Source organism: Saccopteryx leptura, chromosome 3, assembly GCF_036850995.1.
Source record: "Saccopteryx leptura isolate mSacLep1 chromosome 3, mSacLep1_pri_phased_curated, whole genome shotgun sequence".
NCBI lineage: Eukaryota > Metazoa > Chordata > Mammalia > Chiroptera > Emballonuridae > Saccopteryx > Saccopteryx leptura.
In genome coordinates, this window is record NC_089505.1 from 13,694,725 (window position 1) to 13,838,903 (window position 144,179).

Here is a 144,179-nt window from a genome sequence, read left to right on the forward strand (position 1 = left end):
CTTATACACCATTGGGGGTGATGCACAAACATTTTAGTGTTCTGAGGCACTAACCCTGTTAGAGAAAAAAAAAAGCCTAAAAAAGGGAAATAAATACTAGATCATGAAAAGCCTTATTCATGTCCTTCTGTGCTCTGAATCCCAGGAAAGGTCTAATCTCTTTAGTTATTATTCATACAAGGTGCTTTTTGATCTGGCTTCTGCCCACATCTAGAAATTCAAAGGCTCAGGCACACAGCGACAGGTAGATAGAGAACCTAGCGTGACCCGAGCCTTCCTGAGTACATCCGAGGTCTCATGTTCATGGAGCTCTGCTCACACTAGCTTTTATGCTAGAACCAGGTTTACTCCTGATGAATTTCTTCTTCCAAATTTCATTGTTTCCACCAATGGGAAGCCCGGTTATCCTTTATTTTTATTTCTTTTATTTTTTTCACTCTACAATAAATATTGTTTGGCACTTCTTCATACAGGGCACTGGGCAAGATAGTAAGGATACAGATATGAGCATGCAAAGTCACTGTCCACAAAAAGGAACAGGCTTCTGAGGAAGATGGCCAGTATATATAATTACAGGCAATCACTAAACGATGTTAGGACTCAGATTAGTACAGAGTGCTCTGAGAGCCCTAGACTCCTAATTCAGACCTCTGGGACGAAGGAAGTTTTCCTACGTGCCAAGAATTCTCCTGTGTTTTGATGAAACCCACTTAGACAGCTAAGAGGAAGGAGAAGGAAGAGAAGAAAATGAAGGCGTGCTAAAACTCATTGTGCTTTAGTATGTGTTTCAGAAGCAACGACGAAGCACTCGACATGAGCATCTAACATAATCATCACCACCCTAAAAGGCATTGAGTTATTATTCCCATTTCAAAGATGAAATAACAAATGTAAGGGAGGTAAGTTAACTTGCCAATGTCACTCAGCTCGTGAGGGTGAGAGTCAAACCCCGCCTCGCTCAGATTACCTCCAATCCCCCACCAGAAAGCACTGCACCACACCCTTTGTATAGCAGCAAAATGTCTCCATTTTTCAAAAGATGATTCTAGACAGACAACAATTGTCACAATTTACTGTAAGTATTGTTTACATGTCTGTCTCTCTCATTAGCCCATGTCCTTCTGGGTCCCAAGAGACCCTCTGAGGGATAGAGAACAGGGACTACAGACTACAGGGATGGGCAAAATTAGGTTTACAAATGTAATACAAACAAATGCAATGATTAACAAGTAATGCAAGAATAAACTCTGGCTTGCTTACTCACAATTGTAAGCTAACTTTTGCCCACCCCTGCATTATTTGCCTTTTATCTACAGTTTCCAATGGACAGATGACTCCAAGTTAGCACTCATTGATGTTAGATCGAAGGCATTACTGCAGATATGAATGAATGAATCACTAAATGAATGAATTATCTTAAGAATAAAAAAGAACTGAACACATAGGGAAAGGCACAGAGCTTTAGAGGATGATGACAGCAGGCAATGGGCAAAGGTCCAGGCCAGGATGGCAAGTTGTCAGCCTCTGAGAGGTGCAACCGTAGGCAGCAGGCAGATGTCCTGGCAGCCCAATAGATCTGTGTCACTGGATTTGGCACCAGGAAATAGATGGACGACCAGGCGGCAGGTGGTTAACATTAAGGATTTTGGAAGCAGCTAGCGGGTAATGCAGCACTGAACAGGACCTCACCCCATTTAAGTACTGGAGTCAGAGTGGCGCTCCTTACCGACACAACAAAAGTAGGCATTCAGAGGCAAAGGAAGCAAACAAGAGGACAAGATGAAAGCCTGTTCAAGGTCAAAGCTGCACCAGCGTGAAAGGTGATGATAGATTCAGAGAAACAGGTCTCTCTGTACTGACTCTTTCTGAACTCCCTCTTGCTCTTTGGACCAAGAGGCCAGCCCTGCGAGGAACGTTAGTTAAGCCTGTTTACAGTAATTTATTGGTCTCAGCTGTGGGGATAGGCAGGGTCTGGAAGCAGGAAGTCAAGCACATCATTATTGAAAGAAAGTTTCTGTGCTCAAGCAAAACCAGAGGAGTCATCCATGATTCCTCAAATTCTTTTATGCCACATATCCAAACAGTCAGCAAACCCTGTAAACTCTACTTTGAAACTGTATCAAGCATCTGACTACTCAATCATTCCACTGCTATGTCTCTGGGCCATGCTACCATCATTTTTCCCTAACTTAATTGCAACAGTTTCCAGCCACACCCTTGGTTTCTGTTCTTTCCCCTAGCCTGTACCCCTTCCATCCTCAGCAGAGTAGACAGAGTGATCCTATTCTCATTTTGCTCCATTTTCTGTTTGGTTGTGGTGTTTTTCTTATTGACAGTTAACAGTTCCTGATAGAGTTGTGATACATACACATTACAAATAACCTCGAATGTCTTGAACACTGAGCTTGTCGTTTGGGGCACTCCATCCAAAACCCTCTAATGGCTCTCCAATTCACCCAGAGCAGTGGTCGGCAAACTCTTTAGTCAACAGAGCCAAATATCAACAGTACAACGATTGAAATTTCTTTTGAGAGCCAAATTTTTTAAACTTAAACTATATAGATAGGTACATTGTTATTAACTTAATTAGGGTACCCCTAAGCTGGCCACACTCAAGGGGCCAAAGAGCCAAAGAGCCAAAGAGCTGCATGTGGCTCACGAGCTGTGGTTTACCGACCACTGATCCAGAGAATAAGCCAACATTCTGAGACACAAGGCAGGATAACATGGGTACCTTCTCTTTCTCTCTCTAACCTCATCTCTTTTTTTTTTTTTTTTTTTTTTTTTGTATTTTTCTGAAGTTGGAAACAGGGAGGCAGTCAGACAGACTCCCGCATGCGCCCAACCGGGATCCATCCGGCATGCCCACCAGGAGGCGATGCTCTGCCCATCTGGGGCATTGCTCTGTTGTAACCAGAGCCATTCTAGCGCCTGAGGCAGAGGCCATGGATCCATCCTCAGCGCCCGGGCCAACTTTGCTCCAATGGAGCCTTGGTTGCGGGAGGGGAAGAGAGAGACAGAGAGGAAGGAGAGGGGGAGGGGTGGAGAAGCAGATGGGTGCTTCTCCTGTGTGTCCTGGCCAGGAATCGAACCCGGGACTCCTGCACACCAGGCCGACGTTCTACCACTGAGCCAACCGGCCAGGGCCTAACCTCATCTTTTGCAACTCCCCCATTTGTTCACTGCTGTTCTGTAATTGTGACTGACATACTTGCACCTCAGGGCCTTTGCACTGGCTCTTCTCTCTGCTGGAATGCTCTTTCTCAGATAGCCACTAACTTTGTTTCTTGCTTCCTCACACCTTGACTCAGATATTACCTTTTCAGTGAGGCCTTTTCTGCTACTCTCTGAGTAATGTCAGAAGTCCTTCTAACTCACATGTGTACATACTATCCTTTTATCCTGATTTACTTTTCCCCTTAGCACTTGTAATTATCTAACCTGCTGTATATTAACCTACTTACCTTGATTTTTGTCTCTCTCTATGTCTAAAATATGAGCTCTATATGGGCAAAAATTTTAGTTTGTTTCCTTTCTTGCTCTATCTCCAGTGCCTGGAATAGTGCCTGCCACATAACCATATATTAAATGCTCAACATACATTCGCCAAATAGAAAATAGAACATTTATGTGTGAAGAAGATCTTGATTATGACTATGATAAACTGAAACTAACATTAACTGATTTTAATTTAAGTTATAGAATCAATAAAATTGAGACCCTGATACCATGTGCATAAGTGTATATAGGCAAATTGTGTGTGTGTGTGTGTGTGTGTGTGTATGTGTGTGTGTGTGTGAGAGAGAGAGAGAGAATATTCTCAGATATTTAGTAACCATTTTGACATTTTTTAAACCAAAGTCAGAGCCTTTAATAATATGCCAATGTATTTATTAAATCCCAAGAAAAAATATTAGAGATTTAGAATTTTCATCATTCCAGCTTATTTACCAAGTGAACTCATTGTTCTCAGGATACCAATTTCAACAGAAAAATAACAGTTTGAGAGTTCTTTAAGAATGATAGTCCTCAACATGTATGAATTCCCTTTTTTAAAGTCATTTGACTCCCAATTTATAAGAACAGAGATTTCAAATACTAGACAAATGCACTAGTAGTATATCAGACATCAATAATAACCACAATGATCTTCTTTGCTTAATCTTAGCTTTGACTTCTGCATCGTATTCAACACACTACTAGTAGCAGTTAATTAAAGCTAGTATAAAGATGAAACAAATTTGCCATACCAGAGATTTTAACTGTAACCCCCCAGCCACAATGTCACTTCAATCTACATTTAAAAATTAATAATTTTATATAACTAAGCCATACTAATCAAGTTTTTCTATACATGTTCTGCAATTCTCACCGAACCAACTCAGAATCGTGACACTACGGTATGATTTCTACACCAAACATTTCAGCATATACAAATGGTCCCATTCTCTGAAGATCACTCAAAGTGCCACGGCCATCTGTAACCACTGAGTTGGGCATGACTTCCCTCTAGCTTCTATGCAACTCATCAGTTTAGTCCTAATATTTTTACTCATCAATGCAACCTTCACAGAGCCCTGCATACACCTTGCATATTGAAGGTGCTTAATATTTTCTAAGTAGCTGTCTCAAGTAAAAATGTAACCATTACTTTTTTTATATTCTGAACCTCTCTTTCCTTGAATTCCTATTACAAATCTGCAAAGCCATTCAAAAGTAGTTCCATGTAATACAAAGAAAGTTCTTAGGGTATACTTCAATGGGCCACTTGGATCATCTGTAATTTTTATGCTGTGCAGCTTAGAGTTTTGATTATAAAACAAACAATTTTATTGTTCTTCATTCTCTTTCCTACCTCCTGGAAAAATAAAAAGATAATGCCACATTATCTCAAGTGTTCTCATTGATTTCTTCTGTGTACTGCATGTATGTAAAGCCTATCTCACTTGGATTATAAATTCTTCAAGATAGAAATGATTATTTTCCACTGTGTTTTTATTTCCCAGAGCCAGGATAGACACTTTCTAAGAACTTTTAAAGTGAGCGGGTGAATGGCTCAGTGGATGAAATTTAATAGGCTCTCATGCAGTATTAGGTAAATTCTTCTAAAATTTGAATGTAAAGACTTATCTGGGTCTATAACAAACTTTAACATACTACATTAACATATCACAATGTGAAAGTGGCTCATGGAAAATGAAGAAACCAAAGACTCTTTAACACAACTTTTGCAATGTGAATATAGGCCTTCTGATTTGCATCTCAAGTATATTTTTGATATGGAACTCAAAAATTCGTCACTTGAGCCCTTTTAGATACTGTCCATCTTTAGCAAACTATCCCTCTCCACACACATATACACAAAAATCTGTGTTAACTTTACACACCTCTGAACTAGCTCTGCCGTGAACCAAAACATAGTAGAGACGCAAGAAACTATTGTGAAATCAAACCTCTGAGTCTCTCCACCCTTCCTTCCATCAAACCCTGGAGGTAGGTCTAACAAAGCAGAAGCCTGTTCCTTAATCCAGCTACTATCATCTAGAAACCTTCAACAATCTTGAGATACCACAACATAGACCCTTACATTCTGTAAGTTTGTCCATCCACAAAGAATCTGTCTGTAATAATGGAACATTGCGCTCTCCAAGGTAAGATAAACATTTTGCTATTTTCCAAGGAGGCACAGAGGATACTTGTCCAACATTATGTGATAGACCTTTTTTTTAGAAAAGAAAAAAAGAATGTGAATGTGCAGGATCCATATAATACTCACTTTCATAAAGTACTTCGGTTGACTCCAAAGCAATTGTATGTTGTCAAGTCACTGTGGGAATGCATGATCCACAAAACTGGGAGTAACCAATAAAATCACATAACATTGTTTACATCTACTTCCATAGACTCATCCAATTGTGTTGAGATATAAATGTATTAATGCTATTGTAAAAGAATAGTATTGAGCTTCTTAAGTTCAAAGCTGGTAAGTTAACAATTAAGAGAACATTAATAACTAATGACTTATTAAAACACAGTACAGAATACAGATGATGTGTTGTAGAATTGTGCACCTGAAATCTGTTTTGCTAACCACTGTTACCCCAATGAATTCAATAAAAAGGAAAATAAATGAATGAATAAATAAATAAAAATATTTTCTTTTCTTCATTGAAAAAACTTAGGTACATAAAAATATGAAATTTTATATTTTATTTCATACATTTGGGAGGCAGGTTAACTTTTGTGCCCTTTTGCCCTTTTTTTCTCTCATCTTTCTCAAATATTGATGAAGAAACCCAAACATTTGCCATCTAAATAAGTTCCCTGAGAAGGGCCTGTCTCTAAGGTTTGATTAAAACCAGTTGTAGAAACTTGATGAGCCCTGTTTCCTAAAAGTAAAGAAAAAGTGTATTTTAAAAAGTCATACTTGAACCATGCCTCTACGCTTCACTCTGGAGAAATTTGCTTGAATGAAACCATCAGCGGTTCTTAGAGTCAAGCAAATTTTTTCCATATCCCTCTGCTTTTCAAAGGTAAAACAGTTGATTTTTTTTATGTGAACATTTGAGAAAGAATGAAATGTGAAAATGCTACATAATTTCTTCCTGAAATAACTCACTAAAGTAGATTCCAGATCTCCTAATGATAATAAATATCCCCAATTGTGAGTAAATGTACTGTAAATATTTTGATGATCTGTCCTTTTCCAATATTTTCTGTCTGCAAATACCTTGCCTGCAAACCTCCTGTGTGCTTTACTGTGAAGTCATTATACCAAAATGTGCTGCTATTACCGAATTCTCTTTACTTGAAAAACATGTTCATAATGGCATGGATATAATCATGATGAAATACTGCTTTTCATTGTTACCACACAGTTGTTCAAGGATGGGAAGCCCAGTGAACTCAAAAATTCTGCACAAAGATAAGGCATTCTATATCTAAAAATGAATGGAAATCCACTTCTGAGTCATATATAATAATTTTATATAACATTAATACTTTTTGCAAAAAGCTTGAAGACATAATACCAGGCGTATAGTAGACATTAATGATGTTTATTAAATTGAATTATTAATGTAGTCATCGTTTGATATCATCCGTGTTGCAGATATGCTTTAAAACCCAGATATACACATGGACTGCAAGTGATCAAACTCTATGAGGTGAAGGTCATCAAAGCTATGGTCAGTTCCACCCATCTGTTCAACACTCAGATCACAGGCAACATGTTTAGTTCCTAGAACACTATCATTGAAGATTCTAACTAACACTTAGCAGGGGTCAGGAACATTTTTGGCTGAGAGAGCCATGAATGCCACATATTTTAAAATGTAATTCCATGAGAGCCATACAAAGACCCAGGTACGTTAAGCATTACCCAATAAAAATTTGGTGTTGTCCCAGAGGACAGCTGTGATTGGCTCCAGCCACCCGCAACCATGAACGTGAGCAGTAGGAAATGAATGGATTGTAATACATGAGAATGTTTTATATTTTTAACATTATTTTTTTTATTAAAGACTTGTCTGCAAGCCAGATGCAGCCATCAAAAGAGCCACATCTGGCTCGCGGGCCATAGGTTCTCGACCCATGACATAAAGGATTGCATAACAAACTATAATCATGAAAAAGGTCACCAAAGGGTCATATTTGACTTTGGCAAGCAAATTATTGGCAGAATTGTTAAGTTGTAATAGGTGCGAAAATTTGCCAAAAACAGCTTTTGTGACAATCTAGGGAAGTTCATGGCACTATGCTTTCTATCATGTGTGCTTGTTCTAAAATTAGTTCTAGGAACACTAGTCTGGCACTTGGTTGAAATATGTGCCATTGCTTGGAGCCATCTTTGACAAGGGACGGCAGGGGACAGTGCAGTCTGTGCTATCCAGAGGAACCACCCATTCTGACAGGCCGCCATGGGGATCCAAGATGAAGAAACATCAGAAGAAATAATAAGTACTTTTTCTAAGTGTGTTATTTATTCATTCATTCACTAAATAGGCACTATGTACTATCTGTCGATGCCAGATCTTGTCCTAAGTAGTAGAGAAAAAACAGTGAAAAGTGCAGGCAAAGCCCTTGAGACACTTAATTCTAGAGAAGGATGAGGATATAATAAACAAGTAAACAAAAGTAAGCTGACTCAGATAGTGAAAAATATTTCGAAGAAAATAAAGCAAGGGGATCCAACAGAGAACTCCGGCACGGATTCAATTGGGTGGTTGCATAAAGCCTGAATGAACGATCAGAGACCTATAGGACATTAAGGAGCCTACAATGAAGATATCTGGGTGCAGAGGATTCCAAATAGAAAGAACAAGATGTATAAGATAGACATTCAAGAAAGTAAAAGAAATAGTCTGATGTTGCGTATAATAGCACCCATAGCTATGGTCTAAAGGGGTGTGGACAAGGCTGGGACAAGACTGTATAGAACAGTGGTAGTCAACCTGGTCTCTACCGCCCACTAGTGGGAGCTCCAGCTTTCATGGTGGGCGGTAGTGGAGCAACCAAAGTATAAATAAAAGATAGATTTAACTATAGTAAGTTGTTTTATAAAGATTTATTCTGCCAAACTTAGAGAAAACTCGACATAAAGTACTTGGTAAGTAATTATTATTATATGCTTTAACTTGCTATAACTCTGCTTTATAAATTTTATAAAGTAAAGTGACTTCCCTACTTTATAAATCACCGTTACTGTGGAGCCAGTGGGTGGTTAGGAAATTTTACTACTAACAGAGATACAAAAGTGGGTGGTAGGTATGAAAAGGTTGACTACCCCTGTTCTAGGCTGTGGTTAGGATTAGGACTGGTATTTAAATTCGATGAAAACTCATTGGAAAGTTTTAAGTGGAAGCATGACCTGATCTGGTTATGTTTTTAAAAGATCACTCAGCTGTTGTTTAGAGAATGTGTTGTTTTGGAGTGTATAGGGGAGACCACGGGAAGACTCATGTCATAGGTCAGGTAAAAGATGACAGAGGCTCTTGAACCATGGTTATAACAATGGTGAGGGAGAGAAGTAGATGAGTTGGGGATACATTTTGTAGAGGGAGACAACATGACTTGCTAATTAATTTAAATGTGGGGATAAAATAAAGAGACAAAATTAAAAATTGACATGTACACCTGAAATTAATATAATATTGTATGCCAACTGTCATTAGAAATTAAATTTATTTTAAAATAAAAAGGACAAAACAAAAAGGACTTCTCAATTTTTGACTTGAGTAACCAGGTGGAACAATTTGAAGAGGAACAGGTTTAGAGGGGGTGGATATTGGAGTTCTGCTTCTGAGATGTCTGTTAAACATAATAATAGTATCTACCTTGTTAAAAAAAAAATAACATGCAAACAGTTAGATCAGTACCTACCACACAGTATAATAGTTAATACTAATTACTACACTAAGTATTAACTATTATAATTACCCTTGGAGTGGAGTTGCAAAGGTATTGAGGACATAAAAGAAGTCTGTGAGAGAATAGGACAGAGATATAAAACTGGGAGTTTTGTAGAAGTCAGTGCTGCTCAAACCATTTTTGGCGTAGGACTATTATTTTGAATGCATTGTGGACCAATGCTTTTGTAAAATCCAACAAAAATGAATTATTTCACAGACAAAATAAAGCAAAGTATAATTGACTAATGTACGTCAATGCCAAGTCAATGTCAAGTCGCTGTAAAAGTTTCTAAATCTTACTCTCAATTTTTGTACTTATCTCTCATTACAGACCAATAAGGAACAATTTGCAGACCAACAGCCGTCCAGGAAATGCTGTGTGGGGCATTAGTACTCATAATGGAACTGGAGAAAGGAGGCCTGGAGCGAACTCGGGGACATAATTAACTAGGGGTGCGGGTGTTAACAAGAGGAGTTCGAAGTAACCCCAACACTTTGAATGCCTGAGCTCACAAGCAAAGGAAAATCGTATATATTTACGAGCGATCAGTTTTTATAAGAAAAAAGCCTAATCATTCCTGCCAGGAACTCGCTCCTCTTCCCACAGATGACACATCTGAAGAGAGACACCCGCTTCCGTAATTCACCCTCACAAACACTTCAATCTAATCAGGGGAGATGCAATCTAGCGCTCAGGATGCATTAAGTATCCAAAGCGCTTTCACTACCAAGCTAGGCTTCGCTTGTGAACAGAACAATTATCAGACCTGATAGCTCCCGAGCTGTCCCTGTCCCCGAAGGAAGCTTCGTGCCCCAAGCGTCAACACCTCTGTCAACAATTCAAGACGCTTGCCTTTCCATGGCTCTCTCACTCACAACTCTGAGTCCGGTGGTCCAAACGCCTGAAACCGAACTGTGCCCCAGACCAGAGGGCACTCGGAATCATTCTTAGGGGAAATGGTCTGATTTCTGAGTGAGGACGTCAACCAAGGAAAGGACTCTTTATAAAGTCGACCCTTGGGGTCAGCCCGGCTTGCTGACCTTCCCATTCTCGAATCCACCCTCCCCAGCCCCATCACCCCCGGGGCTGCTTCCACGGGGACCCCGCCGCGCCAGCTCGGTTCTGTCCCTTAAGGACGCGCTCTGGCGTCAGGCACTCTCCTCGCGCAGGATACAAGAACTCGGGCTGCGGGGGAACTTGAAGTTGCAGGAACCTGGGCACCAGCGCCTCTAACCAACCCAGGTTCCCCAGGCTCCCGCGCAGCTCCGGAGCCGAGTCTCCAGAGCCCGGAGCCCCCCCCCCCCCCGGAGCCCCTCCTCCGCAGCGGGGGCGCGGGACCCGGGCGAGCCCGCGGGGGCCGGGCAGCACCCCCGGCGCTGTGGCCGGGGGCGGGGCTGTGACTCACGCGGCCCCGCGCGCTCGGCGGAGAGGCGCCCCGGACCGGCTGGGCGCGGGGCTGAGCCGGCCCGCGAGGCGCATGCGCGCTGCCGAGAGGCGCCGGCTCGCTCCCCGCCCACCGCTCGCTCCATCCTCCGCCCACCGCTCCCTCCTCCGCCCGCCTCCCCTGCATCCTCGCCGCTCTCCCTCTCTCCTCGCCCGCCGGGTGCTGAAGTTGGACGGATGGCAGCGCACAGGCTCGGCTAGAGGACCGAGCCGCCCAGCCTCGTGCCCCCGGACCTCTCCGCGCGCTGCCCGCACCTCCAGGCTCTCGGGTAAGATGTTTCCTCCGTAACCGAGCGGGGCTTAAGTAAATGACAGCAAAAATGTCTGCTTGGCACCAATAGATGAATTTTTTAAAGGTGGTGGAGGAGGGAGAAGGCAGGAGGGGTGGAGAGCGCCACTGCCCAAGCCCAGGTGGGGGCGGCCCCGCGCGGGGGGTCTCGGCCCGGGAGCGGGGGCCGCACCGCGGGTTTGGGAAGTTGAATCCCGCGTTGCTGCCTCGGCGCGCTGCGCTCGCCGCCTCCCGGGCGCTGCGGGGCGGCTGGACGAGTGTCCTGCCCTCCCGGGGAGCCCTCGTCGGGTCCCTGGAGGAGAGCGGGGCGCCTCTGGGCGACAGGCAGAGAGGGCCGTGCGGGGGGCGACGGGGACCCCGCGGGGGCGCGAGGTCCTGCGGGATTTTTGCGGTTGGTTGTGGGAAACCCCGATGTGAAATGAACGGTGTCCAATCGACCGATCGCCGCGGGCGCTCTATTTTCCTTTCTCTACCTTTGGGGGAAGTGCCCTGCTCAGGTGGGAGAGGTGTAGAAACGGGATTGCAAAGACGCATACCGTGAGCATCCTGGATGCCCGTGTGTGGTGATCAGAGAGGGGGCTGCGGGTCTCTTTTGTTCCTTCCCCTCCTCTTAGTCGAAGGAAAAAGAGATCCAGTGAGCTCAGCCTGGGGTAGATTTCGCCGCCGCCGAGGGGACGTGGAGGAGGAACGCCCACCCAGCCCTTACCCGCTGCCCGGGTGGGTGTACCCGAGCCTCCCTGGCTGCGGGCGATGCTGATTCTCCTTATTATCGATGGGTCACCGTTTAATAGCTGCCTCCTCGCCGGTCTTCCTCTTCCTCTCCTCTTCGTGTGCTGCGGCAGAGGGTGGGCGCAGACTCGCGGCGCTTTTCCCCCCTTCTCGCTACCTCCCAGTCTCCGCGAAAAATGTCGGAGGGTTTGTGGATGGCGGAGGGACAGAGCTGGCCTCGGAGGCCACGGGGGCTGGGATGCTCTTCGCGAGCCCCAGACTGCTGGCAACGCGTCCCGGGCAAGCCAGCGCCATCCCCAGGAGTCGCCGGGCTCCTGGAGGCAGAGCCGGTGTCGCCGATGTCGCCGGGCCAAAGAGGATGCCAGCCTTGCGGAGACCCGCCCTGCGCCCTCCGCCTCCAGCCGGAGCCCGGACACATGCTCACCTGGGACAATTTGAGTCTAGCTGGCAAGGCTGCCCCTGGCTCCTGGCATAGTTTTCCTGACCTCTATGACCCTTTGATAAATGCTTTCTTCTTTAAGAGTCTCTGGAAGATTTGTCTAGAGAACTTTGCAAGCTTCCCATAACTGTTTCATTTTTTTAAAAAAATTGTTTTATAGCGAGATTATTTCCGTCATGAGATGGCTCTCGCAAATAATAAAGATAAATCTTATAGTTTGGCTCCCGTCTAGAATAAAGCATTTCAGAAACTGGATGTCATCTGCATTTCTAGCGTTTATACATACTGGTTATCTGGGTGATGAATCTTGCTGAACATCATCTGATTGGAGAAATGAGAAATGATTTTTACTCTTGTAATGGAAAATAATGTTTTCCTCCTGGTTTCATAGCCGCTAGATACTATGTGTATTAATTTTGAGAACTGTGAAACACTTTAAATTACATTTGTTTCTAAAGTTCTTCGTAGTAATAGTAGCAGGTATCCATAACTATATACATTATATCACTAAAATATAATGAAAAGGGGATTTGTACTTATTAATTCAAAGGAATGAATGGTTCAACTTCCTCCAGTTAAGTTAGTATTATTAAGCTATTTCTTCTGTTAGCATGAACTAAAACAGTCATTAACATGCTCATGGGAGAGTAGACTTATTCCTTGTTTTCATAATATTAAAAACTATGTCGGAAGAAACTATGAGAGGGTAGTTTATTTGCAATTTTTGGAGATGACAAAACAAAAACAAGTTTTATTATTATAAACTAATTGGATGGTATCATTTATAGATGAATCTCTATGGCAGGGACACCTGATCTCAGAACCGTGGGCACTCATCCTGCATCCTGAATTTGTAGTCTGAAACATGACAAAAACCACTTGAGTTACAAACAACATAAGATGTTGTGCCAATTTCTTCCCTTTCTGCTCTGGTTCCTCAGCTGTTCCATGGAACAGAATTAACAAGGAGAGTTACTTTGACCTTATTGTATCAGCCAGAGCTAAATCTGAATCTATAGAAATTGGAGTTGACTCAAAGGCTAAAAAGTAAGAAAGCATTTACCTGGTAGTCTGCAGTTGTAGAGAGAGACAATGGCCTTCGTATCAGAAGTCAATTTGCTGAAAGGCATGGGCTTTTCTAGAAAAGCAGAAGGTGGACATGGACAAAGATGTATGGAGCCAAGAGGAATGGGAATCCTTCCAACTGCCTTTCTGCTGAGAACCCTTTTTCTGATGGTCCAGCTCTGCTTACTTAACAACGAAGATATTGTGCCACCCATAAGTACAGATGCAAGGACCACAGTATACCCAGTGGATGAAAATAACACTACATGATGTTGAAAAAAGCATTTATTTCATCTGATTACCGCAGTCGAAATTTAAGTATGGATGCATTTAACAGGTTTAAAATTGTATGACATTTCCAGAGGGATGTCTGGGATCCTCAGAAATATTATAAGCTCTCACAGAAAGCTTAAAAAAATAAAGAAATCCTTTGATGTAGGCACCCAGAACTTTTAGGGCTAGATTGATGGATGCTCTCATTTTCCCTATCTCTTTCCATCTCCACTTATCCCTCAAAGACTTTCCTAATCCAAAGAAAGTCATTGAGACTGTTACTCCTGTCATTGTGCCAACACCAAGCACAAGATCTAGCAAAAAGCAGGTGTTCAATAAGTATTTCTTAAATGAATAAATTTTGCACAATTGACATAGCTTACAAAAATCTTCCGGGATTTAGGATTATGTTTTTTAAAAGAATGCCCATGCTTATTCCCAAATAATAAATGAACACTTAAAGATCATGTTCATGGTACAGCATCTTTTGAGGAAGCAGATTTTAGGATTGTCACTTTGTGAATATGCATGTTTTTAGTATAGCAGTATCGATTTGTTTCCAAGTTATAAAAGCAATGTATGCTCATTTTAGATCCCCTAGAAGAGATTAAATAATGTATAAAACAGAATGTTGAAATTACCTGTGGGGGGGGGAGCATGGATGTGATGAACACAAGCTTTGGGTCAAGCTGACCTGAGTTTGTGTCCTGCCTCCTCCCAGTCACTAACACTGGGTTAACCTCAGTGACCTCAGACATTCAGTACAGATAAAGACCCACTTCCTAACATCTGTCCAGCATGGGCTGAGTACTTCCAATTAGCCCAACAGCAGTTCCAATGCCTTAGGAACTGCTGTTGCAAACACTGGGCAGTTTACTACCAGTTCATTTCTTATGCATATGTGAACCTTTTTTTTTTTAAATTTTGGAAGAGTACAAATCATATCGTAGACCTTCATACTTGCTTTTTAAAAAATTAACAATACGTTGAGTGGGGTTTACCAAGAAATTAAAATTTGTATTTTTAATACAATTTAGTGAAATAATTCATCTTATCAATGTCTTAATTTATTTAGCTATTCTTTTATTTTTGAATTTTTAAACACTAGTGTTTTTCCGTATTTCCATATGCATTTTTCCCCTTTAGGCTTGATGATTAGAGCATCTAGTATTTGCCAACATGGTATTGTCTTTTAAAAAAATTATTTTACTAACCTGATAGGTATATTTTTTATACTTACTAATAATGCTGATTAAATTTTTGACATACTTATAAGAAAGTCTTTGGCTCATTTTTCCACTGGTATTCTGCTACATCTTTCTTATTTATTTGAGTGCTAATGTAAAAAAAAATTTTAATGGCAAAAGCAAACAATGGAAGTGCTTAGTGACGAAGAAAACATGTGGCAAAGACTACAGAGTTCATTGTGGCTGAACCAGACTTCGGCTTGGGTGGAACGGAGCAAACGTCGTAGGAGGCTGGAGATGGGTCAGCCCTGGGGTCAGGGCTGCGATGGTGTCTGTAACATACTGCCATCCGCCATTAGGCCTGGTCTTTCCAGAGTGCACAGCGCCTTTCAGAAGCCCAGGCACACTTGATGGTTGGGAACTATCTGTTTTCTGTTTGAGTGCCATGCACACGCACTACCACCTTACTACGAGAGCTTGTACACGAGGCGTGCCCGGGTTTTCTTGGATTGTTTCTGCCCATTGCCAATGTTACAGACCTTCCACCTTTTCCTGTAATCAATGAAACTGAAAAGAAACATAGCATTAATTGAAATATCTTATCTGAATGACATCAATTGCATTTAGTTATAAAACCACGTCAGATTAGAATCATATCTCAGCTTTTAACCTTTAGGTGAAATTTAAATATTTAAAAGGTAAGACTCTAACCTAGCCTTTTCATGAGGTCTGTATCTGTAATGCTTCACATGATTTGGTGCTCTTGAAAGCTCCTGATTTTGACACTTTTGATTGCACAACTTTTGAGAAATTTGCTTTCTAAAGCTTAAATATTTAGCTTGAAAATTCTATGAAAGTCCCCTAGATATTAAACTACCTAGAAAGTGTAAAATTGTGTAATTATTGCTAGTTCCAGTTTATCCAGTATGGTAAAACCCTCAGTAATTCAGAGTCAATGAGTCTAGAATTTAGAATGAATGGGAGGCCCAAGAGGAAAAGCAGTGCGTTGTCATGAAACACAAAACCTCATTTCAAATACAACTGAATTTGAATTCTTGCTCTACTATTCACTAGACATGCAGGCTATCTTATTAAATTATATACTTCATACTTAAAATTCTGGCATGAGTAATAAACACCTAAAATATGTCTAAATTTCTCAAACTTTATGTTTGAGATAAAAACATAATATTTCTGTGTCAATAAACCTAATTTTACTATAGACAATGAATGTGTTTCACAAAGCAAATATTTACTTTCTTGTATTGTGTCATAGGCTTTTCACAGTACTGCTGATTGGCTATTGAAATACAAAGGTTATAACTGAAGAGTCAGGGCATTTCAATGAAACAGGCACAACCCAAGGGAAATTATAACATAAATGAAATGAACAGGTAAATATTTGTTTTATTTCTTCAATGATTTCAGGTCTTCCTAATGGTATAGTGAGTTACATTCAGTGAAAACTCTTTTGTAAAAGTTCACAATACTGATCCTATTTATTTCCAGACTCAATAAAAGGTGGAAGCTTGTTTTTAGTGTATTATAAAAGGCTATCTAATCTAGGGGTTTTATGGGCCAATTTTGGTTCTAGGAAAATTACCCCATGTCTCCACCCTGTTTCCTTCAACTGACACTTATTTTTGAGGGCTTCAATTAATCAGAATCAGCAAGTATTTGAAAAACTGCTGTTTGAAAAATAGCAATTTATATGATTTATTTTAGAGAATGTGAAAAAGCAGATCCTGGCTGGTGACTCAGTGGCCAAGCTTATGGACGTCCCACGTTTGATTCCCAGTCATCTGCTTCTCCCCGCCCTCTCCCTCTTCTACTCCCACAGCCAGCGGCTGAATTGGTTTGACCATGGCCCTGAGCATATAGGATAGCTGCATTGGAGTGCATCAGTCCCAAGCACTATAAATAGCTCAGTACTCGAGCATCGACCTTAGATGGGGTTTCTGTGTAGAACCCAATTGGGGTATATTTCACTATCTCTCCTCTTCTCACCTAAAAAAAAAATGTGAAAAATTATATAGAAAATTGCCCTTGAAAGAAAGGGACTTTGAAAGCAGAGAATGTAATTTGGTAGAAAGAGCCCAGTTTTTGGATTCAATTACCAGAATTTAGCCTTACCCTTATTGAGCCTTGATATCACTACCTATAAAATGGAAGACTGATTGTATACAATATTGAAGGATTCAGTGAAATTTTGTCTATAAAATATTTCATATATATATTCCATCACTATGAAATTGTTAGATACTATATAATAGATTTAAATAATTAAAATAAACCGAAGAAACACAATGTAGGTATTAAGTGCTTGAAAGGATTTTAATTTTTTGCCAGTATGTGTCTAAACTAATGGTCCTTATTAATGCTGAAGTTGCTCTCTGTGTGTTTGCTGTGTTATACTTTTTCTGACCAGCTTGTTTAACCAACCAGTTACATTATTCATTCATAAATATTCTTGAACACCTACTATGTGCCAAGCTCTGTGATATGATGTTTAGATGCAAAAACTAATTAAACATGGCCTCTTTTCAAAGGAGTCACATGTAAGCTTCTTCAACTTACTATTATTTTGCTTTTATCTCGTGAGCACTGGTCATTCTAAGTGTATAAGTCATAATTAAATATACCTTGGGAGTAATATGCCAGGATCACCTTAGGATTTAGCATTTTCAGGCTAACTGATCTCAAAGTGTAGACGGCTTTACCTGTAACAAAAGCTGCTAATCAGAGACTCAGATAACGGGAAGTGAAAGCAGGAAGTGGCTGTGCTGGTGGGTGATCTAACAACTACCACCACATGCAGAAAACAAAACACAGGGGGCGTAATCCTCTTTGAGAACCCATATCCAACTCCCAGTGCTTCCTCATTACCGTAGAGAAAACATACATGCATGTGTACTGTGCCTTTCCCCCCTCACATAAAGACTGCCCTGAATGATCATGATACTATAAAGTATATTAAAATGTTGAGGCAGGGGCTCAGCCAGGGGAGACAGAGTGATACCCCCACCCTTCCTTAGGACCCACAGTTCCCCTGCAATAAAAGTACCATATAAAGTTTTCTCCCAATACCATTGCAGTTGCTTCTCTGATAATATTTTCGTAAATTAGTAAATTGACCAGAAATCCAGAATACTCTCTTCAGATATATAGATATAGATATATAGATGTAGATGTAGATATATAGATATAAGTATCTATAGGTATAGATATAGATAGAGATAGATATAGATATAGACAGATATAGATGATAGATGATAGATATATATAGATAGATAGATTTTGATAGATGTAGATATAGATATATAGATATAAATATAGATATAGATGATAAATACACATATATAGATAGATATAGATGATAGATAGATAGATAGATATAGATTAGATATAGATATATATATAGATATAGATTTTGGAGAAAGAAATCCATTTCAACACCTACTTGTAATCTCTAGGGTGAGCTCTAAATCTAGCAACTACTGGATTTATTATGATATTGGTTGATTAGACATCATTTATAAAGTCAAGGTAAAGACTTCAGGCCTTCCTAGCAAACTGTTGTAAATATACGGTTAATTTGGTTCCATACACTAATGACTTAACTGGAAGGTAAACCTAACCCTCATTTCAGCCACTAAATTGAGCTCACTTGTCACTTTAGCTGGGCTGTTAAGAAGAAACTGTTCATGCTGATTTGAGGTTTGATTCTATTTCTTCCTCTATTTACTTCTACTTGGCACTGCCATAGAGCATTTTACATGTGACCTGTGAGTTTCATATGACCAAGACTCACTAGATAAAAGCAAAGGACGAGCGAACATCTTTTATGAGGGCACTAAAGCAGACACGCCATAAAGCAAATTAATGACCTATATAATTTACAGGCCGTTATGACTAGCTGAATGCTGAATTTTGCACTGGAATACTAAATACTCTAAATTGGAGTGTGACCTGGAGTGTCATTTTCTTCCTGCCTGTTGTGTGTGTGAAGCTTGACATTTGATTTTTTCCCTTCCTTCTTTTTATTATTTGTATTATTATTAATATATGTATTATTTCTAAATGCATAAATTGAAGAGGAAAGAGTATCAATTTTTTGTACATCTAATTACATAAAATTTGTGTTATTTTTTATAATTTTAAGACAGTTATAAAAATTGTTGCTTAAAATTTAAGACAGATCAGAAATTCATATGTTAAATCTGTCAGAAATAAAACAAACAAACAACTGATGTTTTATTCTCTTCTGGTAATCAGAAGTAAACTGGCCTGATTGTCATATTTCTGTGAAATTTTGAGTAAATAATGTTGGCAATTTGGATTTAAGCTATTGGAGCCTATATTTTCTTGACCTTCTGTCCAGTTATCTGAATTTTTGCTGAAGAAATATTTTGGATTCAATTGCCTTTAGTAAACCCAGTGTCTAATGAACCACCTGTATTTACATCAATGATGGATTTAGTTGAAGAATATATTTATATATCATTTTATGCTGAAAACAAGAGATAGAATGATCCTTATCCACTAGATTTGTCTCCAAAATTAATTATTATGGAAAGAGGATTTTATGTGTGTGTCTGAATGTATGTGTGTGTCTCCCCGTTTGGTTTGTGGGTTGATAGCAGGAAACAACTGAGCTGGTGCCTATGACATCATAGCCAAGTGTTTAGAAGGTAAAGGTACAGACTTTAAAACACAGGGGAGGCTCCAATGAGGTAAAAAGAAAAAGCAAACAAAACACAGGAAGGCTAAGCTCAGAACACAAGACTAAGAGCTTAAAACTCATTATATCTTAAAGTATAACATCATTGAATACATTATTATATAACTGCTATATTATGTAACCACTTGCAATTTTATGAATTCATGTGACCTAATCTTAAGAAGGTAATTTTTTCCCATTAATTCAGTAATTTCATTGACTGAACATCTGAGTAATGCAAGTGATGTTTTGTGAGGTAGAATTTCATTAAATAAATGTTAACTCCAGGAAGGAAAAAATGTGCAGCTCTTTCCTTGACCTGATACAGGTTGTGGTAAAGAATTAAAAATTCTTGTAGGTGATAACAAGATCCGAGCACATTTATTAAAATAATAATAACAATAACAGATCTGTTCCAAATGTTTTTTAGAGTGTAAGACTCCAAACTTTATCTTCTATAAAATCTATTTCATTTTTGTGATGTCAAGAGACCTCTACATTGCTTGAAAATACCAGCACTGAATACATGCACAGTCTAAGCCTTGTTTCATTGAGCAATGTGGCCATTCAATGACGAAATGTCTAAACTATTTATTAAGACTTTGGGGGGTGACATATATGCTTAGGGAAGACTGGCTGCTCGTTGTTACTGAGATTACTTTTAAGGGAATGTGGATTTATTGCTTAGTAGGATCACTGGGAGTAGTTACTCTGTGAAACTGCTGATTCCAAACAAAATCAGAGTTGGCACTGGTGTGTTGGCCTCTCCCCACGCTCCCCGGGAGAGTTCTGGTCTGGTGAGAGCTCAGGAAAAAAGCAGGTCATGAGCTGGAGAGCAGAGCTCAGAGGGTGCCATCCAAAACAGTAAGATAGGGGCAGGCAGAAATGATGGAAGGGGAGTGTGGCCTTTTCGTGCATCTGTAAACATGGCCCATTGGGCTGATTTTCCAAGTGTTGTTTGCATTAGATTTTCAAGTTTTCTTCAGATTTGGCTAGTTATCAGTTTCACCTCTTTTGTTTCCTACCTTTTTATTCATAATTAATGCAACTAATTGAAGTCCTACTCTGTAACTGGGAATAGTAAAACTGTATAAGACCTAGCCAGGGCTCAGAGAGCCTGAAGACCAATTGAGGAAAGAAAATATGTAAATTGCTAGTACTGCTATATTCTAGAAGAAAAAGGAAGTACTGTGAGAACTCAGGTACTTCAGGTAAATTTTAGATGGCCAGATCTGGCAAAACATTTCATAGAGTTTTTGACATTTTCTCAAGTTATTGAAAGACAGAAAAATGGCAGGCAAAAACAAAAACAAAAAGGTCTTCCAGGCTCAAGGACAATGTAAATAAAGAAAGACACAGATCTGGGGAAATTAAAAAGTTACTTTGTGGTGTAGTTTGCCAGAAGTATGTAACACATATGAGAAATCACAGGATAGTGAGACCAGACCAAAGACAGATACCAGCAGCCGTTAACATCAAGGTAAATAGCTAGAATTGCCCTTGATAGTCACAGAGCCCCATGGGCGCAGCGCGCGTGCGTGCGTGTGTGTGTGTGTGTGTGTGTGTGTGTGTGTGTGTGTGTGTTCGCGTGTGCGCGCAAGGGGAGGGGCGGGTGGAAGCAGGAAAAGAATTTCAGCTGTCCAGGCCTGAACTGAGAACAGGCAAAAAGCCCAACCTACAGCACTGGGAAGATGATGTTGTGAGAACATGTTTAACTCTGAGCCTTCAAAATTTGGTCACCAGTGAAATTTAGAAGATGTAAATAAACCCTTCAAGTTCACATGGAGGATTTGAGCCTGTGTGTCTGGGTATTCCCGATGTTATTAAGACCTGGAGAAAGCCAACTGACGAAGAGGTTAGGGAGGGAACAAGCTGAGTTCAGTTGGGGAAATAGTTTGAACTGTCCGTCAGAGTTCTAGCAGATGTTCAACAGGATGCTGATTAAAAGCCTAGTTGATTCAGTAGGAAGCAACAGGTGTGATCTTAGGCATGTCAACAGAGGCACACAGTATCTACAAAAGAAGTTGGCGACAGTTTTCTTCTATCCTGCATGTTCAAACCACAATTGAAATATTAGTTTGAACTTCTTTCCTTCTGAACACCATGGTTAGAGGTTTCCAATACAGATGATAAACTTACCAAAAAGCAATAATTCATATGGGAAATAATTAGAGGAATTTTTACTTTCTGAACCTGGAGGAGAGTGGTTCCCCTAGTGAATTGGAGTGTATAACCATTTGGAAGAGGGCCATATGAACTGATTAGACTGATTTTAAGTTGCCCCAGTGATGTAACAGGAATAATAACACCACATGACAGACTTGTTGGGAGATAACATTGGCAATGCCCCTGGTACATTTGGCATTTAGTGTGTCTCAGCTCTTATCATTTTTTCTTAAGAATAACATTAAAACCAGTGGGCACACATCATAGAGATAGATTTTTGCCATTCTATTGGAAGTAACTTTAATCCACTGATGCTGGCTAGCTCAGTGGATTGCCTTGCAAGGTGGTAAATATGCTGTCAAATGCTTGGTAGACAAACACTTGTCAGAGAGGTTATGAAGGGGACATGTTAAGGATTGGGGGGGGGGGTAAGGAACTCCATGGCTTCATTCTAACTCTGAGCTTCCATGGTCCCAGGGAATTTGGATTGCAAACTCAGGAAAGAAGCTGGGGCTAGAAATAAAATTTGAAACTCTTTTCCTGAGAGGTGACTTTAGGAGATGATTGGCAAAGGGAAAGTGTGGAGAGCACTGGAGGCCTAGAATAGAATCCTGGGCATGTGAGAAAAGAATACTAAAATACACAATACAGACATCTATGCCCTCATACACAGAGGGCCGGAATGAAACAAAAGGTTAAAAATAGAATGAAGACACTGTAGTATGCCATGAAACCAAGGAAGTGGTATGTCTAACCAATTTTATTCATATGTATATTAATTTTCCAAGAAATAGTGGAGAAGAGAGGCAGGTTTAAGACAGAAGAGTAGCTAAGGGTTGTGGTTGTCATGTGACAGAGCAAGGAATAGAACCAAGGCAACACATTGGATTTTGCAATGAGGAAGTCACCTGTGATGGTCTAGAAAGTACTTGTGATTAATGATTTACACATCTACTATTTCCAAAGGTTTGAGGCAACTAAAATAAAAGCCCTCTTCACACAGGGCAATGAAAATGAAACAAAACAGAGATAAGAAACTATAGAGAGAAATAAATTGGGGGAAGGGTGAACACACCACAAACCATGGATAAGAGTGTTATTGTAGCAGGAACACTACATTTTAGCTCTGAGGTTCCAGCAGTCAAAATAAAAGGGTTACAGGACAGGTTGTTTGCCATTCACTGGTTAATAAAAAACAAAACAAAACAGATTTTCAGAAGTATTTTTATATTTTGGTACTAAATTCTATGGAGTATATCCCATGGATTCTTAGGTAAGGAACAATGAAATATTAGACAATAGGGTCAACAATGATCTTGTTGAAGATGCAAGCTTGCTTTGAATTGCTTTTTTGTTTTTAGCCCTTGAAGGTAAAGTATGTAGTATTAAAATGAAGTCTGTAAAATCCAATAAGGCCATGATAATTTTAGACTAGCTGAGCATCTGAATGTTGTTAAGTCTGAAAAATCAATATATAAGACAGCCTGAGGGAGGAGGACAGTCCTAGACAGGAGATTCCAGGAGCTCCAAGAACTCAGGAGAGACAGGACATGAAGAACCTTGCAACCCCAGGTCCTTTGTACTTGCCACACTCTCTGCCTAAAATATTCTCCCCCTGACCTTTCTCATCACTTAAGCTTTAGTTCAGGTGTTACCTCTTCAAAAAGACCTTTTCCAGATTCTCTCTAATGATGTCCCTTCTTCTTCCATCCAGCTGTTTGTCACAGTTTATCAATAATCTGTTTTATTTAATTCATCCCATTTACTGCTTTGTAAATTATTAATTATCATTCTCCTTCCTCCAACAAGGTAGATGTAAACTGGTATGCCAGACAATGCCAGAAACACAGTAGATGCTCAGTATGTTTAAGGAATGAATATTTTATGGATGGGGAAGAATTCAGCTCAGTGCTGATGTGATAACTAAATGCATGGTTTTGCCAGGAATAGAATAAGTTCTCCCTAAAATCTTAGCTGAGAAGAGACTGATGATTCTGATGACAGATTTCATACTGGGAATTTTAAGAGCACTGGGGTTTGGAGGAATAGCACAGGTTCTCTGTACATTTTCCTTTTCACTCACAAGAAGAAGGGGACCAATATAAATGGTAAGTTTATGAATATTCATTGAGCAGGTTTCTAAGGGGTGGAGTCTAAGTGGAAAGGGCCCTACATTGTGGCAAATTTCTTTTCCTCTCCTTTTGGATAAGATTATTTAATATTACCCATTTAAAATTTGGAAAATAGCTTTCAAAACTATCTTTTGCACCTGACCAGTGGTGGCACAGTGGATAGTGTCAACCTGGGATGCAGAGGTCCTAGGTTTGAAACCCCACGGTCGCTACCTAGAGCACAGGCTCATCAACATGATACTGAGGTCACTGACTTGAGCCCAAAGGTCACTGGCTTGAGCCAAGGTTGCTGACCTGAGCAAGGGGTCACTGGCTTGACTTCAACCTCCCGGTCAAAGCACATATGAAAAGCAATCAGTGAACAACTAAAGTGACACAACTACAAGTCAATGTTTTTCCTCTCTCCTTCCCTGCCCCCTCTAAAAAAATTAAATAAAATAATTAAGTAAAACTATTTTTAAAAACTTATTTTTGCTATTTTAACATAAATAATTTTCAGGACTCTTTCTAAGAGGAATCATCTATTAGGTACAACTCCTTTTATGATCCCTCCTGGAGCTAACAATAAAATTCTTATTGTGTTAAAATGTTTGTATGTTGGCCCTGGCCAGTGGCTCAATGGATAGAACGTCAGCCCAGCACATGGATGTCCTGGGTTCAATCCCCAGTTAGGGCACACATGAGAAGAGATCATCTGCTTTTCTTCCCCTCTCTCTCTAGCATTTCTCCCTCTTTCTCTCCAACTTGATTGGTTCAAGCATGGCCCCAGGTGCTGAGGATAGCTCAGTTGGTTCCAGCATCAGACTCAGGTGCTAAAAATAGCTCAGTACTCAAACATCTGCCCAATATGGGGGTTGCCAGTTGGGGAACATGTGGGAATGTGTCTCACTATATCCCTTCCTCTCACTTAAAAAAAATGTTTGTGTGCGCATGTGTGTGCCTGTGCATGGGCTGTAAGAAATGCAACAAAATTGCCTAAAATATAAATCAAATCAAATGCCTGACATATCAATAGACAGGCAGAGGTGCCAATTGTGAGAAGACCCTTAGTGCTGGAGGGGAAAAGAAGCAGCTGCTGAGACGGGAGCCACAGGAGTAGGTGAGCCGAGGACACTGCATGTAGAGAGAAGAGGACTAAACAGAGAACCGCCGCAGATCGGTCGCAAAGCCACGGGAAACTTATTTTACACGTTTACTTTAGGTTTGTAGAAAAGTAAGTTTGTGGGCACTGGAAAGCAAATTTATCAATGTGGAAGATTCAGGAAAAATGCTGTAAAATTTTCTGGAGCACCAATTTTATGCATTCTTGAGAAAGTGTAAATGTTTATCAAAATCAAAACAAATATTAGGAAGAAACTTATATTTATAATTTACTAATTCATTCATTCACTTATTTTAGGTTGGACCTGGTGCTTGGGAGAAATTTTGATTAATTAGGCCCTATTTTGGGCTTCGCCTCCAGACTTCAGGGTACAAGTTAGCAGTGCAGAGATAGTGGAATTTCCCCAAGGCTATGGACAGGTAAGGTGTTTTAGAATCACGGGGTATAATAAGCTCAAAGAAACCATCTGAGTCCACAAAAATAATGGGTCCTTTTGTTCTCCTCATCTCCTCATTATTAATATTTTAACTCACAGCCAGAAGAAAGATTTTGTGGGACAAATATTACAAATTGGTTTTTCTCTAAAAACTTTATGAAACACCCAAAATGACAAAAAAAGTGTTTTCTGCTTAGAAGACAAATTTTAAAATAATCTAATTTTCCTTCTATGCTGAATGAGAAGATTTGATTGTAATATTAACTGTATTGCTTGTCAGTTGACCAAATGGTTAGCTGTTAAAACAAGTAAGAAAAGACTTTTCTGATTATAATTTTTTTCATTGTTCCACAAGAAGATGTCCAATTTAATGTTTTTGAGTAATGAGCAAAAAAGTTAATTTTCAAAGTTTTGATCAGATAAGAATATACAAGTTTAGAAAGTGGGAATCAGCATTAAAATGAAAAATAATCACTTCACTACTCATTGGGAAAGCCATCTTTAGAATTCAATATGAAATAAAGTAGAGATTTTTATTTATGCTCATTCTCTTACTGGAAAGCTAAACACTGAACATTGAAAATAAGGGGGTAAACCAGCAATTGAAGTGCAGATAATACAAACGTAAGGAAGAAATCAATGTGGGACTGAAAAGTCTTTCAAATCACAAAGCAAAGACTAAATTCATAATGTAACGTTTTATTTGTTGTGTCTCTCTGATGTTCCACTGCACTTGGCTCCTATTAGCAATAGTCTGGGAATGAAGAATAAGTGGTGGTGGTGGTGGGGGGGGGTTGTAAGTTAAAGGGATTCGTGCCGAATGATTGAGAGAATTTTGTGTCTGGCTCACCCAGGGAAATTTCTCTTCTGATACAGACTGATTGAGCACCTAGTATGTGTGGGCCACTGTTCTGGGAGAGTCACGTTTATTAACGGACACTACAGACAAAGCTGCCTGCTTCCGGGAGGGATCTATGTTTGACCTTTGATTTTTTAAACTGGATCTTAGAGGGAATCCTCTGCAAAACAGTTGGAGTCCTTTGTAAAGCAGGTTTTGAATATATATATATATATATTTGGCATCCAAAGTTCTGGGCACAAGGCAGTGAAGCAGGCTCACTTTTCTTAGGCTAGAAGAGACTTCCCTGCAGTCATTTCCCAGGAATGAGTGCTATTTTATCTTCATCCCTTGGCTGTTGCATGCGTTTGCCTGCCAAACCTGCTTCCCTGTGTTGTTCTGGGCTCTGAGGTCCCTTTCAGAGAGTTTAGGGAATAATTAAGTGAAGCAGGAGATTTCTGAGGTATATCAGAAAAATGGAGAACACCTTTAACAGAGAAAGAAAACCAAGAGAAATGTGTTCCTGAAATGCATATGTAAGCCATAAGATAGGAACGCCATTTTATTGGGTCTAAGCTGTTGGAAAAATTATGAATGGAAATGGTATAATATGCAGAGCCAGAATGGGGGTGAAATGAATCAAAATAAATAAAGCTGCGAAAGAGAAGAGGCCGAGGCAGCTTAAAAGCGCGAGGAAGGAAGGAAAGACGTGGTCCTCCTTTACTTTGTTTTGACAGGTGTTTAGCAGATTGCCCTACACCTGCCAGGGCTCACAGTTTCCAGTTATGTTATAGGAGAAGCAGCATCTCCTGAAAGAACCCATTTGGAGTGATCTGATCTCCCCTTTTACCTGTGATCTGCCTTGGTTCCTAATGACATACGCAGCACCACAGGAAGCCTTTGTTTCTGAGGGTGGCTCTGAAAGCAAGAAATGATAAATTACCAAGACCTGTTAGGGATTTGATTGTTCCCAAGGGGAGACAAAGAGGAGAAATCGAGAAATCGGAATGTATTTCAGGAAAATAAGTAACTGTAGCTACTGCTCTGGTCTGTGGTTGGTTGGTTTGTTTGTTGTTGTTTTTTCCATGATGAACTTGAGAAGACATTGCAAGTACTTCACCATCACCATCACATGCAATAATTTAAGGCTAAACAGAGCAAGTGATATTTTTATAGTTGAGACTTTTAAATAATAATTTTGATGGAGTTAAAATTTGATTATCATAGGCTTGAAGAGACAGCATAGACTTAAAGTTTATTCTGTAGTTATAATTGTTTTATACAAACAGTAGGAAAAATTCATTACATTATTTAGTTTAACTGACAAGAGCAATGAAAGGCTTCCTGGTGAAGTAAATCAATTTAAATAATGCGTTAAATTTGTGATAAATTTGTTTTTTGATAATTAAACTATAACTATTGTATTGTGTGGTAGGAGAGAGCACGGCACAGTGCTTATGAAGACTAAACTACTAACATGTCTGTTTAATCTTGATGTGGGATCAGGAGAACTGAGTTCTAGCTATGCTATACAGCTGCTGAGTGAACTCATGACAGTTAAATGTCATATTCATATGGGATCACTATCAATATCATCAGGACATTTATGGTGACAACTATTAGTCATCTAGGGTTGGTGATCAACGGTGGACCTGGATGGCTTCTGAAGTTGTGAACTCCGTCTTTCTGAAAGCGTGATTTCAGATGCAGACTCCTTATCGCTTAAGGACCCTCCTCTTCCTCCTCTTTCTTCCGCCACTCTCCTACTTGCAGAGCCCAATATGTTTACTTCTGTGCCTTTGCTTATACTTACCGCTGCCTGAAATGCTGTCCTTCCCTTCACTTTTTGAAATCCTGACCATGTTTTAGGTCTATGCTAAAGTCTTAAGGCCTTCAAGAGTCCTTGGCTGACCACTTCCTAGTGATCTCTCCTTCCACTGAAACTGCCGCATCAGAACAATGACGCTTGTATTCTTGCCTTCTTCATGGGCAAAACTTTTTCCTTCCAATATCCTTAGCAGAGGGTGGCATCTGCTCAGTCACCCATGCTGGGACACCAGCAGTCAACATGACCCTTTCTCACTCACACCCTGCTCCTCTAATCTACCCCTAACCTTGGCTTAGTCGACCTCTTGGGTACTTTCAACCTTTACCCCACGTTTCCCTTTCTGCTCTTCCAGTTCACCATCATCATCATGTCTGGACTAATACAACATTCTTCTTGACTTCATTTGCATCTCATGCCACCTGTCCTCCACCGAGGTGGTGCCAGAGTGACCAAACATGTGACTCCAGATGCTTCCTTACACTTAGTAAGCTTCCATGTCTCCCCGTCCCCTCCAGATAAAGTCCAGGTACATTGAATGGCTCTTTCCCTGGTGATTCCCACCTGTCTGCCTCCCATTGCTGTTCCCTCTCAGGCACCTTAGGCCATAGCCATATTGAATGAACTAATGGGTCGGGTCTATCTTTTTAAAAAATGGCCATGCTATTCTAAGTCATCCTGATTTTGCTCATGCTGTTACCTCTGGGTGGAATGTTTTACCTGCTTTTATCCACTTAAAAAAAAACCTCACCTTGCATACTGTTTTCAATAAAACTCTCTGGCTACCTCTGGAGTAATGCCATGCTTCCTCTTCCACAAGTGAACACTTGGTAAAGGCTTTTTTGATCTCACAGTTACAAGCTTATTGAGAGTAGGGACTAAATTTGGGGAGTTGGAGGAAGGTGGAGAGAGTTTTTCTTAAAATGCCCAGCACAGGTAATAGGTCTCTAATACATATTTATTTATTAGCTGTCCATTAAGCTGGAAGCTGACCTGTCAATGCTTTCTAGATAAGCCATGATTTTATAAAATGGTAGCAAGGTAGACACAGAGTAACATCTATTTGGTTGCCCGTGATTAAATTGGATTGATGATGTAGGCATTTTTGGAATACTTAGGACAGGTTCGTTGAAGTTGACCGGGTTCCAAATTCCATGAGGCTACTCTGCCCAAGGTTATCATTGTGCTCTGAGGAAATCCCCAAATCTACATTGGCTTACAAGGTCCTCTGTGATCTGTCCATACCCTCTCTCTATATCCTGTCCCCATTAGCTCTCTGATCATGCAATAGGCCAGAATATTAGCATTTCAGGTCCTTTGTTGCTCTTGCCTGGAATGTTCTTTCACAGAACATATTATGTGGTTTACTTTCTTATTGTCTGTATTTTAGCTTAAATGTCACACCTTTTCAAGGACACCTTCCTTGACCACTATTTAAAATTGCAAGCTCCTCCTCCCTTGCCACTCCCACCTTGTTTCTCTCTATAGAAATTGGGAGTTTATGTGACTTTTGTCTTTTATTCACTACCCTACCTCAGGTACTAGAACAGCCTAAGTTCAAAGTAGCCATTCAATAATTCATTAAGTAAATCAATGGATTCATCTGATATGGACAACATCTTTTCTTATACAGTATATCCAATATGTTTCTTTTTGAATTATCTTTATGTTCATGATCTCATTTCAAGCTTGGTAGCTGGTTAATATCTGACCTTAATCAAACATGGTTCAGATTGAGAGTCATTTATCTTGGGTTTCACTCCTGGCTCTGCCACTTTCTAATTATGTGACCTTGAGTGACTCATTCTATCTTCCTGGGTCCAGTTTTTCTCATTTGTGAAACAGAGCTAATGATACCTAGTAAATTACTAGGAATATGACAAATGCTACAACTGTAAAATTCTGTCAATATGTTAGTTGCTAACTTTTATTTTTTATCTGTGCAAGAAACTGAAGAAGCAATATTGCATCTTGGAAATTTTGAGCATAATAGTTAAACATATGAATTTGAGTTTGTTGTATCTCTGTTGTTTATTAGCTATATGACTCTGAGAAACTTAATTTACTTACTTTTCTATAAATAAGGAAGAAATTTTATCACAGAAATGATTGAAATTCTGAATGGGATAATATAGTATATTGTTTCAACAATTCCAAGACATACATTTTTTTTCACCTTGTAACATTTTGGAAATCAGTATGCACTTTATAATCAATCAGTGATGTCTTCTGTTCACTGAAATGTGTGATCTACTTTAAACTTTGGCATGTGAAGCAGGTTGGTAATTATAGTTCAGAATCTTTCAGGTCACTCTGACAATTTTAAGACATTCTTCCTCTCTTTCACTGGGAAAAAGTGGCTTTCGCTGAATAATAATAATAAAGTGGCGAGTGGTGTTTTAAAAATTTAATAGCCGTTATTTGGCAGGTTGTCTTTAAAGTTTGCTTTTCTGATTTTACCTAAAAGAAAAAATTTACACGTTTTGTTAAAGCATTAACCACCAAGTCATTTTCTCGTTGAAGGGGAAGGTACTTTGTTTTCCTGGATCCCTCTCCCCGTATCTTCTGTCTGGTTCGGTCGAGACTTTTGCTTCTCTCTGGTTTGGTCATGGAGGACAAGAATAGAAGAATATCCTGGCAACCGCAGCCACCACACTTGAACAGAATGCGGTTGCTAGGAGAAAAGGGTAGTAGCTGCGCTCAAGAGGTCACGTGGCTCTGCCTTCCTAGAGGAGCCAGTGGGCTGTGGCAGAAACCAGCAGCCCCCCTCTGGGGAAGGACCTGGAAATAGAGCTAGCCTATCAGGCTGCCATTAATGGAGGGCAATATTTTATGGCCCATTTAAAATAAAATATGAACACAAAGGGAATAAAAAAGTTACTACTAAAGATGTCATCATATAGAAATGTAACATTTCAGCCCATTATTCCTTAAACATTCTTCTATTAAACTGAAACTACTAACTCAGTGTTATAACCTCGCTGTAGGTCATTACTCAACTGTTACAGCTTCCTATATATATATATATAGGTTTGTTGTAGTCTCCTGGTTTTCAGTTAAAATAATTGGAAAAATATATAACTGATGAATGCTCTATAGGTTATTACAAGAAATTCTGCACACATTAACCATATCTTTTGTTCATTGAACTATAAAAATTCTGAGATGGATGTACTTAACTTCCATAATGACTTTCAATAGACAAAGCTCATTGCACAATTCATTTTATTCATTCAGCAATTGTGGTTGAGATTCTACCAAGTGTCAGCCACCAAGTTCCAGGGCCATGGCTAGAATTAAATATGTTAAGATAGAATGCATAAAACAAGACACGTGCACAATGAAAATAGAATGCCTAATGTTTGTGTTGTACTTTTTCTTCATTTGAGGAGGGCTCCAAAATATTTTGGGCTTAGCTTTTATTAGCATTTGAAAAAGAGTAATATTTAGAGAAGTAAATATTTTTGGATTCATTCACATAGGCTAGCCCTTTGTTGGCAACTGTGATTAGATTCCTCCTCATACATAAGAGGGCCTGGAGGAGCTCTAAGGGTCCGCTGCCATCTGTGACATTGTTTTATAGCCACAGGAGTGAGACAGGCTAAGGAAGATCAATGAACTATCCCTGGATAAGTTTAAGCACACTCAGGTAGTCATTTACCCTACCTCTTTTTATTATGTGCTTAATGAATTCTGGACAAAGTCTACACCTCGAGTATATATATATCTATTATTGTCCATGTCTACATTTCTTAGACTAAGAAACATGCAATTCAGTTCATCTAGCTGCAAGGCCTATATAATTCAGCTACTCTTATGTTCCCCTTCTCTGGAGAATCGATGAACATATTGACATGTAGGAAACCCTTTTAACTCAGGAGCCTGTGCCAAGTGATTCTTTGATTCTTTTTTCCCTTTGATCTGAACATTACAAAGTGCGATCATTAGCTTCCATTTGGGTGTGCTTCCATCCAAAATAAAAAATGGAAATAGGTTACAGAGTGGTATGTTTGTGACTTCAGTTTGGAACTTAAAAACATTGTTTTTCTTGACTAGGAAAGACTAAATATTTACGTCAAATGAAAAATTCCAGTGCAGTCAATCATTCTGCTCCTTTATTGTTCAACTCACATCTCTAGGAATATAGCAACTATAGAACTAGTCTGTGTGGTGCACATATGTTTGTGTACAAATACACACGTCATATTTGTAATTTTTCTTCACATAGAAGATTGTGAGTTTTCCAGTGTGTTTCTGGCATGTTACATTTCCTGTCCTCCCTGCTGGCCCCATCAAACGGCATCACCTGGTGTTCACTGTTAGGACGTATTGAAAGAGTTGGGTAAAAAAGCTTATCACTTCCCTTAATAGAAATCTGTACAAGAATAGAATGACTTCAAAGCACAAGGCTGGTCACTGCATTGATAAAATGATGAGTTTGATATCTTTCTGGTAATTAACCACTGCATAACCACTCACTACCAGTATTTACCAGGGTGGCATGTACTGCTAACTACCAAGGTCAATCCTGCCAGTCTCCATTTCCATTTTCTGAAGAAAGTCTGCTGTATATATAAATGACACTGCCAGTACTTTTAAATAATAGCATACAATATGGTCAAGAATGGAATGGAATGGGATAGAAAAAAATAGAACAGCAGGTAGAATAGTAGTATATAGAATAGTAGTATATAATAGAATGGGTATGAATGTTGAAGTCTATAAGATCAGATTCAAATCTTAATTCTAATGTTTAAATAAGGTCACTTGATTAAAATTTTTGAAGCTCAGGTATTCATTTGTAAAATGAAGAAAATATTTATCTGATATTTATCTGATATACAGTAATGTCCAGTATATATTAGTACTGAAACTATTATTTCTATTCCTTTTGCTCTCTAAATTATAGTTCCAGTATTCTACTAAAAGACTGATATGGAGAATTACATCAAAATATAAACAAATATCTAGGAGAAATAAGCTTTTGGAAGAAAGGACAGATAAACTGTGAGAAATAGTAGCTTATTATTATTATTCCCTCTTACACAGAAAATATATAACGTCTATGAGGAAAATGTGGTCATGTGTGGTACATAAATAAAATACATAAATTGTCTCAATTTACCTTCCCATAAAATTTGGATTAATCAGAACATTCAGAGAATAGAGCAGATAGGCTAATGTTCTGCCAGGTTGGTAATTAAGGCTCATCAAGTCTTCATTTTGGGGGGAGAATTCCTGTCAAATTGAAAATGTATTAATTTACCTTCTGTCCCATCAAGGAGAATGTCCTCAATATAGTCTTTGATTTGGAAACTTGGAGAATCTGGAAAATATTGTAAAAACTAGGTCTCACTTAAAGGACTATAGATTTAAAGAGAAGAGGCTGACAGTGAGGTAGCCACATTGTGTGTGTGGTATGGTCAAGGTCTATAACTTGTTTCATACACATTTTTCCATTTAATTCTCACAACCGCTCTAAGAAGTATCATTCCCCTTGTGAAGCAGTAATTGTATAGATAAGGACATTGACGTGTAGAGAATTTAGGTAATATGCTTACAGTTATTGAAGTAGTCAGTGGTGCAACCAGAATTTTAATACTGAACATCTGATTTAAAAGCCGAATCTCTTTTTTCCCACTCAAATACTTTTATATTGTTCTTCACAAAGTCACTCATGAAATACCAAGTCATTTGGATTCCAGCCAGAGAGGAAATTAGTATGGGCACAATGGATACTTCCTCTGGGACAGATATAGCTGTCTTTTCTTATTTATGAATAAATTTTAGAGTAGAGTTTTTCTCATAGTTATGCTTCTCTAATAATAGCAGGGTAGAAAAATAATTCAAATTGAGTCAGGGTTATACTTATTCAAACTTCAATTATTTTCCCCCCAGAGTATTTAAATTTTAGTCCAAGTCTTCTCCACTCAATCATTTTTTAAAAGATTAAAAGTTCTGACAGTACCTATATTTAAGTCAATAAACATTAAATATTAAAAAATAAGAAGACAAAGTCACTTTTTGCAAACTCTGCTAGATGAGAAAGAGGAGGAAGCCCCGACAGGTAGCTCAGTCAGCTAGAATGTTGTTCTGAGACGCCAAGGTTGCAGGCTTGGTCCCCAGTCGGTGCACACATGGGAAACAACAAATGAATCACAACTAAAGTGGAATAACAAATGAGTGTTTCTCTCTGTCTCCTTCAAATCAGTCAATAAAAAATAGAGAACAAAAGATATGAAAGGCATGGCTTCATTTTAAAATGTTGTACAAAAGAGTAAACAGAGCCTGACCAGGTGGTGGCGCAGTGGATAGAGCATCAATCCACCTGGGACACTGAGGACCCCGCGGTTACCAGCTAGACATGGGTTCACCAACTTGAGAATGGGTCAACAGCATGAGTGTGGGATCATAGACATGACCCCATGGTTGCTGGCTTGAGCCCAATGGTCACTGGCTTTAAACCCAAGGTTGCTGACTTGAGCAAGGAGTCACTGTCTCAGCTTGAGCCCCTAGTCAAGGCACGTATGAGAAGCAATCAATGAACAACAAAAGTGACACAACTACAAGTTGTCTTTCTCTCTCCAACAAAAAGAGAGAGATAGAGAGAGTGAATAGATTAGAGTTTTATTTCCACTAATTGTCGTGTGTGTGTGCATCTTTATTACTAGTGCATTCTTTTCATTTTTCAATCCAGTATGTCTAAAGTGATCATATAACTTATTGTCCAAGTCAGTTTCACTTGACTAAGTGCAGAAAGAGTACTAGAAACATTCATCAGGAGCTAAGAGCTGTGAATATGAACAATTCCATGCAAATCAGATTGGTTTCCTAACAGTGACCCCTAAATCTTTCCATTTGGTCCTTTCGACCTGTCTTCCTCTTTCACTCCTTCAGTGCACCGCCTTATAATTATTCCTAGGGATATTATTTCTATTAATCCTTCCTGCTCATCATTGCCCCTTTCAGCCCAATCTTTTCCTTCCTCCTTAAAAACCTCCATATTTGAACCTTACACCATTCATTGTTCCTATCATCTACTTAACTCCCGGGTCAGTCTCCCTTCACCAATTTTTTCTCTTGGCATACTCTCTTACAACCTTACTCCTCTGCTTGATGACTTTAGATATTCATCATAGCATCCTTTGACTTCCTCTTTCAGAGTAATATTGACCTTTATCCTATACTAGACACTCAGTCCCATGTCATGCTTCCCTAGACTGACCCAGGACAAAATTCTGCAACACCTCCTTAATCTCAATATTAGGCATCCCATTCTCTGGCCTCACTGAGCATGCTATTAACTCATCGTTTTCCCAGACCTCTGCAGTCCTTTGACACACAGGGGCCTAGCCGCCATTAATTCACTGTCCTTCATCCCTTTGATTTCTTTTTGCTTCTGGGTGCCGGAGTTTTTTAAAAATTCATCTCTGAATCTTTAATCCTACTAGGGACATAATAGTTGTTCATTAAACATTTGTAGAATTAAAGAATAAGATATGTATATAATGAAAGTTTACACCCACAGGTCCTTTTTCCTTGCTTTTGCTCTTAAATATTTGACCATTCTCTCCTGCCATTATAATGCATGTTTTGTCAAAAGCCACAAATAACAGGCAACTAGCGCACTGCTTTTTTCCATAATTTTTCAAGGAACAGATAAGTCAAAGTGTCTATTAAACTATTACATTTTATTCTTAAGTTATAATCCAACAAGTGACTGAGTTGAAACAAATAGGTTCTAGCTGGTTTCTCCCTTGCCAATGTGACATTTAGAGGAGGAAGCCCTGCTATAAAGAAGGGACAGCCTCCACCTTTGACCATGATTTACAGATGTAAAACAAGGCATGTTTTTATCATGTTTCTGAAATCCTTTAAAAAACATTATCTGAAATGAACATGAAAGTCAGAGGTTTTCAGTTTTCAGTGGGTCGATCAAACTGAACACATGAAGGCCAGCTCTGTGATTCTTTTATTTGTCAAATTTAACATGTTAAAACTTTGTAAGAAGACATTTTCCTTACAGCAAATATATATAATAGAACTAATTGAATATGAATTATTATTATATGAAGTATTTATGTGTCCATGGCCACATAGCTATAGTAATCTATGAGCTGGGAGAGACTTGAAAAGACTGTCTAATTTGATCCTCTTCCTGTTATAGAAAAGGAAGAGGAAGCCCAATGAGGCTCAGTGGCCAACTTAATGTGATAAGGAAATGGACCCGAGTTGACACCCAGGACCCCCAGTTTGCCACAGCGCATGTTATTGAGTGTTCCAGTGGGGAGCAAACACTTTGCCAAGCATTTTATATGCATCACAAAATCCTCACAATACAGTTGTGAAGTTAAGTAAGTCTTATTGTCATCCCCAATTTTTCCAAATAAGGAAATAGCCAGGAGAAGCTAATAAACATTCTATATGACCCAGTAAGTAGGGGACAGAGTCTGCCTTCAGCCACACTGAAGTCACTTTTCGCCAGGACTTTATGCCCTGTCCTAACCCTACAGATGATGCTTCTTCTGCCCGGGGGCCTCTTTGTCTTCTTTCCCTCACCATTGACACCCAAGGAAATGCCACTACTTTTAGAAGCCATTCCAGCCCGCTCTTCTAGATTCCAACGAGACTTTGTCCATTCCTCCATCTTGTGGCGTTATGAATTAACTATGTGTCTTTCTTCTCTCAAGACTGTTAATCCCTTGAATTTTCTCTTATATTTCTTGGACTTCCCATTTATAGGCATGAGGTGTCTAAACAATGATAGTTGGATGATGACAAGGCAAACTGTATTCTTTGGAGAAATGAAGCTGATGCATTTAAATACTTAGAATAGTTTGGATCCTCAGTGTTGTTTGTATTTATTTGCAAACCAAGCTACCGATGTTTCTTAGAGGATCTAAGTAATCAAGTGCCTTCCATTATGGAGGGTTATGCATCTCTTTCTCAACTCTGCAAACATAAGTAGTATATAAGTAAATCATTTTTGTCATTTGTCGGTAGAGTTGAAGACATGGCATTCAGGTAACTGGTTTGAGATTCTTCCTCTTACAGTACTTATGTCAGAGAATCATTTGCAGTAGTTTTGAAATTTTAATTCTGTATCTTTATAGAATAGTGTATATTATTCAAAAGTCCGCTATCATCACTCCTATTCAACATAACTCTGAACTATACACTTAAAATTACTAAAATGGTAGATTTTATATTTGTAAGTTTACCACATTAAACAAAATGTGGAAAAAATAAAATAATAGTCACCTCAAAGTCTATAGAAAGTGCTAACATGAGGCAAGGGTGTTATTAATGATAATTCACCAAACTTTTCAGTGTTGTATTGAATAGGAGTGGTGATAGCGGATATCCCTGCCTTGTTCTGATCTTAAGGGAAATGCTTAGATCTTGGATGCTAGTTATTAAAAAATATGATATTTACCTCATTGATCTCATACTCTGTGACAAGAATATTAATGAAGTCATATGAGTACATATAAAAAATAGCATATCCATTATGTATCAATAAAAATATGAATAGTCTAAAAAATATATAATGATTCAGAAATTTCCTAAAAAGCATACCAAACAAGTATTAAACTCTGAATGGTTATATCTGACATTTTTCATTATTATTAAAATTATTCTAGTTGAAGTATAAATGTTCATTTTGTTTATTTTATTTATGAAAATTATGTTATATATAACATTATGCTATGCTATATAGATATAAACCACAAAATTATATTCATCTGTGAATGTGGTCATTCTAAGAAAAAGATTAAAATTTAAAAATTGAACATCCTAACTCAAATATATTTTACAGAAATGTAATTGATAACAAAACATATAGTCTATTTAAGAGACTGAATAAAGTATAAAAACCCCCCAATGAAAAAATAGAACAGTTGGCAAAAGGAGGTCTATAACTGTATGTAAATATTACAATAATAAATACATAAACAGTAATACAAGATTAAACTCTGTTTTGTGTACTCATAACACTAAACCTACTCTTGCCCACCCTGTTTATGCCTGTATAGATGAAGAGGGAAAAATAAAGAAAGAGGACTGGAAAAGTATTTTGAGACTTCTGCTCTTCCTTCATTGATTACTTATATAATTTTCAAGTAATCAATGTATTGAAAACAGATCAAAGAACTACAGGAATTAAGAATTATAAAGTTGAAACTTTTCTATTTCCTTGCAACACAGAACCAGCCTTCCTAAATGTATTCAATGCTCTGAATATATTTGGTTTTTAAAGAGTAAGTATGATAAAACATGAAAACTCAGTAGGAAAAAGTAGAGGACTAGAAGTTATTCTTAATACAATAGGGACATTTTCCCTCTAATCAGCTTTAAATGTATCACTTGGGTCAACATCTGGAATGCTGAGGTCGCTGGTTCAAAACCCCGGGCTTGCCTGGTCAAGGCACATATGGGAGTTGATGCTTCCTGCTCCTTCCACCTTCTCTCTCTCCTCTCTCTCTAAAAATGAATAAATAAATTAAAAAAATAAAAAATAAATAAAAAAACATACCTTCTTTAAGTCATGGATGTGTGTAACATACTGTGGAAGAGTACATACAGAAAACTTCATTCCTTGATGACACCAGATAACATATAATCATATTTATATAATGTGCTTTTATACATGTTATGACATTTAGGTCTGAGAAAACTTCTGTAGGTAGTAAAGGGTTTTGCTGGTTTGTTTTTTAATTTTTATTACTTAGATGAGGAAACAAAAGGCTCAGTAAATTCAAGTGACTTGTCAAAGGTTACCCAGCGATTCAGCATAGGTAGGGTTGAAGCTCTAGTCTTCTGGCTCAAGACCAATGATCTTTTTACTAGATCAGAGAAAGTCTCCAGAAAGCTTCAAATGGAAATTTGTTGTACGTGGATCTCCTTGTCTACTAACTTAAGACTGTGTTAAGTAGAGACTCTTTGGGGCGACTTTCTGTTCTGCCTATGTCTGTGGGAGACTATAAAGTATACAGACTATTTATCTTATCCTTAATTATCTTCCCCAAATGCATTCCAGTATCCCTGCCACCTGTCCCATTGTTTACTCTTTATCTTTGGAGAAAGCCAAGAAATGATCAAAATCAGGAGTTGGGTCCTTTGCCTGGTTGTTAAGAAATTTGTGGGAGATAAATTATGCTTCTCCTAGTGGAAAAAAGAAAGGTGAACCAAACCAATACTAGTCACACATGATGCATTGACTTAGAAAAAGGATCGCCATCCTGGGCACAAGTGAGAGGACATCCCTGGAGAACAGTGACTATCAGAGATACAGAAAAGACCAGGTCAGATCACCATGATAATTAAATAATGTCGTTCTCCTGCCTTTAAATAGTGTGCACACACCATAAATATATTCATTGTTGAATGACACCAACCAAAAATCTGGAAGCAAATTAGACATTACATGTGCTATATATTTTTTTAATGTTTTAAGTACATAGTACTTGTTTGTAAGAGTAATTACTGTTGAGAATAATATTTTCTAAGTAGCATCTTTGTATCTCTTGGTATCCTCGAGTTATTTGTAGTCACTGATAGCACTCTCTCTCCTGATATAAGGAGAGTGGAAATTTAGTACTCTGAAGCTCTGATAATGCCAGGAAATGGTCAGTCCATTTTCCCTCCTTTTACTGGTTTCCAAACGAAAGCAAGTCATAGAGGGAAATTGAAACCATAACTGCTTCTCTAACACTTTGTTCCTCAGGGGGTACTTGGACTAAAAGGATTGTGCAACAGCAAAACACATCTATGGTACAAGTTATATGAGTCATCCAATGCTTTTTGTATAATTCCAAAAAATTCATAAGCTAAATTGTACTGGGATAATTTGTGAGCAATGTTCTGACCTCTAGCATTTCCAAGACTCACTTGACTTTGTAGCTTAGAGGTATTTTGTAAGTGGACTGTGTTGCTTTAATTTTGTGATACCCCAAGCCTATTCTGCTCATAGTCATGTATAATTGTACATTCTTTATTAAAAGGTAGAATGAGTAAAGATGGGTTTGGAGGTTGATAAAGACTACAAGCGCTCTGATGAAACAAACAAATTAATGAGGCATTACTTTAGAATACTGATACCAAATACTGTAGTTTCATGGAGAGATCTTAATAAAATACACATTGATAAAAGCTTTGGTGTCAATAAAAAACTTTTTAAGGCCCTGGCCGGTTGGCTCAGTGGTAGAGCGTTGGCCTGGCGTGCAGAAGTCCCGGGTTCGATTCCTGGCCAGGGCACACAGGAGAAGCGCCCATCTGCTTTCCACCCCTCCTCCTCTCCTTCCTCTCTCTCTCTTCCCCTTCCGCAGCTGAGGCTCCACTGGAGCAAAGATGGCCCGGGCGCTGGGGATGGCTCCTCGACCTCTGCCCCAGGTGCTAGAGTGGCTCTGGTCGCAACAGAGCGACGCCCCGGAGGGGCAGAGCATCACCCCCTGGTGGGCAGAGCGTCGCCCCCTGGTGGGCGTGCAGGGTGGATCCCTGTCGGGCGCATGAGGGAGTCTGACTGTCTCTCCCCGTTTCCGGCTTCAGAAAAATACAGAAAAAAATTTTTTAAAATATTTTTTTATGTAATGGTAAATATCAGTCAGGACACTTTCAGCTGGAGCTGCACATCAGATTTCCACCAGGTTTCCCAATGCATTATTTTTCATCTAAACAGTTTATGGCTTGATCTGAAAATATGTCTTGTCAAATACTGACTGAAAATTGACATTAATTTTGTAATTTCCCCATTATATGATCTAGTTCATTGTCACTGTGCATATCTGTTTCCTAAATATTCTGCAGTAAACATTTTCAGCTTTTGTAACACACAATAAAAATAATCTTTTTTAAGTATAGGGGAAAGTACATTTACTCCAAATACCCAAAGATAATCTAATGAACTGATTTAAGCCACCAGATTACAAGACAAAGAAAATTTATAAATCATATTGCCATTGTGTTAATTCATATTAAGAAATATTACTGCTGAAGTTATTTGTCTATAGTAATAACTATGTGAAAACTAAGTTAAAATGAGAAGGTTGCTAGGCAAATGCTGTATCAGAGCAAGAGATAAAATAAGTGATTAGTGTCCTCACATTATTATTTGAGAAATGTTTTCACTGTAGAACAATTGGTTGTATGAAGTTGCTTTGTGAAGCTATATGTTTACTTGACTTCGAAATCTAATTTTTCTGTGGGAAGTCCATCAAGTCCTTTCTTTTATCACAGTTTTCCTCACAGCATACAATTTAGTAGCTTAGATTTCAGTCTCAGTCTTTTTAAATACAATTGTACTTATATCATGCCTCCCAAACTATATAATCTCAATATTTACAAAAAACAATTGTGGTCATTCTTGAAAGGATGAATACCTCTACATTTGAATTCTTGCTAATTTTACTCTTAGAGTTCTGAGTTGCTTTCATGCAGTGACTGAAAGTATTTTGGTTGCACTTCCTAAATTACTTTTTTTAAATTTAATTATTCTTTATTGTTCAATTACAGTTGACATACAGTATTATGTTCAGGTATATCCCCCCATGATTGGACATTATATAACTTACTAGGTGATCATCCCAGTAAATCTTGTAACCATCTGACACCACACATAGTTATTAAAATATTATTGACTATATTCCCTATATTGTATGTTACATCCCAATGACTATTCTGTAACAACCAACTTGTACCTCCTAGTCCCTTCACCTTTTGCACCCATTTCTTTTATCCCCCCCCATGGCAACTGTCAAAATGTTCTCTGTATAAGTCTGTTTCTGTTGTGCTTGTTTATTTTGTTTTTTAGAATTCAATCGTTGATATGTATTTATTGCCATTTTATTGTTCATGTTTTTTACATTCTTTTTTCTTCCTCTTCTTCTTAAAGAACACCCTTTAACATTTTTTGTAATACTGGTTTGTTGGTGATGAACTTCTTTAGCTTTGTCTTGTCTAGAAAGCTCTTTAGATATCCTTCGATTCTAAATGATAGCTTTGCTGGGTACTGTAATCTTGGTTGTAGGTTCTTGCCTTTTATCACTTTGAATATTTCTTGCCAATCCTTTCTGGCCTGCAAAGTTTCTATTGAGAAATTACTTGGCAGTCTAATGGGAGCGTCCTTGTAGATAATTAACTGCTTTTCTCTTGCTGCTTTTAAGATTCTCTCTTTGTCTTTAACCTTTTCTATTTTAATTATGATGTGCCATAGTGTGGGCATCTTTGGGTTTATCTTATTCAGAACTCTCTGTGCTTCCTGGACTTGATATCTATGTTTTTCATCAGATTAAGAAAGTTTTCTGTCATTATTTTTTAAATAGGTTTTTAATTTCTTGCTTTCTCTCTTCTTCCAGCACACCCAAGATATAATTGTTGGTATGCTTGATGTTTTCCCAGAGACTCTAAATTACTTTTTAAAGATGTAGTCACTAAAATATTGGTAGACTTTTCCACTGCTACCTACCATCTTTATTTGCACAGTGCATTATGAAAACGAAAGGTGCATAAAAGCAAAATGGGTGGTTGATTATTCACAATTTTAGTGTTACTTTAGATCACTGCTGTCCAAATGAACTTTTTGTGATGGAAATGTACTGCCAACCTAGTCACCACCAGCTACTTGAAATAGGGTGAGTGTGACTGAGGGACTCAATTTTAAATACTGTTTGATTTTAATTAAATTTAAGTAGCAACACGTGAATTGTAGCTACCATACTGGAACAATGCAGAAGACTACTAAGACTGAAAAAAATCATAGGCTTTGCTCAATCAAAATTCGTTGTAATATCACAAATTAATTCATCCTAAAAGCACTGAGAAACGTAAATTAGTGATTAAGAGCACAGGATTTTGAGCCAGATTTCTAGGTTCACATCTGCTATCTGTATTTAAGTCTTGAGCAAGTTATATCACTAACCTCTCTGTAATTTAGTTTCTAATCTTTTATATGAAGGATTGAAACAGTGATACCTATTTGTTAGCATGTTTGTGACAGTTAAAGAATTTAATATTATATTCTGTGTGCTTAGAATATTGCCTGCTGTGGGTAATGCTTAAGCACTCTGACCTGAAAGAAGATAACTAATCTGGAAAGGTCATATAGGAGTTAGGGTTCCCTTCAGGGTAGCTGTAAATGTATTATCCATCACAGTGATTGTGGCATCACTTTTTCCTCTTTTAAAACAAGACTCATCATTTCTTTTCAGCAAAATTGATGTGCAGGCTGATTTATACAGTGAGAAATGAAGTCAGTGATCACTGGTGTTGTGTTTACCTTGGTGATTGGATAGTAATTGTTCTCATGCTTAGAATTAACTTTCGTTTAACCTGTGAATTATAGGATATATTTTAAAAGCACCATATCCAAATTTGTTATTTGTCCTGAAAACCAATTCACATTGAGTATGATGAATCATCCTGCTGCCCTGCATCTTTGTATCATTATTTTATTTTATTTTATTTTATTTTAGTATTGTCATTTTCTCCAATTTGAGGAAAAGAAAAACAGGATGCAAGTACCATGGTGCATTTGGTAGTTAAATCCATAAAAGAATTCTAGAACCAATTATTTTGTATTAGTCAGGAATAACTGAAGCCTATGAATTAGAGATGTAATTATCCTTCAGACAAACACAGATCAGAGATGAACATGGATTCTATGAGCTCTGCTGAATCATCAAGCAAAAAATTGACCAGTTTGAAAGGACTGCCACCTCCTCTATAGTCCACTTTCATATGTGACTCCCTCTAAAGAAAGTCACGTAAACCTTCAGAGTAAGCTATACTTGAAGACTGGGTATGTTTGCTTTATTTTCAGAAGGTCAACCTGTTGGATGTTTATTTTATTTTGTTAATGAAGAAAATATAAGAGTAATGAAGTAAATGTGGCTATGAAGCTCCAACATAATATTTCCTAGTGCCACTCATAGGTAGAGAGGGAACTGGGCATTTTGGGAGTGACTTTCCTTTCAGTAAAACCTGTACTCCCTCCTCAAAGAATAATCCATGGACTAAAGCTGGCATGTGAGCTAATAGTTACTGATCAGTCACAGAATACAAATTGGTGCACTGCTTCCCTTATTGTTTCACAAATCCCTCATCTCAGTGTGGACCAGTAAGAAGGATTTTATAGACAAGAACTTTGAGGAGCACTGAGCTAGAATATTGCAGGTCCAATAGTTTTTGCTAACCTGTCCTTTGTCCAGGGTATGGTGCAGGGCTCTCTGGTCTTGCCTCTGCTGCTCATTTGCTGTTCTGATCCTGATGGGATTCACATAGCTGTTTTGTATCTTGGCATCCTTCTGTGTGAAGAGAATGTGGTACCTTATAACCCCTGAGGTCCTTTACAGAGCTATTATTCATATTTGTGCAATAATTGAGTATAGCCATGACTAGCAAGAGAGAAAAGGCTAAGTAAATTATGGCAATTAAATATTATGCTGGTAGAACAATGACTGGGAATACTGCACAAGATAGAAACATGGCTATGATAAGTGAAACAAACAGTAGATCCTACACTGTTGGTATATGTACCCTATTACAATTGTGTAAAATGTATATACAGAAAAGACAGAGAATACATTTTTTAAAACTATAATTTTAACAGCTTGCGTGTTGAATTTTTTTTTCTCTGTTATCTAAATGGGTTTTTTTGTGTGTGACAGAGACAGAGAGAGGGACAGATAGGGACAAACAGGAAGAGAGAGAGATGAGAAGTATCAATTCTTTGTTGTGGCACCTTAGTTGTTCATTGCTTGCTTTCTCATATGTGCCTTGACTAGGGGGCTACAACAGAGTAAGTGACCCCTTGCTCAAGCCAGCAACCTTTGGGCTCAAACCTGCAACCTTGGGCTTCAAGCCAGTGACCTTGGGCTCAAGCCAGCAACCTTGGGCTTCAAACCAGCAACCTTTGGGCTTAAGCCAGGGACCATGGGGTCATGTCTATGATCTCACACTCAAGCTAGTGACCCTGTGCTCAAGCTGGTAAGCCTGAGCTCAAGCCAGTGACCTCGGGGTTTTGAACCTGGGTCCTCCGTGTCCCAATCCAACGCTCTGTCTACTGGGCCACAACCTGGTCAGGCTATGTAATCTAAATTTTTATGATATGGTTAGACTTTCCACACATATAAATGAAAAAATAACATATAAATGCACTCAGTTAAATATTACACCCATAATTTTGAGTCTTTTTCTATGTAGCTTAACAAATGTAACTGTTCTCTGTATGCACCATTTAGAATTGTTTATGGCATTTTCAGCTCCTTCTTCTTGCATTAGTTAGAACTTTTCCAGAATAAACATCTCCAGCCCCTCTGGAGTTGAAGAAGCTCTTCACTGCACTGTACCCACCAAACCTTCTACAACATAAAAGGAGACACAGCTTCTCCTCACGAAGGGAATCTCTACTTGTCCTTATATTATATTCCAGTCTCCTCAGGAACCTGAAATCACTTCCATCTTTAAAAATGAAAATTCCCTTTCTTGACTTCCTTTTCCAGCTATTTTCCGTCATTCCGCTCCCCTTTACAAACAAACTGTTTGAGAGTTGGTTAAGCTAGCTGTCTCCCTTCCGGGACCTCTCCTTTAACTTCATCCCACTCCAATCAGTCCAACATCCTTTGATTATGTTAATACAGCCCAGCCTCTGGTTGCCACTGACCCCCATGTGATTTTCTTGATCTCTGTGTCAACCAGGTAGACAGTCTCTGTATCTGAACATCCAAGAGCAAGGCCTAGAAGGGCAGCTGTAGGAAACCAGCATTGCTACATCTGTTCAGCATGGATAAAGCTCTAGGCTAGAGGATAGAAGCTTTGCTACTCTCATCCTGCAATAGCCAAACTCTTCTCCCATCATACATACCAGGAGACCAGTTCTCTCCAATGTGGCCATCTCTTCCCTCTGCTAAATAAACTAACTAGTCATCCATCCAAATGCCAATGAGTTATTCATCCCTATGTTTTCACAACTCAAGAACACACATCGAACCTGCATGTTATGCCCCAGTACTATCAACGTTTCTAATCATGATGAGGTTTACAATAGTTTCAGTGTATCTGTGTGTGTGTCTTTAAAAATACAGCCTTCATCTGGAAAGCTATATTGCAGATTTTAATATGGTAAAACTAACATTGTCTCCTAAAGATAAGCATGCCATCTTGTAGTTTGCAGTATCAACAAGTTTAAGTAATTTTGATTTGCAATCTCGGATTTTCTTTGTTGAAATATGGTTCTTTGAGTTTAAATTTGGTTCATGATGTAACAGTGCGTATGTTTAAGTGCCAAGCAAGATCTAAGGATAGAATAATATTTACTGGTTCTGTTTCTTGTTTGTTTCACCTTTTTTTCCTTTCCTTGCCAATATTGTCCAAGACCTAATGAATCGTGTTCATCAAAGATTAGTACGAATGACCTTATTTCCATAAAACAGACTTGCTCTTCTGCCAGCTTTTCCCTCTAGAAAAGCTCACCTGTAGAAATAGTCTATTAGCTAAATTTTTAAAAGAAAAAGAAAAAAAGCAATGTTTAACTTCTATAAATCTGACTATGGCATAGACCCATTTTTCCAAAAGGGAACTGGTTTTTTTCCAAAAGGAAACTTTTTAAAAGTTAGTGATGGGAGCTGGAATCATCTATCCCCTAAAAACTAAAGCAGAAAATTAGCTTTCTTAGCCTCATGAGGTATTCATTGTAAATGAAACACAAATGTGTTCTCACCATCAGAATTCAGATAAACATCTAATTAGCAATACAATCTTTTCTTGGAGGAGATAACTCCAGAAGACTGGCATTTTTAGGGGAGAATCTAGAGAGGAGGTTAATTTTCAGGTAAAGAACTGCAGAAATCTGTTGAGCATCTATCGGAGTGTCTGCTGGGTACTGGGACATGAATGCAGGAAGTGAAAATACATAAAGTTAGACAAATAAGGAGACAAGAGCTGTAAGCTGAAAAATCCCAGGGCTTACAACTAAGAAGGAAGCCACTCAACCTCCAAACAGCCAGAGTAGATGGGTAGTCCACAATAATCGCTTGGAATACTCAGTAGAAACCGTAGTGAGGTCAGGCCTTTATACATGAGCCGAACTGCTCCTGGATTGATGGCTACCCTAACTCATACTAGCAAAGCTTACAAAGGGTCTTAAATGGATTATGCTGATCTGCAAATAGCTTAATAGCTTTCCAGAACAAAGTTCAACTTCCATTAAAAGAAGAAAACAAAATTTAGGTATCCAGCAATGTAAAATTACCATGTCCGGTAGCCAACAAAAATTACTAGACATACAAAGACACAGTAAAATATGACTCATAACTAAGAGAAATATCAGCCGATAGAAATAGAATTTTTAAAGGGCACACATAATGGAATTACTAGAGAAGAATGCTAATACAGCCATTATGACAATGTTCAGGAATTAAAGAAAAACATGTATATAATTAAAAGAGAAATGGAAGATATTTATAAAAATCACAAAATGAAACTTTCACAGATAAAAATGCAGGGCCTACAATACAATGAAATCCTTGGATGGGTTTAACAGATAGCACAAAAATAAAATTAGTGAAATTGATTTACTAATAGAATCTATCAGATTGAAATACACAGAGAAAAATGTACCGAAATAAAAAAGACAAGAGACTCAGTTTTAAGCTGTATAATATATACCTCGTTAGAGTTCCAGAGTTTGAAAAGGGGGTGCACAAAAATTAGGGAAAAAATGGCTAACAATTTTTCAAATTTGATGAATTCTGTACACTCAAAATTCCAAGTTCAGTGAACCACAAGCACAATAAGCAACACCAATTAACATTATAATAAAATTTAAACTGGTAACAAAGAGAAATCTTAACCACAGCCAGAATACACACAAACAAATGCACACAGACTTTATATACAAAGAAACAAAGGTAACAGTCCACCTAGAATTGTTGCACGCTCCATCTATCTTTCAAGATTGATATCCAAATCAAAATTTTATCTGATCATCATTAACTGAGAAAATTTGTGCCAAAAAGAACTGCACTACATGAAATATTAAAGGGAGTTATTCAGCCAGAAGGAAAATGATACCACATGGAAAAATATCTGCACAAAGAAATGAAGTCTGCACGACTTGGTAAATATGTGAGTAGATAGGAAATACTTTTCTTGTTTAACTAGTAATTACTCTAGAATATCATCTCATAACTAGAGCTCATTGAAATTTCCCCAATTGTCCCCAAAATTATTTAGAGCCATTATTTTTCAAACAGGATCTAATCCAAACACATACATCATGTTTGGTCTTGTTCTTTTTAATTCTTATTCATCTATAACAATGCCCTTATATATCCCCCCATAGTAATGATTTTTTAGAAGCCCAAGAAAGTTGTATTTTAGAATGTAATGTATTTTGGGTGTGTGGTTGTATTATTAATTTAATATGCGATTAGGTTTGCATGTTTATGTTCAATTTCAGAATTTTTTAAATTTTATTTTTTGAACATGAAAATCATGGTTCAAAAGTCAGAGCCAGGTTCAGCCAGGTTGCCCAGTGGGTAAAACATCCTTCCGGTTCACCCAGGTCACAGGTTCAATCCCCAGTCAGGGCACGTATGAGAAGCAATCAGTGAGTACACAACTAAATAGAACAATTAAGTGGAACAATAAATTGATGTTTCTCTCTCTCCTTCCCCCCCCCCTCCTCTCTTTCTCTCTCAAATAAATAGAAAAAAATTTTTTTAAATCAAAGCCAGGTAAAAGTTATAATCTGAGAAAGCTGACTTCTACTTGTCCCTATTCCCTCTATTCCTACACACCAACTAGTGGAACCATTATCATATCTGGCTTGTCCTCTTGTCATTTTCTTTGTTTTGGTAAAGGTATATAAATATGTATACAAATACGTATGTGTCCCACACACATATTCTATATTCTTTTTTGCACACACCCAAAACATTATTCTGTCCATTTATTTCCTCATTTAACACATATGTGCTGGAAACTATTTTGTATCAGTCACAGAGATATTTCTCTCTCTCTCTCTCTCTCTCTCTCTCTCTCTCTTTTGTAGGTGCATAATTCTTCATTCTATAAATGTTCCCTCCAGGGAGCTTTCATAGGTTCTCCTAACAGTTCAAACTAAGGAGACTATCAGTTTACTTAGAAGGATGAAGGGCAAGAAGTTCAAGGGCAACATCCATGTTCTTCTTAGCAGTGATGCTCAGAGCAGTCCATGCTGGAGACAGCTCCGAGGCAGGGCAGGAGGCTGCTCTCCCTGCTGACACATCTCAGGGTAAGGAGATGAGATCTGAAGCAGGCAGACAGAAGTCAGGTGGAGAGAGAGTAGGGAGGCACTCTGGCTCTCACAGGAGCCGGTATCTCTTTTAACAATTCCATAGGCATAGTTTTCAGGACCTGCATAAGATATAAACCTGGTTACAAAACTCAGCATCCTAAGTGAAGGTATTCATAATCTATCTATAATTCTCCCCAGGTCAGACACAATTTACCAGACAGGGGTCATTTTTATTATAGGAAATGTTGCTGGGATGTAGTTGAACTCCTATTTTATCAAGTTGCCAGGAGCCCAGTTGTTGGACAGTTAGCCAGGTTAGATCCTCATGCAGAAGGGAGAAGGGTTTGACTAACACTTTATCCACAGAATGTGTCACCGTTTATCCAACCAAACCCCATTTCATGGATATTCTGGTTGTTTCCAATCTTTTTATTTGCACTCTCTTATGTTATAATGTATAATGTGCACATGATATTTCATATTTATAGAAGTGAATATTCACATTAGACTTTTGGAAGGGCGATCGGCTATATCAAAGTATAAATGCATTTGTACTTTTGCTAGATATTGCCATGTCACCCTACAAAAGAGTGGAACAATTTGGTTTTCCCTCCAGTAGTATATAAAAAGTAGCTCTTTCACTATAGCTTTAGTAACAGATTTAACTTTTGATTCATAAGTCTGATATTTGAAAAGTAGCATAACAATATAATATAATTTGTATTTCTTTGGTTAATCATAAGGTTTAGCTTTGTTAAGAATATATATACATAAATGTTCCATTTTTGTTAAGTTTAGGTCATTTTCATCTTTTTAAAAGAGTTCTTTATGTAATATTAACCCTTTAAGCTATAAATTAAAAATATTTTTTTTCCACTTTGTCATTTGTTTATTGATTTGGGCCATGATGATGTTTTTGTTTTTTGCCATGTAAATGTTTTTTGGGTGGTTTTTTTTTCCTAAACTATGATTATGGCTTGGAAGACTTTCCCTTCTCATATTATAAGACTTCACCTATGTTTTCTTGTAATACTTGTACATTTTCAATTTTTTCATCTATGGAATATATTTAGAGTATATTCTGGTGTATAGTTGGATGATTCAATTAATTTTAATCTCTTCCCAAATAGTTATTCATTTCTTCTAACTCTACTTAAAAAACCCTTCCATTTTTATTCTATACTAAATTCCCATGTGTTTTCTCTACATAGAGTATCAATATTAAACTAGATTTATCTGGGGGAAACATATAAGAATGAAATATTACAAAATAAATCAGATTATTTTCAGTTTATTTAAAGTTAGATTACTTACTTTGATCTATGTTGATGATCTTTAAATACAGCACACAATAAAATGTATGAGCTCACTTATTTACATTGTTATTTACTCATGATTTTGTAAATTTATCTAGATGAAACAATCAGCCTCGTTTTTCGTTCTTCCCTCTGTTCTGATCAGCCTCCAGGCAAGGCAGCTCCTGGCTTCACACTGATCCGGGGAGCAGAAGATGGTCCCTGCCTAACCAAGCTTCTTCTCCCTTAATGGTCGATTTCAGAAGGAAAGCTCAGAGAATGGATTTCCTTCTCAAACGGAGGTTGCTATATCAAAGGCAATCAGTCAACCAATCAATTAATAAACCATCTTTGATACTAACCATAGACTGCTATACATACAAAAATCCTTTTTAAAATATTACCAATCCAATTAATGGTAAGACTAATGGTTGCTGACATCCAATTTGCTCAGGCTAAGTAGGAATTTCTAATAACCCGTATCCTCTTTCTAACAGCTGTAATACCTGCTAACTGGAAAGGCTGCCTATTCTTCTCAGTTACAGAATTAGGGAAACATTTTTTTTGTTTGTTTTCATTCTACTCCACAGTCGTTTCAATATGGTAACTAGAGAGTTTTAAGTATTTCTGACATCCATTCTGCTTTTAACAGGGAGTTTTGTGTGAGGAAGCAGTTGAAAATGAATAGTGTTCTTAATAACATATTTTATGTGACAAGTTTAAACAAGGGAGGCTGAACCAAACAACATGAAGGGGGTGTATTATTAGGAGAAACACGACTCATGTTGAATCGACTTTGCCTGTTAAAACTCAGAATCACTGATTTGGGATCAACAGAACCCCGCTGGCTTTCACTGTGCTTATTTTCGGAGTAAGTGAGCAGCCAGAAGTGTACTGTTGTACAACAAGCCACTGAAAACACCATCAGCTTTGGAAAGGCAAGAAACTGTAAATGCATCTCCCAAGTGGGGGTAGCTCTGTCCTTGGGGGTGGTTGGGCTCATTTCTGCCGCAAGAATTTATTATATGCTGGAAAAAAAAAAACCTCATTATATTGCAGGAGTGACATGAAACATATCTTAATGTTCCTGGGTTAGTCTGGAATCTAACCCAGCTCTTAGGTTTCATTTCTGTCTTCATCTAGGTGTAGACGCTATCTTTCGCCTGTTACAAGCTGTACATAGTAGGAACTTAATGTAGGTATGTTCATCAACTTTCTGTATTTGTAAACCTTAGATTATAAGTCACAACCTATATGTTTTTAATCTTGGATCAAATCTTTCACAGCTCCTATGAAATGGAAAAACAACATACTGTAAATTTATTGGTACAATGAACCACCAGCGGGTTTTTAAATAAATACTGATTTTCTTTTTAAATCTCCCTACTGATGGAAAAGTTTTACTGTAGTGATTCCAAGTTGCTTTGGAAAGGTGTAGAGGTCTGTGCCATCAAGTGAGATGGACAAAATCTGGTTGGATGAAAAATGGCACAGCCACTTTGGAAGACAGTTCAGCAGCTTCTAACAAAATGAACCATACTTTCCCCCTAAAGTCTAGCTGTCATGCTCATTGGTGTTTGCTCAAAGAAGCTGAATACTTATGTCCACACACAAAAGCCTGCACACAGTGCATAACTGCAAAAAATTGTAGGGCGGCAAGATGGCGATGGAGTGGGCAGACATACCAACTTCTACCACCCATAACCAAAGTGGATTACAACTTAATTTTAAGAACCATCATCTGGAAAAACCAACTTTGGACTAAACTAAGAGGACTCTTTAACCAAGGAACACTGAAGAAGCTGCACTGAGACTGGTAGGAAAAGCAGAAATGTGGAGAGGGCTGCCCAGCTCCCAGGCGCAAACGGCAGCCCAGAGGGACTTGCGTGGCAGGAAGTGAGTTTAGCAGAGAGGGGAGGGTCCTAGGCCTTAGGACCAAAGCCCCAGAGCCTAGAAGAGGCATATGGACAGTATTTAGCTGCAAAACAAGCCAGGATACTGTTTGTAAGAAAGAGACAGATTTCTCAGACCCAGGATTCTTCTTAAAGGGACCACGCAGAAAACCTCTTTCACAACCACTCACTTGGGGCTCTGGGATACTGGGAGAGTTGAGAGGACTGGAGTAGCAGGAAGAGAGTGTAATCTAGAAGGCACAGGGAGAAACACTTTGAGGGGCAGCCACCCTAACCCCTGGGCTGAGTCACCCCCCACATCTGAAATGAATATTTCCCCTGGAAACAGCAATACCAGCAAAGGGAAGTAAGACAGCAGCCAAACAAGCTCTCCCACGGCATTCAGAGCAGAGTCGCTTAGAAGGAGGGAGCTTTGGCGACTACAGTATTAAGTGTTAGGGTCTGAGCTGCAGCACCCCCACCCACACGGCTGAGGGCTCACTGGAGGGGAGAGCAGCAGCGGGATGCAGAAGCGCAGTCCCCTTGGTGGGGCTGGAAGCTGGGCTGGCCACGACTGAGGCCAAGCATGAGCTCAGTCCCACCCGGCAGGGGCAGAAGTGGTACAAGAAAGCGGTCCGATGAGCAAGAGCAGTCCCGCCTGCAATCCCGCCCACAAGGGTAAGGCAAAAGCCGGAGGAAAGCTGGAGAACTGGTGTAGAGCCATGGCTGAGCAGGGGCGCACAGCCCTGCCTGGGAGCCTGAGATACGGGGCTTGTGGCCAGTGCATGAGTGCAGCCCCACCATCAGGGGTGAGGCAAAAGCTGAGGAACAGGCAGAGACCCATGGCTGAGCAAAGGTGCACAACCCCAACCCTGAGCCGGGTCTTGCAGTCCCTGGGAGCACAACCCCGCCAGCAGGGGTGGAGCAAAAGCCCAGAACAGATGGAGACCCATGACTGAGCATAGGTCCATTGCCCCACCTGCAGTGCCAAGACTTGCAGCCCTGGCACAAGAGCACAGCCCCACCTGTGGGGATAGGCCAAAGGCCAAGGCCCACCAGGACTTGTACATGAACACAGCCCTGCCAGTGGAGGAGAGACGGAAACCATAGCAACTGCTGCAGTGGGCTGATGCAGGCAATGCCCATACCACAATGCCTGAGGCAGCAGCAGAGGGTGTGGTTGGCCTGCAGACAGACCACACCTAGGGAACACAGAGCCCACACCCATTGGACTCCTGTGGCCACACCCTTCTTATACACAGACAGAATGAGAAGGCAGAGAAATGCAACACAAATGAATCAAGAGAAGTCCTCAGAAAAGGACTAGAATGAGTCAGATATAAACAAATTACCGGATGCAGAGTTTAAAATAATGATTGTTGTGATGCTTAAAGATCTTAGAACAGCAATAGATGGACATAACGAGCACCTAAATAAAGAGATAGCAAAGATAAAAAATGACATTGAAATAATAAGAGAGAATCAGTCAGAAATGACAAATACAGTATCAGAAATGAAGACCACAATGGAAGGAATTAAAAGCAAGATGGATGAAGCCGAGGATCAAATCAGCAAGATAGAGGACAAGATAAACAAAGGCATGGAATCAGAGCAGCAAAAAGGAAAGAGACTCAAAAAGTCTGAGGAAACTCTAAGAGAGCTCTGTGACAACATGAAAAGAAATAACATCCGCATCATAAGGGTTCCTGAAGAAGGAGAGAAAGAACAAGGGATAGAAACCTTGTTCGTTCAAATCATAGCTGAAAACTTCCCTAAACTGATGCAGGAAAAGGTCCCATAAGTTCAAGAAGCACAGAGAATTCTATTAAAAAGAAACACAATGAAATCCATACCAAGACACATCATAATTAAAATACCAAAGCTAAGAGAAAATATTAAAAGCTGCTAGAGAAAAAAAGACTATCACCTACAAAGGAGCCCCCATAAGGATGACATCTGACTTCTCAACATAAATACTTCAGGCCAGAAGGGAATGGCAAGAAATATTCAAAGTAATGCAGAACAAGAGCCTACAACCAAGACTACTTTATCCAGCAAGGCTATCATTTAAAATGGAAGGAGAAATAAAAAGCTTCCCAGGCAAAAGAAAAAAAGGAATTCATTACAACCAAACCAATGCTGCAAGAAACGGTAAGGGGTCTGTTGTAAACAATACAAAGGGAGAAAAGAATATAGTAAAAGAGGAAGATAGCTTTAAAAAATAAAATGGCAATAAACAACTACATATCAATAATAACCTTAAATGTAAATGGATTAAATGGTCCAATCAAAAGACATAGAGTAGCTGCATGGATAAGAAAACAGGACCCGTACATATGCTGTCTACAAGAGAAACATCTCAAAACAAAAGATACACAAAAACTGAAGGTAAAAGGATGGAAGAATATATTTTATGCAAATGGAAATGAAAAAAAAGCTGGAGTAACAATACTTATATCAGACAAAATGGACTTTAAAACAAAGGCTATAGTAAGAGATAAAGAAGGTCACTACATAATGATAAAGGGAGCAATCCAACAGGAATTGTTCTCCAAAGGACACACTAGATCAACTGGATTTAATAGATATCTTCAGAACCTTTCACCCTAAAGCAGCAGAATATACATTCTTTTCAAGTGTTCATGGTACATTCTCTAGCATAGACAACATGTTAGGGCACAAAAGAGGTCTCAACGATTTTAAGAAGATTGAAATCATATCAAGCATGTTCTCTGATCACCATGGCATGAAACTCGAAATCAACCACAACAGAAAAACTGAAAAATACTCAAACACATGGAAACTGAATAGCATGATATTAAATAACAAATGGGTTAACAATGAAATCAAAGAAGAAATTTAAAAATTCCTAGAAACGAATGATAACGAGCATACAACAACTCAAAATTTATGGGATACACCAAAAGCAGTACTGAGAGAGACGTTCATAGCACTATAGGCATACCTTAAAAAGCTAGAAAAAGCTCAAATAAACAACTTAACCCTGCATCTAAAAGAACTAGAAAAATATCAGCAAGTAAAGCCCAGAGGTAGTAGAAGGAAGGAAATAATAAAGATCAGAGCGGAAATAAGTGACATAGCAGCTAAAGAAACAATACAGAGGATCAATGAAACCAAGATCTGGTTCTTTGAAAAGGTAAGCAAGATTGATGTACCTTTAACCAGACTCACCAAGAAAAAAAGAGAGAGGACTCAAATAAATAAAATTAGAAATGAGAGTGGAGAAATAACAACTGACACAACAGAAATACAAAATATTGTAAGAAAATACCATGAATGCCAAAATATTAAACAATCTAGGTGAAATGGAAAAATTCCTGGAAACATATAATCTTTCAAAAATCAATCTGGAAGAATCAGAAAACCTAAACAGACTGATTACAACAAATAAGATTGAAACAGTTATAAAAAAACTCCCACAAACAAAAGCCCTGGGCCAGATGGCTTCACAAGTGAATTCTACCAAAGATTCAAAGAGAACTAACTCCTATTCTTCTCAAGCTATTTCAAAGAATTCACTAGGAAGGAAGACTTCCAAGCTTCTTTTATGAGGCAAGCATAATTCTGATTCCAAAAGCAGGCAAAGACAACACAAAGAAAGAAAATTATAGGCCAATATCCCTGATGAATTTAGATGCTAAAATCCACAACAAAATATTAGCAAACCGGCTTCAACAATACATGAAAAAAATCATACATCATGATCAAGTGGGATTTATTCTGGGGAGGCAAGGATGGTACGATATTCGTAAATCAATCAATGTATTTATCACATAAACAAAAAAAGGAGAAAAACTACATGATAATTTCAATAGATGCAGAAAAAGCATTTGATAAAATCCAGCACCCATTTATGATCAAAACTCTCAGCAAAGTGGGAATACAGGGAACATACCTCAACATGATAAAGGCCATCTATGAAAAACCCACAGCCAACATTATAATTAATGGGCAAAAATTAAAAGCATCCTTCTAAGATCAGGAACAAGACGGGGTGCCCCCTTTCACCACTCTTATTCAACATAGTACTGAAAGTCCTAGCTACAGCAATCAGACAAGAAGAAGAAATAAAAGGCATCCAAATTGGAAAGGAAGAAGTAAAACTATCATTATTTGCAGATGATATGATGCTGTATATAGAAAACCCTACAGTCTCAGTCAAAAAACTACTGGACCTGATAAATGAATTCAGCAAGGTGGCAGGGTATAAAATTAGTACACAGAAATCAGAGGTATTTTTATACATCAACAATGAACTGTCAGAAAGATAAATTAAGAAAACAATCCCCTTCACTATTGCAACAAAAAAAGTAAAGTACCTAGGAGTAAATGTAACCAAGGAGGTTAAAGACTTGTACTCAGAAAATTACAAAATATTGATAAAAGAAATCAAGGAAGATACAAACAAGTGGAAGCATATACAGTGCTCATGGTTAGGAAGAATAAACATCATCAAAATGTCTATACTACCCAAAGCAATTTATAGATTCAATGCAATACCAATTAAAGTACCAATGACATACTTCAAAGATATAGAACACATACTCCAAAAATTTATATGGAACCAAAAAAGAACACAAATAGCCTCAGCAATCTTGAAAAAGAAGAATAAAGTGGGTGGTATCACACTTCCTGATATCAAGTTATACTACAAGGCCATTGTACTCAAAACAGCTTGGTACTGGCATAAGAACAAGCATATAGATCAATGGAACAGAACAGAGAACCCAGAAATAAACTCGCACCTTTATGGACAATTGATATTTGACAAAGGAGGTAAGAGCATACAATGGAGTAAAGACAGTCTCTTTAGCAAATGGTGTTGGGAAAACTGGACAGCTATCTGCAAAAAAATGAAATTAGACCACCAACTTACACCAGTCACAAAAATAAACTCAAAATGGGTAAAAGACTTAAATTTAAGTCATGAAACCATAAGCATCTTAGAAGAAAACATAGGCAGTAAGCTCGCCGACATCTCTTGCAGCAATATATTTGCTGATTTATCTCTACGGGCAAGTGAAATAAAAGACATGATAAACAAATGGGACTATATCAAACTAAAAAGCTTTTTTACAGCTAAAGACAATACGAACTGAATAAAAAGGCAAACCACACAATGGGAGAACATATTTGACAATACATCTGATAAGGGGTTAGTAACCAAACTTGTAAAACTCAACACCAGGAAGACAAAAAATGCAATCAAAAAGTGGGCAAAAGAAATGAATAGATACTTCTCCAAAGAGGACATACAGATTGCCAATAGGCAGATGAAAATATGTTCAACATCACTAATCATTAGAGAAATGCAAATTAAAATCACAATGAGATACCACCTCACACCAGTCAGAATGGCGCTCATTAACAAAACAGCACACAATAGGTGCTGATGAAGATGTGGAGAAAAGGGAGCCCTCCTGCACTGCTGGTGGGAATGCAGACTGGTGCAGCCACTGTGGAAAACAGTATGGAGATTCCTCAAAAAATTAAAAATGGAACTGCCTTTTGACCCAGCCATCCCACTTTTGGGAATATATCCCAAGAACATCATATCACTGATGCACCCCCATATTTATGGCAGCATTGTTTACAATAGCAAAGATCTGGAAATGGCTCAAGTGTCCATCAGTGGACGAGTGGATTAAAAACTGGTACATATCCACAATGGAATACTATGGGGCCATGAAAAAGAAGGAAATCTTACCTTTTGCAACAACATGGATGGACCTGGAAACTATTATGTTAAGTGAAATAAGCCAGGCAGAGAAAGAAAAATATCATATGACCTCACTCATTTGAGGAATCCAATGAACAATGTGAACTGAGAAACGGAATTAAACCTGAGGAAAGGAGGAGGAAGCTGTTGGGAGGGAAGCAAGGGATATGTTCAGGGGAATATGGAGGGAATGCAATCGGGGTGACACTAGAATCTATGTAAACAATAAATTAAAAAATTAAAATTAAAATTAAAAAAATGCTAAAAAAGATAATTGCAAAAACTTGGAAGTAACCAAAATGTCCTTCATGAGGCAAATAGATAAGGAAACCATAGTACACATCCAGAGAATGGAATATTATTCAGCTCTAAAAAATGTTCTATCAAGCCATGAAAAGACATAGAGAAACCTTAAATGTATGTCACTAACTTGAAGAAACTCACTAAGTAGAAGAAACCAATCTGGAAAGGCTACCTACTGTATGATTCCAACTGTCTGACATCCTCAAAAGGACAAAACTATGGACACAAAAGATCAGTGGTTGCCAGTGGTGGAGGGTGTGCGGAAATGAACAGGCAGAACACACAGGACTGTTAGGGCAGTGAATATAATCTTATGACATTATAATGATGGATACATGTCATTGTACATTTGTCCCCACCTATAGAGTATCCAACACCAAGAGTGAACCCTAAGGTAAACTGTGGGCTTTGGGTATTTCTGATGTGCCAATGTACGTTCATCCTTGGTAAAAATGTATACATTCTGATGATATCTGCATCCCACTTCTGTTTAGTTATATGATCTATTTTTTCCTCATCTGGTAACACAATGTCAGAAGCCTTTGTTTTGAGGCTGACTTCTGCTGAGACTTATAACTGAAGTTTGTTTTATTTTTTAATATTTAAATGGTTTATGAATCATACAGAATAGAGCAATGCAAGGCATTTTTCCAACAGTATATGCATTGCTTAAACTTTTTCACACTCCTAAGTATACTACTATCTCTATCTCTATGTGACAAATCAGTATCATCAGCATAAACTGAGTAGCTCTTGACAGTAGGGCACTACCTTAGATGCTGAAGATACAAATAATTCTATAGATCCCTTATTTTCACTTGTATGGAAAGAACAAAAACATAAAAATAAGTATAATTAACCTAAATTGAGAGTTTGCCATGGGCCCAGCCATGTGCTTATTACAAGGATCTTTTCCTTTAGTCTTCACAAATCCTGGTGAATTGGGTAATGCTATTATCTTGATTTTATAATTGCATGACCTCGAGCTCAAAATGGTTAGGTAACTTATCCAAAGAGTAAGAGGCAGAGCCATAATTTGAATCTCAACTACTATATTGGAGTGTAATCTCCTTAATAATGATGGTTCTGACATTTGGTATGGATAAATAAGTATTAGAACATTGCTATTCATTGTGTGATTATATGTGGCCCATATGCTGATTGGGAAAACATTTGTTATTGGTCCATGGAAAACTAAGTAATGAAATTGAGAGTATGCAGTTGGAAATGTTTACAGCAATTTGACAGTAATCTTTTAGGTGTATTAAATCTAATAATGAAAACTAATTGGGTCTTGTATATTCTATGGGTTCTTTTCATTTTGTTATTTATTTTTATTGTATTTAACCAAATTATTGCTCCATGGCTGATTGGAAATTTAAAAACAAACAAAAAGACAAAACAAACCCTGCTCCTTCTCCACAACAGTGTGGTGAATACAGAGGATTAGTGAGGTGGGAAAGTGCTATAGATGAAGTAGGAATCATGATGACAATGGGACCAGTGGATGATAAACGAGTACTTACTATGTGTCCATCATTGTGTTTAGTTTCTTTCTCTCTCTCTCTCTCTCTCTATATATATATACACACACATACATATATATAGTATATACATACCGAATACACACACATATATATACTATGTATATACAGTGCCATAAATATACAAATATGTATATACACATATATCTGTGTATGAAGAGAATTATCATTTAATATCTCACAACAACTGTGGAACTGTGCCCATTTCACTTGGTTATGTTCTGGATATTACTGCCAATACCCACACCCCCCCCCCCCAAGAGTTACTCTTTACAAAAAACACAAACCAACAGGGTTCCTTATATTGCCAATGCTATTCCATTGAATACATAAGGGTGGAGAATAATTATGCCTCCCCAAACTGCCCCTTTCCCCCCCTCAAAAACCTGTTTACTTCTTAGCTCTTTTCTAGATTTCGAATAATACTTCATGAGTGTTGTGAACGGCTGTGTCAGGGGCTTCTGGGTAGAGCCTGTATTCCTTTATTGTCACACATAGCCTTGCTAATAACTGTTGTCCTCTCTTCCTGGAATGAGTAAAAATGTTTTGCTGTGTGAGTGAGGAGTGCTGATTGAATGGACTGCATCGCTCGCGTTCTGCCTGCCCTTTGGTGTGTTTATGAAAAAAGGAAAAAGATGGAGCGGCTATTAACTTTGTAATGTGGGCCAGTTTGCTGAAAATACTCATGTTATAGGCAGATTGAAGGGAAGTAATAAATTTGATTAAACAGCCATAATAATGTACTCCAGGGAAAAATGACCATAAATCCTCTTTGATAGTTTTTTATCGTGAGTAGAGCACAGGCTTTTGAAACAGTTTTCTGGTTACTTGATTGTATCTTTAAATGTTCCTTAGATGTCTAATAGTGAAGACAAAATACACAGAATGTAGCTTTGGAAACAATCCGTAATACACTCACTGGGCTATTGGAATACATCGAGAGATGGTGGTGTAAATCTGGGCTTCCAGATAGAGAGTATGAAGGGTGGGAGCCCATCAGCCGTGACCTGCATTGACTCAGTTGTAGAAAAAGATCTGAAGAGAATACAGGGATATTACCATCAACGTGAACATAAATGGGATGCAGTTTGTGTTTTAGCTCCTCTGGGGATGCTTCCACACAATATTAATCTCATTATTCCCATTTCACATGTTTGTATAAACATTTTTCTGTATTAAATTTCCACAGCAATTATCCCTGTTTCTGTAACTGTCTTAAATACGTGTACGAATCCCTGTTTCAGATACTATGGGTTTTTTCTCTACTAATTTTCTTTTTTCTTTTCTCATTTTGTCCTTTTCTTTTCCTTTCCTTATATGAACTTGCTTATCTTTATGTGAGTTGAAATAATGAGCATATCTGATTTCTAAAAGGCAGTTTGATAAATCTGAAAATGAATACATCACAAAGATGCAAGTTCAGTCTGTGCTTTCTTAAGTAAACACCTATTACTCTATGTCAATGAGCGCCTTTTCTAGAATGTCACAATGAGAGTAATAGGGAATGCTAAGGATCGTCACTGTCATCATTCAGTGTTTATGACAGAGATTGCTCTTACTGCAAGGTGTTTTGGGTCCAATTTCTAAAAGATTTACCCTAAGCTAATGCTGCTTTCTAAACTAAAGCAAAGCCCAAATAAGTCAGATAAAAATTGGACTTTTAAAAGCTCTACTTTATCTGTATTGGTCTTCTTGATTTTCTAAAATTGCTTAGTAATTGAATGGCCTTCCCCTTCACTTTAAATGTGTAAACCTGGAGTCTTTTAGGAAGCCTGTGCCAGAAGGAAGCCTTCCGTTTCTCTCGTTTCAGTTGTTTAACGCACGTTGACTGGACTCACTGGTTCTCAATCCTGTTTATGTGCGAAGTTCCTGGAAGTATGGTGCTTTTTACAGATATCATTTGGATGACACTAACATCGAAATAACTAATTTTTAATGTAGGTGTACAATTAAATACTGGTTTGTGTTAGCTTCCAAAATGCAAAAGCATTAGTAGATACCAACATTTTCAGAAGGAAAAAAAAAAAGGGATAAACTTTAGGAGAGACATTTCTCCTCATTAAATTAAATTTTTTCCTCTGAGCAAAATAGAGGAACAGTTCTCTGGAGTGGAGTGGAATACTTGCTCCAAGCTCACAAAATATCCCTTCTTGGTGGGAGCTTAATTGAGGCACATAATTACTTTTCCATGTATACAGAGAGAGGTAGGAAGAACGGCTCAGCCTCTGCACTGCAAGAGCTCAGAGTTTGGAAGGAAAAATGCACACGGCACAGCTATGAAACAAGGTGGAATTACAGGTCACAGAGAGTAGAACAGTGCCAGGGACCTCCCCACCGGCTGCAAAGACTGCCGGGAGGAAGCACCTCCACCAGCGTCTTGGGATTCCAAAAGCAAGTAGCCCCTAGGAGGTCCAAGTCCAGGAGTTTAAGCAGGCTTGTATGCAGATTACAAAGTGGTAGGTGCACAATACTGTGTAGTACTGAGAAGAATGCATCTATTTCTGCCCCAGTGGAAAGAATGAAGAGAAGAGAGGGGACAGGAGTAAGATGAGCACTGAAAGGCAGGGAGTACAGTAGTCCCCCTTGTCCATGGGGAATAATGCACGCTAAGATCCCCAGGGGATGCTGAAACTGCACAGCATAAGACCCTGTATAGAATATCTTTTTCTTATACATACCTATGGTAAAGTTTAATTTTTAAGTGCGGCATGGTAAGAGATGAACAATAATAACTAATAATGATATAGAACAATTTTAAGAAGATATCATAGTAACAGTGATGTGAATATGGTCTCTGCCTTTCTCTTTCTCTCAAAAGATCTTACTGTGCTGGACTCACCCTCCTTCTTGGGATGATGTGAGATGCCACAGTGCCGACACGATGACATGACGTGAGCTACTCATAACAGCACACACTGTAAAGCTAATGAACTGTGTGTTTCTGGAATTTTCCATTCAATATTTTCAGACCATGGTTGGCCATGGGTAACTGAAACTGTGGAAGTGAAGTTGTAGATAAAGTGGGGGGACTACTGTATCACAGTTTGAAAATAGCACACATACAAAATACTCCCCTCATCAAAAAAAAAAAAAAGAAAGAAAAAGAAAAGAGAAAACTGACTTGGCTATAACTCTTTTTTTTTTTTTTTTTTTTTTGTATTTTTCCGAAGCTGGAAACGGGGAGAGACAGTCAGACAGACTCCCGCATGCGCCCGACAGGGATCCATCCGGCACGCCCACCAGGGGGCGACGCTCTGCCCACCTGGGGGCGATGCTCTGCCCCTCCGAGGCGTCGCTCTGTTGCGACCAGAGCCACTCTAGCGCCTGGGGCAGAGGCCAAGGAGCCATCCCCAGCGCCCGGGCCATCTTTGCTTCAATGGAGCCTCGCTGCGGGAGAGGAAGAGAGAAACAGAGAGGAAGGAGAGGGGGAGGGGTGGAGAAGCAGATGGGTGCTTCTCCTGTGTGCCCTGGCCGGGAATCGAACCTGGGACTTCTGCATGCCAGGCCGACGCTCTACCACTGAGCCAACCGGCCAGGGCTGGCTATAACTCTTTTTACACAAATATCCTATGTGACAAGAAGTGATGTTGAAAGCTTGCTCCATTATGTAGAGATTTGCTTGCTTAGCTGAAGCGGGGTAGTTACTAGAAATTTTAAATTGAAAAGTGAATTGTTGTACTTCACAGGGAAAATACATCCCCACTAGGAATAAATATCTGTATGTGATGAATTGTTTCCTTGTCCATCCTATTGTTAACGAAGGCTTCACAGATTTGGCTTATTTATCAAATAGCTTTTAGGGGGGCTAACCACTGAATCAACAACTATATAGCAAAGCTGGATGCTTTCACTCAACATGACAAGATGGCTGCCATTACAATGAATTTGTTAGATAAAGAGTTGATTGTGGGTACTATGAGTCACTTGGAGCTCAGTTCATTTACATGTTATAAAAATTACAGTGTTCATGGTGAAATAAAAAACCAAACCATTTGTCTTCTTCCTTTACCGAGGAAGCTTTTGTGTAGATCCCTGAGATAGGACTATTTCACCCAATGTAAATAAAAACCCAACCACTATGAAGTGAAATGATCTCTCAGTGAAAAGACACCTGTGGGAATCCTCAACATCTTAGCCTGAAATCATTGTACCACACCAACTTTTTAGCAACATTATGACAACTTTCTCCAGTATTACCTTGAGAGAGCTCTCGCTTATTGAGTGCTTACTGTTTATATGGACAAAGACTTGTTCTGAGTATTTTTACATGTTCAATCCATTTAACCTTTATTATTATCAATAATTATCTGCAGATGAGGAAACTGGGACACAAAATGGTTAAGTGACTAACCACAGGTCATCCAATGGAGGGCAGAGGCAAGATTTGGACACAGACAGCCTGATTCCAGAGCTTGTTTAATCAGCATACCATAGAGCAGCTGAGAGGGAAGTGCCATTTGTGTATTTGTAAGTGACTTCTAAAAATGCACCAAGGGTAAAATGAGAACTCACTCATTTTGTTGTGCAAAGTCAGTTGTTTTCCATTTCAGCTAATTTTCCAAAATCCATCATCTCACTACACCAGCATCTTGACCATTAAGAAAGATGTAGGTACCAATTTATACTTCTTAATCCCTTCACCTTTTTCACTCAGCCCCCTAAACCCTCTCCTATCTGGAAACCATTAGTTTGTTCTCTGGATGACTTAGAAAATTATGTAAACATCTAAATACTATGCTGTACACCTGAAACTCATATAAAGTAATATTGAATGTCAACTGAAATTGATAAATTAAAAAAAAAAAAGATGTAGAAGCATTCTTTTTCTAAGGAAGTTAGGAAATATAAGACAATTTTTCTTATATCTATGCATTATAATATTAAATACCAAACAAATTTTATATGGATTTTTAAGATAAAATGTGAGTGTTTATTCCATTGACCATTCCAGCTTCAGTTCCTAGATGTGAATTTATCTCCACCCTCAATCTGGGATGCTGTTCAAACTTGACAGTGTGCCTTAGAGCTACAAGAATAGTATTAAAATTTACAAATCTCTGCCTTGGGAAAGTAGATGTTTTTAATAATCAGAGGAGATTTTCATATTCACACTCAATAGTCAATACTTACTGTGCATCTATTATTGATAGAAAACACTGGTGCATGACAGGAAAACCAATGTATAAGATATATTTTTCTCTCTCTTTCACATCAAAATTTTTACAGTTCTATTGGGAAATAATATATATAACAAAACAAATGAGGAATACCATTTTTCAGTGCTCAGGAATTGATAATATGATCTACAAGAATGTAGAAATAGATAAAAACATGGCTTTCCCATTTCCTTCCCAACTGTATTTTGAAGAGAGAACAGTTAGCTTGGGCATCCCAGCTCAAAACCAATAACCTCAGAACTAAGAGAGTTTTTCTCAGTATAACCATCCATGTGAACTTGAGGCCATTATAAATCAACCTCTTTCGAAGTGTTGTCTAGTCTTGACTTGAATGTCCGAGGATGCTTGGCTTGATGCTAACCTCACAGGTAAATCACGGTCTCACCTGAGTATCAGAAACTTTCTGTACATAGAAGCAAGAATCTCTCCCTCAATTGCTCCTATTCATCAACCCATCTTCTAACATTTAGGACCTTACAAAACAGATCTACATATATTCTCTTGTAAATGGCCTCACTTCAAATATTAGAAAATTATTATTCTGATTATCGGAGTCTTCTTTAGACCTCACATCTTTGTTCTAAAAGTAGTATTCTTATGAGATATATTTGGTTTTATTAACACACTTTGTTCTAGTCTTCTGAATACATTTCAATTTTTTTCTTAAATTGTGGTGACCAGAGTGAAATATAACCATTTAACCATCCCAGAGAAGACCTGTCACCAGCCCTTTTCAGAAAAAAAAAAAAATAGTAGTAATGCATTCTATGCATTCTAATTTTTTTTTTTTTTTTTTACAGAGACAGAGAGAGAGTCAGAGAGAGGGACAGACAGGGACAGACAGGAATGGAGAGAGATGAGAAGCATCAATCATCAGTTTTTCGTTGGGACACCTTAGTTGTTCATTGATTGCTTTCTCATATGTGCCTTGACCGCGGGCCTTCAGCAGACTGAGTAACCCCTTGCTTGAGCCAGCGACCTTGGGTCCAAGCTGGTGAGCTTTTGCTCAAACCAGATGAGCCTGCGCTCAAGCTGGCGACCTCGGGGTCTTGAACCCAGATCCTCCACATCCCAGACTGATGCTCTATCCACTGCACCACCGCCTGATCAGGTGCATTCTAAATTTTCATTAACTATTTTATTTATATTGTACTATTGATTAATGCTGACTTTATTGTCCAGTAAATAACCTAGAATTTTTCATGTGCTACTGTTAACCATATTTTGCTTATCCTGGTTTTATGCAGTTTTATTTAGGTCCAGGTTCATATCCTGTATTTATTCTTTTAAATTTTAGCTTGTTTTATTTTACTCATTGCACAAACTATAAAGATTTTTAACTGAGATACGATAGAACGTTGTGCAAACTTAAGGTGTACCATATGTTGGTTTAATACATTTATATATTGCAATATGATTACCACTGTAGCTTAGATAACACCTCCATTGCATCACATATTTATGACTTCTTCTTCGTCAGGAGACTATTTCAGATCCAGTTCCTTAGCAACTTTGAAGTATGTAATACGGTATTATTAACTACAGCCACAGAGCTGTGCATTCCATCTCCAGAACCTAGTCATCTTCTAACTGCAATGTCGTGCCCTTTGACCTGCATCCTCCCCATTTCCTGCACGCCCCAGGGCCTGGTAACCACCACTCGACTCCATGTTTCTACTAGGTCAGCTTTTTTAAAAAAAAATCCCACTTCTAAGTGAGATTGTACAGTACTTCTCTTTCTCTGTCTGCTTTATCTCACTCAGCATAATGCCCTTAAGCTGCATCCATGTTGTGAAAACAACAAGATATCCTTCTTTCTCTTGGTTGAATAATATTCTGTTATATTGCAATGTATACATGTAGGAATAATTGTTTTATATTTCTTAATTTGGAAGAAAATGAATGCTTCTACATCTTTCTTTTTTTTTAATTTGTCAGTTATGGTTGATATTCAGTATTATTTTATATGAGTTTGGGGTGTACAGCATAGTGGTTAGATATTCATATAGTTTGCAAAGGGATCCAGAGAACAAACTAATAGTTGCAAGGTGGGAGGGGTTTAGGGAGCTGGGGGCTGCACTGAAAAGGTGAAGGAGTTAAGAAGTACACATTGGTACCTACATTATTATTAATGGTCGAGATGCTGGGGTAGTAAGATTATCAGTTTTGGAAAAGCAGAAAGACTTAGAAAACAGTGAAAGGTCTTGGAAATCTAACCTATGATATTTGGACCCTTTACAGTATTTTAAACCACATCTCTAGAGATTGCCTGAATACATGGATACCCAAGATGGCATTTCCCTCTGAATTCTTCAAAATTGAATATTTAACAGTAAGAAAATTAAGGTATTTCATTCTCAAGAAGGTTATTGAATTTTCTGTGAACGTTTGCGAGATAGATTAAGACCTCTGGTACACTGTGTGTGTGTGTGTATGTTTCTGGAAGAAAAAAAAAGAAAGAAAGAAAAAACAGGCAAAAATCTCTACCAGTATGGAACTTGATTTCTAGTTGGTTCGACACACAAATGCATAAAACTTATAGTATTTCCAGTGATGATATGTAATATGAAGGCAAATTAAGTAAGAAAGGGTGATAGGCCATGCTGAGAATGGAGGGAGGCAGTTGTGGTTCTAAATAAGGTAGCCGGAAGATTTCACTGAGAACGTAACATATAAGACAAGACATGAAGGTGTCAAGCCCTGAGTGTGGAACGGTAAGTGCAAATCACTGACAGATGGTGCTGCCGGCATGCTGAGGTGCTCGCTGAGGAGAGCGAAGAGGCCATCGCGGTTAAACAGAGGGCGTAAGCAGGAGAGAAGAGCAGGTGCACCCGGACGCATGATGAGGGACCGCACTGCAAACACACCGGCTTCTACTTTGAGTAAAATGAGAAGACACTGGAAGGTTCAGGGTGGATTCGGGTGGAAGATTTTTTTGGCTGAAATCACCTACTAATGTTTTAGAAGATTCACTTTAACAGCATGAACCAGGAAAAGGAAGAGAGAGGAGGGAGTGATAGAGGGAAGTGGAGGATAAGAGGTCTCACATTTGCTCGTCTGCTGATGCAGGGTCTGAATTGAAATAGAGAAGTTCAGGATGACTCCAAAGTGCTTTTGGTCTGAATACTTAGAAAGATGAGGTTTCCCACTTACTGAACGTGAGGAAACTGTGGGAGGAACAGGTTTGAGGGGCATGAGAGTCAGATTAGAACGTGGTCTATTTGAGATGACCAGTTGAGAAAACCAAATGGCGATGTCAGGTAAGGAGTTCAATATATGAGTCCTGAATTCAGAAAAATATCCCCTTTATTGGGTTGCAAATTCGAGGATTGTGCACAGACAACTGGTAAGTCCAGTAGACAGTGCAGGGAGTTTAATAAATGACAGAGAATAGAATTCTCAGGATGGGGTACAGTGGCCATCCAAAATTTGGAAGGTTGGGAGATAAGCAGGAAGGAAGAACGAAGGCTGAGAAGTGACTGGTGAGAAGGAAGGCGCACAGCTGCCTGTGGCTGGCACCCAGGGAGCGGAGAGAAGAGAGTGTTTCAAAGGAGATGCAATGAGCACAGCGTCAAATGCCGAGAGGCCTAGAAAGTTACAATAAAATGACTCAGATTGAACAACACGGGGACATTGTGAGGTACACAAAAACAGTGTCAGTGGAGGGATAGAGCAACTGTCCTCTTTTCCTAATGTATGTAGTCAAATGTATTTGCAGGGTTTCTAAACAGAGAAGCATAGGGTTTTATGTTAGCTAGTCATTAACGAAGTCCAGCATCATATTTGATCAAATCCAGTGCAATTGCTGCTTATAGTCCCCTCCTCCCTTCCCCTCGGATTTTGTTTTCTTCTGACCAAAGTAGATTTCAGCAAGGATTAGAGTAATGAAGTCAGTTTATAGGCCATAAATCATCTTCGCTCTTGAATTTGTTTTCAGCTAAAGATAACATTGTAGGTGATCGCTTTTCTCCTGTGGCAGGTGGAAAACATTGCTCCCAGGCCCGGGGTTTCCTGGCCTCTAACATTGCTCACAAAGGCCACTGTCAGTACATGCAACTCCTCTGTAAGCAATAACGCGGCTTCTCTCTTTATGTTGGAGTTCGGTGGTTTTAATATCATGCGTAAAAGTGAGGATCTACTTTTAGTTTTACTTTGTTAATTCTGTGCGGTATGTCACATGCTCTTTTCACTTGAGGCTTTGTTTCGTTTTGTTTTCTTCCGATTCTGGAAGGAGCTCGGCCAACTTCCCTGATAATAATAATAATACCTCCCCGATAACCCGTTATTTCTCCTTTATGATGAAAGCCTCGTTGGACGTGTGTTGGAGCCTTTCAGTGTCACTGATATCCTTGTCTCCTTTCATCTTCTTGCTGAATTCTCAGCACAGCCCTTTGGCACTCAGTGTCTTTGGGATTGGTTTGGGAAGATGTTATTTCATCTGATTCTCTTCAATGGCTGTGTGCCTTTGTCTTTACATTTCTGTTTCTCATTCGGTCTGTCCTTGTTCCGTGTGTGCCCGTATTTGGTTTTATAATTCCTTGTTCTCTTATATGAATAAGATGAATGTTCTCGTATTCCCTCCTCCCTCGCATTGTTTACTGTAGACGTATGCTTATTAGACTAACGTTAGATGACTCTGTGTTTTGCATTTGATCAGGAGTGTATTCATCTCCTGGCTGTGGAGTTGGCTCTCTATCTGTTAGTATTGAGATAGAGATAGAGTATTGAGATAGAGTAGTGAGATCCACACAACACAAGGAGAGAGAGATGTATTTCTCGCTCTCTCTCTTCATAATGCGACCCTTCTCACTTGTCTTCCCTAGTCCAGGGGTCCCCAAACTACAGCCCGCGGACTGAATGTGGCCCCCTGAGGCCATTTATCTGGCCCCCGCCGCACTTCCGGAAGGGGCACCTCTTTCATTGGTGGTCAGTGAGAGGAGCATAGTTCCCATTGAAATACTGGTCAGTTTGTTGATTTAAATTTACTTGTTCTTTATTTTAAATATTGTATTTGTTCCCGTTTTGTTTTTTTACTTTAAAATAAGATATGTGCAGTGTGCATAGGGATTTGTTCATAGTTTTTTTTATAGTCCGGCCCTCCAACGGTCTGAGGGACAGTGAACTGGCCCCCTGTGTAAAAAGTTTGGGGACCCCTGCCCTAGTCCCTCAATGCCCTCAGTCCCAGGGCAGCTCTTTTGTCCACATCTCAGGATCCCCTTGCATCCAGCAGTGGTTCTGGACACATCTCTGACCCATGTCACTGAACCTGTGGGCCCCTTGGCCTAGGTCCAGTCTGGATGGCTTTCCTCACATGCTCTCACTCCTGAAGCTAGGGTCACTTTTTATCTCTTCACAATTCTCTTCTAAATGAAAACAAATTTGTGTGGTAGAGGGAAAGGAGGCGATGAATTTGCAACAAGGTTATGTAACAAAGAATGAGGCATTTTGCCAATATTATCAAAATGAACCCCCAGGAGGGAGGATGCACAGAAAGTGCCAAAAAGGAGATTGAGTGGTTTTTAAAAAGGCGAGAGAGCACCAAAAACACCTGGATCTTCCTCACAATGTTATGCAGTTAAAAACCTCGCAATGATGATTTATGAAGCTCAATTAACCTGCCTGTAAACCCCCATGCAGAACCGAGGAGGACACGCCCCCTAGAATCATTTAAAGGTGTTCATAAAAGAAAGCAGGTGCGATCATCCTTGAGTAAAGAAGGAAGTTAAAAACAAACTTTCAGGCCTTACACTCCCCTGACCGACTGATTTTGATTACGTGGCAATATTGCTACTGTAATTTTGTGCAGCAGATAAGGATGGAAGTTTGTCCCCAACATTTTTGGGGATTCTAAAACTTTTCTGGAGAAGTTTCCATCTGACTGCCAAGGCCTATTTTTTCTTTACCTCATCTAACCTGCCTTCCCGGCCCCACCCTCTAATCGAGTCGTGCTTCCTTCAGTACAGGCGACTTATCTTTATTGTGGTGTATTTCAGACCGTATGCTTTCTCTCTTCTTTCAGCCAATCCGGTACTGAAGTAGCTGAAATGCGAAAAAGGCAGCAGTCACAGAATGAGGGAACACCTGCCGTGTCTCAAGCACCTGGAAACCAGAGGCCCAACAACACATGTTGCTTCTGCTGGTGCTGTTGTTGCAGCTGCTCCTGGTATGTGCCCTTATCTGTTAAGATACCGTACCTGAGCGAGGTAATAACGAGAGTGAACATTAGGTCAGTGCTTAGGGTCGTACGGACTTCTCAATCTGGTGGGGTTTTTTTTTCTTATCTTGAAAAGTAGAAATCCCTGGAGAATATCATTGGTTTAATGCCAACTTTTCTGTGCACAAAATATATTTCCTGAGAACATACATTGAAATTGATAGGAAAGAATGGGAAGTTCTTTTATATAATGTTTTCCTTCATCCATGCTTTTGAAAGATGTGGGTACAAATTAGAATATGGTTATATATTTCTTTAACAATAAACAGTCTTTTCCAATGTTACAGAAGGTGCGAGAACGTTAAGGTACTATCTAGGAGTGTTGTTTGTCATAGTCGGTGTTGTGCTTTAGTTATATTTTGTTCCGTAGGATGTTGATCATTCGGTCGCAGTGTCAGAAAACTTAGAGTCAGGGTGGCAGCCTCAGCCACAGAGCGCTGACAAAGGCAGGATGAGTGCCACTGACTCGTGTTGACAGATCTAAGGGCCAGGGCGGTGATGGATTTGGAGGCCAAGTCAGTTGATGAAAAACTCTGAACTTAGAGCCAGAGAATCTGCTTTCCATCGTGATTTATCACTGACAGGCTCTGTGATATTAAAGTTGTCATTTCTGGTTGTTTGACTTCCTCATTGGCAAAATGACAAACAGTTCCATAAGTTTGTTCCCAACGTCCCATCTAGGGCCACATGTCCATGATGCAGGCACTTCAGAAAAGCTGCTCCAGTTCCAAAGCCCCGAAGAGCCTTCACATAAGAAAAGCAGTAGGAGCCAGAGCCTGGAGACATGCGCAGATGAGATTCTCCAGGGCGTGGGAGACTAGTGGGACTTGCCCGCTTAAAGTATTGGTTCCTTTAAGATCCAGTTCACAAGTGGATCTTCTGGATTAGCAGTGGTTTTCTGGATCTCCCTGACCTATCTCAAACCCCTAAAGAAAAGCTCAAATGCTTCTGTGATCGCTACAATTTCCCAACATCCATTAATTGTATTGTTATGATATGGTGGCTCAGTGTTTCATCATCACGACCAAAATAGAAGATGAAGCATGTCATGGTACAGTGAGTGGTAAACTTGGTGTTGAATAAGCTCTGACCACCTAGAAAACTTCATTTCCAGAAAACCATCAGATTCTGTAGAACTTGGAAGATGTAAAGTCATTTTCATAAATATCAAAATTGCTTCCCAGAGGATGATTCTTTGTTCGGGTACGTCCTATATAATTCTTTTTTTTCTTTCCTTCTTAAGCCTTAACTGTTTGAGATAGAGAAAAGAGAGTGCTAGAAGAGGAAAATGTTTCAATAAATTGTGTGTGTTTGTTTTTTTCTGTATCACTCCTAAAGAGGTCCCCACGCTCTGGTCTTAACCTATGAGATGCGGTGAACTGAGCCGTGGTGCTGATGGGACTTGAGTGTGATGGTTCTGTAGTGGAACTATCTGGGTTCAAATCCCATCCTCATCCGTCGCTATCTGCTTGACCTTCAGCAAACTACTTAACGTCCTCAGATTCCTCTTTTGTCAAATGACAGTAATAAGGATCCCTACCCCATAAGGTTTCTGTGGACATTAACTGCAATAGAGCACATATAAGCTGACAACAGTATCAGCTGAAATGCGCTGATACATTTAAGTAGCATTTGGTAAGAGTTAGCTCCCTGGGCTACTGAACCCTTCATATAGGAAAAACACTATCTTTTTAAAGAGGAGCTGGTTGGAAATAACGTGTATTAAACAATCAGCTTGTAGATTTGATACAAAAAGTGTGTTGGGAAGAAAAGCTATTTTATTTAAATTCTGTGTAAAACATCCCAAAGACATCGATACACAATGCTGAGCATTACACTTCTTTTCCTCATTTGCACCATACCATGTTCCAGGAATCGGTCTATGATTTCATGGACCTTTCCAATTCAGTTCTGAATTGCTTCTGGATTAAAACACCCAGACAGATAAGGGTACAGAAGATTCATTGCCCTATATTTGTTTGCTGTCAAAGAGATAGTTAGCAAGACTTGCTTTCGTTCATTCTTAATGTGCAGATTAAATAACAAAATATTCCACATGAGCTTCTGAGCCTCGGATTGTCACAGAACACAGACTATGGATCTAGAACAGGTTTTGGAAACTGCATTAACTCTACATACCTCTAGGGCAGTGGTCCCCAACCTTTTTTGGGCCATGGACCGGTTTAATGTCAGAAAATATTTTCATGGACCGGCCTTTAGGGTGGAACAGATAAATGTATCACGTGACTGAGACAAGCGTCAAGAGTGAGTCTTAGACGGATGAAACAGAGGAAATCTGGTCATTTTTTAAAAATAAAACATCGTTCAGACTTAAATATAAATAAAATGGAAATAATGTAAGTTATTTATTCTTTCTCTGTGGACCGGTACCAAATGGCCCACGGACCGGTACCAGTCTGCGGCCCGGGGGTGGGGACCACTGCTCTAGGGTGATGCATATGTGGACTCCAAATACGTGGTACATTCAATGAGTGTTCTATTAGTTCTAGAGTATCATTTTCAAAAACTGTGCTTGTTAGCAATGGATTCCGGGTGCCTAAGTCTAGGGTCTAGGCTATAAAATGCATAATCTATATATTTACAAGTCTTCTATATATGATAAATGAGAGGTAATTTCTACTGTAAACAACTTGTTAAAAAAAATTAAAGTTAAACTATCTTGAACACTGAATGTTATATCATTGCAAATGAAAATGACCTTTACACATGCATTTTAAAAATACTATTTTTCTACTTTGAGTTTAGGGGGGAAAAAACTTGTAAAGGCTTATTAGAGTGAGGGAAAAAAAAGAAAAGAAAGAAAGAAATGTTCTTCAAATTTTCCAGGCTAGGTCAAAGGAGCAGAACAAACCGAAACACTAAAAAAATGTCACGTAGGGACAAAAAATAGTTAAAATTAAAATATGAGTAACTGTCATTTGTAAATAGAAGCAGTTGTCATGTAGCCGATTTTGCCTCCTTTTAAGGACATAGAATGCTTAGAAAATAAATTTCTATATCTAGTAATATATACAAACACCTCAACCTGGCCTCACATGTTATGGGTTTTTTAAAACAATATAGCATTCTCCTCAAATTTGCATTTCCCACTCCAATTGCATTGTCAGCTCCTCTCCTGTTTTAAATTTATTCCTGTCTTTATAAAGTTGCCACCATGCTTTATTCAGGGAGGATGGTACCGAGAGAAAGTACATGACTGTTGAATATATGCAGTTTCCTTCAGAAAGCTACATGTTGGGATTTTGTTCACAGCGGCTAGTCAAGCTGCTCTGTGCCCTGCCCCTGAGGAGGGGGCGTGTGCTTCCCCAGACCAGTCTCTCTGGCTCCCTCTTTCTTCACGACCCCCTATTTCAAGAGGAGGAAGTAGGAGAGTGGGCTTTAGATCAATGAACCTGTTCTATACGTAAGTCACAGAACCTGAGTCTTGGGCCATGAAACGAAGTCCCTACGTGTGCCAATTCTACACGTGAGACCAAGCTGTTCCTGACCCGGAGAAGAGATAGTTGAGTCGGGACCACTTGTGGAGCGGTCGAAGGTCACCACTGTCAAAGCTTCATTTTTCTCTTACATCAGGATTCAAAGAGAATGACCTCCCTCTTCGGGTAGTTAACTCTCCCCCCCCCCCCTTCTTTGTGAGGAAGAAACCTTTGAAGGATGTGGGGGCCCGTCACAAAACTGCCGTCACCAGGACCGTATGGATGGGTGAGGACATTCCAAAAGTCAACACATGTGAAAGCGCTTTGCAAACCAGAAGCTGCCGTGTGCTCCCAGAGAGGTGCCCCGAAAGGGAGACGGAAGGCAGAGCGTGCCAAGTTCATTTCCAGCTTAAAGCTCATTTCCAAATTGCCCCCTGATCCTCTCCTAACGTCGGAGGTTATGTTAAAATATCCCAGGCTTTTTTTTTTCTTCCAAATAGAATCTTTTGGTGCTAATCCATCCCTGTTTTAATTCCTCATTCATTGCTCCTGCTGATGTCCTATCAAGCAAGACATATTTCCATGTTTAGTCACAAAAAATTAGAACTCAAGGAACAAGAGCTATGGTCTCTCCAAAATGTCCCCACCAGCTTCTCAAGCTGCTTCCTGGTGGCAAGGGCAAGGTATGGGGGGGCGGGGGCAGGGCCCAAGTTTTGCTGGCCACACCCTCAGGCTCCCCTCTCCATGGTTTGCAAGGGAATTAATTGTTCTGTCTATACTTATTCTACATATTAGACTTCACTATAAGCTTTTGTATGGAAGAAAAACTACTGTCACTCAAAATGGCATGGAAAATGCCTCATTTCACAAAGAAGGGAACCGAAGGCTTGCCTCCTGTCACCATGTCCGTCCATGGTAGACGTGGGACTAAGATGCGATTCTCTTAACATCCTGGCCTTCGTTTTGTCCACTTTAAGATGACACTTCCAAACGTTTCATTTCCGGATTTGATACGAACCATTTCCAAAGCTTCTGACTTTGCAAACTCTTCAGGATGCTATCAAACACAACTATTCAGATTCACGCACTAGTCTATCTTGCCTACTATATTTGGCCCAAATCAGACATCCTTTATTCTTCTCAGAAGAAAAATGGTCACAGACTGGATTTGGTACATCATCCCTGCAAAAACTAAAATCGCCTCCCTTTCGAAGCACGTTGGTTCCCGGAACTCCCAGGCCGTGGGCAGAGCTAAGTACATGGTAAGCACTTCATAAACATGCTTTTGGTTGTCCCCTCTCCATTTTTAACAATCACCACAGCCTCTAAAATTCAAAACTGCAAAAATAATGTCCTATTTTATCCTCTGATGCTGTCACATTTTAGCTCTCTGCCAATGGAAACACTAAGATGCATGCTTTAAAAGCCAAAGGATATTTTTTGAAAGGAAAAACAAATCCATGTCTACCCCATGGTGAAGAAACCACCCTCAGGAAATAAATCTACTTACACAGGCAGGATGGATCATTTCATCGGAGGCACCACTGAATAGAGAGTCCTTTCCAATACCTGTCATCCTCAGAGACCTGATTCAGGTCACATGGGAACATAAATTACAGCATGGGACTTCCACAGTTCTTGTAAACCAGATCATCAGAAATACCATTTACAAAGACTTCCAGTTTTGAAACTCTATGTTGTACGGCATAGATAAATCTCCTCAATAGCTTCTATAACTTACACAATCAAAGTTATTTTGAAACTCCATTTCTCCATTGCAGAGATAAATTTTCTTAAAAGTTTTTATAACTCACACAATCAAAGACATCTACCAAAGTGAACCCAGGTTTTCTCAGGCCATATATACACAAGCCCAAAAGTGGATCTTCTATATGTCATGCATTTGTTAAGTCACTCGTTACAATCTATTATTGCCTGGAATTGTATTTCATTAGCTTTCGCCAGATTCTTCCTACCTCTACATAAACAGAGAACAGATTCCCAATAAGCAATGCAATGTTGATATGGATATTGGGTATTACTCCCCAGGTCATCCTATAGAAAAGCTTAGTACTCAAGCTTCCTCTGCCAAGTCTGTGTTACTTATGGCAATAAGAGAAATAGAGAAATTACAGAATCAAGAGAAACTTAGGGTGGACCATCAAGAATTTGCAATAGATGAAAGAGAAGGGAAGGATAACTCCACATTGCTTGCTCTAGTGGCCGGGCTGACGGTGCTTCCATCAAATGGGAAAAGACTAGAATAGAAGGTTGTTTAGCATAAGATGATGAACTGGACTTGCTCTGTTGGAAGGATCCAAGTGTTAGTTGTGGAAATGAACTTGAAGCTTGCGGGGCAAGTTTTGATTAGATATAGCAATCTGCGAGCTGTCGGTATGCAGGATAAAGAGATGAGAATGATGGCCCAGAGTGGAGAGCTAGAGGAAACCTTAGGAAGTAGCAATACTTAAATAGAGGACGGGGGAGGCACTGCAGACACGGAGCACAGAGAAGAGACAGTGAGAGAGGGAACACATGAGTACAGCCTTGGAGTCCGCATCCAGAAGACGGAATGACCAATGTTGTAGAAACACCAGGGAGGGCCAATGGGATAAGAACCGTAAAACCTTTTGTCATCTTGCCAACTGGGATGTTATTAGTGAACTCTGTGAGAATCGATCTTCTCCTCAATGTCTACCAGGAAGAAGAACTTAGAAAGAAAAGCTGCCAACAGAGAAAATGAATGTGCCCCTCTTCATAGGTTCAGAGGCATCCTTGACCTTTCGGGATGAAAGTTCAATTTGAGGGAAGCTAGGGTTGCCTTTGACTTAATTAGGGCAAATTATGGCATGTCTAAAACAATATAGAATTCAGCCCTTTCAAATCCAGACCAAATTTATTAACTAGCTGGATGGTAATTGAGAAATCCCTCCCCCCAGCCTCTCTGAATCAGTAATGATACAAGAAATGAGGTTATGACATTTTGCTACCCCTACCCGATCTACGGAATGTCCCAGTTGTACTAGCTGATTGAAAGAAATACTAGCACTTTATTTTCTTCCCTCTCATCAAAACTTCAGTATTAATTTTAGACCTAGCTCTCTTTCATAGCATAAACATGGTAGACCTACTGATATATGGCTGCTATTTTAGGACACCACTCAAGAATTACTTGTTGTTGTTTTTTTTAATCAGATAAGACAATAAAATCCACTTCTCTTGAGTATGGAGTTATTTTTAATAATTCTGCTTAATTGGGCTTTATAAATACTATAACTTCTGGTGCTATAAAATTCATATCTTTGTTTAAGCTATCAATATACTATATATTTAAGTACCTCTCATGTCCAGGAACATGGGTTCCTAAGTAGAGAGCAGATTTCTGCCATTGCTACTTTTCCTGTTAAGCAATACAGATTATACAAAAGTACACAACCACTTTAATCAACCAGTCCATGAGCGATAGTAGAAAACCTCCATGTGATCCATTCTGAATACATGTAGTCTTGACATATTTAAAAGTTACACACAAATTCTAATAACATGCCTTCCTCATATAAAGCCTATTATATATATATATATATATATATATATATATATATATATATACATGAAGCCTATTTTTAGGAGGCAGCCTGGCGTAGGGAAGAAGCACGGCTCTGGGATAGACTGGATGCATCCCAGTTTTGTTATACATCACTGTGAAACCTCAATCTCTCTGAGCCTCGGTGTCTTCACCCATAAGATGTAATTAATAACATATAGATGTCAGTTTAGGATTCAGACATTGTTGGGGACCCTGAGAAATCCTTTATCAATAGGCATTATTTCCAACCCCCTCATAAGTCTCAGGCCAAAGGCAATGACCAGACTCTGTAGGACTTGGCCACTGTATGCTTTAGCAATTCTGTGTAGGTGTTATCAGTTAATGGAAACAGAGCCTCGTTCTGCATTCTGTCCCCCTGACCCTTTCTTCCCAACTCTCACATTAACGAGCACAAGTATAAGGCAGCATGCTTACAGCATGCACCCCACAGCCATAGGGCTCCCAGAGTGTGTTGTTAGTGGGTTTAAGTTTCCCAGGATCGTTACCTTTAAGCCCACACAGTGACCGGAAAATACCAGGGAAGAATGAATGGCTGGATGGATAAGTGAACTTAGCATCTATCAGATGTTTTTCTGAGTATCAATTACTACAGTTCTAATTTTTTTATTCTAGCTTTTATGATAGGGACACTGTTAACTAAAACCAGAATCTTGAGCTCTAACTTAACTTATGCATTTAAAGACTTGGGTCCCTGGTTAGGGCATCATACCAATATGCCAAGGCTGTGGGTTAGATAGATCCCCAGTCAGGGCATATATAGGAATCAATCAATGAATACATAAATAGGTGGAACAACAAATTGATGTCTCTTCCTCTCTCTCTAAAATCAATCAATCAATCTTTTTTAAATATATAAAGACTTGGATGATTACATGCTATTATTTTATTTTTTTTTTTGTATTTTTCTGAAGTTGGACAGGAGGAGGCAGGCAGACAGACTCCCGCATGCGCCCAACCGGGATCTACCTGGCATGCCCACCAGGGGGCGATGCTCTGCCCACGTGGGGCGTCGCTCTGTTGCAACCAGAGCCATTCTAGCGCCTGAGGCAGAGGCCACAGAGCCATCCTCAGCGCCCGGGCCAACTTTGCTCCAATGGAGCCTTGGCTGCAGGAGGGGAAGAGAGAGAGAGGAAGGAGAGGGGGAGGGGTGGAGAAGAAGATGGGTGCTTCTCCTGTGTGCCCTGGCCAGGAATCGAACCCGGGACTCCTGCTCGCCAGGCCGACACTCTACCACTGAGCCAACCTGCCAGGGCGATTACATGCTATTTTAATAATTGTGTCTACTAACTAAATAGACCATTTGGCCTTTTCACGTCCAAGATATTTTCTCTCCTACAAAAGCATCCACTAACTTAATTATGACTTACAAAGAAAACTACAGTGGGTTTCAGGAAGAGCTTAAAATAGGATTTCAATCAATCTGAGAACTGATTATTGGTGTGTGTTATATAAAGTGCATCTAAATATTGGGTCCTGTAATTCTCTTAATTTGAAGAGAAAGAAAAAACCCTATTTATCAATTCAATAACAAAGTAAAAAAAAAAAGCTTTAAATAAAAAAATATTTTCTGCCTGTTGGTAGTTAAAAATCTTTTCAGCCTGACCAGGCAGTGGCGCAGTGGATAGAGCTTGGACTGGGATGCAGAGGACCCAGGTTCGAGACCCCAAGGTCGCCAGCTTGAGCACGAGCTCATCTGGTTTGAGCAAAACCTCACCAGCTTGGACCCAAGGTCGCTGGCTCGGGCAAGGGGTTACTCGGTCTGCTGTAGCCCACGGTCAAGGCACATATGAGAAAGCAATCAATGAACAACTAAGGTGTCACAGCAAAAAACTGATGATTGATGTTTCTCATCTCTCTCCGTTCCTGTCTGTCCCTATCTATCCCTCTCTCTGACTCTCTCTCTCTCTCTCTGTCTCTGTAAAAAAAACTAACAAACAAACAAAAATAAACCAAAAACAAAACCTTCTCAGATTAATTTTCTCCAAGAAAAAATGTATCACCTACTTTCCATACTAACCCAGCATGACACATTCGAGTTCAAAACAATTTATTATTGGAAAGAATAACTACAATGTTAATAGGATTATGCCTGACTTTTTAAAAAAACTAAAGTATTCCTAAATCAAATGACTTGGGGCCAGAGAATATCCAGAACATTTTCCAAATACCAAAAAGGGAGTGGGTATAATTACAGACAGACATCTCTCAAGATTAGATTTATTCTCTTCAAGTTTGATTAATTCACTCACAGGAAAATTGAATGACTTTTTTCAAGTGCCTTAAAACCATACAATTAGCAAAACTCCACACATATAAGAATAGATTTTTTTTCCCAAATAAGGGTAATTATTCCCAGATTTTTTTTTTCAGTTTTATTCTAAGTAAAACGTTATATCTATAAAGGCAACACAGCCATCTAGTGGACAGATTTTTAATAATGGATTATTTAATTTTGAGAGGCTCAAGTTAATGAAAAAAAACCTTAGGCCAAATGAAACACTTGTTTTACGATCTGTGGTACATATTATAAAAAAGGTAGATGGAGTATTTATAGGGGAAATGTTTATTTTAGACAAAGTGTTATATTAAATTTCCAGACAATTTTCTAACCACCATTCTCATCCCCACATAATCCATCCAAAAACCAAGTTTTACCAAAATGTATACATGAAAGAGAAGAGAAGAGGCTCAAGTCATAGGTTTGACTATACCTGTGTTTCATATGCCTGAAATTATGGCTGGAAGCATGTGTACTAATAATGTGCCTTTTCGTCACAAGTTTTTGGTCTTTGCTCTGTAACCGTGCACAGTAGGCCACTACCACTATCCCCACTGTAAACGAGGAGGATAAGGCATGGAAAGCCAACATCCTCTTGAAGGAGATACGTCCTGGATTTGGAGTCCCCTTCTTGCGTCTGTGGCCCGTGACCTACCCACACCTCACTGCCTGTTCTAGTTTATCGCTCCCCCCCCCCCCCCCCCGGAACTCTGCTCTCTCCGTTGTGTCCTACATTTAGATCATGCCTTTTTCACGGTTCCCCTCTACTTGGAATTCCCTTTGCCAGAGTCTCCTTCTGGCAAACACCTGCTCATTGTTCAATCCAGTTTAATCGTTACCTCCTCTGTGACGCCCTTCTCAATTCTCTCCTGCTGAATTACAGATACTGCGCCCGTGTCTACAGAACAGCACTGCAAACCTCTGTTCCTCTCTCTTTGCCCTGCCAGGCGATGCCCCCCACCTGCCAGAGCTCCTCGTGTCAGAGCCTCTGTCTTACTGATCTTGAAATTCCAACCCAGGCAATGCGGCAGAAACCAGGTGTCCCGGACACATTTATAAAACTGTGGTCGGCTACTAAATAAAGCCGTTGAGTTATTGTACCATGACATTTTGACTAAGGAAAATGAAACATTTAAAGAAGAACTGACCAATTCTTTTTCAGAATCAGAAGGATGTTGGTTCCATTTTTTTGCACTGGGAAACCTGAGGTAGAAGCTGTTCGATTAAATACATAAATAAATAAATAAATAAATAAATAAATAAATAAATAACTTGATATCACAACGTGAGAAAATGAAAATACTGAATAGTGAGTGCCTTACCAGTGACAGGGATTCTTTCTTAAACAACTTGATGTCATACTGTATTAAATTGAAGCATCTTACTGATTCCTTAGTGGAGTTTTTGTATAAATAAGTGGCTCTGTGGACAGCCTCTCTCCCAGAGGTTCCGTGGCTACTGCAGAGTTTTCATGTTATTTGCAATCATGTCAAGGCTTCTCCCTAAGAATCCATTGTTTCTCTTAAAAAAGTGGGCAATCTCCCCAGACGGGCCCGCACATCCCCATGGGGCCATTCAGTAGGTGAGCCCTAGAACAGGCACCCACAAATGTTTTCCTCACCCCACTCTCCAAGCTCCCCCGACAGCAAACAAACAAAAACCCAGCCACGTACAAAGAAGGCATTGTCTTTATTTTCTGAATCAAACATATGTCTCCCTTCTCAAGGTTGCCAGCCTCAAAAATGTCTACTGCAATTTTAAATGCTTAGTTTTGCATATTTAGCTTAGGTTTTGGCATTTTCTTCCACAAATATTTAAACTTTGATCAAGACCCTGACAGTGAGCAATGTGTATACATTCTGTTCTCTTTATGGCTTCTGTTGTTTAAAAATAGAAATGCGAGCCCTGGCCAGTTGACTCAGTGGTAGAGCGTCGGCCTGGCGTGCAGGGGTCCCGGGTTCGATTCCCGGCCAGGGCGCACAGGAGAAGTGCCCATCTGCTTCTCTACCCCTCCCCCTCTCCTTCCTCTCTGTCTCTCTCTTCCCCTCCCGCAGCCAAGGCTCCATTGGAGCGAAGATGGCCCGGGCACTGGGGATGGCTCCTTAGCCTCTGCCCCAGGTGCTAGAGTGGCTCTGGTCGTGACAGAGCGACGCCCTGGAGGGACAGAGCATCGCCCCCTGGTGGGCAGAGCTTCGCCCCTGGTGGGTGTGCCGGGTAGATCCCAGTTGGGCGCATGCGGGAGTCTGTCTGACTGTCTCTCCCCGTTTCCAGCTTCGGAAAAATACAAAAAAAATAAATAAATAAAAAATAAAAATAGAAATGCTCCTTTAAAATGTTATAAAGATTGAAAAAGTAAAAAAGTGTATGATGTCTCCACATGACCCCTCACTATTGTTAAAGTTGATGTTTTCCTTTTAGAGGTTTGCTCAAGCACATACAGTATGTATATGTTGATCTAAAGTAAATATTTTCTGCAGTGTATTACCTTAAACAAATCCACAATATTACTTAGAGCCGGTCAAAGTGAAATTGGGGAGAGACATTAATCATTTCTAAGACATAGATGGCAGTCTAGTACCAACTCTCCTATCATTTTCTCTCTTTCTTTTCTTCATAACGGCATTATCAGATGTTCTTGATAGTTAAAACTTTGAAACCAATTTTTTAAGAATGGTGGTAAGGGACAGTTGATAAACAGGACAATTGTTGATTGCTGCCGGTCAGTTTCTGTCTGTAGTTCAATTTTTTTGTCCAGTATTAAATCAAGAAGTGGCACAATCGCCCCCTGGTAGGCAGAGCGTCGCCCCCTGGTGGGCGTGCCGGGTGGATCCTGGTCGGGCACATGCAGGAGTCTGTCTGACTGTCTCTCCCCGTTTCCAGCTTCAGAAAAATACAAAAAAAAAAAAGAAGTGGCACAAACAGTGAACAGTTCAGCTACTATCGAACATCTATTTTAAGTCATTTTAGTACAAATGTGTGTCCATAATTTACCATCTGTAGAAATGAAAGATATAAACACAACCCAATATTTTATAATGATCACTCTAATATGGTGGCATTTCAGATGTTGGTAAATATCCCAGAAACAGTTAGATGAGCCAGAATTCATGTTCAGAAACTTGACAGTCATGCATGTGAATTCCAGATTTGTTGCTCTACAGTAAAGACAAAATGAAGAAAAAATTACTTCAAAGATGTTACATAAAACAGAGAATACTTGGATTTCTGTGTCACTGCATTTATGTGAAAATGTGACAAAATTAAAATTTCAAATTAATTATTTAATCAACAATAGAAAATTCTTTTTCTAGTCTTTTTATAGCACCTGACTGTGTGGTGGACATATACACATTTAAGGTCAGTAAAGCTTGGCAGACCGATAATGAATTTCCTATTTAAATATGATCTTCCTAGAATTTGTAAATATTTTATACATTTGGCGCACATTTTATACATTTGGCATCATTCATTTCTCCCAGGAAACTTCACAGAATATTGTCAGCCTCCTCCCACCCAGTTTCTCATAATTATTGGCAATACATCAAATTCCAGAGAAGCACGCTAGTCAAAGACACTTTGAGAAGTTAGTGACTCTCTTCTAAAGACCTGCCTGACCTCAGGCATATGCCTCAATCTGCAGGCACGTCCGAGGTGTCTCCACGGGGCGCCGTAGAGAATTCTGTGCTCTCTCTCCGCTTTGCTGTCTTCCTCATGTCTGCCCTCCCCTGAAGGCTCCCGGGGCTCTAACCGCGGGTTTGCTGCCTCCCTGCCGAGCAGGAGTCAGCTCGCTGGGTGTCTGAGCAAGGATCCGCTGTAGTTTCTGCTTCCCGGAATTTGTTGGGCCACACCGCTTTTGTGAGGGTTTACTCTCTTCTCTCTGAGATTCTACACCAATAAATCTGCCACTTCTCCTAGAAATTGTTAAGAGAGAACTTAATTTATTTTACCATTATTTTTGTTTTCACTCAAGTGACCTTTCACTGACGGAAGAGTCTTTTCCACTTCCTACGACGTTCTCTCTCCCCCAGGGAGTCGGCTTTCCCAACCAAATGTTCCGAGCTAGTCTCCCTTTCGGTTGTAGATCTGTCTCTCTTCCTCACATTCTTCCCCTTGCTCCATTCTCTGCATCCTCACCCTTGCGCCTGAAAATGAAAGAATAAATTAGTGAGACATGGTCTCAGCTTCCCTTGCTAGACTTTCCAGATTACGAATAATTGTTTGTTGGAAGCTTTCTGCCACTACACTCCTTCCTTCCACCACAACCATGTTGAGTGAGCCTTTTCTTCCTTCACATAGGAAGTAGCTTATTGCATCATTGACTGTCAGGGAGCAGCGTTCGTAACAGGCACTGAGTAAAAACAACAGGGGTTGTTTGCCAGAACTGAGTTCCAGTTCCAAGCATACCACATCTTTAGTGTCTGACATCGGGGTAACATCACACGCAGCCCTCTGACTCACTGCTGGTCTAGAAAACGGAAATAACAACAATAAAGGTAAACAGTTCCTGGCACGTACTAGGCACTAGAAAATACTAGTTTTCGTTTCCCCTTGTTGAAAAATGTTGACTGAATCAAGAAATGAAAGATGTTACCGGAACCTTTTTTGCTTTCTCACAAGTCCCCCTGAGGTTCCTCAGCTTCCACACACAGGGATCACTTTGCTAATTCAGTAGCTGGACTTTTCCAAGTCTCCTCCCCCTCTGCCCATAACCTTCTTCATCACGTCTCGTCTACGCCGAGAACCTTCCTTGGGCATCCCACTGTAAGGTGCTGCTCAGCTACAGCGCACCTACATTGGACAGTGCTTAGTCTTGTTCTGCGTTCCTGAAGCCCCATGGGCTGTCCTAGATCCTGTAATCCTGTCGAATTTCCAAATTTATGTCCCGAGGCACAGACTCCTCTCACCCAGTGCTTTCCTATCCAGAACCTCTCGAGATATTGGAGATGGACTGAATGGGATGAACAGGCAAAGACAAAGTCAAAAATAAACCTAGTAGGCCCTGGCCGGTTGGCTCAGTGGTAGAGCGTCAGCCTGGCGTGCAGGAGTCCCGGGTTCGATACCCGGCCAGGGCACACAGGAGAAGCACCTATCTGCTTTTCCACCCCTCCCCCTCTCCTTCCTCTCTGTCTCTCTCGTCCCCTCCCACAGCCCAGGCTCCATTGGAGCAAAGTTGGCCCCAGGCGCTGAGGATGGCTCTGTGGCCTCTGCCTCAGGCGCTAGAATGGCTCTGGTTGCAACAAAGCAATGCCCCAGATGGGCAGAGCATCGCCCCCTGGTGGGCATGCCGGGTGGATCCCGGTCTGGCGCATGCGGGAGTCTGTCTGACTGCCTCCCTGTTTCCAACTTCTGAAAAATACAAAAATTAAAAAAAATAAAAAAATAAAAAATAAACCCACTAGTTCGAACCTGAGTGGCTGGAAGAATGATGGCATTGGTGAGGGACAGCCAGGTCTGCAAAGAAGGATGATGTGAATTTCACAAATGCTGTTTTAGATTCTGACACATTGCACCTTTTTAGCAATCAATGGGGGGAAATAAGTGGAAAACAATCTATGAGTAGAACAAACCAAAACTCAAAATGGAGTTATTCCAAAAAGTAGCATCATAATGTATATCAAATATTAAAGCAGGTGATCATGTAAGTATCTCAGGGACTTGGAGTAATTTAAATTAAATAAGGATAGAGTCAGAATGTATAATAGTATATCTGTTTCTGAGTTCTGATTCCCTTTATCATTTTATTAAATAGTGATTCTCTTTCCTTTGGTTGACATGGGCTTACCCATCATTCAAAAATGGCATTGCTTTTTTTTGTACACTGGATAGTCTCACATAGTTGAAAATAAAATTCTCTTGTGTGATATTTCCCTGCAATTATTTTTTCTTTCAATAATTGGTTTTCCCTAGACAAAATAAAGTGTTATGCTACATTACAGCCTCACTGTTAGGAACGAAGAGAGAGCGGAAACTGCAGAAAGACCCACTCTTACCACAAAAATGGAGAGCATCCAGGTCCTAGAGGAAGGGTGAGTGATTCATATTATAATTGGGTCTTGTGTTCTTGCACCGTTGAGATCTCCTCAGCGTGTGAGTATGCTTCCTGTTACTCCTCAAGGCAGTTTTGTGAAATGAATGAGTACTCAAGCTGGAGATCTTAGTCAGTGATTGCCACTGCTTTTCACCCGTCTTTCTATTAGCCATGTTACACTATCAGCTAAGATGTTGTCTGGTTTTGTCTTTCTCTTTCAAAATATAATGATGGCTGCATGAATTAGCCCCGCCCTTCCCCCAAATCATCCTAATTCTTTACTTCCCTTTTCTTAGAATACTTCTTTACGTTGTTCTCTTTGTATGGGAAGAATCGAAAACACACCAAAAAGATAGGGCATTACTTACGTCAGTCAGAAAGGTCACCCGGCTGGTGTCTGATCCCATTTCCTTCAGAACAAACTAACCAAGTATTTTCTCCAAAATGAGAAGTTGAAATGCGGAACTGTATCTATAGAATAAAATCAAAATACGAGGTTTTTTTGTATAATGAAAGGTGCTTTTTTCTAATTATGAGAAGATTTCAATGTTGATACTATATTTTATAGTAATTTTTTCTGAAATTTTTTAAATGAATGAGGACATTCAGACATTTTGGAGTAGTAAAAATCTGTTTAGCATACTTGCAAAGATATATATTATATATATATCCTTTGACCAAGTAAGTGTATTTTATGTTGGAAAAACTATTAAATAGACTAATGAATGGGAAAGCAAGATCAATTTAACCATAAGAATCTCAGTTTATTTCTTCTACTTCTTTGATGTCTAAGCAAAGGGAGTAATGCCTGATGGTTTCTGAATATAGTTATCTGAAAAGTCCTCAGTGTCATCGTGGAGGCCCTGGCTTTGTAGCTGTGATAGCTCCATCATGGCTAACGACAATTCATTTATATCCCAGGGTGGGGCAGAAAGAGGTTTACAGTTATGAGTACACAAAACCCAGAGTTTATTCTTGTATTCTTATTTATTACTTACTGTCTTGTTTTTCATACAAACAACTGTGCACCTACATTTGCCCCATGCTGTAGTTGATGGAATAATTATTAAAGTTTAGGAAAATATATGCCAAGTGTGTGCCAATGCACTCTCAGTTTAGGTCCAGTGATAAATGAAAGAAAATAACTAGCTACCAGACATGAAAAGAGAAACTGTTTCTTATGGCTCAAATATGAAAATCTACATCAGATGCAAACAAGAAATTCACTTTGCCCTTAGAGTGTATTGACTGTTTCTATCCACTTAGAATATATTAAGGTTTGAACATTTCTGGTCTTCATTAGAAATTTATGATGACCATGTACATGCATAGTATGTACAGGCCCTTGCTATTTGAACACTAGACTCCCTGACATACCACTTGTGCCTAACACTAATTTTTGTTGAGACCCAGAAAGAAATAACTAACCTAATTCCGGCAGATTATTTGCCAGATCAGACCGCACTGAGAGGCAATGACCACTAGATGGCAGCAATTGACTAGCATTTCTCGCTGCTCGTCCACCTGTCTGGGCTAGCAGTCACAGGTCAAAGATGCCTTTGATAATTGGCTCACTCTTTCTCTGCAGCCAAAACCCCACTTCAGATGAAGTCTTGTCCTGGTCTCAAAATTTTGACAAGATGATGAAGGCCCCAGCAGGAAGAAACCTTTTCAGGGAGTTCCTCCGCACAGAATACAGTGAAGAGAACCTACTTTTCTGGCTTGCGTGTGAAGACTTAAAGAAAGAGCAGAACAAAAAAGTCATTGAAGAAAAGGCCAGAATGATATATGATGACTACATTTCGATACTATCACCGAAAGAGGTAAAAAGCTGGGAAATATTGATACGGGCTTCCTAAGACCAAGGATGAGCCTAAAGGGACTTCTGTCCAAAGGGGGTAATGCATGGGGTGTGGACAGGCGAGAGGGCTCCTTTGGGTGGATAATTTAGATTCCACTGTAGGATGGATCCGAATCTGTGTTTGAAAGCTAGGTTCCCCGCTCTGCTTTGATTGTTTACCTCTGGCTGAATCTGTGGTAGTCTACTTGCTTCTCAGAACTAACATTAGAACGCCTGTGAAAATACAATTTGCTGTGATAGACTGAAGTGGAAAGGAACTAATGTTCGGGCGGTGTTTCTCTGAGTGTGATCCCCAGATCACCTGTGTGAGATCCACCAGGAACATTTGTTTGAAAAGCCAGTTCTTGACGCCTCCCCACGACTTCTGAATCTGACTTTTTTTAAGTAGATTCTGGGAATCTGCACTTTTTACAAGCTTTCCACATATCTATGAGTTTGGAAGCCTCTAAAATAGGGGCTCAAAAAAAAATACGGTTTGTTGATGCTTATGATACAATTTTTACAGAACTGAAGGACAAACCTTTATGATCCATTAATATTCTTGAGAAGAGATGAGGAGGGTAATTATTTGACTTTATCTAGTTTCTCTGTTTGAAAGCGCAAGCTATTTTCCCATTGCTAGAGCATCCCTTAATGAATGAGGAACATTTGGAGCAAGCAAATTAACATTTTTCCATTCAGTTTTTCCAAAGTAACTCGCTCCTGAGAGATGTACCAGCTAGCAGAGTTCAAAGCTGTTGGTGAGGGAGGGGTTTGTCCTACACTCAGGCCTCCGGAGTGTGGGTGGAGTTCCAGAGGTGCTTTCAAACATCTGGCTCCTAGAATGCGTCTTCTCCACATCACCCTCGTTTGGTCTCTTCTGTCTCCTAAACCACTGTGACTTTTACCTTGTACTCTTTTGCTCCTAACGTCGCCTAGAGAAAGGCTGTGGCCATCAGTGTCTCCACGGGGCCCCAACTGCCTCGTGCTCTTACCTTGAAGTCTATAAAATAGATTAGTGTCCACTTTAGCAATCTCTATGCCTGGAAGTCTATATAAACTATTTCTCCTTTAATGAGGTATATACCTAAGTAATTGATTTCTTTATTAGGTTATAAGTGCCATTGGTATTCCAGAGTATTCCAATCACATTGTCTCTTCAAAATGAGAGGTCTTGAATCGGATGCATGAAAGATTGTTTTATTTTTTTATTTCCTACATTAACAGAAAGGTATTCCTAGCAACGAGGTGGGGAGAATTTTACCTGTAGCCTCAATATGTTTTATTATTGATGCTTTTGTATTTCTAACACCATTATAGTTCAACATCCTAAAAATATGTTCTTCAGGCTTCTGGTGTATCTAGAACCTAAGTATTCAACCAAGACTACTTGGATTTTATTAGCACATAAACTTTTCTCATTTTTATTTTAATATTGGGTTACATGGCAGATATAGCAAATAATTCAAATGTGCCCGAGGTGTGCTTCTTGCACATAATTAGACATAATTACCGAGTCTTTGAGGAGCTCATCTAGTCAGTTTCTCTCTCTAAAATATGCAATATGTGTCATCTTAAAATGATAATTGTCCAGATTATCTCATCTATTCTTTTGTATTATCTAGGTTTCATCTTAAAATGAAACGCATTCCCATTATCCTCACAGCCCGATTTCCAGATATCACTGATTGATGGAACTTTGTAAAATACTTAATTTTCACAAAATTACCTCCTCTTTGGGCCGTTTAGAGCTACCATAGTTATTGATTATTGAAAGATACACTATTGGATTTTCATTCTTTATGAAAGTAATGAAGTTTTGTTTTAGCCTAATTTTATGAATTTGAACATGAGTTTCACCCAACAGTCATTAAAATAATATTTACTGATCACGAACACAATCTTTGCTAATTTAAATAGACTAATATTCAGCTACATTGATTTCTCATTTATTTTTTTTGCATCTACAATTAGGAAATTGCCCACTCTTTAATACCCTGAAAATACTACAAAGAGAGAGAGAGAGATGAAATTCAAATTTTTATCATCATTGTAAATATGCTTGCTGACTTGTAAATAACATGACATAACATCTCAATTATTGGACTGTAATAAGTGCCTTTGTTTAGCCAATTGATTGCTTTCCTACCAGCACAGTAATTATGCAGGGCTTGGCAAAGTAGGCTTAGAGCTATGAGTACAGGAAACACAGGTTTATTCTTGTATTATTAATTTATGAATTATTGTAAACTTATTTTATTAGTTACTGTAAGCCTGCTTTTGCTCACTCCTGTATTTGATGATTGTTTAGCAGCAAAATCAAATAATCCAAAAGTAGGTATTTTCAATTACAAAAAAAAATCGTTAAAAAGTTTTATTTTCAGCCTAGGCGTAGATAGACTTATCCTTGAGCACTGTCCGATGACCTGGCTCACTGATACACTTACAGTATGGCATGCACTTCAGAGCTGTCCCAGAGCCCTGTCCACAGCGCAGAGGACTAACCACTATCCGGTCATAGCCCAGAGCTCTTTCCGAGCTCTTAGATCTCACTGACCGTTCTATGCAATAACCTGTCGATTTCTAATCAGCCTCCACATATGACTAATTGTCTGATAACAATGAGTTATCGCCCTTCATATTTTGTTTCCCAACACTGGAGAGAACACATGTCACATGTGTGTTTCATGTCACGTCAAGAAAGCCCTGATTATACCGTGAGAAGAGCCCTGAACTAATAGATTCAAGTGCACAGGATCCTAGTCCTGGTCTGCTTCACCCTAATTGTGTGACTAAAATCAAAAGAGGCACAGGGAGCAGTAAACCACGTAAAGAATGACAGCTGTCAGGCTCCTGTGCTACTACTTCATTCTTCCCACCAAGTGACAAGTTAAAAACCATGGTCCTTCTTACTGAGGTCCCCAGATTCAGCCTCGAATCCCTTTCAACACAGTACTCAAAGCAGCTCCTACAAACCGAGGGGGTTGGAATCTTTTCCTTTTCGGGGGACAGATAATCTGGCCTTTCTACCTCCGGAATCCCATAATTGTTTCTACTGAACTCCGAATGTTTTTAAAGAACATAAACATTTGAATCATTTATAAAGGGGTAATGACTAAATTCTAAAAAGTATCAGGATATTTTTTCAACCAGAACCTCATTTTTCTTCACTAGATTTTCATGTTACCTTACTTTGCTTGGGTTACCATGTTTCTTTTTGTTAAATGTAGAGAAAAGTCTACATTCTCAAAATTCATGTGTGTATAATTTATTTCCTGCATGAAGCCAGTACGTTTGAAAATTGCATTTCACTGTTTGTTTTAAAAAACATGTTTTTTATATTTTTAATAATTTCAGCATTATTTTATAAAAATAGATGTTCGCAAGGAGGAGGCAATATAACTTCCATTTCTTGGTATAACCTACATTCCAAGAGTGGAATGGCTAAATTTTAAATTAAACAAGAAAATCTACAAACAAATAAAAAATAACATATCTTTCTAAAGTACACTTTCTTTCTTTTTTTCTTTCTTTTTACATAATGTCCTCAAAAAAAATACAGAGGAATCTATAACTAATACTAGCCTTGCTGTACATAGCAGGTGCTGCCGGCAGCTTACATTTTACAACTATTGAAAAGACAAACCCAACAAAATAAAGAACTTTAATAAAAAGTCTATTGAGCCTGACCTGTGGTGGCGCAGTGGATAAAGCGTCGACCTGGAAATGCTGAGGTCGCTGGTTCGAAACCCTGGGCTTGCCTGGTCAAGGCACATATGGGAGTTGATGCTTCTAGCTCCTCCCCCCCTTCTCTCTCTCTCTCTGTCTCTCTCTCCTCTCTCTCTCTCCTCTCTAAAATGAATAAATAAAATAAAAATTAAAAAAGTCTATTGAAAAGCCATCACCAACTCTAAACAGCACTGAGCTATTGAACAAAGAAGTAATTATAAATCCTGCAACAAATGTCAGACTTTTATCTAAACCAGTAAATTCATGTGTGGGCAGTTATCTACAGATCCCCTCAGTGATGGCACTGTCTTCCACCAGGGCTGTATGCTGGCCCTGCCAATCCTGTCCATATAGCACTAAGCAACTCCCCTCAGTCCTGTGTGGCGCCAGCTTCCTCGTTTCAGAGAGTGACGGAATGGAAAGAGCTCTAAAACCCACTAAACCTCTTCCACTTTCAGTCTCTGCTCCATGATGACTCTAATAGTAATAGGAATTGTTTGCGTCTTTGGATTTCACCCTAAATTTCCAGTTGCTATTTGGGAGGGAAAAAGCCATAGACCTATTTATTTTTTCTTTCTTTCTTTTTATTCAGTTAGAGGAGGGAAAGCTGAGAGACAGACTCCCACATGCACCCCAACTGGGATCCACCCAGAAAGCCCACTAGGGGGCAGTGCTCTGCCCATCTGGGGCATTATTCCATTGCTCAGTAACCAAGCTCTTCTTAGTGCCTGAGGCAGAGGCCATGGAGCCATCTTCAGGGGCCGGGGCCAACTCGCTCCAATCGAGCCATAACCATAGGAGAGGAAGAGGGAGAAGTGAGAGGTTGAGAAGTGGAGAAGCAGATGGGCGCTTCTCTTGTGTGCCCTGACTGGGAATCAAAACCAGTACTTCACATGCTGCGTTGACGCTCTACTGCTGAGCCAACTGGCCAGGGCCAGTCTTACTATTGTGTATTATTACAATATAAGTCTTAAAACAATCCTCTAGTCTCTAGGACAGATGGCACCATGTTACAGCAAAGGAAACTTATTCCCAAAGAAGTAAAACAGACTGTTCAATGACATTAGAATTATATTCTTGTAGAGAGAGAACATAAGCCCAAGGTTTTCTGATTCCAAATGTAGTGCTCTTGTGACTACAATATGCTGATTAGTTATTCCGTTGTTTAGTACTTTCTTCATGACACTACTGTAGATTTCTATGAACCCCACCTTAGAGCTCGAGGCAAAATGAGAAATAGCAACCTTAACTGTATGCCTGAACTCTCCCTGAGACAAGCAAGATGAGCTCTCCACCAGTGGGACGCTCCCAGGAACATGGCTACCACACTTTCATCCTATAGATCTGTGCTCCAAGAGAAAAATACCAACAGTCAGTCTTATTTGCAACTTATGATTGTTTTCAGTAGAAGTCCTCAACACAAAATAATACGACTAAAAGTGCACATGGTAAAAAATTAAAACTGGTGGGAGAAGCAGATACCCTTTAGATCTATAAAATTTAACCCAAGTAAACCAAACTTAGTTAAAATTAAAAAGAACATTTTCAGTGGCAGAAGCTATAGTTGGTAAAATCTAGTAAGCGCTTATAAAGAAAAAAAAGAAAAAAAAACAACCTACCAGTATTTTACTTAGAAAGAATTCTGAATAAAACAACTTCAGTAATATTAAAAAGTGAAATGCAGAAATGGAGAGGAATCTCAAGCATAATATGCAAAAAATTGTCCAAGAAGTGAACATAAGTAACTAATTGACTTAAAGAAGGATTTCTATAAGGAAAAAAAAATGACTTTCAGTAAAAATTCATCATTTTTAGCGTAATTCTGCCAAAAATCAGAGTCAGAATGTCCATTGCATCTTGATGGCTAGAACGGAAAGGCAGCCCCAGAACTTGGTGTGCTCCCTTTCGGTAATAACCGTCTATCTAAATGTTCTCCTCCATAGGATCGAAATCTGCTGAGAGTAAGCAGGGTCCGTAGCTCAGTGCCCCACGTTCCTCACACCGCCCCAGCAGGATTCCGCCTCCTCTCCCCCCTTGATCTCCACACTCGCGTTGAACCTTCGTTCTCATTGCATTGTTCTCCCAACTAATTTGTGGGGCTGCCCACGGATATGTGTATGTTTGCATGCCACTCACTTTCCTTCTTCCCTGTCTCCTCCTCCATGGGGGAGTGAGGGTTCCAAGTTCACAGAAGCCTATCACAGAATCGCTCACTGATGCCTTTTTAAACTTTCAGTGGCCACTTTCCAACACTGCTGAAACTGCCAGTTAAATGTCGCCAAAACTTTCAGTGCTGTCTTGTGCCCTATCCCACAGTAGTTCTTTAAAAAACAAACAATAAAAAGATACTCTGGTATTGATGAATTGTACCCCTGCCTTCTGCCACTTAGAGGTGAGTCTGTGAGAACTAAGAATTTCCCTTGCCCAAGGGCAGCGCTTGTCTGTGCTATTCACAGTTCTGTTCCCTTAGGAAGATTCTTTACAGGACACCCCTCAGTCCCTCTTGCTTGGACCCCATATAAGATGACTTTATAAGCCATCCGTCCTGCCTCAATCCTAGGGTGACGGTGGCTCAGGGGGTGGCTGGGATCCACCCCCACTAACTTGTATTATAGATGTTGCACAATCTGAAGCACAAAGATGCCACACGATGAAACTATAGATTGTTAGACCCTTGGGGTTTATCCTTGTAATTTGACCTCTCTACGCTCCTTTTGACTGACCTACAGCCTTTTCAAACAAACAACCAGATATTAAGGTAAATATTTTCTTTTCTTTTATACTATTATTTTCATCATCCTTTCTGTATTTATTCAACACCTTTTGCACATACTGCAGTGCGGAGAGGGCATACGGATATTTTAGAAAAAATTTTTATTCATACAGATTTAATGTAAGACATTGTCTCGATCTCAGTGAGTTTGTACATTTAGCTTTTTTATTGAATTTATTGGAGTGACATTGGTTAATAAAATTATATATACAATTCTATATACATTCTGTAATACATTATCTGTACTGTGTGTTCACCACCCCAAGTCAAGTCTCCTTCCATCACCATTTATCCCCCTCTACCCTCTTCTATCTCCCCCCACCCCCTTCCCTCTGGTAATCTCCATACTTCTGTGTCTGTGAGGGTGTTTTCCTTTTTTTCTTAATCCCTTCACCGTTTTCACCCAGCCCACTAATGCCTGTCCCCTCTGACAGCTGTCAGTCTGTTCTCCACATCTATGAATCTGTTTCTATTTTTTTGTTTATTTTGCTCATCAGATTCCACATATAAGTAAAATCATATGGTACTTGTCTTTCTCTGACTGGCTTATTTTACTTAGCCTAATACTCACCAGGTCCATCCATGATGTTGCAAAAGGTAAGATTTCCTTCTTTTTTATGGCCAAGTAGTATTCATTGCGTAAATGTACCACAGCTTTTTTATCCACTCGTCTACTGATGGGCACACGGGCTGCTTCAAATCTCAGTTATTGTAAATAATGCTGGGTTGAACATGGGTGTGCATAAATTCTTTCAAATTAGTGTTTTGGGGGTTTTTGGCTATATTCCTAGACCTAGAATTGCTGGGTTATATGGCAGTTCCGGTTTTAATGTTTTTAAGAAACTCCGTACTGCTTTCCACAGTGGCTACACCAATATACATTTCCACAAACAGTGCACGAGGGTTCCCTTATGTCCATATCCTCATCAACACTTGTTGTCTGTTGATTTATTGATAATAGCCACTCTGACAGGTGTGAGGTGATATCTCACTGTGCTTTTAATTTGCCTCTATCTGGTGACTGGTGACATTGAGCATCTTTTCATACATTTCTTGGCTATCTATTTGTCCTCTTTGGAGAAGTGTCTATTCAGGTTTATTACCCATTTTTCTAATAGGTTGTTTGTTTGTTTTTGGTGTTCAGTTGTGCAAGTTTTCTATAACTTTTGGATATTAACTGCTTATGAGATGTATCATTGGTAGATATGTTCTCCCATAAAGTAGGTTGCCTTTCCACTTTGTTGGTTTTCTTTGCTGTGCAAAATCTTTTGGGTTCGTAATCCCATTTGTTTTTCTTTTGTTTCCCTTGCCTTAGGAAATACATCAGAAAAAATATTGCTATGAGAAATGTTAGGAATTTTACTGTCTATGCTTTCTTCTAGGATTTTTATAGTTTCAAGTCTTACATCTAAGTCTAATCCATTTTGAGTTTACTTGTGCATGGTGTAAGAAGGTCTAGTTTTATTTTTTGACATGTATTTGTTCAATTTTCTCAACACTATTTATCGAATAGACTGTCCTTACCCTATTGTATGTTCTTCCCTCCTTTGTGAAATATTAATTGATCATAAAAACATGAGTTTATTTCCGGGCTTTTCGTTCTATTCCATTGCTCTATATGTTTGTTTTTATGCCAGTATCAAGCTGTTTTGATTACCCAGACCTTTTAGTGTAGTTTAATATCAGGTAGCATAATTCCTCCAACTTTGTTCTTCTTTCTCAAGATTGATGTGGCTATTTGGTGTCTTTTGTGGTTCCATATAAATTTTTGGAAAATTTGTTTTGGTTCTGTGAAATACACCATTGGTATCTTGATAGGAATTGTACTGAATCTATAGATTGCTTTGGGTAGTATAGACATTTTAATGATGTTAATTCTTCCTACCCATGATACAGTATATGCTTCCACTTATTTGTGTCTTCTTCAATTTCTTCCTTCAGTTTCTTATAATTTTCTAAGTACATGTCTTTTAGATCTTTGGTTAAATCTATTGCTAAGTATTTTATTTTTGAAGCAATTGTGAATGGGGTTATTTTCTTCATTTTTCTTTATTATAGTTCATTATTGGTATATAAAAATGCAACTGATTTCCAAATATTTATTTTGTATCCTACTTCTTTACCAAATTCATTTATCAGGTCTAATAGTTAGTTTTGGTGGGTTCTTTTTTTTTTTGGTGAAATCTTTAGGGTTCTCCATATACAGTGTCATGCCATCTGCAAATAATGACAGTTATACTTTCTCCTCTCTAATTTGGATGCCTTTTATTGCTTCCTATTGTCTGTGGCTAGGACTCTCAGTACTGTGTTGAATAAGAGTGGGGATAGTGGCTATCACCCTGTCTTGTTCCTGATCTTAAGAGAAATGGTTGTAGTTTTTGTCTTTGAATATGATTTGGCTGTCAGTTTGTCATATATGGCCTTTATTTTGTTGAGGTATGTTCCCTGTACTCCCACATTGCTGAAAGTTTATTATAAATGGGTGCTGGATTTTATCAAATGCTTTTTCTACATCTATTGATATCATTATGTGATCTTTATCCTTCATTTTGTTTATGTACTGTATCACATTTATTGATTTGAAGATATTATACCAATCTTGCATTCCCAGAATAAATCCCACTTGATCATGGTGTATGATCTTTTAAATGTGCTGTTAGATCTGGTTTGCTAATATTTTATTGAGGATTTTAGCATCTACATTCATCGGGGATATTGGACTATAAGTTCCTTTCACTGTAGTGTCTTTATCTGATTTTAGAGTTAGCATAATGCTGGGCTCTTAAAGTAAGTTGAAGAAGCCTTCCCTCCTCTTCAATTTTTTGGAATACTTTGAGAAGGATAGGTGTTAGTTCTTCTTTGAATATTTGATAAAATTCACCTGTAAAGTTAACTGTTCCAGGAATTTTGCTTTGTTGGAAGTTTTTTTGAATACTGATTCAATTTCATTAGTTGTAATCTGTCTATTCAGGTTTTCTGATTCTTCTTGATTCAGTTTTGGGAAATCGTCTATTTGTAGGAATTTATCCATTTTATCCAGATTGTCCAATTTGTTGGCATATAGTTTTTCCTGTCTTACAATCCTTTGTATTTCTTTGGTGTTAGCTGTTACTTATCCTCTTTCATTTCTGATGTTATTTATTTAGGTCTTCTCTCTTTTTTTCTTGATGATTCTGGTTAAAGGTTTGTCAATATTATTTACCTTTTCAAAGAACCAGCTCTTGGTTTCATTGATCTTATGTATTTTTTAGACTCTATTTCATCTCTAATCTTTATTATTTCCTTTCTTCTACTCACTTTGGGCTTAGATTTTTGTTCTTTTTCTAGTTCCTTTAATTGTAAGGTAGGATTGTTTATTTGACATTTTTTCTTGTTTTTGAGGTAGGCCTATAATGCTATGAATTTCCGTCTTAGGACTGCTTTCACTGTATCCCACAAATATTGGGTTGTTGTGTTCTCATTTTCAGTTGTTTCAAGGTATTATTTTATTTCTTCCTTGATCTCATTGTTAACCCATTCATTGTGTAGTGAAAAGCCAGCAGCCACACCCATCTTCACAGCCACCTGGCCCATGCAGGTTCGCATTTGATTCGGACAGATGGTAATGAAACAATGGAGCCAAGAACTGGTGGGCCATTAGCTTTAATCCTAGCTTGCACCTGGCGGGCAAGAAATACACACAGTGGGAAAACATTTCCCTTTCCATTCAGGGCTCCCAAAGCCACTGACTTATCCGAGTTTCCTAGAATGAAAGGTTTCTAGTTCACCAGCCTTATTCACCTCTGTTCCCCATCTCCTTTAGCACTCCACCATCTTGGCTGCTTCTCCTCTCCTCCACGTGGCCTTTCTCTGCTCTCCCCTCTAATGCTAATCTCAGGAACTGAGAGAGCGAGCAAGCTCCCGGTCTGCCCCATTTTATAGTGTAGAAATCAAAACCTTTAATCCAATATAAAAAGGAAGTCCCTGATACAAAGTCATTTAGGGTAGGAAAGGCTTAGTCTTAAAACTAAGCCTTAGGGCAGGCGTCCCCAAACTATGGCCCGTGGGCCGCATGCAGCCTCCTGAAGCCATTTATCTGCCCCCCTCCCCGCTGCACTTCCGGAAGGGGCACCTCTTTCATTGGTGGTCAGTGAGAGGAGCACTGTATGTGGCAGCCCTCCAATGGTCTGAGGGACAGTGAACTGGCCCCTGTGTAAACAGTTTGGGGACCCCTGCCTTAGGGTATAAGAACCCTGCCTGCTTTACAGCCTGTGCCCCGCACCCAAATCAAACTATAAGCAAGCAAACCTATATATCATATTTACAAACTTATTTGACCAACATGTAGTAACATGTTATTTAGCCTTCATGTCTTTTTGTGTTTTTCAGTTTTTTTCTTCTTTGATATCTAGTTTCATATTACTATGGTCAAAGAAGATGCTTGATATGATTTCAATCTTCTCAAATTTATTGAGACTGGTTTTATGTCCTAACATGTGGTTGATCCTAGAAAATATTTCATGTGCTATTGAAAAGAATGTATATTCTGCTGCTTTGGGTTAAAATGCTCTGAAGATAATCAAATACATCTGATTTAGTGTGTCATTTAAAGCTGCTGTTTCCTTGTTAATTTTCTGTCTGAAGATCTATTCATTGATGTCAATGGGGTGTTAGAGTTTCCTACTAAGACTGTATTACTGATGATCTCTCTCTCCCTTTATGTCCATTAAGATTGGCTTAATATATTTAGGTGCTCCTATGTTGGGTGCATAAATGTTTACAAAGGTTGGATAAATGTTTTGTTGGATTGTTGGATTGTTCTCTTTATCATTACATAGTGTACTTCTTTGTCTCTTACTATAGCCTTTGTTTTAAAGTCTGTTTTGTCAGATATAAGTATTGCTACCCCAGCTTTTTCTTTCATTTCTATTTGCATGAAATACCTTTTCCAGCTCTTTACTTTTAGTCTGTGTGTATCTTTTATTCTGAAGTGGATCTCTATGTGACAGCATATATATGGGTCTTGCTTTCTTACCCATTCAGCTACCCTATGTGTTTTAATTGGAGAATTTAAGCCATTTACATTTAAAGTGATTATCGATAAGAATATATTTAATGCTATTTAATTCTTTTAACTATATTCCTCTAGTGGTTCTTTTTCTTCCTCCTCTTCCTCCTCCTCCTCCTCCCCTTCCTCCCATCTCTTTTTTACTCCCTCTCCTTCCTTTCTTTCTCCTCACTTCTTCCTCTTTTCTTTTTTTCTCTCCTCCTTTCTTCTGCTCCTCTTACTCTTCCTCCTTCTCTTCTTTTTCCTCTCCTCCTCCTCCTTCTTTTTTCTTCTTTTTACCCCTTCTTCTCCTCCTCCCCCCCCACCACTTCTTCTACCTCCTTTCTTCTTCCTTCTCTCCCTTTTTCTTCTTCTTCTTAAAAAAACCTCTTTAACACTTTTTATAATACTGGTATAATAGTAATGAACTTCTTTAGTATTTTCTTGCTTGGGAAGCTTGTAATTTCTCCTTCATTTTAAAATTATAGCCTTGCTGGGTAAAATAGTCTGGTTGTAGGTCCTTGCTTTTTATCACTTTGAATATTTTATGCTAATCCCTTCTGGCCTGAAATATTTCTGTTGAGAAATCAGCTGACAGTCTTATTGGAACTGCCTTGTAGGTAGCTAACTTTTTTTCTCTTGCTGCTTTTAAGATTCTGTCTTCATTTTTAACCTTTGCCATTTTAATTGTGATATGTCTTGGTGTGGACCTTTTTGGGTTCATCTTTTTTGAGAATCTCTGTGCTTCCCAGTCTTGTGTGTCTTCTACTTTCACCAAGTGAAGGAAGTTTTCAGCCATTATTTCTTCAAATAGGTTCTTGATCCCTTGTTGCTTCTCTTCTCCTTTTGGAATCCCTGTGATGCAGATGTTGCTATGCTTTCTGTTGTCCCAAATGTCCCTTAAACTCTCCTCTTAATTTTTTTTTCTGCTCTGATTGGGTGTATTTTCCTACCTTGTCTTCCAAGTTGCTGACTCAGTCCTCTGCTTCATCCAACTAACTGTTTATTCCTTCCCATTTATTCTTCATTTCAGATATTGTATTCATCATTTCTGATTAGTTCTTTTTTATAGTATCTGTGTTCTTTTTCATGCTGCTGTAGTTCTCACTAAATTTCTTGAGCATCATTTTAACCTTTTTTTTTTTTTTTACTTTATCTGGTAAATTGCTTGTTTTCATTTTGCTTAGTTCTTTCTCAGGATATTTCTCCTGTTCTTTCATTTTGGGCGTGTTTCTTTGTCTCCCTACTTTGGCTGCATCTTTGTGCTTGTTTCTATGTATTAGGTAGGTCTACTATGACTCCCATTCTTAGTAGGGTGGTCTTATGCAGTTAGTGTCCTATGGGACCCAGTGGCACAGTCTCCTTGACCATATGAGCTGGCTGCTTCAGGAATGTCCCTTGTGTGGGTTATATGCATCCTTCTGTTGTAATTGATTCTTGATTGCTATTGGCCTATTTGTGCATGGGCTTGACTCTCATCTGTCTTAATGGGGTGATCAACCCCAATGACAGTGTGCAAGCTGCTCTGCAGATGCTGACCATATGAAGTGAAATTCACCTCAGCAGGGTCCGGTGCCTGTTGAGCTATCCCTAGGATATGCCATTTGTGAAGCTAAGTAGATCCTGCTTTGATGTTGTCTGAACCTGGCCATGGATATGTTGGCCCTGGGCAATATGTTTCTGATAGGCGTTCACCAGGTTGATACAAGTTCAAATTCAGTGCCAGTGCTAAGGCTGAGACCACTCAGCAAATGTCCCAGGGTATATCAAATCTAGATGCCATCCCCTGGGTGCTCATACAACTCTGTGGTGGGGTGTGGTCTCAGGGAGTCATCAGACTCGGGCCAGCAGAGTTTATCAGGCCCACACAGTCCAAGATAACAAGTATGACTCCAGCTGCTAAAAAAACTGTTATGCTATGTTTACTATACTATTATTTCAGAAATAAATGACCTTCTTTCTTTATCACTAATGTAATGTTTTTTTTCTCCACTGAAACAAAAAGTTCTCAGGTTTCAAAGTAAAGGTACTGTTTGTGGAGTGCTTTTGGTAAGACTTCACGTTTTTATAATACCACATTACAGAGTAAGGTCAGCCAGTTTAAACTTGCACACCAACATTTTCCTGTTGAGTAGAAACACAAATGATATTTTTAAATAAAAAGCTAAGAAAAAATTCTGTGCTTTGTATTACTTTGTATTTGATGATAATCTTATATGGCAATACCACAGAATAAAGCCTAAATGATCTACTTTCAGAACATCCGTTTTTAAAAATTATTTTATATATATATATATATTTTTTTTTCATTTTTCTGAAGCTGGAAACAGGGAGAGACAGTCAGACAGACTCCCGCATGCGCCCGACCAGGATCCACCCGGCACGCCCACCAGGGGCGACGCTCTGCCCACCAGGGGGCGATGCTCTGCCCATCCTGGGCGTCGCCATGTTGCGACCAGAGCCACTCTAGCGCCTAAGGCAGAGGCCACAGAGCCATCCCCAGCGCCCGGGCCATCTTTGCTCCAATGGAGCCTTTGGCTGCGGGAGGGGAAGAGAGAGACAGAGAGGAAAGCGCGGCGGAGGGGTGGAGAAGCAAATGGGCGCTTCTCCTGTGTGCCCTGGCCGGGAATCGAACCCAGGTCCTCCCCACGCTAGGCCGACGCTCTACCGCTGAGCCAACCGGCCAGGGCAAAAATTTTATATTTTTTGACAAAGAATATATGGTTCAGCAAATGATGTTTAATCCTTGTGTGTATAAGCTGGTCTAGCTCAGCCATAAAAATTTTGTCTGGATCACTGTTTCGTGAAAAGTCCTCCCATAGTAGCCATCATCAGTGTCAAGCCATCAACCCAATTCCATATGGACCATAGAGCTCAGAAATAGGGGAGACCAGATAAAATATGAGTGTCTGTCATTGGGACTATTTCAGACCCCAGGCTTAACTTAATCAGTGAGTGGAACAAGAAGCCAGAACCAAAAAAGCTTTTGCAAAATGATGATGGTAAAATATTTAGCTATAAGTATGAAAGTCTTGTATAGACCTTAGTACAGCAGTCCCCAAACTACGGCCCGCGAGCCGCATGTGGTCCCCTGAGGCCATTTATCCAGCCCCCACTGCACTTCCAGAAGGGGCACCTCTTTCATTGGTGATCCTGTGCTCCTGGAGTACTGTATGTGGTGGCGCTGCAAAGCGTGGCGTCACTCAGGTACAGTACTACTTCCGGTGATGCGGGACACATGGGTCACGGCTCCGGAAGCACGTCATATCACTTGTTACAGCTAGCAGTGACAAATATAGAACCGAACATTGACCATCTCATTAGCCAAAAGCAGGCCCATAGTTCCCATTGAAGTACTGGTCAGTTTGTTGATTTAAATTTACTTGTTCTTTATTTTAAATATTGTATTTGTTCCCGTTTTGTTTTTTGGGTTTGTTTTTTTTTTTTTGTATTTTTCTGAAGCTGGAAATGGGAAGGCAGTCAGACTCCCACATGCGCCTGACCGGGATCCACCGGCATGCCCACCAGGGGGCGATGCTCTGCCCATCTGGGGCGTTGCTCTGTTGCAACCAGAGCCATTCTAGCGCCTGAGGCAGAGGCCATAGAGCCATCCTCAGCACCCAGGCCAACTTTGCTCCAATGGAGCCTCGGCTGTGGGAGGGGAAGAGAGAGACAGAGAGGAAGGAGAGGGGGAGGGGTGGAGAAGCAGATGGGTGCTTCTCCTGTGTGCCCTGGCCGGGAATCAAACCTGAGACTCCTGCACACCAAGCCAACGCTCTACCACTGTGCCATCCGGCCAGGGCCCCGTTTTGGTTTTTTTACTTTAAAATAAGATATGTGCAGTGTGCATAGGGATTTGTTCATAGTTTTTTTTTATAGTCTGGCCCTCCAACGGTCTGAGGGACAGTGAACTGGCCCCCTGTGTAAAAAGCTTGGGGACCCCTGCCTTAGTACATCATGAGACAGTTCACTATCGATCAGGATGCCCTAGTCCTTGTTCGATAGTGGGGACTGAGGAAACAAATCTGGTCTCAGTGATGGATTTCCTCTTGCAGTATTTTGCTAATATGTCATTTCAGGGCACAGTTTCATTCTGTCCCCCAAATATATCTTTATTGCTATTTACTTTTCTCCACTGCCTTACTAACATGCCCAATCAATTCCAACAGGATTAGCATTTCGTAAGGAAAAAGGGTCACTGAATCACTTGCAGAATTTCTGTAGACTTTTCAAATACCATTATATTAATTGGTATTCTGAATTCCTACTTACATTTCTCCTTTCAAAGATTCCACTTCCAGCAATTATTCTGCTTACTCTTCAGTACAGAGATTTTCGGATGTATTCTACTATATATAGTTTCCTATGTTTTGCCAAGTAGACTTAAGACGTAAAGAATGCCTGCTGTGCTGTCTTAGGAAGTTCCACATTCTTAGTTTCCTCCTTTAGAGGAAAACTTGTTGGGATATGTAACTATCAGCATTTGATACACATAAATTTTTTTTGGAGAACTACTGTTTGCAAGATGTTTGCCTTGCTCCCTAGAAAAGGTCACCCCAGTGGTCATATAATAGTTGGAGGTAAATTCATATTCTTCCTAGGAATTCTCTGGTACCAATAAATGGAAATTGTCAAAACAATGTTTTGTTTTTTATTTGGTTATTTAATTCAACTTTTGAAGAAGAAAAGTATGCAAGGTTATATAGCCTTTAAACAAATAACCTCAAAATTTAGGTAGTTGGATTTAACCTTTGGAATGTCTCTGAAATGTCATGAACCTATAGTTATTTAATTGAGATCTTTTCAAAAAATATTATTTAATATATTTGCTTTTATTTCTTTTTAGGTCAGTCTTGATTCTCGAGTTAGAGAGGTGATCAATAGAAATCTGTTGGATCCCAATCCTCACATGTATGAAGATGCCCAACTTCAGATATATACCTTAATGCACAGAGATTCTTTTCCAAGGTTTTTGAACTCTCAGATTTATAAGTCATTTGTTGAAAGTACTGCCAGCTCTACTTCTGAATCTTAATTTTCATTAAAAAAATAACTTTGGAGGGCTAAGATGGAAAATAAAATTAGTTAAATAACACCAGAAACTGAGTTCCTGGAGAACTACAGTTTAGCATTCCTCAGGCTACTGTGAAAATACAACTATATGGTCTTTGTCTCCATTTTTATCAAGGTTACCTATGGTTAAGTTTGGGGAAAATACCACATAAAACAATGAATTGCCAAATTAAGTTTGTTTTATTCAACACTCATTCTACTTGCAAGCAAACTGTATTTGTAGTCCTCTGCACAGTCTCCTAGCGTATCTCCAGAGACTGCATGTGCAAAGTAAAACTGCTTCATTTGCCATATAGTTGTTGTAATATTTAATCCAATGGCATAACTTATATCTGTATTTAAGGACTTTTGTGCAATATGGTCTTACAGAAATAATTGCCAAAAAGTTGGCTGTCGTTTGCATTTTTAAATATAACCTGAGACAGAAAAAGCCAATTTTTAAATTGTAACAATAGTAGTCAACATGCTATATACTGTGTTCAGTACACTAATTTTGAAGCCAATATTTCTGTACATGCAAAAAGACCTACTTACCTATGTGTGTTGGAAAATCCTAATGGGGGATTCCTCTGATTGTTCACTGCCAAAACTGTGGCATTTTCATTATAGAAAAGCTTGTTGTGTGATAAAGAATATGACAAAAAAGAAAAAGAAAAAAAGCACAAAATAATTAGAAGATATTCTATCTCAATGACAAATCAAAGAATGATATTGTTTTTAACTGTAACAGAAGAAAATTAATCTCTGTATATATCACATGTCCAATACTGTACTGTATTTATTTATTAAAGACTGGCTCTCCAGTTGAAACAGTTGTGTAATGTATGTACTTTAGCAAGAAAAAAGAATAATAAGCTTGATAACTTAGTGTTGGAATACAAAGAAAGGATTTAATAAAGGAATACCTACATGTGGCATCATAGAAGATTCTGATGAAAAGCATCTGTCCCTGAGGCATATTTTCCTTGAATGTTAAATCCAATGAAAAGCTAAGTTTTTAACCAAGAAAAGTTTTATAAGGGTTATAAAGAAGATTAGTCTCTATTTCAGACCTTAACTGTTTTCCCATAGTATCTTACAAATTATTTATTTTAAAAATGTTCAAACCAAACTATTACTTCTCATCCATAATGGAAAGGCAGTAAAGTACTCAAGTCTCCTAGCTACCATACCATTTTTTAAGTATCACTAAATCTTTAAGACAAAATACGTGTCTCGAATTGGCATGTAATTTTGAGATGCAAGAAAACAATAATCCTAGCGTGCACCCACAAAAAAAGTCAGTGTCATATTTATATCAAGGTGTTCATTTGAATATGAGTATCCCTTGGAGGCTATTTTTTTAATCTTAAACTTACTAAATAGAATATTGAGTAACCTAAAGTGAAAGTTTTAAAAAATATTTATATCCACTGAGAATACTGGCCTTATATTAAGGATATTAAAATTATAGGTTTTCTTGGTCATTTTTAACTACCTCTCATTTTTTAATTTATTAAACATAAATAAATGAGTTCGGATTTTCTTTTCAAAATTTATTTTTACTTGAAAGGTTAGCATCATAAGTTTCTTTTTTCCATAAACTTAAAACATTTTAAGAATTGTTTTTTTTAAGTGAATTTGATTTTCTAATTTATATAAAATTCAGGAGATATGTTTAAAAGGGCTATTATCTATTCCCTATGCAAATATTTTAACTGTTGCAGTGTTTGACAAAATGGGATTTTTAAAAAAGTTTGCAGAGTAGAAAACAAACATGTTGTGTTTACACTGGCGTCGCTGACTATCCTGCCGTATTCAGCACTTTTAAATACATTATTTATGAAAATGGACTTAAAATAAGAGATGGAAAATATTTATAATAACCATTTCTTTTAACAAATGCCTGTTTTTGTCTGAAAGTGTTAGTGTGTTAAGACATACTTTATTCATGTCAAATATTTACTATTTGAATAATAGTTTTCAGTACTATGTTGAAAAAAGATAACTATGAAGATGTTTACAAAAAGTCATATTTTTTTTCTTAAAGAGTAAAGAAAAACCTAAAAGAATCATCACTTCTATTGTGAAGTTTTATTGTTCCTGAATTATTTAATTTTTGGGTTAGAATTGAGTTTATTATGCTACAATGATGTATACACATATAGTTGTAATATCATTCCTGTTGCTGTGTTTGAAGCACAATGAATTGGTGCACATGACTAGAAAATATGTAATATACTATGATATACTGCATGCATCAGTCTTTTAAAATGTACACTTTATATTCTTGTTGTTATATGATGGTGACCTCCTAGTCATAAGTTATCTTTATAAGATACTTTGAACTATTAGATGAATTGTCTGTTTGACAATACTTTTAATATTTTACCAAATGTAAAACATAAAGAGTCCTGATCTCTAACCTGGGCATTTGTAAAATACAGATTTTGAAGCTAGTATATTCTTTGAAACCTGATTAGGAAGTTGTATTGAGAATGATTCTAGAGTAGATTTATACATCAGATGTTACTGACCATGCTATGTGAGCCTTTCTGTGCTAAATTCCTACTTGGGGAGTGGGAGGCTCTCGTTTTGTTTCAAAATGTTCAAAGTGTCTGTCTAAGAGTATGTATGTATATTTGCAACTCTATAAAATTTTAAAGTATGATATAATAATTTCTGTTTTGAGTACAGAGCTATAATAAAAAATGCCCTCAAATTATGTCTATGCTACCATTCCAAGAGCACAATATTTATTTTGGTAGAATTAGATTTTTCCTAGTGAGTGAATTCCTTCCTGAGGAAAAGTTAGCACTTTAGAAGGTATATCTGTGTTTTAGATTGCCAAGATATCTTTGTATACTGTTAGAATCTGCTAATGCACACAGAAAGAGGTTAATTTAATGCTCTTTCTATTGTGACTAACTTCAGATGTGTCTATAAGGGAAAGAAAAATAGAGGATATAGATTATATACAAATATATATAAATAAATTGGAGAGCCAGATTTCTTCAGAGATGGATCTTGTACATAGATCACACTAATAACGAATGGATGACACTTCTTTACTCTGGATAATTATTATGTTACCAAAGGTAACAAAGATATCCCGACAGTGTTACAGGGCAGCTCTAAGCACAGTAGGTGAACTGGCATATGAACAACAATAGCAAAACACAATTTTGATGTCAATGTAATTAAGTGGAAAAAAATCAAGACCATAATGTGGGATTTTTTAAATCTTAAAAGTCTGTACATAGGATGACCAGTTCTGATATTTGATCATAGTGCATGGAGTGTTCAATAGTAAGTATCCTTCAATGCTGCCTAGGTTCTTATGAAATGTGTATCATATTTTTACTTATAATTCAGTTTTGCAAAAGGACTAGAGAAATAGGTAAATGATGTTTATTAGGGGGCAAACATTTTCACCTCATTAATCTGATTTAAAATAATACCTGATTCTTAACTTTGAATTTATTTATTTTTCCTATACACTTTTAACTTATATTGAAAAAAATAAATCAGTGTAACTGTGACAAATTACATCTACAAATAATACAATATACCAGATGCATGGAGTAAAAAATAAACAAACAATGAAAAATTTTAAATACAATCAGAAAATAACCCTTTTGAAAGCCACCTAAATTTCTTAGATCTAAAATACCTATAGCTAGAACCCTAGGAAACATGAATTTTGAAAATTTTGTGCCACATACATTGGCAAATTATTGTGAAAGGTGGTAAAGATATTTCCAGAAAATTTTCTGACATTTGTATTTATACTGAGAGTGATGACAGTTAATTTTCAAAGTATACTCTATATTGTGTGCTCTTTTAAGTTCCTTATTAATTTCTGACTAACATGAAATGTTTGTTCTCCTAAGAATATAGTATTGCATCTGTAAAACTTTAGCTATTCTTCACTTGCTACAACTACAAATATTTATCAATAAAACTGATACCAAAAACTTGCTTCAAACCGTCCCTGCAACACGTTTAATAGTATTCTTGCAACACACAACAAATGAAGTTTTATTTCCAAATATGAGTCTTTAATTATATACTTGATTACAAGCAAATATATATTGCTGTCTCATGTGACTTTAGGCAAATCATTTATCTGTATCTTCATGCATGTTCCCTTAGCTGCAAATGAAGAATATATTTATTTTACAGGATGGCCATAATAAAGAAATAAAATAAACATGAAAATAGTAAAGTGTTACATATAAAATTATTTTAACGAAGTTCTCCAGTACAATAATTCCCATTTTTCAAAAATGTATTTATTAAGTGCCATTTTAAAGCACTTTTCCCACATTTTTTCAAACTGTACTTTAAAAATATGTTTTAGTTATTCATCCAAAAAATTCAACCAAGTTTATTTTCAGATGGAGAAATATATGAATGTTATTGCTTTGTTCAATAATGTGATTCAGATTCACTCTTTTCAGTTCACCACCGTCACCCTGAATCTATAATCAAGAAAATGATCACACACATACACATGGAGATATATAGTTAGATGTGTGTGTGCATTGTGTATAACATTATAGGTTAAATCCATTAAACTTTAAATCCAAAGTTTAAATAAGAAAAGTCATTTGAAAATTTTATTTCCTTTGGAAATAGAACAACATTCCCAAGAACAGGAAGTCAAGTAATTTGCCAAATAAATATGTGTGTGTGTGTTGGGGGGGGGGGTAAAAACTAAAATTAAATGAGACTGGCCCTTAAAAACCACATTGATATTTTCATAGAATAGAAAGCATTCCTTTAATATTAGAGTAGTATGGTTTTGAAAAGAATTTTACTCTGAAACTAAAAGAATAAAAGGTATTTGTGTGTTCATAAAATTTTTGATTAACCTTTTATTTATGAAGTTTCAGATGTACAGAAAAATTGCAAAGACTGTACAGAGATGTTCCACGCACAGCACGCTTATGAGATATCTGTCACATAATGATTCAGTATATCAATACATTAAGTCTACAGTTCATGCAGATTCCTCTAGTTTTTACCTTTTTCTGTTCCAGGATCACATTCAAGATAACATACTACATTTAGTCATCATATATTCTTAGTTTCCTCTTAGCTGTGATAGTTTGTCAAACTTTTCTTGCTTTTGATGTCTTTGACAAATTTAAGGAGTACTGGTCTAGTATTTTGTAAAATGTCCATCAATTGAAATTTGTCTGATGTTTTTCCCATGATTAGATAGGTGTTCTCAGTTTTTGGAAGGAAGATTCCAGAAGTAAAGTGCCATTTATATCACATATCAAAGGTCATGCCATGATCATCATGACTTATCACTGGTGATGCTGACTTTCATCTGGCTGAAGTAGTGTTTGTTAGGTTTCTCCACTGTAAAGTAATAGATTTTTAAGAGGTTATATTGCAAGTACTGGATATTAAAAAAATATGAGTAGATTCTTCAGCACTGTTATTAGATTCCATTAAATGATTGTTAATAAGTACTATGAAAAAAATACAATGAACTGAAAATAAAGTAGGAAAATTCCTAGTGTTAGCTTGAATACTCATTTGATGGAGGTGAAAGTGAATTTTTTCCTTTGAAACATATAATTATCTTAATCCCCTACATCTTTTGAAAGATTTTAGTCTTACTAATTGTCATAATAGGTAATTTTAATTGATAATCATTTTGCTGAGTGTTTTCTTATACTTCCCTCCAATGAATAATAAACACTGAATATTAAAATAATGTAAAAGACTTGATTGTTTCCCCCATGCATTAACCTATTTGTCATAAAGGCAGTGTTTCTTGTATATGATTTTAGGGTGTTTTTTAAATATGAAGAATAATTTCAATGTATTTGGTTCTGTAAAATGTATCATATTGAACATGTGTAATTTTTTACTACCATTTTTATTGTACTTAATAATCTATATCCTTAGTTTGGACTCCACCAATATTTATTAGTGGACCATAAAGAAATTTTGAATGCATGAATACAACTTAAGAGATACCATGTTTGGTTATTTTGCAATGCCAGAATAACTGTAGGTACCTATCAACTGAATAGATAATCCAGATGATTTTTTCCTCCAATTTAAGTCATTTTGGGGTTTTGTTCCCCCATCCTTGAGTCGATTTTTAATCATTTTACCTATGTACAATAGACTTCCCGAAAATGCTAGGATATTCAACATGTAATAGATTTTGAGCATGACAATAATGTAAGAAAATTCAGAAGTCTCAAACTATGTATATTTCTTTGAGTTTTCAAAGTAAATCAAATTACAGCTGTTTTCATTTGGCTATATTGTATAAACCTATGGATATTATTGTAAAATGCATATGTATTACACTGACTTTTAAAGAAATGTTTTGAATTAATAAAGGATCCACCGATATATCCTCAGACAAGTTACTGTTTCGTCATTGGTGTAATACTCTAGGAGTAAAAGATACACATTTATATTACTTAAATTGCTTATGCATCTGAGAGAAAAGAATTTCTGGCTGGATTCTTTACGTTGTTCTATAAGGTTATTTTTATCACATTTTTTCACCTTTTATAATGTGTATTCTCAAAATGACTTTTTTCAAGAATTCAGCTGAGAGATTTATCATATTGAGTTCAAATGACTCCCACGATTTCTATAGTTAAAAAGATAATTCAGAGGTTTGACTTGGGAAATAACTGTTCCTAATAGAGATATAAACAGCTTAATCAGTACTGCTTTATATCGGATCAGGACTAAAATGGATTTCAACAACTACTTTAAAGGAAAACACTTTTATAAAGAAGTGTGGCTTGAATACACATTCATACCAAGAGGAAGAATTAAGGTAATTAGTTGGAGTTTGGAAGTATCAAAACCTATATTTGCTTTTTATTTGGAGAGCCATCTCACTCTCCCACTTCACTTTGCACTTGTATGTAGAGCTAAGGGTTCAATAGGGGCAATGCAAGCTCATTTTGTAAGAATTTTATACTTAACCTCAATAGTTTTGATTAAATGATTTAAAGATGACTTGGCTTTACCAAGGACATATTTTACCATTAAAAATAAATAAATTACAAGCTTTTTCAGCAGTTCAGTTCTCAACAGTGAAAACACCACTTAGCAAATCCTGCTCAAATCAGATAGTGGGAGTTCCCAGAAAGTGTTCGGCCACTCCCCAAGTCTATCTTGATTGTATTGATTCCTTCATATCCACTCTGGTGAGCAGTGAAAAGGTCTTTTAAACGTCAGCATTCCTGGCCCCAATTCGCTATCTAGTTTTTTGGGGGTGGGTGGGGGAGGAGTTTGGGGTTTGGGCCACCAGGGTCAGGGCTCTGAAGGCTCTGCTCCCCTGTGGTTTACTGGAACAGGCAACCCCCAGCCGCGTCAAAGAGTAGCTAAGGGTAACCAGGAGTACTCGATGAGGAAGGAAGTCGTTGGGAGCAATTATGTTATGTGGCAGATAAAGGACACGGAAGCAGATCTTGTGAAATCACTCCTTGGTTGCCTTCGAGAACACTTGTCACGTAGTACTTAGCACGAGCCTTCCCCACCGACGAAAAAAAGAAGCGGTCAGCTCTCGCCCTGTTTCCAAACTATCCGCTCTTGGAAACGAAAGATCAGGCTGGCACTGGCACCTGCTTAGCGGTGACCTCAGCCTCCGGGGCGAACACGAGGCCGCCCTGCACTGCAGGACTGGGAACTCCTTCCTCCACTTCAGAGGACGCAGTGCCAGTCTGCGGCTTCCCGCTTCCTGCCCAACACGCCGGCCTGGCACGTCCCAGGAGACCCGTGTCACCCCGCGTTCAAAGATGGTGCCCAAAGTCAACCGGCCCCGCCCCTACCGATTCCGCACCCTCAACTTCCGACCTGCGCGAATACTGGGCGTTTAAAGGTCTGGCCGGAAGTTCCCACACAGGCTTCTGGGAGGCCCTTTAACACCGGCGCGTGTGCTGGGCGGGGCTCGATCAGCTCTCCCCTATTTCCAAACGTCGCGCGGTGTCGCGAGATTTCGCTGTACGAAACTTCCGGCTTTGCGCAGTCCGGGTAGACGCATCTTAACTATGCGGTCCCAGCTTCTGCGGACCGTGGTCCGGTGTCTTGGGGCCCGGCCCGCTGTTGCCCTGGCCCGCCGGCACGCAAGCTGCGGGAGCCCGATTCTGGAGGAGTTGTTTGCCCGCGGCGGGCCTTTGCGGACCTTTCTGGAGCGCCAGGGTGGGTCTGAATCCCAGTTGCAGGTCAGAGGGCCTGAGCTGGTGGCCGCAGCCAAGCTGCTCGGCGAGAAAGAGCAGGAGCTGCGGGAGACTGAGCGCTTACTGCATGGTAAGAGCCGGGCCCAGGGAATCGGGATTCACGACAGATTCTTGGCTCTTCGTTTGCCTTTCCCGCACTGAGCTGCCGGTCAGAGGTCAGGTGTCGACACTGTCCCCGAACTGGAAGCTCTTCTCTCAGTTGCAGATCTTTTTGGTTTGGATCACAGCTCAAGGAATTATGTGCGTTTTGTTTTGAGCCCAACCTCTTCTCTTTGAGCCCAACCTCTTCTCTTTGAGCCCCTGTGTTCCATTGGTACAGCCCTCCCTTCTACAGAATTGTAGTGGATGTTGATTGGTTGAGTACTCCGGCACTATCGCTGTTTGGAGAGACTCCAGGGCCAGGGGTCGTCAAACTTTTTATAAAAACCGCCCACTTTTGCAGTGCTGGTCAACCTGGTCCCTACCGTGCAACCAAACAGCGCCGCGATTGGCCCATCATGAAAGCTGGAACGCCCACTAGTGGGCGGTAGGGACCAGGTCTACCAGCACTGCAAAAGTGGGCGGTTTTTATAAAAAGTTTGACGACCCCTGCTCCAGAGCAGTTTCTCCAAGTGTGGTAGAAGGACCACCTGCAGTGGTGTCAGGAGAGGAGAGGTGCGTGTTAACACCAGACACACGACTCAGAATCTGAAACCTAGAAATATGTGTTTAACAAGTTTCCCAAGTGACTAGTGTGCGTTCCAATCTGTCTGGGGCCTAAGCTAGGGCCCCAGTAATGCCTACCTACTGGTCCGTGGGCCACACATGGGAGAGAATTAATTATAATATAGCTAAAAGTAAGAACAGATACCTGAATAGATTTAGGAGAGCAAGAACTTGGTGAAAAGGCTTTGTGCAAAAATAGAGGCCCAACCTTCGAGAATATAAAAATAGTTTAACCTTTATTGATTCTTTACCATACTCCAGGCTTGCTTTGCTTAGCTATCTTTAGGTATTAACTCATCCAGTTCATATAACAAACTGAAGTAGGTACGATTAGCCGCCTGTGACAGCAGAGGAACCTGAAGCATAGAAGTAAAATAATGGCTCAGGTTACACAGCTTTTAAGGAATGGAGTTTGGATCGGAATAACGCCAGATCTCATGCTTTTAATCACTGTAGTCTTTATTAACCGAGGGAGAGAATTATAGGAACTGGTAGGTGGGAACATTTTGTTAAGGGGGGGCGGGAATACTAATCTAAAAAAGTTGATTTTTCTCCTGTTGGCAGAAGGGAGCCAGCAGAAGCTTTTAGATTGCGGGGTGAACATTCGGAATAGCTTTGCTGCTTAGGAAGCTGGATTTGTGGTAGTGTAGAAGTCAGGCTGGAATGAGAATGAAGATGCCATGGAAAACAGCTGTGTAGGTGAGAATTAAGGAGAGTCTAAATTAAATGATTTAAGAAAAAAGGCAGATGCATAGAGTGTAAAATAAATAAATAAAAAGACAAGGGTATTGGGGAAAATATCTTTTGGAGGAAAATTAAATTGGTTTGGTAGTTTAAGCCAAGCCTAAAATCCAAGGGGATTTAAGGACTAAGTATTTTAAAAATCAAACTATAAATAATTTAACAGAATGTTAGAGAACTGTTGCTGGCAGAATGCAACTTAGCTTAAAACCAACAGAAAATGTCTACCAGCAACTTCTGAGTTCTTCCTACATGTCAGATAACACTAATTACCAAAAGAAATTATGAAACTACTTTTTAGGCTCGTACAGCCCAGGGAAGAAGAGAAAAGTTTAAAGAGTTAAGTAAAAATATTAGTGAATGTGTGTTTATTTTAGTTTCTGCAGTAATGAGCAGAGTATTATAACAAGTAAAGACAGGCATTTAAACGGATATTGAAGGAAGCTGCCAGCTAGTGTAAGAGGAGGAAATTGAAGGCACAGGTGAAAGGACTCGGCTGGGAGACAAAATATGGCAGGAGCATAGAGTAGGTGTGGGAGTTGATAATAAAAACTTGCAACCAGAAGAACAGTTAAGAACCTTGCAGGGCAAAGAACCAGGATTTGTTCCTATATAGATGATGGAAAGTTAGCACAAGAAACTAAAATTATCTCAAATCTTGCCTTATTTATTATTAGCTCCAGTTTCCAGCATAGTTGGTCCTTAATCATGAAACAGACATACAATTTGACACTTGTAATAGTTCAGTCTTTCAACTGAGAGTTTATACTATTAAAAAAAAGAGTCCTCTTATTTTCATAGGTTGCACGTGGCCCATCGGACAGAGGATTGAGAAAATATATTTTGAAAGATGAAAATGAAATCTCAAAAATGAAATAATTAAGAGTAAAGCATGAGAGAGAGCAGAGTACTTCCTGTAAACATTCTGTAAACATTAGATAGGGTCCAAATGTTTGGGTGGCTACTTACTTTGTATTAATGAAATATTTACTAATAAGATAAGAAATAACTTTCTAGTTTTTAATTCAGTTTGGGTTTAACTGGAGGAACCTTCTGTTCCTCTTCTAGTCTGATCAGTTTAATGCATTCTTTGTTGTTACACAATCTAAGTTGGAAAACTAAAAGCATATTTGTTAATATGAATATTTCATAGAGATAGAATTATAGATAAGTTTCATAGCTTTATATTTTTTTATACAGGTACTTTTTATTTTTAACTTTATGCTTCTGTCATCAGGAAAAAAGATTGTTGTTTTTAAACTAATAATGAAAACTAATGCGTAAAATGCTATTTTTAACTGATGGCAGTTATTAAAAGGACAAAAAATACATTTTATTTTTCACTTCACAACAATAACAATAAAATTATTTCCTTGAATTCTGTTGGCAATTTAACACTAATTGAGGAAAACTTAACCTATTTCCTTTATTTCTTAGATGAAAATGAAGACTTAAGGAAACTTGCAGAGAATGAAATAATTTCGTGTCAAAAAGAAATAGCCCAATTGAAACACCAGGTATAGTATTTGTGCAAAGAGCAAAGCATTAGATGTATTATTTCTAATGAATTTTGTAGAGGTTAATAAAAACAATTCAGGACTTAATCAGCTTGATAGTATTTAGAATTATAAACTGTTTTAAAGCAGGAAAATAGTACTGCCAGGGGTCCTATTTTTATCGTACTAACAGGATTGTAGCGCTCTGGCACAAGGGTGAATGTCACATTAATAGGAGAGATGAGGGTGGGGTAGGTAATGAGTGGAAGAGGTTAAGGGGTGGCGGTAGATTGTGAGCCCCTTGGGAGCAGGAATGCTTCATCTTTGTGTCTCTGGCACTATTAGAGTGCCAGGCCGACGGTAGGCCGTAGGGATTTTTAGGACTGAATTGTATAGCTTCGGTTTTATATCTAGAATTGTAGAACGTATAGGAATTAAATGAAGAGTAGTCATTATATAGAATGAGAACCACTCTTTTAATTCTGCAAAGCAGAGTGTAAAGGTTTATACGTTATCTCTGGGGATGTAAGTGCAAGAACTTGGTAAGGTGAGGAAGGACCCAGAGAGGGGTGCTTAATTAGAGATTCTGTCTGTTCTCTAGCTAAATGTGTAACCCAACGAAGAGTCATGTCCCCGTCCCCGACTCTAGAAGGGAGGTTCCACGTAGAGTGAAGTCTCATGTAACTTAACTTTTACCCATTTCCTGTTTTTCCATGTGTGTGAAATAGAAAGGCACATGTATTAAAAGTTGCTGTTCATTGGTTAGTAATTAAAAAACATGTAAATTTCATCATTCGTTCAAGATTTGAAAGATCCTGTTGTATTGGCATAGGTTAGCGATGGAAAAGCAGTAGCCACTCGAGCTCCCAACCAGTATCAGGTGGGATATTTCAGAAATGAGGTAGACTTACTTGGCTTGAAATCTTAGCTCTCCCACTTCATAGCTATATGATATTAGGCAATGAGATTATTCAATTAAACTAAACTTAAACTTAGTTTTCACACCTTAAGATAGAGCTCTTACTTGTACCTACCCAGGGTTAAGAATTGAAATGATGTCAGTTGCTGAGGAGGGTGCCTATTGTCTGTATACTACGGAACCCATAAATGTTGGTAGCTTTTCTTATTTAACTCACCCAATCTAAGAAGCTTTTGATCTACATCCCCTAATGGGTACATATTGACATGTGAAACATTGCACTAGAAGGGAGACTGATGGAGGTGCCAGGATTTGAGGTCTTAGGCCTGCTCGCTCTGCCAGAAACTAACACTTCTCCCTCTAACAAGTCATTTAACCTCTTAACCTCATTTTCCTTTACATGTAAAATGAGGGAATTGGACCAGATCATCTCCATGGGCCTTTTCAATTCCAAAGTGGCAAGTTTCTTTTCCACATTAAAAAAGCTTTAAAAAGTAACATAAAAATGCAGTTTTTTCCCGACATACTGGGCTGTAAATTTCAAAAGGATGGCTAGAATTATTTGCATTCTACACACACATAGTGTCCTATTCATAGCATGAACTTAACTATAAACTGAATAGGGAACTGACGTAAAGTATACATGAACACACACACACACACACACACCCAAAACCAAAACACAAAGACCTATAAGTTTTAGCTGAACCTTATATTATATAAAATATTAGTATTTTCTGAAATTATGCTTATATGGTTCTAATATTAAATTTGCTTAGAGAAACTAATATTCAAACTCTTGCATCTAATCATTTATCTCTTTAAGTTTTAAGTATTGATAATTATAGAAGGGATGATATGTTTATTTACAGATTATCTTACTTTTGGTTCCCTCAGAAGAAACAGATGAAAGTGATTTGATCCTGGAGGTAACTGCAGGAGTCGGGGGTCAGGAGGCAATGTTGTTTACTTCAGAGATGTTTGATATGTATCAGCAATATGCTGCATTTAAACGGTGGCATTTTGAAACCCTGGAATATTTTCCAAGTGAAATAGGTCAGTGAACTGTTTAATTTGTTTTGGGAAAAGTAGATTTATCTACATGTGTCCTAAGAAAAGGGTTGGAAAGATGAGGCTTTAGAATTAATTTGTAAGCATGCTAAGTAGTTTTATGCTCATAATTTACTTAATAATTCTGAATGTAGATATACCAATTTAGAAAGGGCCTTTAAAATGTTAGTAATTCTAAAAAATAAAATAAAGTAAAATAAAATGTTAGTAATTCTATACTGACGACTAAATGACTAATTGTCTGACTGCCTCCCTGTTTCCAGCTTCGGAAAAATGCAGAAAAAAAATAAAAAAATAAAAATAAAAGTGGTTTTATGTTAGATGTGTTGATTCAATATCATAAATACTTTAATACTTATAAACAATCAAGAGTATTAAAACACTGAATCTTGCCTGACCAGGCAGTGGCACAGTGGATAAAGCAGGGGTCCCCAAACTGCAGCCCTTCTGGAAAGAGGTGCTCCTTCTGGAAGTGCGGCGGGGGCCAGCCCCCATTTATCCGGCCCCCGCCGCACTTCCAGAAGGAGACCTCTTTCATTGGTGGTCAGTGAGAGGAGCACATTGACCATCTCGTTAGCCAAAAGCAGGCCCATAGTTCCCATTGAAATACTGGTCAGTTTGTTGATTTAAATTTACTTGTTCTTTATTTTAAATATTGTATTTGTTCCTGTTTTGTTTTTTTACTTTAAAGTAAGGTATGTGCAGTGTGCATAGGGATTTGTTCATAGTTTTTTTTATAGTCCCGCCCTCCAACAGTCTGAGGGACAGTGAACTGGCCCCCTGTGTAAAAATTTTGGGGACCCCTGGGATAGAGTATCAGACTGGGATGTGGAGGACCCAGGTTCGAGACCCCGAGGTCGCCAGCTTGAGCCCAAAGTTGCTGGCTCAAGCAAGGGGTTACTCAGTCTGCTGTAGCCGCCGCCGCCGCCGCCCCCCCCCCTCCCCCCCCCCCCTCAAGGCACTTGAGAAATCATCAACTAATCAGCTAAGGAGCCGCAACACAGAATTGATGTTTCTTATCTCTCTCCCTTCCTGTCTGTCTGTCCCTATCTGTCCCTCTCTCTGACTGTCTCTGCCACAAACAAAACAAAAAAAAACAACACCGAATCTCAGACTTGTTAAAGTTTTTCAATATATTTTCAATAGGTTGTTTTGTAGCTTTTAAATATAACTCAAGATGGTAGAAGTGTTAGTGAAATGATTACAAATGGCAAGAATAATAAAAGAATTCTGTTTTCAAGGTGGGCTTAGGCATGCATCTGCCAGCATTGGGGGTTCAGAAGCCTATAAGAACATGAAGTTTGAAGGAGGTGTGCACAGAGTACAAAGGGTGCCCAGGACAGAGAAGCAAGGCCGCACCCACACCAGCACCATGACTGTAGCAATACTCCCCCAGCCTACTGAGGTAAGCGTCACAACCCCTCCTTGGAGTCCTGGGCCTTGCCCCCAGAGTAACACTGACTTGACGGAATTGTGCGTCTCCTTTTCTTACCATTTGGTATCCTCACACATTTTGAGTTATTTTTGAGAATCTGGTATCCCAGTCCAGCAAGTATGATTTTATAATAGATGGTGAGAATTAAGGATATGTAAATGAGCTAGTTGTGCATTGTTTATTTATTACTTTTTCTGTACCACTAAGCTTAAAGTACTAATTGAGACCATATCTGCAGGAGAAACAGTAACCTACCTTAAAAGGGGTTTAGGACTGTTTACCCTTACAATGACATTTGCTCTGTGTTGACTGGTTCTCAGAGTATCAAAGCAAGAATCCTGTTCTAAAATAACTACTTTATAACCCAGTCACATTCAAATGGAAACAGACTGTTACAGTGTTGACAATTAGTATAATTTATTCTCACAAAGGAAATTCTGTTTGTATAATATTTGTAAGATACCTTAGTTGGGAAGTTGTTCTGCTTACATTCCTTCTCTTGAAAAGTGGTAAGAAATACTGGACTTGTATTTCAAAATGAAATATGAATGATTTGGGAAGGAAGTTTAATTAAGGACTTCTCTTGATTTTGGGGGGAAATGCTATTTGACTGTCTAATAGGAACCAGATGTAGATACTAGTCACTTTGGTGTAAGCATCTGGGGGATGGAAGAAGGCAGTTTTCAGGAAAGATGGGAGACTGAGGTCCATTATCATCTCATTTAATTGTTCTAGCAACCGTAAAGGGGGCCATGTAGGGAGACATGGAGGGCCTCTGAATGGGATTTTTACTGCCAGGGTTGTAGGTATGTGACAGAGTGGTCCGCAATTATTCGTTAAACAGGGTTTTAAATATGGTGCTTCTGGTGGGAACTCCCAGGACAGTGTTATCCTGACGTCAGACGCCAGTGCATTTATGAACTGAGTCTTGGCTTTGCAATTTCTCTTTGTTTCTCCTCAGCCTCCAAATATGCTTAATTTTAAGCCCTCCTTTAATTAAAATTAAACAAAACAAGCCTTTCCCAGAGTTAAACTAGCATTGGTTTTTTTTTTTCCTGTTAGTCTTTTTGAACTCAGAAATACTTTACCGCATCTCATTTCAGCTCTTATACTTACATTTCGGATAGTAAGTTCTGTTTGTATGGTAATAAAAGGATAATTTATAGAAAAGTCCGGTTTTTGAGGATTAGGGAGGGTTTACTTTTATAGTATATTATAATTTGCTACTCTTCCAAAAAGAAAAGTGTAAAAAATGGTATCCTGGCCTTGGCCATAGCTCGAGTGATTCGAGCATGTTGGCTCTGGGTGCTGAGGATGGCTCCATGGAGTCTCCACCTCAGGTGCTAAAAATAGCTGGGTTGCCAGTGGCCCCAGATGGGGGTTGCCAGGTGGATCCCAGTTGAGGCGCATGAGGGAGTCTGTCTATCTACACTACTCTCACTTTAAAAAAAAAGGTATCCTTCTAAATCTTTGCTATTAAAATTAAACCTAAATCTCATAAATTCTGTACATAACACATTTATATTTATAATAGATAGTTCTTGTCCTTGAACAGTTCATACATGTAATATTTTTAAATCCCAACTTTTCCTCTTATATGTAGATTAATCTAGTGATTAATCCTAGAGACTTGAGAATTGATACCAAGCGAGCCAGTGGAGCTGGGGGTCAGCATGTGAACACCACCGACAGTGCTGTCCGCATTGTCCATCTTCCAACAGGTATTTATTTTTTCAGCATAAAACTCTGAAGAAAGAAATCAAATTCTGAATGACTTGATTAATTTTCCACTGAAATAGATCCTCAAGTACCAGAAGAATATATACTAAGGATTGATATTTAATATTTGCTGATTTTGAACCTTAGTTGAAAACTCTTCAGGGTAGTTGCAAAGCCAGGAAGAGGAAGAGATCTAAACCCAGAGAATTTCCATATTAGTGACTGAAGAGGTGTGGATAGTCCTTTGAGGTAGCTTCTCAAATTTATACTTAGTAGAAAGATACTGCTATTAAAAAAAAATCCTCACAGTAAAGTCATCATGGGTTCTTCTTGATCAGAAAATGATCTAAATCACTAGTTCTTAGTTTCTTTTGGAGGAAGAAAAACGTGGATTCCTTTGAGGAAATGAAAGCATGGACCTGCTACCCACAAAACGTGCTAATATGCAAAATGTTACCTATAATTTCAGGGGCTTTTTTTCACTTAAGTCCGTCTACAGACCTCCAGAACTGTTTCCTCACCTTCAGGATACTGTCAGGGAGAACTGCAGTGATTCGCCTGTGGTAGGGAGCAGGTGGATAGCAAACCTGAGTTACCCGGAAAGAGAATACCGTGACCTGTGAGACGGGCGGAATTCCCGTTGGTCAGCAGTGGTTGATGGGACGGATGGATTGATGTGTTGTTTTCTTAAATATGAGGGAATCCTCATGTTAAACTTTAAAGTGAGATCTTAGGTAATACATAGTATATAAATTAGAACAGAAAAAAGATGGAAATCCTCAAAAACATTAATAGTAATTACCTCTGGTAATAGGATTATCTTTTAATATCTTCATTTCTATTGTGAGGAATTAGCTTTTTAAAAAAAAATATGGTGGCTGGTTGGAATGGAAAAAGGAATCCATACTAAATAACTAATATTTATTTACTAGTATGAATGTCTTCAATATGGAAATACTTTATACTATAGATTAAAAGTTATTTGTTGTCTTTTATATTAGAATTCTGTTTGTCTCCTCATAAAGGAAGAAGAAAAAGGATGAGGAGTATTCCGTGATAATGAAGGTTTATTTCATTAAAACTATTTAATTCTCATAACACTATTCAGGTGTTGTTTCTGAATGCCAACAAGAGAGATCTCAACTGAAAAATAAAGAGATGGCCATGAAGAAGTTACGTGCAAAACTGTTCAGCATGCATCTAGAAGAAGAAACAAATAAAAGATACAATGCTAGAAAGATTCAGGTAAAGATGAATTGAGAAAATGCTTCTAAACCAGGGGTAGTCAACCTTTTTATACCTACCGCCCCCTTTTGGATCTCTGTTAGTAGTAAAATTTTCTAACGGCCCACCGGTTCCACAGTAATGGTGATTTATAAAGTAGGGAAGTAACTTTAAAGCAGAGTTACAGCAAGTTAAAGCATATAATAAGTACTTACCAAGTACTTTATGTCAGATTTTAATACTTTGGTTGCTCCGCTACCACCCACCATGAAAGCTGGAACGCCCACTAGTGGGCGGTAGGGACCAGGTGGACTACCACTGTTCTAAACGATAAAGATATTTTTAAATAACTCATTTTTTATATGTTACATTTGTTCCAAGGTATTTGTCAAAATAGGAAAACAATCCAAGAAGCTCAACCAAGGGCTATACTTGTTTTATAGTAATCTAACCCTATGCTGTGTTTTTTATATTCAGTGGCATTTTTCTCAGACTTTTAATCAGTTACTAAAGATAGAGTCTCCATTCTGAAAAATTATAGATGGAAAGCAAACTGAACTTTTTTCCTGTTATTTCATAAGTACAGATAACCTTTTATTAATATGTATTAATGGGGAACTGACTTTGTCATCACTGAAGATGACTAAGTTAATTCAGTGAGTATATATATTCAGTTACCATTTGAATATCACTGTACTGGGTTGTGTGTGTACCTCATTACTGTGTAGTAGGTAAATTTGTCTGACTCTTACAGATGGGGACCTAACATTTAGAGTTGAAATAAATTGCCTGAATTCATAAAGCACGGGAATGGCAGAGAGGATTCAGATGCTAATCTGTGTGACTGTGAAGCCCATGTCCTTTCTCTCTCATGTTCTTCCCATGTTATCTGAAGAGTCATGTTAAAACCTGGTTTTACATTGTATTTCAAACTATAAAGCAAGAGCTTAATCTCCAGTTATGTTAAACCTATAGGTTTAGTGACCCTGAATTTAACTGTATCTCATATCTTTTTTTATATATAGGTTGGAAGTAAAGGAAGGTCAGAGAAAATAAGAACATATAATTTTCCACAGAACCGGGTCACAGATCACAGAATAAACAAGTCAGTTCATGATCTTGAAACTTTCATGCAAGGAGAATATCTACTGGATGAACTTGTACAGTCACTGAAAGACTATGCTGATTATGAATCTTTAGTAGAAGTTATTTCTAAAAAAAGTTTAAATTGATTTGTTATTAAAGACTTTTACAATTTAAGAAAATTCTACAGGAAATCACATTGTGTGTAAATTATGAGTTAACACAGTTGGAAACAGTTTGCATACTTTTAAGACATTTTATATAAATCGCTCAAAGTATTAGTAGAAAATAATGTACATACAATATAATCATGGCTCTGGTTGTATATTTTGGATTCCTTAAAAGAAGCAGCCGAGGGAAAATCATCCTTTATGTAAAATATTTAATGATCAAAAATTGGTGTAACTTATGAAATACTTCAAACATAATATAGTAGAAATATAAAAGTACTGAATTATCAGGAGACAAAAACCATACCATTACTTTTAATGGGGATAATTTTGATATAATTTTTAAGTAAAAATGATAAAAGTACTAATACAACCTATTTAACAAAAAATGAAAGAAAACTATAGGACATGTCAGTAATCCCATTAAGAAGTGAGAAAAGCTGGAAATGCTCAAAAATTTTTTGAAAGCATGGGATAAACTATAATTATAAGAGTTCTACCTAGTGGTAATGAATAAATGTTAAACTTATAGTAGTCACAAGGTAAGATTACCAGAGAAAATGATTTCACTACCAAGGTTATGTGATTAAATTGTTGAAGAATTAGAAGAGGCCCTGGCCGGTTTGCTCAGCGGTAGAGCATTGGCCCGGCATGTGGAAGTCCCAGGTTCGATTCCCAGCCAGGGCACACAGGAGAGGCGCCCATCTGCTTCTCCACCCCTCCCCCTCTCCTTCCTCTCTGTCTCTCTCTTCCCCTCCTGCAGCCAAGGTTCCATTGGAGCAAAATTGGCCCCGGCACTGAGGACCGCTCCATGGCCTCCACCTCAGGTGCTAGAATAGCTCCTACTGCAGAGGAGCAAGGCCCCAGAGGGGCAGAGCATCGCCCTCTGGTGGGCATGCCGGGTGGATCCTGGTTGGGCGCATGTGGGAGTCTAACTGACTGCCTCCCTGCTTCTAACTTCAGGAAAAGTACAAAAGAAGGAGACATTTTTTTAGCTCCCCAGACTGCACACTTTTTAATATGTCAGAAATTGACAGTAGTCTTGAATTCTTAGGAGCATACGTACTACGTAAACTCAGAACTATTTTATTGTTGAGTAATGGGTTTCCTCAAGTCTGCCTAGCCAAATTTCCTTAAAAGCTCCACCTCATGCTAATTTTCAAGAGTAATTTTATATTGGCAACTTATTCTCTCACCTTATTGCTTTAAAAGGGAGTTGTAGAAAAACATTAAAGACAGGTTAGAATTTAAAGCTAGCCAAAGGTTACCCTATACATCAGAGACTTTAAAGAGAATTCCTCTCCCCAGTAATATTTGGCTCTTGAAAGGCATTCTGCCTTTACAAGAATAGTTGACGAATGCAGCTTTCAGGAACCTATGCAATTCAAGAACACAGCAAGTCATGTTCATTCAACCACATGCAGTGTCTGCGTAAGACCCCGCGCAAGCCCTTGCCTCAGATTTATCATTTTCCTCCTGGGTCGTTCAGTTTCCCTTCTGAATGAAAGGGACATTATCTGCAGGTTATGCAATATTACAACGTCCCATTCATTTTTCTTTACCTCTTCTATTAGGTAATAATTAGAAAAGTTGGGTTGAGATCCTGAAGCGTCTCAAATGTTGGGTTTCATTCTGCAAGCAAGGAACAGACAGTAAAAGTTAACTTACTGATATTTTCCCCTACCCTGCATCACCCCCTTACTCCCTGATCTAAAGGAAAAGCTGTGAGAGCTGTACCAATGAGAATGGAAAAGAACCTTTTTTCCCCAAGTGTGTGCAGGCATGGGACAGAGACAGGAAGGGAAAGGTGAGAAGCATCAATTCTTTTGTTGAGGCACCTTAGTTGTTCACTGATTACTTCTCATATGTGACTTGACTGGGGGGCTCCCGCTGAGCCAGTGACCCCTTGCTCAAGCCAGCGACCTTGGACTCAAGCCGGAACCCTCTGCGTTTCAGCATCCCAGGCTGATTCTCTCTCGATCCACTGCACCACTGCCTTGTCAGGCAAGAACTTTTAATCAAGTTTTAAACTTCCTGTCCATTAACATCATAGTTGGTTAGAAATAAATTATCATAATACCTAGGTAATTTTAACAAAATAAATGTAAGGTGTATCAGGTGTATTATGAACATATGCAGAGTAAACAGCAATGTCTGTGAAATGACGTTGGCTCCCATTTCACTCACTAATCTATAGTTCTTCCTAGACGATCATATGTAATTTTTGGAATCCAGTTAAAGGTAAGGATGGAACAATGTAATTTTGGCCTGAAGTCTACCAGGACCCTAATTCTAACATTTCAAAAGCCTTAAAATTTTGTAACTGCACAAACAATACATCTGCAGGGTTATCTTAATTATAAACCATGCATTATCACTCCTACCTGCTCTACTGCCCTCTCTGCCTAGAAAGTTTACCTCTGCAGATTTCAAGGTCCAACCTAAGGCACCTAGGCATTTTTGTTGGTATTCCATAGTACTTTACCATACCTGTATGATAATATTTATGGCAAGGTAATAAACTCACTGGTTTCCTCATATATCAGGACCGTGTGCTTAATACGGAAATGGGAAAATTGGAATGGGATGAATTCATATTGCTAGACCTCATGTCACCCCTCATTAATGAACAACATTTAAGGGGAGCCCCAAATTTTCAGTAATCAAGAAAAATACTAATCTAGTACAACATTCTAAGAAAATGATGCAAAAAAACATGAACTTTTTATCAAATTTTGCACAAAAACGGGTTCCACCCCTGCACTGGCATGACTCATCTGGATCTCTACCCACCCTGATGCGGTCCTGCCTCACTCAGGACTTGCCACCAATTAAGTCTCCCTGAGGCTGTAGAAAACGGGGGGGGGGGGGGGGGGGGGGGGGGGGAGGCAAAACACAAAGATTTGGCCTTTGGGAGTGTTGGGCAGATAAAATGTATTATGCTCACTTTGTTAAAGATGGCACTGCCCACGTGGAGGCTGTCACCCAGGTGATATTAATTTGTGTTGGGGCAGGTGGTGGACAGGCAGAATCCTTGTAGCCTGGGGCTTGGCTTTGGGATTAAGCCTTTCCCACCCTTTTTGATGTGGGGTGGTACAATCCCATCATGTCTCTGATAAGTAACTTTGTATTAGAGACTTCCCTATTTTGTATATTGGACTAAAGGTTTTGAATCTACACTATAAAATGGGGGCAGAATGAGAGCTTGTGCTCTTGGTTCCTGAGATTAACCTTAGAGGAGAAAGCAGAGAGGAGAGGGGAGAGAGGCCACATGGAGGAGGCCAGGAGAAGCAGCCAAGATGGCAGAGTGTTGAGTGAGAAGCGAGTTAGAGCAGAGTTTGTGCAGGGAAAAGGAAAGAGATGGGGAACAGAGGTGAATAAGTCTGGTGAGCTAGAAACCTTTGATTCTAGGAAACTCGGATAAGTCAGTAGCTTTGTGAGCACTGAATGTGAGTGGGTTTTGGAGCCCAGTGTGTATTTTTTACTTGCCCGCCAGGTGCACGCTAGAATGAAAGACTATGGCCCACCAGTTTTTGGCTCCGTTGTTTCTTTACTGACTGTCCGAATCCAATGCGAACCTGCATGAACCGGGCTGCTGTGATAGTGGCCCTAGCCGTGGCCACTGGCTTTACAGGGAGTTTATATGCTGTGGCTTCACTGCACTAGGCCTAGAGCTGAGTCCAGGGGCTGCGCTGTCGCTGCTCAAGTGCACATTAATAATACATAATTAATACAGTACAATTTGTCGTCGAAGCCTTAACAATTCCATCCATTCCTCCAACTAGAAAAATCCATTCCCTTGACGAGGGGCCCCAGCCTCAGGGGGTGGAGACTGGAATTCCCACGGCAGGGCATTTGATTTATTTGTGAGTAGGACTACTGTCTGTTGTGCTTGGCCCTTGAAGAAAGAAGCGAAATAAACCCAGGAGAGTAGATTCAGATTTAATGAATTCTAAGGCCCGTACAAAATAATGATGGCAGGCGAACTTGGGTTAAAAGTACTAACTATGCTCGGTGACACCCTCGTACCCACCGGAAGGACCCAGGCGGTCCGGGCTCCCGTGCTCCCGCCACCACGTCAGCGGGACCAGGTGTGCGCGCCAGGAGGAAGGCGGACCCACCCACCGCCGCTGGTTCCTCCCATCCCTCTCGGAGAATCGCGGGGGTCCTCAGCGCGCAAGCGCCAACCCGCCAACTCTGCAGCTACCGCCCGCCAAAAGCGCCTGCGCAAATGCATTGGGCCGGAGGAGGGGCGAAACTAGGAGGCAGAGAGGAGCGCGCCTAAACCCTAGAGAGGCGGGCTGAGTCGGGTGGAGGGGGGAGGGTCGCTGCTCACCAATCTCCGGCCTATGAGATGATCCGAGAAAGTCGGCTACCCTTTGTACCCATCGGGGATCTTCAGAGAGAAGCCGGAGCTGTCTTCAAGATGAAACCGGGAGGCCGGTACCCGCAGCCGATGGAAGCTGGGCGAGTGGGCGCATGCGTGGTAGGCTCCCTCCACGTGTGGCTGAGCCACGGCCTCCCCGCGCTCCGAGGCCCCGCCTCCGGCTCCGCCCCCCGCCTTAGCATCCTTCCGGACGCTGGAGCCAGCCAGGAGGAGCGAGGATAGGCCTCGCTGCCGGCCCCGCCTCGGCATCCTCCCATTGGGCATGGGTGAGAGCGTTCCCTCCCACCGCCTTCCCATTGGGGCGCGCGTGCGGGCAATGCGCCCCTATTGGGCCGTGCGGATTTGGGCACCAAATTCAAAGATTTTAAAAGTACCAGCTGGCGCCTTTTAGAAGATAGCGTTCTGTGAGGCTGGCGGTCGGCTCCTCTCCGGCAGCATCTGGCCACTCACCTGAGGAGCACCCCCTGGCATGAGCCGGCGCGCCCGCAGCTGCTCCCCGCGTCCCCTGCCCAGCCGCTGCCGCTGCAGCGCCGTGACAGCTCCGAGGCAGCCTCGTCCCTCGGACAGTGAGTGAGAGGAGAGGGCTCCAGGGGTGCGGGTTCCAGGGACGGTGCATGCGGGGTGGGGGAGCGGGTACCTGCGAGCACGCTGGGGCCGGGAGGGAGGAGGCTGCGGCCCCGGGGAGGGCGGCCGGGCCCTGCCTGCTCTGCCCTGCCGGACCGGGACCGGGACCGGAGCCGACCCCGGGGCAGGCGGGGCGGGCGGAGGCCCCTAGGGCGCCCTTCTGCCCCTGGGCGCTGCGTCGCCCTCCCGCCGGGCTGGAACGGGCGCCACAGGCCCCCTCCCCCGTCCCCAGCGCACCTGGGCCCGGCGCGGCGGGCGGCCCCCGGGCCACGGCCGGGAGCCCGAGCCCCGCTCCCTGCGCCCCTTCCCTGTCGAGCCCGCAGCCCCGGATCGCGCGCGGGGCCCGGGGTTTCCGCCAGCTCGGCCCTGCTGGCGGGCGCGGGAGATCTCGCCCGCGGTTCCCTCCCGCCTCCTCGTGGGGCCCGCGCCCTCGGGGCCGCCGGCTGACCCCCAGCAGTTCCAGGGTCCCCCTCGCTCCCGCCAAATGCGAGGACCCCCTGCATCGAGCCAACACTGCTGGGACCACCGAACCAAACAAAAACGTTTAGTTTTCCTTTTTTTCCCTTTTACCCAGTGCCTCAGTCCCAAGGCCTGTAGTCAGGGGAGAGGGGAGGAAAAAGTGTTTGCCCCAACCGTGAATTTACCCACATTTAGCTGATTTTGTGAGAACTGAAGGATTGGGTTTTTTTAAACCTGTGCCCCTGAAGCACTCGAGTTTTATTCCAAAATTGGATAGAATGAAAGGCATTCAGATAAACGCTTATTTTTGTCTTCTTTGTTGCTGTCTATAAAAGACATGTAAATGCATTTATTTAAATTCAGAAATTAGCAAAAAAATTTAAAATTAGCAATTTGATATTGTAATATTTGGTAATTTCTGGAAGTTACCCATTTCTTTAGAAAAGGAATCTGGATGACTTGAGGGGAAGAAACACTTAGTTTTTACAGGTAACATCTATTTCTGTAAGAAATTCTGAAGCTTGATGGCTTTAAGAAGGTTTTTTAAAATCAATTTTAGTTGTCTCTTTACCACCATGCTCTTAAAGAAAATCCTCTTCCAATCCTCTTAATTTTTTTTCTGTTTATAAATTTGAGAAAATGAAATTTAAAATTGATTGCATTTCAATATTTTTGAAATTTCTCTTAGGGATTATGGCTGATAAATAGTTTATGGCGGCAAGCCTGGGGCTCTTACATTTTTAAAGAAACAGCCACACCTAATGTTGGGCACATGGTTATCTTAAAAGTATTGGAGATTATAGAACTTAATTATGAATAGTTGTAAAGGTTTTTAAATACTGGAGTCCATTTTAACTAAAGTGTCAGATCTACATTGAAAAGTTAAATAGGCTATCCTTTACAGTTAACTAGTAATAATGCCTTTTTCATGATTGGGCTGTAAATGAGAGGTTTAAAAAATGCAGTATGTTGATATCTATCTACTCCATGAGGTAGATATTAATATAGCCATATTAGACTAATTGAATGTTCTAGCCACAAATGGTAGCCAAAAGGCTGAGCAAAGATTTTCATTTGAAATTGAATCTTATTCCTAGGAAAAGTACTTAATGTTCTAAAATACATACATCCATTTGGAGTGTATTTTGCTACTTTTAAAATGTTCATGATACACAGGACAAGAAATATAAAGTGATTTGGCTTACAAATGTGATAAATATGCTATAGATTCTGTTAATTAGACCATATGTAACAGGGATTCTGTCATGAGTTTAGGCCAGTTTTATTTTCTCATACCCATTTTATAGATGAGGAGAGAGTTAGTTTCCCGTTTTCCCCAAATTTGCAAATGACATTTTATACCTTATACATTCAAAACTTAAACCCAAGGGTATTTCTTACTCCACTTTCATCATCCGCATCCAATACCTCAGCAAGCTCTATTGACTTTTGACTATTTACCCTCCTAAATAGATCTCATATCTGTTCAATCATCTTTATTTCCACTGTAGTCATCAAGTCTTAAGTACCCAACTCTTCAATTCTGTGATACACATTTCTAACTAGTCGCCCTGTTTCCACTTGTACTTTCTTTCCTACAATCCGTTCTCCACAGCTGCCATGAATTTTTAAAAATGTAAGCCAAATATCTCTATTTAGAACCCTTCAAAGCTTTTATTACACAATAAATAAAAGTCCATTGTAACCTAAAAATCCTATAGACTATTGTGCTTTTCCAGCTTTACCTTTCTTTTTTGTATTTTTCCATAGTTAGAAGAGGGGAGACAGAGAAACAGACTCCCACATGCACCCGACTGGGATCCATCTGGCATGCCCACCAGGAGGCGATGCTCTGCCCATCTGGGGCATTGCTCCGTTGTGGCTGGAGCCATCCTCAGCGCCTGAGGCTGAGGCCATGGAGTCTTCCTCAGTGCCTGGGCCAACTTTGCTCCAATGGAGCCTTGTCTGCTGGAGGAGAAGAGAGAGAGAGATAAAAGAGAGGGGGGAAGTTTGGAGAAGCAGATGGCCGCCTCTCCTTTGTGCCCTGGCTGGGAATCGAACCCAGGACTTCCACACGTTGGGCTGATGCTCTACCACTGAGCCAACCAACTAGGGCCTCCAACTTTACTTTTCAATCACCTAGCTCACTAAGTTACACACCTACAGAACTTTCTCTTCTTTGACTACTCAACACTTGTCCCTGCTTCCAATATTCACCTCTGTGTGGAGTGCTCCCAGATTTTCACAAGGCTTCAGATCTCCTAATGTCACTTCCAAAAGATTATGGATTAATTTCTCCCACTCTACACCATGTCACTAAGTGGGCATTGAATGAATGAACAAATCTGCAGAACTAGCCTCTGAACTGTCATAGGTCTCATTTAAAGGTCATGAAACCATATAATATTTTTCCTCTTTCTGAATATTCAGATCAATTACCTAAATACATATATGTTTTCCCATATTGTCTGGGGATATTTGGCTTTGTCATTGGAAAGCACTGAACTAGTTGAAAGATCAGGAAATAGCCTTTTTTTCACATAAAAGTAGTTCTTAATCTTTATTTAGCAGTATTGTTAAAATACACGACATAATTTGACATTTTAAAACTAAATTTACAACTAGCATTCAGATTTTGGAACCGATAAAATGAACTGAAATTTTGTGGAGAAATAACCACTTTCAGGGTTATTTCTGGAACAGGGAAAGTACAAAATGAGCCTGCAGTATCTTGTGCCAGAAAGTAAGGGATACTGCAAAAAAAGAGAAAATAATGGAAGTATGTCAAATGGACATGAACTTACAGAGGTCAAAGCAGGAACAATGGAGCAACGATATAAATAACATAGCATTGGATTATAACCCAAAGCCCACGAGTCTGAACATGTGTATATATTTACACGTATATGCACACATACATACTTTCATCTCACTTTCCAGACAAGATAGTGGAAAGACTGGATTTACATTGGAGAACAGTACTCTGTCCATCTTAACTACTGTAAAATCTTGGACAAGTTACTTAGCTGAGCTTCAGGTGTCTTCATTTATAAAAATAAGGTAATACTTCTCCATTCTACCTCAAAAGGTGAGAACCAAGTGTTTGGAAACAATTTGGAAGTTTTAAACTTGTAAACAATAATAAGATGTTTGAATAATTAGTTGTACATTTAAAGAACCGTTCATATTCAAATGAAAGGGATTCTATAAGATAGGCTCTCAGTTACTGGGTTGTAAAGAAAAGCAGGAAAAGAATGCCTTAAGAGCTTCTGAAGTACAGTGTTAAGCCCTAAACAAAGTAAAACGTATGTCTTTGTAGGTGACTTCACTAGATGAAATGTGGTCATATATGAATCATTCTTAATCTTTACTTGATACAAAACTATCCCTTGGAGTAGTTTACTTTTTCTAAGTGAAAGAAAATCACTCAGTTTGGAGGTTAGCTTAAACATAAATTTTAGGGTTTAGTACAAGGTTTATTGGGGTCCTAGAGCACATACTAAGTCTTCCACTGTGTTGGTCATTTGGCACTTTGAAGAGGGTCTCTACCTACAAGGTTACTCTATCACTATATCCTTTGGTACTTTGGCATAGAGGTTTTGCTCTAAATAAAAATGGTAGAATTATTGTGGAAAGATTACCGATATTCAGTGTAGGCTAAACATACTGACTGGTATATACATTATAGGTCAGGATAAATTGTTAGTTACTTATGGTTGGCTGGCGGGGGGATAATAGATGGGGAGTACACTTGAAGAATAAATTATTCATGCACTCTGCCTTCAGTAATGCTAATTAGTTTTCTGGACCTGTTATTATATTCCTTCCCAGTATAGTGAGTGCCCTTGCTCACACTATCCTGTGAAAGCCTTTCCCAGCCTGTACTGCCTGACAAAATCCTACGCCTTTCAAGCAGTGGTTCTCAACTGAGTAGTACAGATTTTGCTGCCATCACCTTCCCACTCTCAACACTTGGCAGTAACTGGTAACTGGAGACAATTTTATATTGTCCTGCCTAGAGGTAGGGGCTTCTAATGGCATCAGATGGGAAAAGGCTGCTAAATATACAATAATGCACAAGACAGCCCCCAACAACAATGAATTGTCTGCAGATATTTATAAAAATATCCCTTTTTCACTATATTTTTACTGAATATAGACTAGGAGTCAAATGTAGTTATACAGATAGAGTGGCAAACTATTTTTGAAGTACTCCTTTAAGAATAAGGGATACAGCCTGACCTGTGGTGGTGCAGTGGATAAAGCGTCAACCTGGAACACAGGTCGCCGGTTTGAAACCCTGCACTTGTCTGGTCAAGGCACATATGGGAGTTGATGCTTCCTGCTCCTCCTCCCTTTCTCTCTCTCTCTTACTCTCCTCTCTAAAATGAATAAATTTTAAAAAATGTTTACTGATTAAAAAAAAAGAATAAGGGATACATATAAAGTAATATTTCTTAATATTGTCACATCTCTAATTAAACTTGTATAATTTCCTAGCTCCTTAGGCAATACACAGTGCTGAGAGGTGCAAAGTAATTAAATCTTACATCCCTATTTAAGAATTGAGGCTATGTTGAAATTCTGCTATTAAGTAAATATGTGATGCTCTTTTTATAGGTTGCAAAGAAGAAAGTTTCACTTTTTCTGTCAAAATGAAATGTGATTTTAACTACGATGATACTCATTCTGGACTTAAACTGGGCAAACCTGACGATAGTGGAAGACTAGGTTCCTGCACTTCTGCATGTTTGGAAGGTTCGTATAAAGACTGCATTAAAGACTATGAAACATTACCAGATCTTGGGTCACCCATTGTGAGCCCCAGGACTGTAGAACTTGAAACTGAGAGCAAGCCCTTGCATAATAAGGAGAATCAACATGTGCAACCTGTACGTAATAGTTCAAATGAAATAGAAGAACTAGAAACCAATGGACCTTATGAAGACAGTGGCTATTCTTCATTCTCCCAAAAAAGTGGCCTAGATGAACATGAAGAGCTTAGCCTTCCCCTCGAAGAAAATTTCAGTGACAGTCCACAATCTTGCCTGCTACGGATTCAAAGCCCAGACCAGTGTCCCAACAAAAACTTGCTTCCAGCTCTTCATTTTGCAAAAGTGCTTTGTTCAACATTAAAAAAGAATGCCAAACGAAATCCTAAAATAGACTGGGAGAAGCTGGAGTATGCTACAGATTTTAGACTACAGAATATAATTGGCAGAAAAATGGGCCTAGAATACGTAGATATTCTTAGTGAACTGTTTCGAAGGGGACTCAGACATCTCTTAGCAAATGTTTTAACACAGCTCAGCGATATGGACTTAATCAAGTAAGTGTTGGTGTTCTGAGCATATTCTATTAGTATTAGTGGTGATGAGCATGTTCATTAGATGGTTCAGCACCACTAGTTCCTGCAAAAACATTGGGAGTCTTTTGCATTGTTGTTTCACTGACAGTGATTTACCCGATTGCTACCTATGTGACACTAAGATGAAAGAAAGATCATTTTTAAAGTATGCATCTAGTTCAGTTATTTCAAATTTCATATTTATGCTAATAGGAAACTTATGTTAGATTTGGATGAAACTACAGCAACTCACAAATGGGTCTGATTATGATTATTACTTAGAAAGTAACTACCCTTTTTCCTTATTCCACCAGAGAAAATCAGGATGAGGTTACTATGAGAATTATGATGACTATATAAACTATTGGATTAGATTGTATTCAGCTCAACTGGGGTCATTATTTTTGAAAAAAATTTTACAAGTACTCTTTCCAAGTGTTACTTTATACTGGTCTTGATAAAAATATATAAAGTGAAACAGTTAAGTATTGTTATTGTTAGCTAGCCTCTTGAGGGATAATCAATATCACAAGTTGATTTTTACTAATAGCAGTGTGTCCTCAAGTACTCTGAAATTTGTCTACAGATTTTCCCAAGTAGCTAACATGGTGGCAGAGGTATACCAGTGGCCACCTGATGTTTGCAGATATTGTGAAAAAAATGAAGCACAAGTCAGTGGTTCTTAAGCCCGGATGTGCTCAGAATTACTCAATGGGGAGCTTTAAAATAAAATACGGAACTCTAGCTCCCATGTTACATCAATTAAACAAACTGAAATGACTATGTGTGAAGCATTCTTAGATCTTAAGTGCCCTGGGCAATTCTAATGTAAAGTCAGGTTTAATTAGCACCTCTAATAGGAACTTCCTTTTTTGCAGTGTTAATGTTCTGGTAATGCATTCATCTTAGCTCTTTATGATGCTTTAATTGTGTCCTTCATAATCATTACTTTTCCAGTGTGTCTAAAGTGAGCACAACTTGGAAGAAGATTCTAGAAGATGATAAGGGGACACTGCAGTCGTACAATAAAGCAATACAAAGAGTTACTGTAAGTCTTTGCAGTTAATGTTTTCATTTTAAAATATAAAAGCTAATGCTCTTTACCATTAGAAATAGGAGGTGAAATAGGAAAGATAATAGGTAATTGGAAGTTCTTCAAATTCAAAAACTTTTACTTTTATTAGCACTCATTCTAAAATTCAAGGTAAAGAGGAAGGAACTCCATCCCAATTTATTCCTAGAAATGGAATATCCAAAGGGATAAAAGGGAGAATTAATTAGTTCTCAGATAGTGTGACTTAATCATACAGCTAATCTAGGTTGCCATTGTGTGTGTGTTCAGTTACTAGATTATCAGTAAATTATGTACATACTGAAGATTAATATAGAAGGGAATCATTTACTTTAAAAATACTTCAAGCTGTAGCCTGACCAGGCAGTGGCACAGTGGATAAAGCGTCAGACTGGGATGCCAGTGACCCAGGTGTAAGACCCCGAGGTCACCAGCTTGAGCATGGGCTCATCTGGTTTGAGCAAAAGCTCGCCAGCTTGGACCCAAGGTCACTGGCTCGAGCAAGGGGTTGCTCGGTCTGCTGAAGGCCCGCGGTCAAGGCACATATGAGAAAGCAATCAATGAACAACTAGGGTGTCTCAATGCACAACAAAAAACTAATGATTGATGCTTCTCATCTCTCCGTTCCTCTGTCTGTCCCTGTCTATCCCTCTCTCTGACACTATCTCTGTTAAAAAAAAAAAAACACATCAAGCTCTATATATAATTAATTTCAGATCTGAGAGTTGACAGGCATAGGTCCAAATTTTGGTGCTAACTATCTGTTCTAGATTTTTATTGCTTTAATTCTCAAAGTTTAATTCCTTTATCAGTAAGCTGGGTTTAATGGTAATTTTTCTAATCTAAAAGGTAGTTTTGAATCTTCATGACACTGGATGCCATTTAATGTGACTATTGCCATCTACTGGCGGTGGGAAGAATAAGCTCTGGCAGTATATTGTAAATCATATCAAATGCTATGTAGATTAAGCGTGTCAAGTGCTCACATCTTCTGGCTTGTAATTTGTGTCAGTAACTTAGTTATTAGACTTTGAATGTCTTATGTGCACAGTTTTGTGTGGCTGTGTTTAAGCATATGTAGGTATAGTAAATGTACAGATAAACCCTTTACATTCTTATTTGCTCTTTTCTATGTATGCAAACATAATGAAAATGCCTGATTGTTGAGAATAAAGGAGAATATTTTCGTCATATTAAATTTTTTTTTTTTAATTAGGAAAAGAACGTTACATTTTCATCGCATGCTTCAACCAGAGAATATGTCACATTCAGAACCGCATTGGCTTCTATTCAAGAATCAGCAGCCCGGACTCCCTCCAGAAACGATGATCAAGGCAAGTTATCTAATCAAGCTGATGAGAAAAGTTCTTACAGTCGCCACAGTGAATTCTCTGAGGTAATATTTTGCTTGTCGTGTTTAAAGGATTCCTGGGGGAACTTTAAATTTAATCATAGCATAATTAGAACTATTAATAGAGACCTTATCTGCTTTCTCCTTCATTCTACTTTTAGAAATGTGGAAATCCAGAAACTGTAGCTCAACTAATAAACTGGGAAAGACCAGAGATAGCTTTGTGTGCTGAAAATAGTAGATACCATTTGGCCCTGTTTAAGACAGTTTAGTGAGGTTGAGATCTAATTTGTAAATACTAAGAAAATAATAAAAAAACTTTGATTTAAAAAAATCTTCTAAGACTGTTTAATGCTACATTCTGCAGTTGCCTTTCCTATCTGAGGAAGAGAGCTAGCAGACAAAGGTGAGGTCAGCTGCCAGAAATTTAAGGCATCCTGGTAGCCCTTCGAATCGTGGGCAATGTGTATTACTGAAGTTCTACTCACATGTGGACAATTTTGCAAGCTTAATTTTTAAAACAGGCCTGACTAGGCGGTGGCACAGTGGATGGAGCGGAGGACCCAGGTTCAAGACCCTGAGGTTGCCAGCCTTAGCGTGGGCTCATCTGGTTTGAGCAAAGCTCACCAGCTTGGACCCAAGGCCACTGGCTCGAGCAAGGGGTTACTTGGTCTGCTAAAGGCCCGTGGTCCAGGCACATATGAGAGAGCAATCAATGAACAACGAAAAACTGATGATTGATACTTCTCATTTCTCTCTGTTCCTGTCTGACTGTCCCTATCTATCCCTCTCTCTGACTCTCTTAAAAAAAAAAATTAAAACAGTAGTTCATGTTTTGAAATAATATGTTAACTGCCTCAGATGGTAGTCAATAAGTATAAATGTTATATAATTAAATTCAGTTTTCTTTGTTATGATTTAATGACTAATATAACATGTAAGTTTATTCAAAGAGCACTTACTGAGCATCTGCTATCTTACCGGCAGTGCATAGGTAAGAAAACCTGGTAACCTTCCTAGCCTTACAATCTAGAATGGAAGAGGGCTACATTTAAAAAAACACCATAGAGCCTGACCAGGTGGTGGCGCAGTGCATAGAGCATTGGACTGGGATGCAGAAGACCCAGGTTAGACAGCCCAAGGTTGCTGACTTGAGCAAGGGGTCACTGGGTCTGCTGTAGCCCCCCAGTCAAGGCACATATGAGAAAGCAATCAATGAACAACTAAGGTGCCACAATGAAGAATTGATTCTTCTCCTCTTTCTCCCTGCCTGCCTGTCCCTCTCTCTTGACTCTGTTTCTGTCAAAAAGGAAAGAAAAAAATATATAATATGGTAGGTACTTTAAGAAAAGATAAAACTAGAGGTAAAAGAGCCACCTCCTGAGTGACACTGGGAAGGCTTCAGAGAACAGGTGACCATGTAAGTTAGGCACTGATGTGTGGCATTCCGGAAGTAAAAGAACGTGGAAAGTAGCCCCGGAAAAGGGCTGCTGGACCAGCTAATGCGTGTACTGTCCTCGCCCTTGCACAGTAAGCTCCCTGAGGGCAGTTCCCTCATGTGCGACATGGTGCTTTCTATGTATATGGGGAGGGCATAGAGGTACCACTTGTTTTTCCTAAGTTATTGTTTGGTCTGTACTAAAATTTGCTTATGGATTTTCTTACTAGGTTGTCAAGACTTTGAAAAAGAATGAAAGCCTCAAAGCCTGTGTTCGCTGTAATTCACCTGCAAAATATGATTGCTATTTACAGCGAGCAGTCTGCAAACGAGAAGGCTGTGGGTTTGATTATTGTACAAGGTGTCTGTGTAATTATCACACCACCAAAGACTGTTTGAATGGCAAACCTCTGAAAGCCAGTTATAAAATGGGTCCTCTGCCTGGTACTAAGAAAAGCAAGAAGAATTTACGACGATTGTGATCTCATTAAATCTGTTATGATCCATGAAGTTTAGTTAGAAAATGTTAGATTTTAATTAAAAAAAAAAAAAAAAAGAAAGAATAAATGTATTGTGATTTTCAATCTTATGTTGAAATCAGTTAGTACATAAAAAATTTTTTTCACCTGCTAAGTGGATGCACAACCTCTTAAAATATTTTATAATGTGAAAAAGTTTAAAGGTCTTGGTATAAATCAGAATTTAAATATTTTAAGAAGAAAACCAGTTATTTGCTTCAGAGGTACATGAAGGGCCATGCGATTTTACCTAGACTGTCTTTCAGGGGTCTCCAAACTTTTTACACAGGGGGCCAGTTCACTGTCCCTCAGACCATTGGAGGGCTGCCAAATACAGTGGTCCTCTCACTGACCACCAATGAAAGAGGTGCCCCTTCCAGAAGTGCAGTAGGGGCTGGATAAATGGCCTCAGGGGGCCGCAGTTTGGGGACGCCTGATACCATCTGTTAACATTTGAGACATTTATTTGCCTTACCAAAGTACTACCTATTGAAATATCAACTTCAGGATTCTTAATTTAAATGTTTTGTCACCTTTTTTAACCTTTCAGTGTGTGTATTTCTAGGTGTCCTTTCTGAAATCCTGTTTGTTTTTTTATTTGTAATATCTGTCTGTGTTTTAATATTTTTGTACATAAATATTTTTGTATTTTTATGCAAAGATGAATATAACTTGTATATACATACATGTAGAAATAATTGTTTTTGTTATGAATAAAATCACAACTCTTAATAAATGTGAACTTTTATTTTGATAAACATCTTGAAATAGCTGAATTAGGAAGCTGTAGGAGACTACATTTGTGTATGTCTACTCATCTGGGCAGCTTCTTGGATTCCCAGACTCGACTCAGATCCCAGTTTTTTTCTCAGTCAAAGTATCTTAGTAGTTGTAGGGTGTGGTCTTAACATGCATCTCAAGATGATTCCGTACAAGAAGTTTATAAAACACACTTTGAGAAGTATTTAATATTATTTATCGCTACACCTGTTAGATTGTATGGGTTAAATAGCCATAGAATATATGAAAATTATATTTGTAGATTATAAGATCTTTGAATTTGAGCATTTGGGGTAATAGCAAGAGCTTGATCATTTACAAAATTACTTAAAGTTGAGTGTGTTCTTGTTTCAATTATAAATATGGAACAATAAGAGTTTGAATACAAAAAAAAGGCCAAAGATTTAAGATGTGCATCTCAAATCCTCAGTAGGACCTAAAACTTAAGACTTTACACCTTCATCCCAGGAGAAGCCTAAGGAAGAGGATTTATCTCGTGGATTTGTGTCTTGAGTGGAATAAAACTTATAATAAAATTAACTGACTTAATTTTTTTTTTTCTTTTTGAGTGAGGAGGACAGATAGACTCCAGCATATGCCTGGAGCAGGAGGATTATCCAGGCAACCCCTGTCGGGTGGATGATCTGCCCATGTGGGCCCAAGCCTGAAGCCAAGCTATTTTTAGCCCCTTAGAGGAGGCTCCAGGGAGCCACCCTCCCTCAACAACCTGGACCTTTGCGCTCTAAGCCAGGGCTGTGGCTGTGGCTGGGGGGGGGGGGGGGGGGGGGGGGGCGGGGGCGGGGGCGGGGGCGGGGGGGGGGGGGGGAGAAGCAGATGGGCGCCTCTGTGTGCCCCGACTGGGAATCGAACCCAGAGCATCCACAGGTAGGGCTGATGCTCTGCCACTGAGCCAACCAGCCAGGGCTGAGTTTTCTTTTGTTTGGGTTTTTTCTTAGGTTTTTTTTGTTTGGGTTTTTTTTGTATTTTTTTGAAGTTAGAAGTGGGGAGGCAGTCAGACAGACTTCTGCATGAGCCTGACCAGGATGCACCCGGTATGCCCATCAGGGGGCGATGCTCGGTTGTGGCTGGAGCCATTCTAACGCCTGAGGCAGAGGCCATGGAACCATCCTCAACACCTGAGCCAACCCTGCTCCAATGGGGCCTTGGCTGCTGGAGGGGAAGAGAGAGAGGAAGGAGAGGGGGAGGGATGGAGACGCAGATGGGCGCTTCTCCTGTGTGCCTTGGCAGGGAATTGAACCCTGGACCTCTACATGCCTGGCTGGCGCCCTACCGCTGAGCTAACCAGCTGAGGCCGAGTTATTTTTAAATATGATGAATTTCATTGTGTTTCAAATGTTAAAGGAACTTCATTCTTTTGAGTAATTCCAGTTGGTCATGATGTCTTATCCTTTTTATGTATTGTTGAACTGTCTACATATTAAGAATTTTTGCATTTATATTCATGAGGGATGAATCTAGTTTTTCTACAATGTCTTTGGAATATATTCTCCCATTTTCAATTTTCTGGATTTGTGTGTAGAATTGATATTCCTCCTTTAGTGTTTGCTACATTTCTCCAAGAAAGCATCTGAAGATGAGGCTGTGTTTTTGTTTTTTCTTTTGGGGTGGGGGCAAAGAGGTGGCGTTGTTAAACTACAAATTATTCAACAGCTAGAGAGCTATTGAGGTTATCCATCCTTAGGTGAGCTTTAGTACTTTATATTTTATTTATTTATTTATTTTTGCATTTTTCCGAAGCTGGAAACGGAGGCAATCAGACAGACTCCGCATGCGCCCGACCGGGATCCACCCGGCATGTCCACCAGGGGGCGATGATCTGCCTCTCTGGGGCGTCGCTCTGTTGCATCCAGAGCCATCCTAGCGCCTGAGGCAGAGGCCACAGAGTCATCCTCAGAACCCGGGCCATCTTTGCTCCAGTGGAGCCCTGGCTGCAGGAGGGGAAGAGAGAGACAGAGAGGAAGGAGAGGGGGAGGGGTGGAGAAGCAGATGGGTGCTTCTCCTGTGTGCCCTGGTTGGGAATCGAACCCGAGACTCCTGCACACTGGGCCGACGCTCTACCACTGAGCCAACTGGCCAGGGCAATACTTTCTATTTTAAAGAAACTTTTTTATCAGTCTAGTTCACTGAAATTAGTGGAATAAATAGGTCATAATATCCTTTCAATATTTGTAGAATCCACACTGGTCTGGTTTATCTCATTTCTGATATTGGTAAATTCTGTCTTCTCATTATTTTTACTAATTAGTCTGATGAGAAGTTTATCACTTAGATCTTTACAAATAATGTTTTTGATCTCAGATTTTGTTTATCCTTATTTTTTAAATTGTTTACTTGTTAACTTTTTTTAATTTTTATTGAATTTTGGGGGGTGACATTGGTTAATAAATTATAGGTTCCAATTGTACAACAATATAATACATGATCTGTTTATTGCATTGTGTGTTGCACGACCCCAAGTCAAAGCTCCTCCGTCACCCTTGACGCCCTTCACCCTCCTCTACCTGCTCCCCGCCCTTTCCCTCTGGTAGTCTCTGGACTGCTGTCTGTGTCTATGAGGGATTTTCACCCAGCCCCTCAAGCCCACTCTTCCGCAAGAGATGTCAGTTTGTTCTCCATGAGCCTGTTTCTATTTGGTTTTTTGTTTTTTGCTTACTTTCTTCATTAGATTCCCCATATAAGTGAAATCATATGGTTTTTGTCTTCCTCTGACGGGCTTATTTCACTTAGGATAATACTCTCCAGGTCCATCCATGCTGTCACAACAGGTACCATTTCCTTCTCTTTTATGGCCAAGTGGTATTCCATTCTGTAAATGTACCATGCATTTTATCCATTCATATATTGATGGGCACTTGTGCTGCTTCCAAATCTTAACTGTTTTGTAAATAATATTTCAGTGAACATAGGGGTGTATATATTCTTTCAAATTAGTGTTTCGAGTTTCTTTGGATTTATTCCCAGAAGTGGAATCTCTGGGTCAGAAGGCAGTTCCATTTTTAATTTTTTGAGGGAACTCCACACTGTTTTCCACAGTGGCTGCACCAGTCTGCATTTCCACCAGCAGTGCAGGAGGGTCCCTTTTTCTCCACATCCTCACCAGCACTTGTTTGTTTATTTATGGATGACAGACATTCTGACAGGTGTGAGGTGGTATCTCATTGTGGTTTTAATTTGCATTTCTCTGATGATTAGTGATGTGCATCTTTTGATATATCTTGGCCATCTGTATCTTCCCTGGAGAAGTGTCTATTTAGGTGCTTTGCCCATTTTTTAACTGGGTTTTAGGGATTTTTTTTTTTTTTTTTTTTTTTTTTTTTTTGGTGTTGAGTTATATAAGTTCTATATATCTTTTGAATATTTACCTCTTATCAGATATATCATTGGTGAATATGTTGTATTCAATAGGTTGTCTTTTCATTTTGTTGATGGTTTAATAGTTGTGTAAAGGCTTTTTAGTTTGATGTAGTCCCATTTGTTTATTTTTTCCTTTTGCTTCCCTTGCTTGAGGAGTTATATCAGAAAAAAAATATTGCTACAAGAAATATCCAAGATTGTCCTGCCCATGTTTTCTTCTAGAATTTTTATGGCTTCAAGTCTTACACTTAAGTCTTTAATACATTTTGAATTTATTCTTATGTATGATGTAAAAAAGGTGGTAAATTTTGCTTTCTGTATTTTGAATCCCTGTTATTAGCTTCATAAACATTTAAGATGTTCATATAAATTGTTTGGGGAGACAGAGAAATATCCCTTTTAGTTTATTTACAAGTCCTTCAGTTAAAAAGAACCATACTTGAGGAACTGTATTTCAGAAACATACCTCAAAACTTCATGTCAGATTCAGGTGATGAGATTCTGAATTTTGAGCTGAAGCTATACTGCAAGGACACTTCCAAGAGTTTAGGGAGAGGATAAGTGTAATTTTCATATAAGAGGGACGTCAATAGTTGGGAACCAGGAGGCAGACTGTGTTAGCCAGCCTCTGAAATGTCTCCCAATGAGCCCACTCTCTTGGTATTTCTACCTTTGTGTTATCCTCCCACACTGCATCGAGTTCATGTGAGTAAGGGAATACAGCAAGTGATGGCATGTCATTTCCGAGACTAGGTCAGAGAAGACAA

At 39.2% G+C, this 144,179-nt stretch overlaps 3 protein-coding genes and 1 non-coding gene across 7 annotated transcripts; 3 read left to right on the forward strand and 1 right to left on the reverse strand.

Moving 5' to 3' along the window:
- The first annotated feature begins 10,935 nt into the window (after positions 1 to 10,935).
- RGS17 (regulator of G protein signaling 17) lies at positions 10,936 to 106,758 on the forward strand. Of its 3 annotated transcripts, XM_066372963.1 has the most exons (7): positions 10,936 to 11,123; positions 25,254 to 25,375; positions 62,922 to 62,994; positions 71,300 to 71,443; positions 86,753 to 86,842; positions 88,433 to 88,667; positions 105,059 to 106,758. In XM_066372963.1, exons 3-7 carry the CDS (start codon positions 62,966 to 62,968, stop codon positions 105,245 to 105,247), a joined length of 687 nt encoding a protein of 228 aa, XP_066229060.1. In that variant the 5' UTR covers positions 10,936 to 11,123; positions 25,254 to 25,375; positions 62,922 to 62,965; the 3' UTR covers positions 105,248 to 106,758. The 3 variants fall into 3 exon arrangements, with proteins under 3 accessions (XP_066229060.1, XP_066229061.1, XP_066229062.1); XM_066372964.1 differs by lacking the exon at positions 62,922 to 62,994; XM_066372965.1 differs by lacking the exons at positions 25,254 to 25,375; positions 62,922 to 62,994 and having other exon boundaries at positions 10,938 to 11,123.
- A 6,440-nt stretch (positions 106,759 to 113,198) lies between these two features.
- MTRF1L (mitochondrial translation release factor 1 like) lies at positions 113,199 to 126,931 on the forward strand. 2 transcript variants are annotated; one of them, XM_066372967.1, is made up of 7 exons: positions 113,200 to 113,568; positions 116,382 to 116,461; positions 118,232 to 118,415; positions 119,672 to 119,835; positions 121,469 to 121,586; positions 122,693 to 122,829; positions 123,834 to 126,931. In XM_066372967.1, the coding sequence occupies exons 1-7, from the start codon at positions 113,310 to 113,312 to the stop codon at positions 124,038 to 124,040; spliced, it is 1,149 nt and encodes a 382-aa protein (XP_066229064.1). In that variant the 5' UTR covers positions 113,200 to 113,309; the 3' UTR covers positions 124,041 to 126,931. The 2 variants fall into 2 exon arrangements, 1 of the variants encoding a protein (XP_066229064.1); XR_010750036.1 differs by lacking the exons at positions 122,693 to 122,829; positions 123,834 to 126,931 and having other exon boundaries at positions 113,199 to 113,568; positions 118,232 to 118,288.
- A 1,094-nt stretch (positions 126,932 to 128,025) lies between these two features.
- FBXO5 (F-box protein 5) lies at positions 128,026 to 139,974 on the forward strand. Its single transcript, XM_066372966.1, has 5 exons — positions 128,026 to 129,014; positions 134,152 to 134,860; positions 135,836 to 135,926; positions 137,167 to 137,346; positions 138,970 to 139,974. The coding sequence occupies exons 1-5, from the start codon at positions 128,918 to 128,920 to the stop codon at positions 139,219 to 139,221; spliced, it is 1,329 nt and encodes a 442-aa protein (XP_066229063.1). The 5' UTR covers positions 128,026 to 128,917; the 3' UTR covers positions 139,222 to 139,974.
- TRNAV-AAC (transfer RNA valine (anticodon AAC)) lies at positions 131,572 to 131,647 on the reverse strand. The gene has a single exon. It is a non-coding gene; the product is annotated as a tRNA-Val (tRNA).
- Positions 139,975 to 144,179: the final 4,205 nt, after the last annotated feature.

Coding starts and splice junctions, on each gene's coding strand:
- MTRF1L (XM_066372967.1), top strand. CDS start 113,310: ATGCGGTCCCAGCTTCTGCGGACCGTGGTCCGGTGTCTTGGGGCCCGG. Junction 118,416..119,671: donor ATATTTTCCAAGTGAAATAG/GTCAGTGAACTG, acceptor TCTGTTTTCAAG/GTGGGCTTAGGCATGCATCT. Junction 121,587..122,692: donor CATTGTCCATCTTCCAACAG/GTATTTATTTTT, acceptor AACACTATTCAG/GTGTTGTTTCTGAATGCCAA.
- RGS17 (XM_066372963.1), top strand. CDS start 62,966: ATGCCACAGTGCCGACACGATGACATGAC. Junction 62,995..71,299: donor TGCCGACACGATGACATGAC/GTGAGCTACTCA, acceptor CTCTTCTTTCAG/CCAATCCGGTACTGAAGTAG. Junction 71,444..86,752: donor TGTTGTTGCAGCTGCTCCTG/GTATGTGCCCTT, acceptor GCTACATTACAG/CCTCACTGTTAGGAACGAAG.
- FBXO5 (XM_066372966.1), top strand. CDS start 128,918: ATGAGCCGGCGCGCCCGCAGCTGCTCCCCGCGTCCCCTGCCCAGCCGC. Junction 129,015..134,151: donor GCAGCCTCGTCCCTCGGACA/GTGAGTGAGAGG, acceptor CTCTTTTTATAG/GTTGCAAAGAAGAAAGTTTC. Junction 137,347..138,969: donor GCCACAGTGAATTCTCTGAG/GTAATATTTTGC, acceptor TTTTCTTACTAG/GTTGTCAAGACTTTGAAAAA.